At 45.8% G+C, this 144,179-nt stretch overlaps 1 protein-coding gene across 38 annotated transcripts; it reads left to right on the top strand.

Annotated features, from left to right (window-relative positions):
• The first annotated feature begins 30,950 nt into the window (after positions 1–30,950).
• LOC136612721 (uncharacterized) lies at positions 30,951–138,103 on the top strand. Of its 38 annotated transcripts, none has more exons than XM_066593287.1 (26): positions 30,951–31,191; positions 48,029–48,092; positions 48,967–49,033; positions 49,138–49,321; positions 49,406–49,487; positions 53,960–54,090; positions 59,192–59,287; positions 60,886–61,369; positions 65,596–65,725; positions 68,227–68,320; positions 71,125–71,209; positions 85,827–85,886; positions 97,825–97,881; positions 102,217–102,273; positions 106,336–106,392; positions 107,967–108,023; positions 110,348–110,404; positions 112,366–112,422; positions 113,268–113,332; positions 114,237–114,297; positions 114,373–114,439; positions 116,590–116,773; positions 116,858–116,939; positions 122,727–122,857; positions 134,903–134,998; positions 135,140–138,103. In XM_066593287.1, exons 2-26 carry the CDS (start codon positions 48,059–48,061, stop codon positions 135,422–135,424), a joined length of 2,760 nt encoding a protein of 919 aa, XP_066449384.1. In that variant the 5' UTR covers positions 30,951–31,191; positions 48,029–48,058; the 3' UTR covers positions 135,425–138,103. The 38 variants fall into 38 exon arrangements, with proteins under 38 accessions (XP_066449384.1, XP_066449383.1, XP_066449382.1 ...); XM_066593286.1 differs by having other exon boundaries at positions 112,357–112,422; positions 114,243–114,297; XM_066593285.1 differs by having other exon boundaries at positions 30,952–31,174; positions 48,032–48,092; positions 112,357–112,422.
• The last annotated feature ends 6,076 nt before the right edge of the window (positions 138,104–144,179 follow it).

The raw sequence follows: 144,179 nt of genomic DNA, 5'->3' as shown, positions 1-144,179 counted from the left end.
GGTGTCCTCAAAGGTAGGGTCAGCTATGATCATCATGTTCGTCAAGGTCTTTATCTTACGGCGGAGGGGGTTAATTATGGGCACGGGACTAAGTGAAGGCTTCCATTCGGCTGCATCTACCATACCCCTTATTTTAAACTTCCCTAAGGGATCTGTCCTCCCGTACCGGTATGTCCCCAGACTATAAGTCACTCCGTCCCCCGGGCTTGGATCTCCCATGGTTAATGTAAAAACCGCATTAAAACCAAGCAACATACTAAGTTCAGCCTTCCAATACCTGCTGTCCTTATTATTCTCAAGGAGGGTTATACATCTAATTAGGGATTTCCCGCTCTTATCTTTCTTATTTAAGGCACTTCGCGGTTTATAGGACTAGTCTGTTCCTGTGTTACATCCCACTAATCCCCAATAACGGCAGTCTTCTCCCCAGACGTTATCAGTGGCGCAAACATATTGTATTCCCCGGGTATATAAGTCATATAACCAGCTGGACTGAGCTAAATCTGGCCTGCGGTGGGATCTTGTGCCTAGACACGGGACCACAGTACAATAGTCGAAGGAATATGCGGCTACTTGAGCATTGGACGAGTTATACTAGAAGGTAACCATACCCTCATATTCTTCCGACTAAGGATTCCAGTTGCCACCCTCCTCTCTCACTAGCCCTAACCAGAGTAATGTCTTTGGCACAACTAAGACTGGTCTCCCAGATCTGAAGCTTTCTTACAGTATGAAGCATGGATCCATGTAAGTCTTTCGGCTAGTTTCACAGCTGTGGCAGTAGTCAGAAGCACCTGGTAGGGGCCATCAAATCAGGGTTCAAGAGGGTGCTTCCTGAGGAACTTCTTGACGCACACCCAATCCCCAGGCTGCAAGATATGTGTCCCAGTGTCTGCCTCTGAGTCTGGAAGAGAACACCTGTGCATAGGCTTTGGTTAGTTCTTTAACAACGGAAATCACATACTCAGTCAACACATCAGATTGTAATTGTAACCACTGAGGATAGTAACGACCTAGCCTTGGGGCTAGCCCAAACAATCTCATAGGGAGATAATGTATAATCCCCCCTGGGTTCATATCTAACACTGTATAAGGCTATTGGATGACAGCCTTTCCAAAGTGGCGTCATTTTTAAGTATCTTACTTTTTAGCGTGCCACTAAGTCTCTCCACCTTTCCATTACTCTAAAGATGGTAGAGTATGTAAAAGGCCTGGGATACACCCAGAGCAGACATGACATGTTACATTCACCTGCGAAGTTTATACCTCTGTCTGACTCTGAATCACTTCTGGTACCCCCATATTCACAGTTTACCTCGTTCATGAGCTTCTTTGCGGTTACCTACTTGTTTGCCTTGGTAACAGGGTCGGCCTCCAACCTGCAAAGACATCAACAACAACAAGCATGTATTCATACTTGCCAACAAGTGGGAGCTGAACGTAGTCAATTTGCAATCCCTGAAATGGGTAGAGTGGTCCCGGCAAGTGTGATGTGGCAAATTTACTTCTGCCCTGACTCACCCATGGCATAGATCATGCTAAACCGGACAAATGATGCAGCAGCTACAGAGAACCCAGAAGTCGCCCATCGTCTTTCAAGCGTCGTCGTTATTGCTGGTTTACTAGGTGGGTCTTTCCGTCCATCAGCTGGGCCATCATGGGATACAGGAACTGTGGTGGGCAAGTGCTGTTGACCGTTCACCACACGCTGTCCTGTTTCTGCTGCTCCCCTATTAGTCCATTTATTCTTTTCTTCCTTGCTGGCTTGTAACTGTAAAAGTCTTTAGCATATCAAAGTCCAAATTTTTGTCAATGTCCAAAGTTTTTTTCCACTGACTCATGCTGTCAGTGTCTTTCTTCTTTCTTCCACGGCTTGAGGGCCGCTGCCTTTGCTATGCTGTCAGCGAGGGTGTCGTCTCTCGCCTCTCCAGTGTAGGAATCGGTGCGAACTCTCAACTTTGTCAGGTAGAAGCAGGGCCTCCATGCGACTCTGTACCGCTGCACCATTCTCAATTGGTTGTCCTGCTAAGGTAAAAAAACTGTCTGGCCTTCCATATTGGGCCGTAATCATGAGCTATGCCAAATGCATACCAGGAGTCAGTGTAAAGGGTTGCCGTCTTACCTCTCGCCACTCTACACGCCTTAGTGATGGCCTTTAATTCCGCTTCTTGTACTGAGACATGCGGAGGCAGAACTTCTGCTTCTAGGACATCTTGTTGTGTGACCACTGCATATCCGATGTGGAGTCATCAATCCTCACCCTGGTACCATCTGCAAAAAGCTCAACATATGCATTATCAACAGGGGTTCTGGTAACTGTTTGCATACCTGCAGTTTCTTACTGAATTAGTACTAAATAATCGTGCTGATGTTCTATTTCACATGGCTCGGAATCTTGTTATCTTATTCCATTTATTTATTTTTTTTCAAACCCAATAGCTGATCTACAACACCTAGATCATCTATGGCCCAGATCACCTCTGCCTCCCCCCTTTTGAACCGGAATACTCAATGGAAAAAGAGTAATTGCGTTCAAATTAGTAAACCAAGAGGCACAAAAACAAGCACTTTGTAGGTCAAGGTGACATTGTATGCAGCGAAGTCTGAGCGAAAATATCCTTTAGATTTTTTTTTTTTTTAATTTTATTTTTTTCCAGGTTGCAGTTAGCATTTTTTAACACAAGGGGGCGCCACACAATTCAAATTTTACTTCACCCAGTGTAATAGTATTTCAGGGTATGGCCAGCGTTTAGCTTTTACTCTCCTGTCGGAATATAATTATAGCTTCAGTGTAGACTGACACTAGAATATACAAAAGACTTAAAGAAAAACTAAAGAATACGGATGAATTAACATCCTACTCTGGGCAATTCAGTCCCTCTTTCTTCACATAAAAAGTAAAATTACTTCACCAAATTGCATGAAAAAGTTTGCTGGGTGACTATAGGGAAATTATTCCATCTGTAGGAGCCTTCCATAACATCATCTGTCTGAGCATCCATTGGAGAAGCGGGCAGTGGAAAACAGAGCCCCTGGGAACATGAGAGAGCGTCCCCTGTCATGTATTCCTGGTCTCTGCCCCCCATGCATCAACTCCAATCTTCCATGCACTATAAACCAGCTTAGTCATCTACTATGTCCCAAGCTGCATCTTCACAAAGGTTTGTTTCCCTGAACTTATCACACATCCAAAGTGGCCACATCTTGGAGCGTAACAAAGTCTGGTCAAACAAAACCTTACTTCAGACAATCATGATGTTAGCACAGTGGCATTGGGGAATGTAGGCCTCCCAAATACAACAAAATGGCCGCCAGAGGCAGAAGGGGGCGGGGCTACAGATCTCCCAGGTGAGGCAAAATGTCCGCTGGAGGAATGGGCGGGCCCAGGAGTAGCAGCACTTCCAGGTGAGGCAAGATGGCCGCTGGAGGAGGAAGGGGCGGGGCCAGGAGTAGCAGCACTTCCAGGTGAGGCAAGATGGCCGCTGGAGGAGGAAGGGGCGGGGCCAGGTCCTGTCCTGGATGGGGAGGGACCGGAAGTAACATCACACACCCTGAAAGTGAGCACATGGGGGGAAGTAACTTCAGGGTGGGGGCAGGCCTCACTACATTTACTGCAGAGTCACACTATGTTGGATTGTAAACATTGCAAGCATGGCCGCCATTACAGGGAGGGGCTGTAGTCAACACAAAGGCATTACATTGTTCATAAGCAATACACATACCCCCCTACATGCTTTCTCCTCTTCAATCTCTTAACTACGTTATACCTCCTCCTAGCAATCTAAAAACACCTTTCTTTCTGCTGGGCTTCCTACTCATCTTCTGAAAACTTTCTACAGTCTATCTTACCATACTCATTTCTGCTTATCTGTCCATGACCTAACATTTCTTTCTGCAACTTTTCCTGATCCTTTCCCATTGTTCAGTAAACTCTGCTCCCTTCCCTTCAGCAACCAGATCACAAGCTCTATGACCTTTGCCCTTGCTCACTTTGCTCCCCATTCTCTAAACAACCTGCTTCTATGCCTAACCTTCTCAATCTGCTCAACTCTATGCTACCTGCTTATTCTAGCCTATTCAAAGTTTCTGCATGCAGTAGTGTTCCTCTTGTAAAATCTGCTTTCTTCAAATCCTTCCAATATAACCTCTCTTTCCCACTCAGATTACAATGCACATTAATTCTACAAGACACAAAACAACGGGAACGGAAGGGTTAATTGGCAAAAGCTTTCAGTTCACTCTTATCAGCAGCCCTCCCCCCAATAATAAACACTGCACATTCTTTCTATAATACCAGACAGACGGGATTACTGGAGAATACCCACAACGGCTCAAGGTATATATATATCTCATCCACCTTTATATCAACCCAAGGTCTACTAGCAATCCCGAAGAGCACTTCCTGTACATGTCCTAGACAGGACATTTTAGCTATACACAGAGACTGACGATTATTTTCAATGACCAAGAGTTTCTGGAGTCAGCCGTCACACCACGGCCATATTCCCGCGTATATACCTTTCCACATATGAGAACATAACACGCTCAATCATAAAAAGTAAATATACGCATCATAAATCTTCCTAACCTCACACTAGTTTTACCTAGGAGTAAGTGTCTCTCCGGCGTGCTCCCTCAGACTTAAACAGCCGAGTCCGCCCTTCCGACACATTAACCCTCACAGAATTTATCTCTTGGTCTTGTATACACAGTGTTTAACCGTCTCAGACACAACAGCATACAAAATACCCCTAGACAGGTAACATGGTGATTTTTCAAGTGGACAGACCTGTCTTTCAGTGAAGGTCCAGTCTGGATCAGATACAGGCAGATTTAGCAGTCAGAACCCAGATCACATCGGTAGATTTACATAAAGCAATCTTACCGTGTTCTGTAGATTTTCGGGCCCCTGAGTTCTGCGTGCCATCTGCCGATCTCTGTACGTTCCAGGCTGTGACCTCACAGATCCACTCGCCCACCCAGGGACGACACTGTTCTGGATTATGGTTTCTCCAGCAGGCTTCAGGGTATTTTGTCGCTTCCGAATTGTATCGTGTGCACACATCGTCGCGCAGAATCAGACACAAATGCTGGTCTAAAACTGGGAGAGTCTCTACAATGTATAGAGGCTCAAGCCTTTTATTATAACACATGACAACCGCCCTTCAATGGGCGTGCAACAGATTACATCAGTAACATATAAGATTCTCATTTGTCGGATCATATAGAATCTCCCACCTCTCTGCCCACCCTCCCTCACGTCCGCCATAGTATGGACTTTGTCTTCTTTAGCATGCAGACAACCTTAAGCAGTTTCTGTGTATGTGGCAACCCATTGTTTAACTAGCTTGTATGAGGAGTGGAAGGGGGCCTAGGTAAACACTCAGTATTAAACACAGGATATACACGTAACACTATGGCCCTTAACTCTTAGAGGCTTCTTGTGTAACTTCTATGTACTTAACTAACATTACATCAGACATCCTTCACCATCCCATTGTCTAGTAAATACTATGATTAGATTGTGTGTCGATCAAACTCCAGAGCTAAAAGTCATTACAACAGCATAACACATTTACGTTATACAAATCGATAGACATTTTATACCAAATAATCATCATGTCTATCACAACCAGACCCTGCAACAGGTGATTGCAGATGAATGGCAGGAGCCTGAGAAAAGAATAGCGGTATCAAGGGAAATCCGGAACCGGCTCGCGTTCGCCACTGAGGACATCCGCCTATACAGGGAGACCCCAAAGGTCGATATACAAATCGCAAAGGTAGCCAAGAAAACCCTCTTGCCCTTTGAAGATACCTCATAACCTTCTGATCCGATGGATAAAAAAATCGACGGATTAATGAGGAAGGCCTGGGAAGCAACATCCTTTACCATCGAGGCCAACATAGCCTCGACTTCTGTGGCCAGATCGATGGTCCTATGGCTAAACAGGCTGGAAGCCACCATCAAATACCGGGCCCCTATAGAAGAGTTAGCCAGTTGTCTTCCCCTCCTAAAAATGGCTACCGCTTTTCTGGCTGACGCATCAGCAGAGACAGTGAGATACGGTGCAAAAACCGGAGTCCTTAGCAATTCAGCAAGAAGGACATTATGGCTGAAGACATGGGCCACAGATGTGACATCAAAAAACAAACTCTGCGCCATCCCATTCTAAGGGGAATACATGTTTGGGCCCGTCCTGGACAAGATCCTGGAGAAAGTCGGCGACAAGAGCAAGAGCCTTCCCGACAGACAGCCTTACAGGAAACCATCCTTTCCGAGGAGGACACGCCAGCCACCTCCTGAAATTAAAGGGAAAGGGAAGACTGGAAGATGGTCATACACCAAGTGAGGTCGGGGTAAGGAATCTCAACCCTCTCCTGAACAAACAGGGGGTAGATTAGCACGCTATCTAAGTCAGTGGCAGGGGATAACATCTAACCCCTGGGTACTCCAAATAATTGAAGCAGGGTACCGAATTGAGTTTCATTCTCTACCCCCTAGGAGATTCCTCATAACCTCCCCTGGGTCGCTAAAAGAACAAGGGAACCTCATAAAAGGTGTACAGGAACTCAAGGACTTAGGGGTCATTGCACAAGTCCCTGATCATGAAAGGGGTGAGGGATTCTATTCCCCCCTATTTCTAATCAAAAAACCAAACGGTTCCATTAGGACTATCTTTAACCTTAGGGCCCTAAATAAATTTATTTCATATAAAGAATTTAAGATGGAAACAGTGAGGTCTATCGTCTCACTAATAGACCGGGATAGTGTAATGTGCACTATAGATCTCAAAGATGCATACTACCACGTCCCAATACCCGCAGTCCATCACAAGTACTTGAGATTTGCTCTGCGGGAGGCTGACAAGATCCAGCACTATCAGTTTACGGCCCTCCCATTCGGAATCTCCACCGCTCCTCGGGTTTTCACAAAGATAATAATAGAGATGGTAGCCTATTTCAGATGGAACCAAATCCGTATATTCCCATATCTGGATGATTTCTTGTTGGTGTTAAGAACAGAAAAGAACATACGCACGGACCTATCTATGGTCCTGTCTACCCTAAACAATTAAGGGTGGATAGTCAACGAACAGAAGTCTGACCTGAACCCAGGTACACAGAATGTATACCTGGGTGTATTATTAGACTCCCACATCCAGGAATCTCGGCTTCCATCATCTAGGAAGGAAGACCTCATCCAAAGAGTAACCTCCCTCTGTCAGGCTACGACGGTATCCATCAGAGAAACAATGAAGGTGCTCGGTATTCTAACAGCCTGCATACAGATAATACCATGGGCACAAGCCCATACTCGGCAACTACAAGGGTTCATTCTTGCCAGGTGGGACAAACGGCCAACCTCCCTGGATAAGAAGGTGAGCCTGTCCGTCCAAGTCAGAGTCCCTACGCTGGTGGACCTCCCAGAGGAACCTAAGCAAAGGTACCTCCTGGTCGCAAGAACCCACTGTACCCATCACAACAGATGCCAGCAAAACAGGATGGGGAGCGCAAGTAGCCGATCTAAATCTACAGGGAACCTGGGACTCCCAAGTAGCAAAACGCTCATCAAATTATAGAGAATTAAGAGCAATCTGGGAGGCCCTTCAGGCAGCAGAACCCCTTTTAAGAGGAAGGCATATTAAAATTTTGACTAATATGACAGCTCTGTCATTTGTTCGTCACCAGGGGGGAACGCGACACCCACACCTGCAACAACTGGCGACAAAGATACTCTGCTGGGCGGAATCCAACGTGCTGTCTCTCTCAGCGATCCATCTAAAAGGGTCCACAAACGTCGTTGCTGACTTCCTGAGCAGACAGAGCATCCTTCCAGGAGAATGGGGGCTGAACCAGCTAGTCTTCGACCAACTAAGCTGCCAGTGGGGAGAACCACAGATAGACCTGTTCGCCATGAGGAAAAATTTAAAGTGTCAGGACTTTTACTCGCTGAATCCAGGAGACAATCCGTGCGGGGTAGATGCCCTGTCCTAAAGCTGGGACATGGACCTAGCCTACGCCTTTCCCCCTTTCCCACTGATCCCCCCAACACCCTCAGAAAAATCCAGACCAGCCGGGTGTCAGTCATCCTAGTTGCCCCTATGTGGGACAAAAGGCCTTGATATTCCCTACTAAAAGCCTTGACTATTCGGGGTCCACTTCTACTACCAGCCGTGGAAGATCTCCTGCTCCAGGGCCCGCTAACATACCCGGGGGTCGAAAAATTGAATCTAGCAGCATGGATGCTGAAAGCATGATACTGCGAGGGAAGGGACTCTCCCATAAAGTAATTACCACCCTGACAAAGAGCCGTAAACCTATCACTACAGCTATCTATGATAGGATATGGAGGAAGTTCACAGACTTCTGCAAAATAGATCCAGGGAAAATCCCAGAGATTGACATACCCGCAATCCTGGAATTTTTGCAGGCAGGCCTAGAGAAAGGCCTTAGCCCAAGAACCCTTAAGGTTCAGACAGCAGCACTAGGGTCTTACCTAGACTTCCCTTTGGCAGAACACCACTGGGTGCGTAGATTCCTCAAAGGGGCAGAAAGACTTCGACCCTTTATTAGGGACACTTTCCCTACCTGGGACCTAAACCTAGTCCTAAATAGTTTTTGCCAACCCCCCTTTGAACCCCTCTCCCAACTCCCAATGAGATTACTCACGCTAAAAGTTACCCTTTTAGTCGCCATAACTTCGGCTCGGAGAATAGGGGAATTACAAGCCTTATACTGTATTGAGCCATACATGTTAATACAAGATGACAGAATTACTTTTAAACTGGACCCAGCCTTCCTACCAAAGGTAGTGTCAAAATTTCATAGGGAGCAGACAATCACTCTGCCCTCTTTCTGTCAAAATCCCCGCAATGAAAAAGAACGAGAATTTCATAGCCAAGATGTTAGGAGAGCCGTTCTAGCATATTTAGAGGCTACCCGCTCTTTCTGTAAAAATAATAACCTCTTTATCCAATTTCAGGGGCCGGCAAAAGGAAAGATGGCATCTAAGGGCACCATTGCGAGGTGGATCGAGACTGCCATCCAAGAGGCATATAAAGCCAGGGGCCTCGATCCCCTGGGAAAAATTAGAGCCCACTCCACACGCTCTCTCTCCTCCTCTTGGGCAGAAAAAGGCCAGGCGTCTGCCGAGCAAATTTGCAAAGCAGCCACCTGGTCTAGCATACACACGTTTATCAGACACTATAGGGTTAACGTCCAGTCGGACAAAGACCTGGGCTATGGACGAAAAGTCCTTCAGGCAGTAGTCCCGCCCTAAAGTCACGTATAATTTGGTATACTCCATATGTAAATGGGGCTGTCGGGATGACGCCCTGGAAAGATACAGTTTACTTACCGGTAGTCCCATTTCCAGGAGTCATCACGACGGCCCATAGTTCCCTCCTCTTTAGAATAATTTATGTTCTTTCAATGTAAATATGACCGAATAAAGGTAAATTTTGGTTTAGTAAACATTGTCCACCGTAATAATTTGTAAGTCACTAAAGCATGGGTGGAAAGGGAGGTGCTTTTGAACTCTTCCTGTCCCTACCTGGGTCAGAGGGCAACCTCCATATGTAAATGGGGCCGTCGTGATGACTCCTGGAAATGGGACTACCGGTAAGTAATCCGTATCTTTTTTTATGATTTTCATTTTTTAATAATAGATATGGCAAAAGGGGGGTGGTTTAACCCTTTGCAATCCAATTTTGGAATCAGCATTTCCTTGGAGGCGTTCTCTTTCTGCTATCATACAATGGCGCCACCTGCCGGCTAGAGCCAGTACTGCAGTATTGGACATGCTGGAGAGGCCCCCGACAACAGAGCGGCCAGTAACATACAGTAAGAATACCCTGCCGGATTTCCGACATCAGAATGTCTTCAGACGTCAGACAGTGGATTGGAAAGGTTTAAAGTTTTATAACTTTCTTTTTTTTTTTCAATTAAAAAAACTTTATTGATTTTTTTTTTTACTTTACTTTACTTTGAAGTCCCCCTGGGGGACTACTACCAGTGATGCTTTGATCGCTCCTGCAGTATGACGTAATGCTATAGCATTACGTCATACTGCCATTTAACAGGCAGTCTATCAAGCCATCCCATAGGGACGGCTTGATAGGCAGTCTGGTAAGGCAGCCCTGGGGCCTTTCAGAAGGCCCCCGGCAGCCATGACACCTGCACGGCTCCCCCGATCTCACCGCGGGGAGGCCGTACGGAACCCCTGAACATAATTCGGGGGATTTAAATGGTTAATAGCCGTGATCGGCCGAACGGCTGGTTGCGGCTATTGCCCACGGGTGTCAGCTGTGATAAACAGCTGACGCCCGCGCTGTATGAAGAGAGGTTGCCCTGCCAGCTCTCTTCATACATACCCTGATGCTCCATGACGTACCTATACGTCATGAAGCGGGAAGGGGTTAAGGCATGCATTTGGTACAGTGTTTCCATATTTTTGTCCATCCCCTGTATATGTCCCATGATGCTGTATGGAGGGTCCTCACACTGTATCCAAAAATAGCCAATATAATGTCAAATATAACACCAATAGGGGAATCCCTAATGTAAAGTCCAGCTTATCTCCATTTTCTATTATCAGCCTTTCTAGGATGGAGTGAAGTTGATTTTAGTGTCCTTTGAAGCCAAGAAACTCCCTACACCCTTGTTTATTACTTAGTCACACATATACCCCATCTTGCCAAACTCATACCATTTATATACATATATATGAGTGATATACACCTTTATGAGATGCCCACGCGAGGCTACATTTGGGTCTACAGCTTAAGGGTATAACCATGGCAACAGAGGTGGAATGTCGGCCATCTTTAAGCAGAGAGGCAGTTAGAAGACAGAGAGAGATAAGGAGCTGCTGGTCTGAGAAAGCTCAAGACTGGGGACAGGGTATAGTTATTTACTAATCTATATATTCACTAGTGATAAAGAGAAATGGAGAGGAATGATCATGTACAGCTAAGAAGTATTGTATACAAGTGAAGGAGAATTGTTAGGAGAGGTATTTCAACCCCTATTTCCTACATGTACATCATCGGTGGGGTTTTGTTGCTGGCCAACGCTGTCATACATGTACATCACTGATCGTGTGGGCATCAATGGGAGCATGGCTGGGATTGCCATACATATTAGATATCTCCACCCTCAGGGGGCGTGGCCTAAGCATGGAGGAGTAAGGGAGCACGGTCCAGAGCTCCTCCGCCGTTACCACACAGCAAACCGGGAAAACAGGCAAAAAACCCACTTACCGGCATGGGGAGAGGCAGCAGAAGAAGAGAAGAGCCGACGCCAGTGAACAGCACCCCGCTGAGCCGCTTCCTGACGAGCCAGAGCACCCCCGGCACTGCGCGCCGCCCGACCGGCATGGCGCCGGAACACCCGACAGAGCGGGCTCCCCTCCGTGCGGAGGAACAAGAGGTACCGCTCCAACACCAGGACGGGGGACCAGAAAAGGGGAAAGAGCCGAGACGAGCAGCGCGGGAGAGCGGGCACCCGAACGCCCCGGAGACAGTCGGCTCCCCGCGCTGCTCACACCACGTGGCGCCGGACACTCCGCGCCGCTCACACAGCAAGGGACCCGAAATCCAAAGAGCGCAGGTGCCGGATAGCAGCGGGGACTCAGGGACACAACTTCCCCATGGCAGAGACGAGCAAACACAGAAGGGAGAGCGGCAGCAGGACCTGGACCCCGAACGATCTCAGGTACAGGGGAACAAGGGGACGGCAGGCACACCACACTGCACCCCTAAAAAGGGGTCGAACCACAGTGGAGCCCAATCACCTCATGGAGGGAAAAACCCCACAACCACCATAAAGCCACAAAAAACGGGGTCCCCAGAGGGGTTAGAGGAAGCGCAGCAAAAAACAAGCCTGCTCCCCCCAACCCCAGCAGTGTCCCCGCAAGGAAAACATAGAACACTACCAGGCACCCACCACGGCTCTGAACCCTCCAGCACCAACAGCACTAGGGGCTACGAGGCAGCCCTACCCCCACCACAGAACGGAAGAGCAAACCTGGGGGGACAAGAAACGGGAGGCACCAAGGCGTCGGTCGAATATGCCCTGCCACCTGGGGCGAACCATTCTGACTCCAACCCGACAACTCCGGGCTCCACCAACCCAGCGCTACCCCACACGGGGGCAATCACAGATCTTACAGACCCACCGATGGACGCCTCCCAGACATTGCAGGCCCTCTGGGTCATGATGCGAGCCCTACCGACCAAACAAGACCTCGAGCAACAAATCAGACGTATTGAAGAAAAACAGACCACAGCAATCAATGCAGTTGCCCACACCGTGCAAGACTTGGCCGAGCGGGTAACCGTATTGGAGCAAGATACAGAGACGTCAATTACAGATTTTCAACAAATGGCGCGCACGATCGAAAAACAACAGAAGCAAATCAGAGACCTAACGTTCCACCTAGACGATGTCGAAAACAGAGGCCGCCGCAATAACCTCAAGCTGAGGGGACTCCCCGAAGACATACCGCCAGAAGACTTATATGACCACGTGACTACAATCTTCAACAGGTTACTACAGCGACCCGACAACAGAGCCATTGAACTGGACAGAGTGCACCGCCTACAAGGCGGAAGAGCCAGAAACCCGAACTTCCCGCGAGATGTAATTTGCCGAGTGCATTTTTACAGACAAAAAGAAGAGATTCAACAAGTGGCGTGGGAACAAGGCCCGATCAAATACAACGGCGCTGAAATCACAATATTGCCAGACGTGTCTAGATTGACCCTCAATAGCCGAAGAATGATCCGCCCCCTTCTGGACGCAGCTCGGAAAGCAGAGGCCACCTACAGATGGGGACACCCTTTTCACCTGATTCTTCGAAAGCACGGCCGCATATTCACGGTCCGATCACCGGCCGACCTGGAGGGGGCATTTGACTTTTTGGGAGTACCCCAGGTGCCAATCCCAGACTGGACTTTACCCCCAGATGAGGATCCGACTCAATAGAATCCAGATGTCCAAGACGCGGCCCAGCCTTCAAGGATAATGAAAACCCACAACGCGCTAAGACACTCCCTCGGCTTAACCAAGCCCATTCAATATATCACCTCCTCATTTTCTTTACCAGGTTAACCTGTTTTCCACAGAAACAGAAATACAAGCTACGGCGAGACGGACCGACGGAGTTCCACGGACCAGGCACCAGTACTTCAAGCCCAGAACCCCACAGCAGGAGGTCCGGACTGGTGGTTGGAATCTTTCGCAGCTGTGAGATCCCCTGCTCCACGGGCGGTGACTCTCCGTCTCTCTGTGTTTCCCACGTTTCCCCCAGTAGGGCATCAGGGACCCTGACTCTTCCCCCCTCAGAGTTTGGCAGGGGGGACAGGACCCCTGAATAAGATAGGAAATAGAAATACTACTAAGCCTGTCTATTGTTTTGTCTACCCCGTCCCGAACACAACCCCTTCGTTTCCAGTCTCAACTCCCTCCCCCCCCTATTCCCATCCTATACCCTCCCACCCCCACGGCCTGCAGACGCTGACTCAGGGACGACGAGACCAGGACACCAGTATTCAAAATGCCGTCTGCCTCATCTAATCTTGTTGTTGTCTCCCTTAACGCACAGGGTCTTAACGTCCCAGAGAAAAGGTCCTCCATTCTCCGTCTCCTCTGGAAGATATCTCCACCCTCATAATGACCCACACAATCAAGTTACACTGTCTATTAATTTGAGCAGAGGGGATAAGTGGCTGGTGGGTGTCCGACTACTGGGAACCCCACCAATCACAGAAACAGGTATCCCTTCGTTTGAATGCCGTGGCAGACGAGCATGTGCACTGCCGTCCATTCATCTCTATGGGTCTGGTGATTGCAACACTCAGTTATATCCAGCAGTCCCATAGAGATGAATGGAGCAGCAGTGCGTATGCTTGGACCCCCCCCCCCCCCCCCGCCCCACTGATCAGACCCTTTTTTTCCCTATCCTGTGCATAGGGGAATACGTTTAAAACTTGGTAAACCCCTTTAAAGAAGTTCTTCAAGACTAAAATTCAATGCGTGTCCTTAGGAGAGGCCATCAATATCAGATCGATGGGGGACTAATAGGGATGAGCGAGTATACTCGCTCATCCCTATTAGCGAGGGAGCTGCGGGGCGGGGAGCTGCGGGGGAGAGCAGGGAGGAACGGAGGGGAGATCTCTCTCTCCCTCTCTCCCGCCCGCTCTGCCCCGCTCCCCGCCGCAACTCACCTGTCAGCTGCGGCGGCCCCCGAATCTTTATGGACGAGCGGGGAGATACTCGGCTAAGGCACATTACTCGAGCGAGTAGTGCCTTAGCGAGTATACTCGTTCATCCCTAGGGACTAACCCTTGACACTCCTGCCAATCAGCTGCAAGCACTGCACCCCTTCATTGTTCTTCAGACACCGCTCCAGGCCATTAGTAGTGTCTGTGTCTACTAGTACAGATGAAGAAGGCTCAGGCCTATGTAAGGGATGTAAACCAGACCAGAATATCCTTGTACAGACAGCTGTTCAGGATTATTGCTACGTTTCTCTCCCTGACGGGAGAGGTCACTGGTCGCAGACTGCACTGCCGCTGCTGAACTATACCTGCAGACTGGGTGAGTGGAATGCCTGTAGGGATGCTGCCCATCCCAATGCCAATAGCAAGGTCACCATTACTAGTGGGAATACTATGATGGTCACTTATTACTATTGGGGGTCAATATAGAAGACACTATTACTACTGGTGCCACTATGGGGGGGAGGTTTCAATGTTACCATTGTGGATGCTGTGAAATTCATTATTACTACTGGAGCCACCCACATAAGATACCCTATTACTATTGGGGCCATTATGGGGGACAGTATTACAACTCCGGCCACTGTGGGGGTCATTATTAGTGCGGTCACTATTAGGGCTTGTCAACACATGCGTCGTACACATAAGCGCATTTTGGTTGCGCAAATATGCCGCATATTTGTGGGATTCAAAAATCACTTACGTCCATACGGGCCCATTAAATTGGTGCACAAATATGCAGTGAATGCACAAGTTTCCTGCATATTCACTGTGTATTTGCGTTGGCCCATTCATTGCAATGGCATACTGCGGTGTGTAATAAGCACCAAAATAGGTGATGTCGTGCATTTTTCACATGATCGTACATCACCTGAAAATATACGCTCATGTGAATGACACCATTGAAATCAATGGGTTTTATTCTATACATAATACACTGGGGAAATACGCTCAAGTGAAGAAGTTCTCACTTTGCAGTCTTACAATTACAATTGGTCTTTTGATTACAACTATAAGGGCTCATGCCCACAGCTGGGTCGGATTCAGCCTGCGAAATATCGAAGCGGAATCAGACCCAGTGCCCCCCAGAGACCCTATACTCATCTGTCCGTATCAGCCGCGAGTGTCATTATATAGTATAAAACTGCATACGGCAGTTTTCACGCTGTACAGCAATATGAGCATCCTATTAATGAGCAGAGTGCTGGAGAACAGGCGTCAGGCACTCTCCCCACAGCTGAGTCTCTCTATAGTGATCCTCTATCTATAGATATAGACTTCTGCTTGTCAGGAAGAAGAAGCCTCAGCAGTACAAGGAATATAGCTGAGAAGTCTTCTTCTGTAGGGGAATATATTGTCAGCTGCCAAAGGGGAAAGTACATTAATTCTGTTGTCCAGAGCCACATGAATTAGCAGCTGCACCAAAAAAGGACATAGAATAGCATAAAATGATTAAGGAGGAATTTTTTTGTAAAGAGAAATTCTTTATTTGTACATTTTTTGGGGTTGGGTACAGAAAAGGAAAAAAAGGGATGGGGGATAAAAGCAAAGGAAATATATAATAAAATAAGAATAAAGGGTATTTTTATGCTAGAAACATTACAAATATCTTTAAAACAGATATAAGTAGCCTTTAAGGACTTTTGGTATGAAATGGATTCATGGGATGACCCCATGTAATACCGGGGCTGTATATAAGCTGTGGAGTTGAAAGATCTAGATCCAGTAATGTAGACAAATCACCATGGCTGCCTGGCTACTGTATGGATGGCAATCATGTTCTCGAACTGTTGTATACCAGTTGCTCATGCCGTGTGGCTCTCCTGCTGTTATACTGCAACTCCCGGTATTCTCTGAGCCACAGGTTGTAGACTACTTTCTTGTCCAACACTTAAAGCGGTAGTTTTATCTTGGCCTTTCATAGCCGAAATAAGAAAACCTCTGCCATGACTGCCGTCCGGAGCCTTTGGGAAAAGCTGAGCAATTAGTGCAGCACTGTTTCCGTAACTCTCATTGAAGTGATTGGGAGTTACGCCATGCTACGCTGTTTCCATAGTTCTTATTCACTTCGATGATGGCTATGGAAAGACCACTGAGCTAAGGATGGAAAGACCACTGAGCTAAGGATGGAAAGACCACTGAGCTAAGGATGAAAAGACCACTGAGCTAAACTCTTTCAAACAGGTGGTTGGAACAAAGCTTCCAGGTTTTCCCATTTCGGCCATGAAAAGCCAATATGGGAATACGCCTCTAAAGAGGTTGCATGTGATTAGAGAACATGGCCGCCAAGACCTTTTGAGCCCTGTAGTTGCTCCAACTGCTATTGAGAATTTCCTTCTTGCCTACATTTCATTTCAGACCATCATTTGATAGAGAATGATCCAGCTCGAGCATTTGACTGCACAATACGCTTCTCTACAGATCTTAAAACCGTGGTGGGATATCATGCTTGATTACTTCAACCTTCTTATTTTTTTGGTGTCTGTGCTCTCCTCCACTTTGCAGGTGAGTTCATAGGTCAGACAGAAACAGCACACCATAGAGGCTGGAGAGGAAGCTTGGGGGACAGGACGGGCCTTAGGTGCTTTGTCTGTTGTTGGGGGTCAGTTTGCTACAGGAGAAACCTTCCCCCATTGTCGGTTGGAGATGTCATAGCAGTCAATCCTCAGGTGATGGTGGAGGAGATGATAAGAGCCCATAGATCATTGGACGGATTTCTGCAGGACTATTTTAGAAGTTTTCAGAAAGTCTTGTTATAATTATGTTATAAACTTTACAGGTCCTATCAACGCAGATCACAGCATTTTCTATATGTCAATGCTATATGCAGTGCCTAGGACCAAATCCACAATGACACATCTAGTGCCCATCAACTAAATTCTACTGAAATATTGAATATAAATATTCCTCAGTAAATGGCTTCCCCCTCGCTCTGACTTATCGCTGACAACTATTTATGCTGTAACTTTTGTCACAGGAAGCTTAACATATTCTTATTACTAGAATTCTTCCCTAGACCCCAATCCAGATACCCCGAATTACAAATATTAAAAAAGACCACGAGGTTACAACTAATGCTGTTTTCAGATAACAAAGTATACGGTGTAAGTAAAACGTCGAGTCATACGAGTTTGTTAATTTTTATTGAAAGTTTGAGTAAATTTCATAAGTTTTTTTTTTTTTTGTAATTACGGAGCTAAGACTTTTCAATCATCAAAAACATTGGGATGCTGCACACCGAGGTCAAATGGCAGGGACTGAGTCCAGAATGGGTTAACATGGAAATATGCCAACCTACCGCTACCTCCATTCTACTATACTCCGTTAACTCCAGTTATAGGAAATCCAGACTTTGTTCGGGACCTTTCACATGGGATGGAGTTAGCAGCGGAATCTGCCATTAAGCTACTAAAGGCCCATTTACACTGAAAGATAATCGCTAAAAAAAAAAAACGCTCAAATGACAGTTTGAGTGACAGTTTTGAGCGATTATCTTTGCATAACTTTAAGTAGCTAATTAGCTACTTAACAGTTAATCCAGGCGGAGTTGGACACCAGAACAATGCAGCTGTTTTGTATATGCAACAGCTGTATTGTTCTCTGAGCTTTCAGCTGGTGTCCAGCTGAGAACTGCCAGCGGGATACCAGGTGAAAGAATACTATCAGTGCCGCCTGCTAAGAAAATTAGCTTGCGGCACTGATAACAGTCATTGGTGATTACTAGCTCTCTAGAAATCATCGATGAACGAATAGTGCACAAAAAGTGCACGATGGCCGCGCGCTTAGATGCAACCGTTATCGCACAAAAGATGACTTTTGAGCAATAATCATTGTGTCTAAATGGGCCATACATGTGTAGCTCTGGACAACCTCATTTGAACACAATAGCTACTCTCAAATTGTCACTCATTCCCTTAATATTGTGGGGTTCGCACTTTTTAAAAAAATAGCTGCCCTATCAGTTCCAAAATTGTATGAGAGAAGCCCAAAGTGGACACGGACAATGGTAAATCCATGTTAGTAGCATAATGACCTTCCATTTACTTTCAAGTCAACCCTAATTCAACAAAGGACATCAAACAAGTAGGAGAACACAAGACGCCTTGATGCAGTGGCATGAATGATACAATGGTAATAAAATAAAACTTTAAGGCTGCCATAGACATTAGACCAAAGTCATCTGAACCTGCTGATTCTGGTTGGACCAGCCACCTGTCGGATGTGTATGAGGTTCTCATGACTTTCCTCTAATAGATGATGTCGAAGGAAAGAAGGATTGGGCTTGTTCAATTTTAACATCCAATCCTCTTGATCTTCCTGGTGATAAGTCGGTACCTGAGGGGTCTAACTGTGGCTTTCTCAGCTGTTCCCATGAAAAACATACGAAGGCTTGGCCGAATCGAGCGTTCATGTCTTTGGAAGAGTCGGGAGAAACAGCTGTTGTCCGAATGAACTTTCATCCAGCAGCTATTAAAGGTGTAAAGGCACTTCTTTAGCCCATTGCTGTTGGCACACTGTCACTGTTGGTACACAGATTGTCCAAAGTTTCTTCTTCTTCTGAAAGATATGAGGAATTACATTACTGTAAGATTTGTGAACATATCTTGTGAGATATTTAGAGATCTTGATCATCAAATACATTGCTGACTTAAGGCGTATAAGGACCACTGGGAAACAGTCACAGTTGAACCCCTTTCTACTTTACCCCGTTTTTGGCAAATAAAAACCATCACCATCTCCCAGGACTTCAGAAGTGTTTATTCCCTGGTTGCCCCTGGATACGTCCTGTAGACATTCCAGCGCTACAGGTCAGGCTTGCTCAGTAGGAACAATCAGGGATAGCATTTTTTCTCTTTAGCTTTTGAGACCGGATTGCTGACCAATATAAGGGCAGCGCTTAGTGACTACACAAAAGGGAAGGAAAAACAGATTGAGGAATTGCGCAAAATCTAATTACAAGATACAACCCTAATTCAAAAAATGTTGGGACTGTATAAAATATAAATAAAGAAAAAAAGAATGCAATGATTTGGAAATCTCATATAACCATAATGTATTCACAGTAGAACATAGAAGCTAAAAGGGAGAGATTTTTCGATTTCATTTTTAAAAAATTAACTCATTTAAAAATTGATGGCAGCAACACATCTCAAAAAATTGGCACAGAGTTAAGAAAAGGCTGGGAAAATAAGTGGTACTACTAAAAAAATAGCTGGAGGGTCATATTTCTAGTAAGTCATATGAATGCGTATAAAAAGAGAATGTTAGAAAGGTAAAGACTTTCAGGTTCACCAATCTGTGGAAATCAGTGTCTAGAAATTGTGGAACAATTTCAGAAAAATGTTCCTCAATGTAAAATTTTGATGATTTTGAAAATCCCACCATCTACAGAACATAATATGAAAAGATTCAGAGAATATGAAGAAATTCATGTGCATATTGGATACATGAGATCAATGTGCCCTCAGGCATCACTGACTTAAGACCCATTTACATGCAACAATTATTGCGTAAAATTCAGTCAAACGACCGCAAATGAGCGATCATCGTTGCGTGTAAATGCTGCCATTGTTCCCTTTTCGACTGAACGATGATTTTAGGGTGAGCTTAAAATCCATCTTTCAGCTGGAGAGAGATAACAGGGACCGCACACTGTGTTCTCCACAGTCGGAAATAACATTGTATTCTGTCGACAGCCCATGTGAGAACAATGGAGCTGTGTGCTCTCTGCAAACAGCTCGTTGGCCCTTTTACATGCAAATGAAGATGATAAAGTGTTAATGGACATTAGTGTCCATTAACACTTTATGCAAAATGATCACTAAAACTGTCAATCTTATTATCATTTGAAAGATTGCTTTGTGTGTAAATGGGCCTGTAAAAACTGGCATGGTTCTGTAATGCAAATCATTGCATGGGCTCAGGAATACTTCCAGAAGCCATTCTCTGTGAACACACTTCGCCATGCAATCCACAAATGCAAATAAAAGCTGCATCATCCAAAGAAGAAGCCATATATCAACACAATCCAGAAACGCTGGTGCCTTGTCAAGGTCAAAGCTTATTTGAAATGGACTGAGGCAAAATGGAAAACTGTTCTGTGGTCAGATGCATTTGAAATTATTTTTGAAAACCACGGACTCAAGAGGAGAGCGACAATCCAGGTTGTTAACAGCGCATGGTTCAAAAGCCTGCCTCTGTGATGGAAGGGGGCTGTATTAGTGCCTATGGCATGGGCAGCTTACACATCTTGAAAGGCTTAATGCAGAGCAGTATATAGAGGTTTTAGAAAAACATATGTTCCCATCCAGACAACGTTTATGGAAAGGTCTTGCATATTTCAGGAAGACAATGCTAAACTTACTGCATCCACTACCACAGTATGGCTTCCAAGAAGAAGAGTTCGGTTGCTGAACTGTCCGCCTGTAGTCCAAAACTTTCATCAATCCAGCAAGGAAGCCCCGGGTCTGTTGAGCAGCTAGAATCCCTCGTCAAAGAAGAATGAGGCAACATTCCTCTCCCAAAACTCCAGCAATAAATGTCTGCACTTCCAGTCGTTTACAGACATTTACACAATGGTAGACACGGCCCTGTACCAACGTTTGTGAGATGTGTTGCTGCCAACAATTTCTAAGTGAGTTAATTTTTTTTTAATATAATGGAAAATATCTCCCTTTCAACTTCTGATGTGTTCTATGTTCTAGTGTGAATAAAATATGGTGATGTGACATTTCACGCTCCGGATTTCGTAATGTACTACGCCCGTGTGCAGGAGGCCTTAAGGTTAGTTTAGGACCCGTACATAGCCTTTCCTAAACTAGGCTTCAGAACCCTCAGCAAATTGTGTTGTGTAAGTGCATTGCTTTTAAAATTTGCATGGGTGGTATCATATCAACCATATCTCTTCTTTGATGCCAGCTCTCTTATATGTTCTTTTTTTATATCTACAGGCCTCTAGTGACAAAATGCTTTGCATGCCTATACCCCCAAACCCACTAGTACAAACGGCCATTAATCTTACTTCGAGCCATGGAGTCACAAGTTACTTTTTCCCATCAGGATACGACAAAATTGGATTTACAATCCTATTTCATGATCAACCAGTGGTGCTATGAACATGTGGTCTCAGATTATTCAAGACGTTTTCCTTACTTTATGGTTGTTAACTCAGCATTTTTTTGGCTCTCTAGCAATTTTTGGTTTGCATTTCCAGGGACACGTTCAAAGATCGAAGAATTCATCACTGATCTTAGAATGTGTCTAGCTTCTCCTTGGACCATCGAAGCCCCTTCAAAGACAGTGCATGAGGAGACAAGAATTCCTATGAGACCATTAAAAACTGAGGCTGTAGAAACTATGGCCGAAGCCAAGCCATTAGAAATGAAGGCTGAAGCTCCAGCACCCATTATGACACCCGTCTCTCAGTTAGAAATGATAAAAGTGGAAGAAGTCAAGAGACCACATAAGCCACATAGGAGGCCTAAGAAGATTATTAAAGCAATAAGAGGCAGAGGAACCAGAGAGTCAATTCTTGACAATGAAGAAAAAGAGAAGGCAAAGGCTCTATTTGAAAGAGTTCAAAATTTCCGTCTTCACACAGAGAAGAAAAGTCTACTTTATTATACTTATAAGATGCAAGTAATTATCAGACTTCTGCTAGCAACAACTTTTGTCTCCTATTTTACTTATCAGACATCACACATGAGATATGAATTCCATTGTGTGGAGCCACAAAACTTTTCAGAGTACACAGAGTTCACGTGTGTTTATATGCTTTGGAGAATGTTTACCGTGTTCTCCGTTGCCTATCTCTTAGTACTTTCCATCTACATCTTTATATGCCTTTATATCATATATTGGACCTTCTCTCACAAGTTACAGGAATACACCTTCAGAATTATCCGGAAGGAGTCATGAATTGTTGACATCCCGGATGCGAAGAACGATTTTGCTTTTCTTCTGCATTTAGTGGATCAATACGATCAGCTTTACACTTGGGAGTTTGCAGTCTTCCTGTCAGATGAACCCGAATGAAACTTAGACAGCGCTTAACCGTCAACTCAGAAGGTAAGACCAAGCGTTGTTGCCAATACTTCCTGGCATCCCTGAACAGTTCTTTCATTTAGCAGAAGTTGAGGTTCTAAAACTGGAGAAGATAAAAAGTGCAACTTTAAGGCCTGTTTCACACGGGTGACAAAATCGAACGATTTTCTCACGATGCGACAGCGCTACAAATCGTATGTATGTGAAGCCATGTTTTCCTATGGGTTCCTTATCATTAGCAATGTTTTGTAGGCTGCTACATTGCGAGGAAAAAAAATGTGGTTTGGTAGGCCACATTTCCCTACGGAGCCTTCCTATGTGTTGCGATGCATGTTTTACAGTAGGTGAAGAACCAATCACAGCCAGTGCTTCCAGGAGGCGGGGTTTTTCAATCTCCTAACGAGGAAGTTGAGGGAAAACTACAAGCAAGTCTGCAGGGACCTGAGGAGACGTGCGGCGGAGATGGACAGCGCCTCTTAGGTGATGTATTCTTTTTATTTTTTATGCAGCTAGGACCTATTTTTCCCTGAAAATAACAGAAAAGAACACTACAGTGATGGGCGACTTTGTAGCGACACAAAATTGCGATATCGCAAAGAATACCGATGCGATATCGCTGTGAGAAACTCGCAGTCACCCGTGTGAAAGAGGTCTAATAGCTGATGCATCCAAGCTGATCGTGCTGAAAGAACTTTGATTTGGTGCAGGTTTTCATGCAAATCCACAGCCAACACTTCTTCATATGAAAACGTATATTTCCGCTTCAGAATTCCGCAGGCAGATTTTGCACATTAACAGGGCAAAATTCACTGCATATCCGCAAAATTCACGTGCATATCCGCATTTTGGCTCAGTTTTACAGCTTTTTTCTCCTACAGTGTTTGCCGTGCAGGAGAAAAAGTGTGTTCAATTTATTGTGTAGGTTGTATGGGTGTGACGATACCAAACATGTGGACTTTTTTTTTTTAAACAAATAGGGGAAAGAGACCGCAATTTTTTTTAAATTACCGTATATTCCGGCGTATAAGGCAACTGGCGACTGCACAGCAGATTTTTTGGGGTTAAAAGCTCGTCTTATATGCCGGAATATACGGTACTATTTTTTCTGTGTTTATTTTTACAACTTTTTTTTAACATTTTTTATGTCCCTGTGGACTTATGATCGCTATGATAATACATTGCAGTATGTCTGTACTGCAATGTAGAATCACTAATAATAGCAATCATTGGCCCTCCATGATTACAAAGCAAAAGGCCGATGATGTCACAGAAGGAGCGCCTTCCCTTTGCGAACCCTTTTACATGCCACGATCAGGATCAATTGCGGAATGTAAGGGGTATAAGAAGGGTGGATCGGTGTTCTCACCAATTTCAGCTGTTGCAGTGGGAGGCCAGTTGTGACTCCCACTGCGGATAGTGTGGGCTCAGCTTTTGAGCCCATTCCATCCATAGGACATAAACTTTTGTCCTGGTGTGTTAACTGCTTCCCAACCAGGACATAAGTTTACATCCTATAGTGTTAAGGTGTTTAAGTGGTTGTCTGGGTGCGGATGACGTTTTTCTCAATCTGTGCTTAGGAATGGCCACAGCCAATCAGAGGCCACAGTGCTCATGTACTGTTCGCATGACCTCATGGCTCCCAGCATTTGAGCTGTGATGCCAGGAGAATGATACATGACCGCCATGGCCTCCACTTGGTGGTAGCTGTTCCTAAACAAAGACTGGGAGGACTGTAGGAGCCGCAGCGCTGGATCCCCAAGGTAACAATTGGGTATGCTGTTTTAACATTTTAGCATCCATTTTTAAAGAATCGCCCACACCCGGACAAGCCCTTAAAGTTTTATCAAAGCAGCAAGTTTAAAAGAAATATATGTGGTTAAAAAAATGCATTCCCTAAAGCAATGTTCCCCAGGATACTGCAAAACTACAATTCTCAGCACGTCCTGGCAGCTGTTGTATGCTGGGAGTTGTAGTTTTGCAATGGAGGAAAAGGGTTGGGAAGGTTGGTTTAAATAAATAAAGATTGTTAATGTTGCAATTAAGCTCCTTGGACCATAACTGCTCTAAACCTTCCTCTCTCTTTCATAGACTTCACAATTGGACTCAACCAGTAAAGACTAAACCACTGCTGACTGAAGATGCCCCCAGATTCTAGTTCCTGCATTATTTAGAGGCAGTTCCACCTTCAAGGGGTTGAACAAGATATAAAAGCATGCCTGTTTTCTTCAGGAAATCACATCAAACCCGTTCACTGGTTGTGCGTGGCACTGTAGTTCAGCCCCATTCACTTCAGTGGAGCTTCGCTGCAATACCAGAGACCGCTCATTGCTAGTTGTGGTGCTGTAAAGCAGGATTCATTCAGACTTATGGATAAGACATTGGTGAATAAACAGTACCACCCCCCATCTGTAGACGTAAACACTGAGTTGTCTATTTAGAGGGGTGTCTCAAGCTTATAGGGCTTGTCCAGTTATAAATTATTGATGGCCTATCCTTAGGATGGTGGCCGATCCTTAAGACAGGCCATAAATAGTAGATCGGAAAGGGTCCACCACCTGGGACCTCTGCTGATCATCTGTAAGCTGGGCCTTTGTGCTCACGCACTGAACTGATTTCTATAAGAAGTAGAAAGCTCCATTCTCAATGTAGTGGCCAGGCTTGGTATCACAGGCATTGAAGTAAATGGGAACTTGACCCGCAATACCAAGCCTGCAGATATTAGCTCAGTGAGTGACATCAAAGGCCCACCTTACAGCTGATCTACTATTGATGGCCTAAGGATCAATAGTTTGCAACTGGACAACTCCTTTAATTACATTTATCTGTACTATATCATGCAAAACAGGACAGCAGGTGGCGCTATGAAGAGCATAATAATATCTAGACAAAGGATCAGCTGTTTAGATGATTGCAATTGAAATCTTGATATATTTTGTCTGATAGATAAATCTAGTATTTAATTAGACGATAACCCCTTTAATAAAGACCATTTTATAAAGAGTGAAAACATCTAGTCCTATACAATCCCAAAGAATCCCTTTAGTGTATATATATAACACACACACACACATATACACTGTGTATATATAGTAAACCAAAACATCTACACCCCATCCATGGTATTAATTAAATCCTGCTTTATTTCCCCGGATTCAACCTTAATATGCTGAGCTGAAAAAGAAGACCATTCCTAAGGTTTTGTATGACATCTAAAAATAATTAATAATACAACAACTTTTCAGGTAGTCCTGCTTAAACATCTCTAAGCCCGACTTCACACGGGTGTATATGTGCGTACACAATTTGCACGCGTAATACGCAGAGAATAAAACCCATTGACTTCCGTAGGTTTGTACCGGGCATTCTGTCACGCAAAAAAAAAAAAACTAAACAAGCTCTGTTTTTTCTGCACACCACAGATTCCCATAGAAGTGAATGGAGGAGGGCCCAAATGTGTGCGCAATACGCAAGACGATGTGTGAAACTCCGCTAAAAAAAAGAACACATCTGGACCTCATTAAGACTAATTAGCCTTTACAATTGATGCATCTTTGTTTGCTTCGTGTATATGAACATGCCTTGTGGACACAACAAGTACAGTAAAATACATTGATGCGTGTGCAAAAAAGCACTATTCATTCTGCACAAATGCAGCGCTCATGCGCGTGCCAATATCTATATGCCTGTGCGAAGCCGGCCTTACTGTTGTGTATACAGCTCCGATGGATACAGATTTGCCTCTATGGTTAAAATAATCCTGTGTGTTATCTGATCATGGAATTATGTTTAAATGGGCCGATCATCGTTCAGATCCTGCTGCATTGTGGGAATCTGAATGAACGCACGCAGTGATTGAATGACGAATGATAATTTATTTGGTTATCGTTCGCCGCTCAGTATATGCATGCATAAAAAGTGAACGGTGATCGGCCAACAGCCTGTTTACTGTGAATGGAGGCGGGGGGGGGGGGGGGGGGGGTGTTAAGCCAGAATGATCTCCGATCCGCTCCTCCCCATTCATTGAGCAATGATCGCTGCCATGTAAAAACACAGGAGCGATAAGCACTGGGTCGATTGTCAGAAGCATTTGAGCCCAACACTCATCCCATGTAAAAGGGCCCTTACTCCACTTCCTCTGCCCCCTTTTCCTGCTAATCTACAGAAAGTAGGAGAAGGAGCAGAGAGAGTGGAGTAAGTCAGTATCAGGCTGCTTCAACACGGGCGCAATGATATCGCCGCAAGACAATCACAGCGATATCACGTCTCTGTTCTGTGCCACATATCGCTGCATTTTCTGGCGACGATATCGCAATTTTGTGTTGTGCAACTTTGTAGCACCATGTGCGAGGATCTTCAGGGGCAGGGTAGGGCCTGAAATATAAGCCCAACCCCGAAAATCACCCCTACCTGCAGTAAAAAAGCAAAAAATAATAATACATCACCTAAGAAGTGCTGTCTCCTCTTCACCTCTGGCACTCATCTTCAGTCTTCTGAAGTCCCGCCTCCAGGAAGGGCTGACTCTGATCTGTGATTGATTCACGAGCGCCGCGGCTCAGCCAATCAGAGCCAGCGCTCGATGAACAAATCACAGCCATTCATTCAACTCGCGCGATATAATCGCCCTTGTGAAAGAGGCCACATAATACAAAGGGTTGTCTTTTGTAGTCTGCAACCATAGAGACACATAGAACTGCACAGGAGCTGTATACAAACAGTAAGAGATTGGTAAACGGGAATATTTGTAGAATTGCTTCATTCTGTATTTTAGATGCATTGGATTAAGGCCTCATGTCCACGGGGAAAATCAGATCCGCTGCAGATTTGTAACGCAGATTTGGGCTGCGGATGAACTGTAATTGTCTTTTATTTTTCATGCGGGAGATCAATTGAGCTATGTGCTCTATGAGCTCCCGCACGCGTGATCCGCACCTAAATGGAGCATGTCCATTTTTTTTCATGCTCCAGGATTTTTTTAATTCACTTTTATTGACCATCCGCGGGTATTTATCTACCCGCGGCTGGTCAATGCATTCCTATGGGGCGCGGATCCGCTTGCGGGAAAAACGCTCCAGATTTTAATTCTTAATTTGCCAGTGGACATGAGGCCTAATAAACTCTTCGGTTGTAGAAGTGTGTTCACCATTTAGTAAGTTATCCTTCATCTGCTCTGAAGAGTGGAGGCCCTTTCCCTGGTACTGGACCAGCCATACTTCATTATGACACCCTAATGAGTAAATGCAATGATAAGTCTTTCACACGTTTTATTCTATGTTCTTCATTAGTTATGTTTCCTTTTGTCAGAATATTACTAATACTATGGTTTGACTAAAATATGTGTAATTCTTCTTAAAATTTTAAATAAAATTTTAAAATGTCTTTTCACTTATTTCTCACGCCGCATCAACTCAGATGGTCTGCCTCTGTTGTGGACGTTTTTGGGACCAAATTAGCTGATAATTGCTATTAAATATAAGCAAATCTTTTAAAAATTTGCACTTTTGGCTTTTTTGCTTATGGGAGATTTTTTCTATTATGGAATTATATTTGGCACAATGGACAATAGAGGTAAAAATACAGACTCATACTCCAGTATTTCAGCATCAAATGACTTATACTAGCTTATATACCCATTGTCCCGGTGGTGGGACAGTAACTACATATTTGGTCCGTTTGTCCAATAGTAACATTCAGATGTTGACTATAGTCCTTGTGAGGATCATGTTGAAAACCTTGCAGCAACAAGTTGGAGTGCTCGGCCGCCCCAAATGTTCTCGCTCTGACTTTCTCATGCTGTTTCTGATGCTGTTTCAGGGTCTCTGCAGCCCTCGATGTCCTGGCTCTTTCCCACTTATTCTCAGACTGAGTTCACATGGGATGGAGATCTCGTGGAATGTCCGTACGGACATTCTATGAGATTTCCGCAGCGGAAAGGCTACTTCAAAGCCTATGCAATTTGGCACGGGTTTTGAAGCGGCTTTTCAGCTTGTTTTCCGCTGCGGTAATATCTCCCCAAAGAGAGTTGGCAGGGTAGGGGGGGATACAGTTGACACGTCGCGGATTTGAATAGTCAGTTTCCGCACGACTTGTGCGCAGCGGACTGTTGGCACCGTCTGAACAAGATTTTTGCAAATTTCGGCTACTTTGCTGCTGAGTCTCGGTTTTAAAAACACAGGCAGAATTTCCGTGTGGACCCTCGACGGCAATCCCGCCAAGTGGGAGCCCAGCCTTAAGTTGTTGCGCATGTTGTTCACTTGTTTCTCTCACTTGCAGTAATTTCACTTCCTTTGCTTTCTGCTGCTCTTGTCAGAATGGTTTCCGTTTTTCGGAGGCATTCCAGATCCAACACACTGAATCAAAAAGCATCTTATTTTACCAAAGATTATACGATATTGAAAATGTGTAAAAACAGGGACCCTCCAGGGTCGGAGAAACAAAGATGGCCGAACAGCTTCTCAGACTACCTGATGCACGCTGGGTATTAGTATGCATCGGTAGTCTAAGACACTGCATGCTGTTCTGATTGGCCAGTGCTGCTCATGTGGGCAGTACTGCCTTAGAATAATGATGTATACTAATACGCAGTGTGCATCAGGTAATCAGAGCAGAGATGCAGCCATCTTTAATTCTCCCGCCCAGGTGCGTTGCTTTGAGCTGCTCTAGTAAACTTAAAGCTGTGTTGTGATTGATTGCTAGAAGCAACAAACAGCTGAAGCTTCCCAGTAGTTTAAGGCCGCCTGCAGACGAGCGCGTCGGATCCGGCGGCGAGGATTCTCGCCGCGGGACACGACCCCAACGCCTGCAGGGACGAGCGCGTACTCACCCGCGCCCGGCGGCCCCGGCTCTTTCATGCGCAGACCGGAGCCGGCAAGCCCTGCACAGAAATAGGACATGCTGCGGTTTGTTTGCCGCGCGATATTTCGTGCGGCCAAACCGCGCCCGTCTGCATAGGATTGCGTTTGTTAACGCAATCCTATGCAGGCTTTGAGTGGCGGAAATCCCGCCGCGGGATTTCCGCCCGTGTGCAGGCGGCCTAAGTTGGATCTTGAAGCGTATGTCTACCAACTTTGGTTGAGATCCATCAGAGCATACAGGATCCTCGGATGCTGATGTGAACACGAGTGCAAGCGTATTTACCGGCCACACGTGCGTCACGTTTTTGCGCAATGAAGTTACATTTTTGCTCACGTCTCTGCGTTTTTTTAGGCCAGATTTACATGCGCATAATCGTGCACTGAAAACAGTTGGCGAATAGAACCCCCTGATTTTAGGATTTCACGTATTTTGCAGGCGCATTTTAGTCGTGAAAAAAAATACACAGCTTTCATTTGCGCAGGAAAATATCATATAGTGAAGTAACTTCATTAAAAATAATCAACTTAATTGCCCTTTTCATAGTATGAGAACATGGTCACGTGGTACAGAAAAAAAACGCAGATGCACGGAAAAACATCAATCGCTGAAAAACGCACCAAAAATGTTCCCGTAAATATGCCTGCGCCCGTGTGAACTCACAGCAATAGCGCATGTTTGCTAATGCGATGTCTGAGCGCCAGCGATGCGCTTTACTTGAACATAATCTCGCATCACTGCGCTCTGCGACTTTCTTGTGCGATAGACTACAACAGGAGTTGCTAATGTTAACGCATCACAAGTTCGTGCGTTGCGATAAAGCGGAGCTCTATAAGGAAACATGGGCAGGAAAAAAATTGCAAAACGTAGAAAGATAAGGCATCCAGCAAATTCCAAATCTCGCAATATCACGACATGATATGGGAATGAAGTCATTGAAAATCGTGGGTTTTCATAATTCTGCGTTTTATCGCATTGGTCAAAAATCGTGTGATTTTCTCGCCCCTGTGAATCTGGCCTGAAGGGTGAATTCACACGAACGTATATCGGCTCGGTTTTCACGCCGAGCCGATATACGTTGTCCTCGTGTGCAGGGGGGGGGGGGTAGGATGGAAGAGCCAGGAGCAGGAACTGAGCTCCCGCCCCCTCTGCACTATTTGCAATAGGAAGAGGCGGGACAGGGGCGGGGCTAAATTGCGCGGAATTAGCCCCGCCTCTCCCCATTGCAAATAGTGCAGAGGGGCGGAGAGGAGGCAGAGAGGGGGCGGGAGCTCAATTCCTGCTCCTGGCTCTTCCATCCCCCCCCTGCACACGAGGACAACGTATATCGGCTCGGCGTGAAAAGCGAGCCGATAAACGTTCGTGTGAATGCAGCCTAAGGGTATGCTCACAAGAAGCAGAAATGACATGGATTTTCCATAGTGGAAAAGTTGGCGGAAAACTCTGGAGTATGCCCACATCGGAAACGCTGTTAAAATATGCAAATTTGTAGATTTTCCGGCAGTCATGTGATGCGGAGGTGGCATAACACTGGCGGTGGTGCTCAGTAGTTGTTGGTGTGCACCGCTCTCTGGGTGCAGCAGTATTGGGAGTTGAGAGGAGCGCTGCGCAGACGGAAATCAGCTCATTCTAGTGTGAGATGGCCAGAACAGGGGCTGCAGAGGAGGAACGTCCTGCACCTCCCTCACCCCACTCCATTGTAGCCTGCTTAGTAGTGAACACACTAGACTAAGGACCACAGAGTGAGAACCTCTTTTCCCCGACTACACTCTAGCGCTGAGCTGCTGCTACTTCCTGTTATGAGCTACTTCCTGTCACCCCAGAGGCCCCGCCCATCACGTGATATCTTCATACCAGCAGCAACTTCATTCTAGACAGAGCCTGGCGGAAACCCCGTAGCTGTGGAGACGAGACTGTGGGGGTGAGAGCCGGGTGGGAGTTGTAGTCCTAGGAGGTCCTTCCTGAGTACAGTGGAACTACAAATCCCAGCTACTTCTGTAAGATCCTACAGCAGGCAAGTAGTCGGTAGGGCATGCTGTGTCTAGTAGTTCTACTACTAATGTAAAGGGGCGTGATGCAGTCTACTAACAGATAGTGCTGGTGGTGATGATGGCACTAAGGCCTCATGTCCACTAGAAAAATACAATCCGCGCAGATTTCTGCAAGATTCCGCATGGATTTGCTTTAAATGGTATTTGTTTTCATGCGGATATCTGCACCTATTGATACAATGTGGCCGATCTTCGCGGAATCCGCACTAAAATGGAGCATACCGCGTATTGTTTTTCCGCGTGCGAAAAATGCAAATCAATTAAAATGCCGTTTGCAGGTGGAAAATTCCATTTAATTGCCTGCAGATGGCCGATCTTCCTGCGGGCAAAGCTTCACCCGCGGGATCCGCATGCAGAATCCGCAATTCAATTTCACTAGCGGACATGAGGCCTAAGGCCCCCTTAATACGAGCGAGTGCGCGTTTGTTTGTGCATGAGCGTTGCATTTTTGCGACATGAGCAATGGTTTTTTTGCGCACATCGGTGTATTTTACCGGACTTTACACAGAAAATGAAAGCATTCTAGAATTTATTTTTTTTCATGACCGAATTCCGTGCACAAAATCCGTTAATGTGAATGAACCCGTGGAAATCAATGAGTTCTATTCTCTCCGTATCGGTCACACACATTTTTGCGCTTGTGGCGTTGGCCTTAGAGTTGTAGCGTGTTGTTTAACCCTTTCCAATCCATTTATTTTTCCTCATCCATTCTCCCCAGCTCCATATAAATTGGGGAGAATGGATGAGAAAAAATACATTATCCCTTCACCCTCCTGATCTGACAGAATTCAGGAGGGTGTAGGTGCTCACTGCACCGTGGGGGGGGAATGCAGACGTAATACTTCCGCATTCTCCCTTTAGCCTTCCGGCTTGGCGATCATGTGACAGCTGGGGGTCAGGTGACGCTGGCGGTCACATGATCGCTGTCCGGAATCTCCATGCATTACATAGCGCTAATTGAGCGCTATGTAATCTGTAAAGGAGAAGGCAGAAAGGGTTAAAAGGGTTTTTGTCTTCTCCTCGATGAGGACCAGTGCAGGAGTGCGTCTGCACCTGATGTTTCTGATGATCAGGTGCAGATACACTCCTGCACTGCAGTGTCGGGCCTGCCCCGACATCGGCGCTGTGGAGGGAAATGATGATGTCGGGGCAGGCCTGACATTGGATTAGAAAGGGTTAAATGATGCCATTTTGGGGTATATAATATGGTTTTACATTTTTGAGGGTTAAGAACAAACCAGTTTTGTGGGTTTTGCTTTTAACGATATTTGCCGTGTGGTATAAATGGCGGACTTTGTCCCGGTAGTTTGGCTGTATTTACACGGGTGATATGGACATATGCAATATGGATGGACGCGGCACAAGTCCTATTTATTTATACACCTGGCTGATTTCTCACTTGGATCGAGAGTCTGTGATACAAAAAGCGTAGCGTGTAATATATTATTCGAGTAACTGGCCTTACAGAGTGTGCCGCTAATCTCTAGTCATCAATATCGCATTGGTGGGGATCCACCACCCGACCCCCCCGCTGATCAGCTGAAGGAGCCCCAGCACTTAGCGCCACTGCTTCTTCCCAGGTGTGTGATGTAGCGTTCATCAGTCACACGGCCTGAGAGCGGCTCGCCTCAATTCAGGTACATGGGGTTCAGCTGCTATACCACGTACCACCACTATACCATGGATGGTGCTTAGTACGGTATAGACTGAAGCAGCTGCGACGCTCATCCAGGTGCCACTGGCATTGGTGGGGGTCTCGAATGGTGGACCTCCACTGGTTAGATATTGACGACCAATCCTAATATGTAAAGCCGCTCTCACGCAGGCCTTTTTTTTTACAGCGTTTGAAACGCAATCGTTTAGTCTCTGGATGAGCGAATTCGGGGACCGAGCGATTCTTGTTTGCACGAGCCAACGGCGATCTGCCTGTCTAAACGGGCCGCATGAATGCGAACAAGTTGGTGGTGACGTCACTCACTCGTTCTAGTAAGTCTGCACACGAAGAGGTTTATATAGCGGTGCGGACTGAAGACTTTTTCTGAATATTGATCAGTCCTACAATAACTTTGTGTCCCTCAGGCTTGCGTTAGATGTGTGGCACTGAAAGGAAGATATTCCATTATAGACCATTTATATATATATATATTGTTTGAATTTAAACTACGCAATAAAGAGTATCTAGGGGAAAGGTCATTCCAGGCGCCGTAGAAAATACTAGATCTAACTTCTGTATGTACTGAGGGACATATGTCAAGATAAGATAAGAGTATCAAGAAGGGCCCACATTTGGCTTAGAAGCTCTACCAAGAATATCAAGATATATAAGCAATAAGCAGTGTCGATAGTATACTGTAATAATGAAATGTAAAATAGTCATGGTGTGTAATATATATAATTAGTGGGAGAGTCAGCTCAGGTAGAGCGCGGAGTTGCAGTGTGAGCGGCAGTCAGAGACCACAGCAGCAGATAAAGTCCATACAGGCTTGGCCTGTGCTTATTAGAAAAACACAAAAATAAACAAAGCAGAACCTTAGCTTCAGGCACAAACAAAATCCTGCTTATCCAGAACTTAGGCTGCCTGCAGACGGCCGGGTTGGATCTGGCTGTGAGAATTCTCGCAGCGGGACCCGACCCGAGCTCCTGCAGAGAGCAGCGTGTACTCACCTGCTCCCGTGGCCCCGGCTGTTTGATGTTGCGGCTGCGTAGACCGGAGCCGGCGGCTGGGGAGTGAGATTTCTGTGTGGGGCTCGCGTTCCGCGATTTGTTTGCCGCGCGAGATTTTGCGCGACCAAATCACGGCCATCTGCCTAAGATTGCGTTTGCTAACGCAATCCTTTGGCAGCTTCCACGGGTGGAAATTTTGTGGGAAATCCCGCAGCGGAATTTCCGCCCGTCCGCAGGCGGCCTTACTATACAGAGTTCTTCCCTGTCTCAACGTGCAGCTTGCTGCAGCCGCAGAAAAAGCCACACTATATCACACAGTCCAGTTTCTTCCCTGGGTTAGGGATAGAGCGTCCCGTGAGACCAGCAGCGTCCAGCATGTAGCTGCATCAGGCCTCTCCTCTGTCTGCCTCTTTGCAGACTTTATGGGCTAGATAATTACCCAACCTCTACACCTGGGGAGTTTGCCTCTCCCCGTATTAAGACCTGGAGTGGAGGGAGTGGAATGGACAGCCCCACTACCAAGCCTGCCATCCACTCCAAAAAAGCAGGCTCAAACACATTTTTACAAAACATCTCCAGCAACTCACTTTACTAGAGATTACATTTCATTTCCTTGTATTTCCTTGTGTCTGGGCATAACATCTGACCCGAGGTGGAACCTAACGACCATCCATTACTGTCCCCACTATATACCACGTGACCCTGTTTTTAGTTATGTGCAGGGACACATATGTTAAGATAATATAAGAACTTTTAAAAGTTTTACTGCACAACTTGGAAATATGTCAAGAAAGTCAGAATGTATCCAATGAATGCAATATAATGTCTAAAGTAACCAATCAAATGTTGGATTGAGAAGCGTCCAATGATGTCGTGAGACCCCAATATATGGGGGCTATAAATAAAGGCTGCCTGACCATGGTCACGTAGGAATTCTTTGCTGAATCCATAAACTGTGTGGGCTCTGTCATTTAAATCTTCCATCATGTGATGTCATGGGTCATGTGACGTCATTCACAGGTACTCAGCCGTCCTTAAACGGCCATACATTTTTGCCATAACAGGCACGTTGCGCCATCTTATGTGAGAGTAACCTTGCATTAATTCCTCTCAGTTTTTTTTCACCAGTTTGTGACTCCAGGATTTTGTCGGTTACTTCCATCATCAGACTCATTCCGAAATGCGCTGTGATGTCATTTAAGTTGAGGTGTGATAGTTTTTGTTCAAGACAATTTTAGAAATCTGTCTTTGGTTGCCATAAGTAACACAGCTCGGCTTTCATTCCTCACAGCTCTGAGGTAACATGAAAGCTGCGTTGTGATTGGCTGCTATGGGTAGCAGTCATAGCTTGGCTTTCATTCCTTATAGTGCTGAGGTAACATGAAAGCTGTGCTGTGATTGGTTGCTATGGGTAACAGTCACAGCTCAGCTCTTATTCCTCATAGCTCTGCGGTAACATGAAAGCTGTGCTGTGATTGGCTGCTATGGGTAACAGTCACAGCTCGGCTGTCATTCCTCATAGCTCTGAGGTAACATGACAGCTGCGCTGTGATTGGTAACAGTCACGGCTTGGTTCTCATTCCTAATAGCTCTGAGGTAACATGAAAGTTCCTTCACCCGGGGTATTGAGCACAGTGCCGCTGGTCAGGTAATGTCATCTCTTAATCACTTGCGCAGCGGCGCTAAGTACGGACCGCCAGGTACCGGGTGAAGGAGTGCGCCAACAGCCTAAGGCTTTGGAGGTGACGGGAGCGCTATATCTTCTGAAATTAGCTGCGGGTACGCTATTTTGGTTACAGTACTGCCGCGGATATTCTGCCCGTGTAAACATACCCTAGAAATCCACATCTTTATTGGAAACCCGCCATCATACTTTCTGTCTAATGACGACACATCGCAACACTAGGATCGCTGCGGAGTATTCCCCGGGTATCGCTCAACCGCGGGGATAGACTTGTTGAGCATGGACGCATCTAGCGCAGTGTACATGCTGTAGGGGTGTATCTGTGGGTAATGCCCTCCACCCATATTCAGGGTAGTCAGTTGTCAAACGGTCAACTCTAGCTGTTCTGTCATCTCTTGTTTGTGGGCCCCATGTATGTCCAGCATCAATGAAAGATGCTTCATGTTAGTAATATCCAAGCAAACAACAAGATTACTTGGCCTGATGACTGCCACAATCTGTTTCGGCAAACCAGACCGCATATGAAAACATTGGGGACACATATTGCAAGTATTCACATCTGCGCCCAGGGTTCTGCTTTTCTCATCAGTTTGGGGAGCAGGAAAGGGGAATCCCCGTGGCCGAACGGTTTCTTCTCTGGGCGGAGCCAGACAACGCACCTGGACCCCATTGACTATAATCGGATCCGTCTACTTTCCAACCAACCAGCTGTCTGACTTGCAGCGCATTTTCTTCCGATACTTTGAGCCAGATCTGTGATGGAACCTCAGGCCGGAGGCTTCGACACAGATGTGAAAGCGCCCTTATAGAATGATGGCCCGGCCGGGCCTAGTTGTGGAACCATAGTAGGGGTAGAAAGGAAACGGGGAGGAAGGGCAGGGGAAAGGGGAGACCTTCTCTCGTGGGGACAGCGTCTGGAAGAAATAGAGGCTCTATCTGATGATGTTTTACAGAAATTGTTTTAAGGAGTCTGGAGGTCTACTTTTTTTCAAAGAAGGGAGGGTATGTTCTCTCCAAGGGGGCCAGACTCCGAAATCCATCCTGTCTATCTGTCATTACTGATAATAAATACCAGGTCATTCACATTTGATTTCCGCAAAATCTACGAACATCTTATGACATGAATAGATGATAGTTCAGTAGCTAAGAATAAAAAGGAGATTGATCTCTGAGAATCGGGGGTAATACTTGCGATACATTTATTGAATAAAGCTTCCCAAGGATCCTTTTGTATCTTACCAAGTAGATCAGGGAATACACTCTGATCCAAAGTCTTAAAACTCGGGGGCCGGACCAGCAGATGTGGAGCATGTTACCTGGGGATGAGTATGCTCGGAAGAAATTTGATGGGTAACCTGATATTTGGTTGGTGATTCTGGAAGGAACTAGATACCAGTGAAGTAAGATTTTAACCCCTTAAGGACCCATTTGGATTTTGTTTTTCAATTTTCGTTTTTTTTCTTCCCCCTTTTAAAAAAATCATGTATTTTATTCAACCATCGATTGTAGATATTTGGGGGCTTGTTTTTTGCGTAACGAGTAGAGATGAGCGAACGTACTCCGATAGGCACTACTCGTCCGAGTAATGTGCCTTATCCGAGTACCGCTGTACTCGTGCTCAAAGATTCGGGGCGCTCCGCTGCTGACAGGTGAGTCGCAGCGGGGAGCGGGGCAGAGCGGCCGGGAGAGAAGGAGAGAAAGATCTCCCCTCCGTTCCTCCCCGCTCTCCCCTGCAGCTCCCCGCTCCGCAGCGCGTCCCGAATCTTTGAGCACGAGCACAGCGGTACTCGGATAAGGCACATTACTCGGACGAGTAGTGCCTATCCGAGTACGTTCGCTCATCTCTAGTAACGAGTTGTATTTTTCAATGGTACTATTTAATGTACAAAAAAACTCTTAAATTCTAAGTGGAGTGAAATAGAAAAAAGAAACGAAATTCCACAATATTTGGGTGCGTCTTGTTTCTACGGTATCTGTCATTTTGGTTTTTGTATGTTTTTATTATGTTTTTAATCTATTTGTACCCAGGATTGTGACAGTAACCTCTAGAGGAAAGAAGGTTTATACAGCAATATAGAAGGGGGTTCTTTACTGTAAGAGCAGTGAGACAATTGAACTCTCTGCCTGAGGACATAGTGATGGGTTTTTTTGCGCCCTTGTGAGCACAAGATTACAAGAGTTTTGAGTGTCAGGCGGGGCTCACATGGGCTAGTTGGATTCCGCATAGAAAGACCTGCGATCATTCACAGAAAATAATTGCGAATGATCGTGGAAGATCGCAGATACAAACGGTTTTCCATGCAGATGCACACTATGCACGGAGTGTCGTCTGCGCGGAAGAAAGCTCTTTTCCGCGTGGACCATATGCTCCAGCCGGCATTTTGGCTTTTTTTTTTTATTATAGAAGTTACGAGTGTTTCCGCTGCTCATATGCAATGTTAATTGTGTATGGGTGACGGAACACTTGTATCCATTGCACTTTGATGGGGGTTGTCTGCCTGGAACACGCGAAAAAATGGAACACTCTGCAAAGCTGCGAAAGTTTGTCCCAATTGGTGCGTATTACCGTGTGTCGTCTGCGTGGGTGCCGATTGCGAACTCCACAATTTAAATCCGCCTGTGTGAGCCTAACAATATTACATGTTATAGTTACTGATTACTTCAGAAGGGTCTGTGATCGGGGATTACTCTGATGACCAGCTTCAGGAAGGAATTTTTCCTCCTAAACTGAGATAAATTTGCATCCACGTCATTGGGGTTTTTATCTGCCTTCCTCTGGATCAACATTAAGAGGCAATAGGCTAAACTGTATGGACATAACGTCTTTTTAAAAAAAAAACATTTAATGGATCTGTTATAAACTGAAAGCAAGCCCTAATATGAAAACAAAAGTCCCTACATCCCCTCCCCCCCCATGGGTCACCAGAGGTTGTATAGTGCGAGAGATAATAGTAACAGGCTGTGAGCTTTGCTCTCACTTGCAGCATCCTCCTCCCTTACACAGATGCAGAACCAGGAAGTTAAGCTTTTTCATGCTGCTCTCCAAATATTGCATCTAAAAGTACAATAAATATTGATTCTGGATGTTACTATGATGCCAGACTTAAGGGGGTTGTCCGATTTACCATTTAGCACCCACTGTACTGAAATAAAAAAAGGAAGTGTACTTGCCTGATCCCTTCTGCCATGATCCTGTACTGCAGCCCCGCTGTGGTCCTGGCGTTTGTGCGCTGATGCCAGTAGAACAGTCAGTGACATTACAGCCTCTCACCGCGACCATATTGCAAAACTAGGATGGACCATGGAAAAAGCTTGAAGATACCAAAAAGGATATCTACATGTGCTTCATCGACTACATCAAAGCCTTTGACTGCGTCGACCATGACAAGCTATGGCAGGCCCTACAAGAGCTGAGTGTATCGGCACATCTAGTCAAGCTGATAAAATCACTTTATATATATCAAGAAGTCACTGTGAGAACACAGTATGGGGACACAGATTGGTTTGTGATCGGCAAAGGCGTCAAACAGGGCTGCATCCTCTCATCCTTTTTGTTTAACCTATATGCGGTAGTGATCATGTGGAAAATGGTCCTAGACAAATTGGAAATCTGGGTGACAGTAGGTGGAAGAAACATCAACAATCTCCATTATAAAGATGACACAACTCTGCAGAAACAGAAGCCGGTCTGAAGCCGCTGATATGTAAGATTAAAACTGAAAGTGAAAAAATGCGCCTCTACCTGAATTTAAAGAAGACTAAAAACATAACTGCAAAAAATGGCCAAATTCAAATCAAAATTGACAACAAGGCCATAGAATATGTGCAAGACTTCATCTTCCTTGGTTCAAAAATTGATCAGGCTGGAGAATCTATGCCAGAGATAAAACATAGGATAGCATTGGGGCGAAGTGCGATGCTAAACATGGACAAAATCTGGAAAAATAGGGATATCGGCATAGCAACTAGATGCAGGATAACGCAAACCATCGTATTTCCAAATTGCCATGTATGAATGTGAAAGCTAGACTGTGAAAAAAGCTGATAGATGGAGGATTGATGCGTTTGAGCTGTGGTGCTGGCGAAAGCTGCTGCGTATGCTCTGGACGGCGAGAGTAACAAACAGAGAAGTCCGGAATCGTATAAGACCCAATCTATCACTGGAGGACAAGATGACCTGGCTTAGACTCACTGATCTTGGCCACGTAATGCAAGTAGAGTCGCTGGAAAAATCTATAATGCTTGGACAGATCCATGGCAAAACACGACCCCGCTGCCAAAGGACACGATGGCCGATACTGTCAGAGTGGATACTGGATATCCCACAACTAAAAGAAGCAGTGCAAAACCGGAAAACGTGGAGGGAGCTCACCTTTAGGGTCGCTGAAGGTTGTGAACGACTAAACTGCTAACAACAACAGCCTCTCATTGGTGACCTCATCTGGACCACAGCAGGTCTGCGGTAGGGAGCTGGTAAGTACATTGCCTTTTCTTATTTTCATACAGTGGGCGCTAAACAAGGTATGTTTTACTGTATCCAGACAACCCCTGTAATCTTTATCCCCTGTAAGTGTTTAATATACTGACATATTACATATATCCTTGGTAGTTAAACAGTTCAAAACTTCTTGCCAAGTCTTAGGTTTTAGGCAGAGAAATGCTGTATACTTGTAAGTGCTGGGAGTAATGCCGGGCCGTATATGAGCGGCTGCAGAATATTATTCTCCAACTATGTGCATCGAGGGTCCCGACTAAACCTCCGGCACCAGGCGCCCCACCGCGCCCATTTTTGGCAAGAATTCTGAACTGTAGAGATCGCGATGCCGCTGTGCGTCAGGCCAGATTGAAAGGCCCGCTTAAATATAATAACTCAACGATATCTATCTTCCCTGACTTTTCGGCGGACCTACAAAAACAGAGAGCTACTTTCATGGATTTTAAGAAGAAATTTAAAGATAGAGGCATTACATGGCATATCCGGCCCGCCTACGAATTACAGCAAACGACAAAGCGATCTTCCTGCACTCCCCTGCTGAAGCCATGGAGTGGCTTCGTATGCACCCTGTGTCACCTGATGACATATAGCACCAGGCAAAAAAAAGTTTAAGCAATGTAAATTTTACAATGTGCGTCTGGGGCAATAATCCAATGGTCTATAGTCGACACCTTGAGTAGCCAAGACGAGAGGATACGCCCTTCTCTCCTTTCGCCACTATGCTGCCTTAAATCGAGGACATACGTTTGGCATCCGCCGCAGCGGTAATAACCGGCAGATTAATCCCCGTAAATTAAGCTCCTATAGGCCAGTGGAATATCCCCCACTTGTAACAACCGCTACTCTCAAGGAGATTGTAGCTTACCTTGTTTTCAGACACCCGCAATATATTAACGTTAAGCGGAATGTCATTTGTTAGATGTTTAAGCTGTTCTAACATAGCTGCTGTTAAGTTACAAGCAAGTCTGTGCTGGTATAACTATTTCTCTCCTAAAATGGTCAGTGAAACCCTATACTCAAAACACCTGATTAAGCCACATATCACCACACCCCATAATGGCGCTGTCGTGTCTTAGCTGGAACGTACGAGGCCTGGGAACAGCTAACAAACGTACTGCAGTCTTCTCTTGTATTAAACAATTCAGCCCCCACATTGTGGGTTTGCAGGAGACTCACCTTACCGCGGACAAAGCTGACTCCCTCAAGAAACCGTGGGTGCAATGGATGTGCCACTCCTTTCACACTTCTTATCTAGAGGAGTTTCGCTCCTCATCCATAAATCAATAAGATGGAACCCCATAAATATCAAAAGAGACCCTGAAGGCAGATTCGTATTTGTACACGCGGAGGTTGATTCGAAACCTTACGTCATTCTATGCATATACAACCCACCCCACAATAACCTTCACCTTCTGCAAGCTGCCATTACATTCGCTCACCAATTCCCCTCAGCATATGTGATTTGTATGGGGGACTTCAATCGTGTAATGAACCCGGCTATGGACAGATTCCAATCGCCTCCCAGAGCTCATGTCACAGAAAGTTCTCCTATGCAACAACTCTTCGAAAGTGTAGGCTGGGTAGACCTCTGGCGCCTGAGACACCCCGACACACTTGAATTTTACTTGTCATTCCACAGGCCAGAACACACTCTCAAGAATAGATTATATCCTACCTACTAGCTTACCCGTCGCGCGTTGCTGCGAAGACAGACAGACAGACATACATTCGTTTTTATATATCTAGATAACAACCAATCACAGCGCAGCTTTTTTAGGTTACCTCAGTGGTATAATATATAACAACCAATCACAACGCAGCTTTCATGTTACCTCAGCTTTATAATATATAACACCCAATCACAGCGCAGCTTATATGTTACCTCAGCAGTATAAAATATAACAACCAATCACAGTGCAGCTTTCATGTTACGTCAGCAGTATAAAATATAACAACCAATCACAGTGCAGCTTTCATGTTACGTCAGCAGTAAGAGAAATAACAACCAATCACAGCGCAAGTTTTATTCTGCTTCAGCAATATAAAAAATAGCAACAAATCATAACGCAGCATTCATTTTACCTCAGCGGTGTAATATATAGCAACCAATCACAGCACAGCTTTTATTTTACCTCAGCATTCTCAATATCCAGGAATTGTCTTGTAATATGTTCGGCGGATGCATCATTTTGTAGTTGAACACGCATCCCGTTGCTCGTAATGCCTTTTGCTTTTGTGCTTGAGATGGAAATCAAACGATCTTTGTCTGGGGGGGCATAACTGTCGACGACGCTCGCACGCGCGCCACCTATCGTAGGATAGTTGTACTATGCCAGTAATCTTCCCAGGAGTGTACGCAACAACTTCCCATTAACTTTTCCTATTTATGACATAATCAATGCTCGTGCCAAATTTCAAGTTTCTATTACATCGGGAAGCGAGAAAATTCGATTCTGTACGTAAAATTTGGACGCCAATTGTTTTGCGCTTAAAATTGAATAATCAAGTTGGGACCCACTAACTTTTCCTATTTATGACATAATCAATGCTCGTGCCAAATTTCAAGTTTCTATGACATTGGGAAGCGAGAAAATTAGATTCCGTACGTAAAATTTGGACGCCAATTCTTTTGCGCCTAGAATTAAATAATCGAGTTGGGACCCATTAGCGTTTCCTATTTATGACATATTCAATGCTCGTGCCAAATTTCGAGTTTCTATGACATTGGGAAGCGAGAAAATTAGATTCCGTACGTAAAATTTGGACGCTAATTCTTTTGCGCTAGAATTGAATAATCGAGTTGGGACCCATTAGCGTTTTCTATTTGTGACATATTCAATGCCCGTGCCAAATTTCAAGTTTCTATGTGAGAAAATTAGATTCTGTACGTAAAATTTGGACGCTAATTCTTTTGCGCATAGAATTGAATAATCGAGTTGGGACCCATTAGCTTTTCCTATGTATGACATAATCAATGCTCGTGCCAAATTTCACGTTTCTATGACACCGGAAAGTGAGAAAATTACATTCCGTGCGTAAAATTTGGACGCTAATTCTTTTGCGCATAGAATTGAATAATGGAGTTGGTACCCATTAGCTTTTCCTATTTATGACATAATCAATGCTCACGCCAAATTTCGAGTTTTTATGACATTGGGAAGCGAGAAAATTAGATTCCGTACGTAAAATTTGGACGCCAATTCTTTTGCGCCTAGAATTAAATAATCGAGTTGGGACCCATTAGCGTTTCCTATTTATGACATATTCAATGCTCGTGCCAAATTTCGAGTTTCTATGACATTGGGAAGCGAGAAAATTAGATTCCGTACGTAAAATTTGGACGCTAATTCTTTTGCGCTAGAATTGAATAATCGAGTTGGGACCCATTAGCGTTTTCTATTTGTGACATATTCAATGCCCGTGCCAAATTTCAAGTTTCTATGTGAGAAAATTAGATTCTGTACGTAAAATTTGGACGCTAATTCTTTTGCGCATAGAATTGAATAATCGAGTTGGGACCCATTAGCTTTTCCTATGTATGACATAATCAATGCTCGTGCCAAATTTCACGTTTCTATGACACCGGAAAGTGAGAAAATTACATTCCGTGCGTAAAATTTGGACGCTAATTCTTTTGCGCATAGAATTGAATAATGGAGTTGGGACCCATTAGCTTTTCCTATTTATGACATAATCAATGCTCACGCCAAATTTCGAGTTTTTATGACATTGGGAAGCGAGAAAATTAGATTCCGTATGTAAAACTTGGACGCTAATTCTTTTGCGCATAGAATTGAATAATCGAGTTGGAACCCATTACCTTTTCCTATTTATGACATAGTCAATGCTCGTGCCAAATTTCATGTTTCTACGACATCGGGAAGTGAGAGAATTAGTGGCAATGATGGAAATCGAACGATCTACGTGGCTCTGTACGTGTCATAATAGAGCCTTAATGACATCACAATGCAGCTTTAACTGTCAGACATCCAGTGATGGAAATCAAACGATCTACGTGGGGGGGGGGGCGTAACTTTCGACGACGCGCGCGCCATTTATCGTAGGATAGTTGTACTATGCCTATAATCTTCCCAGGAGTGTACTTAACAACTTCCCAAAGTTTCATGGCGATCGGATGAATGGTGTAGTAGCGCATAAAGGACAGAGACAGACAGACACGCACGCATACAGACATACATTCAATTTTATATATATGGATGCTCCCCAGCATTGGCACTTTACACTTCTGACATAGCCCATTGCCCACGAGGTGTCTCGGACCACAGCCCGATACTAGTAACTCTAAAATTTCCCAACACTAGGGTCATCCCTGCTTGGAAAATACATCCATTCTGGCTCAAACTCCTAAAGGCAAATGATCAAACACCAATCCACATATCTATGTTCCTGGATGCCCATGATGGCAACACCCACTATGCCCTGAAATGGGATATCTTTAAGGCATACCTTGGATGATGTCTCAAATCCACCATATCCTATATTAAAAAATCAACCTCCCAAATCGATAAAGAACTCCAAACTCAAACATCAGAAGCCAAAAAAATATACATTTCTAACCCTACTGATTCTAATAAAACAAATTGGCTTGGCCTCACCCGTCTTCATAAGCAACAAATATACGTTAAAACTAAACGTAAACTATTCTTTACGAAACAGTACTATTTTGAATTGAGAAACCAGTCCAGCCATCTTTTGGCAAATCTTCTCAAAAGGGAAAACCAAGCCAACACGATCCTGAAAATCAAAAACCCACAGGGCATAGAACTCACCGATGCGCAATCAATAACAACCTGTTTCAAAGAGTATAACGCAAACCTTTACAGCCCCTCTACAAACAAAACTTCCACTAAAGTTCTCAACTATTTACAAGATTTGACATTTCCAACTCTCCGCGGAACAGGTGGAACTTTTAGATGCCCCAATTACTGTTGAAGAAATTCAACAAACCATTAAAGATATGGCGCTTAACAAATCCCCGGGTCCTGACGGCCTTCCAATAGAAATATACCGAAAATATGACGAACTAATAACCCCACTGCTACATGAAACCCTACACCATGCCTCGTTGGAGAAATCTCTCCCTCCCTCTCTATATGAAGCAACCATCATAGTCATTCTAAAACCCGACAAAGACCCAACAGACTGTAATTCTTATCGCCCCATTTCACTAGTAAATGTGGACTATAAAATCCTAACTAAAATTCTGGCCACCAGATTAAACCAAGTAATCCTATCAATAATACACCCTGATCAAACAGGCTTCATGCCGGGAAAATCCACTACAATCAATATTCGCAGGGTTCAGACAGCTATCCAACTAGGCAGACAACACAATATGCCCTGGGCCCTGGTATCGCTAGATATGAAAAAAGCCTTTGATTCCCTGGAGTGGAGCTTTCTGGAAGCCTGCTTAACCCGCTTTGGATTCGGCCCTAAATTCAAACAATGGATCAACACTATATACAAATCTCCGAAGGCCAACGTAGTGGTAAACGGTGTTCCCTCAGCTGAATTCCCGCGCTCAAAAGGTACCCGTCAGGGATGCCCCCTTATCTCCAGCCCTATTCGCTATAGCCATAGAAGCCTTAGCGATCCGTCTGAGATCCGCTACTAATGTCCTGGGCATTAAATGGGGAACACTCGAAAGTAAGGTGGGTCTCTACGCAGACGACACTATACTATTCCTGTCAGATCCAGATATCTCTTTCTCCAGGGCTATGACCCACATAGATAATTTTTCCCAATTTTCCGGACTTCACGTAAATTGGACTAAATTCACAATTCTATACACGGAACTTAACCCTAAAACGGACCCCTGGGTAGCTAAATACGATCTGGCTGTAGTCACTAAATTTAAATATCTGGGAATAATTATGTCTGGAGACCACCATGACGCCATAGATGACAACATCATACCCCTACAGGAAAACCTAAGACATAAATTCAAAAAATGGACCAAACTACTACTATCAGTGGCTGGCCGTATAAATCTGGTTAAAATGGCGATTCAGCCCAAATGCTTATATATATTACAACACATGCCGCTCCAGGTACCAAGACATTTCTTTCAATCCTTTAACTCCCTGATCACATCATTTATATGGAATTCTGCCCGCTCCAAATTAAGCCTTTCGTCATTGCAAAGACCCAAAACCAAGCAGGGATGGCCCTACCAGACCTCCGCCTATATTACCTGGCAGGACAATTACGGAATATTCAAACGTGGTTCCGAAATCAAGAGATGCCCATTGCAGACCAGTACTTAGCAATGCAAGTAACAGGTAACAACTTACTAAACTATTTGGAATTCCCAAATTACACAAATTCATCGGAAACCTTACCACTACACAGGTTGGCGCTTAGTGTTTGGAGGGAAGTTAAAATACTACAGGACTACCGGGGGGTGATATCAGACCTCACCCTTTGGGATAACCCCGGCCTAACAGCCCTGCACTCCGTTCCATATATTTTATACTGGACCAGGCTCGGAGTCGTCTCACTGGGAGATATATACATCGATGGAACGTTTCCCACGTACGCCCAGTTGTGTGAGAGGCTTCAGTCCCCACATTTGCAACTGTTTAGATTCTTCCAACTGAGACACGCTCTAAACACCCAGTTTCCCCAGACCTCGACCCAAATTTCTAAATATCCCACAATTGGGATTCTCAAGTCACAAGGCCCCAAAGGCTTAATTTCGACATTATACACACACCTACTCTCAGCAAAATTAAACCCCAACCCACTCCCAGTCTTCAACAAATGGAAACTCTGCATTCCGTCCCTGACACCCGAAGAATGGCAGGAAATGGAGGAATCCCACTTGGCAGTCTCCCCTGCTATAAATAATAAACTGATTCAACTATACATCATCCATCAATCATACCTTACCCCCAGCCGCCTATCTAAAATGGGAAATAATCACTCGGATTCCTGCCACAGATGTCGCCAGCCAAACGCGAACTTCTGGCATCTGATGTGGGATTGTTCACAAGTTACGACCTTTTGGACCAATGTAGTCTCCCTCATAAACCAACTTTTAACATCCCCCTACAACATAAATTTAGACCCCCCCCCCCCCCAAGGTGATCCTATTTGGCCTATTGGATGAAGAGACATGGCCCAAATACACTTGCATCTTCCTTAAAGAGGCACTATTCCTGGCCAGGAAAGTGGTGGCCATGCACTGGATGGCCGCAGAACCACCATCGATCACAAAATGGATCCAGCTAGTCAACGCTACAATCCCCTATGAGAAGATTATATATCCGAATAGAGGTTGCCCAGACAAACACCAGAAAATGTGGGGTCCCTGGTTAGACACACACATCGCGCTGCCCGCTGAACCAATATAACCTTAGCGAAATAACACGACCAGCACAGACTGCTTAAGTTTAATAAGTTTAAGTTTTTTTTTTTTTATTCATGATGAAAATGCACAATTACAACTGCTGATTACAACGCACGGAAAACTTGCAATTTCCTTTTCTTTTCTATCCTCACAGTAATCTAAATCCTATATAAATATTATTCATTGCAAATGTTAAAGTTCAATTGCTCAACTGAATACCCCGCTTTAAAACCGACGCAACACACCATACATAAATACAGCGAGTTTAACTCCTCCTAAACGAACATTACATCAAATCAGCAGTCAGAGAAATAAACGCTGTTGATATTTCTGTTTTTGTTTTTTGTCTTCAAAAAAGAAAAAAAAATTTCCCTTTCCTACTGTGATACCCATTAATGTACAGAATATAAATTATATATTGTATGCTATACGTTTGATAACCCTTTTTTGCATTCTGTACCGTACAATTTATGTGTGCAAATAAAGCAAAGTTAAAAAAAAAAACTATGTGCATCGAAGTACAAAGCTTTTCTATCTAGAACTATCAATCAGGTTAAATGTCACATTTTTTTTTTTCCCATTCAGCAGAAGCAGACCGAAACCCAGAACGGAGACATGAAGAAGCGCGAGGTTGCTGGGGATGCCGGAGGTAAGTACTTCTGTTTACTGCTGTAATGTAAGTTATGGCAATTATTTACAAAGTGGTTGTCCCACCATATCAACATATCGCCTGTCCACGGACTTGTAAGTATCTGATTGCTAGAAGCCCTAAGGCTTACAACGGTGGACCGGATTCCACATACAGGAGGCCCGCAGCGGATTTAGTCTATGAGCTCGGCCGGCAACCGTGTGTGCCTGAATTTACTGTAATGCGGAATCTGCGATTGGTGACCGCACGGAGGATCCGTTACAAACCGCGGTCATTGAAAACCATGTAAACTTGTTTCTTCGCTCACACTTGCAGATAAGGATTGCGTATCCCGCGAGCGGAGGAAAAATTGCAGGATGCTCTTTTTTTGCCACAAATTTTTTGCAGACGAACTTCATTGAAGTCAATGGAGGCTGTCCGACCCACAGCACATATGCAGTTAACATTTGGTATTGGCCACGAGCACCCGTGTCATCGCTAAGTGACGGTACGGGAAATGCAGACCTTCAAAAAAAAACTGTACTGCACATGACCGACGGAGAGCTTGGCACGGTGATCCGCATTACAGGTGAAGGTACGCAGTGTCACCGGCTGGGCTCACAGCCGGAATCTGCTGCAGGCCTCCCGTATGCGGAATCTGGTCTGCTTGAGTGAGCCCAACCTAACTCTGGAGTTAAGAGGTATTTGGCTATGTTTGGTAGTACCATAGAAATGATTGGGGTGGCTTGACTGCCGCTCAGTTTATACAGGAACTCTCAGAACTTTTGTTCTCGTGATTGGTGGCTATTGCAGAGTCGGGATCCACAGCGATCAAATATTTAGCACCTATCTGCACCTAATGAGTTCCTAACATGAAACTGGTGTCAATTCCTAGGTGCTGATTGGCCAACTCAACCACCCAAGAAGTTGAAGACCGAAGAGATGACCCTTCCTGCAGCACAGTAAGATGCATACATAGGGGCCATGTTTAGTTGCACACTGACTAAGAATCGCCTTCTCCCCAGGTATAACACTTCTGTTGCTGTGTTTTTTTTTTTGTAATCAGACCCGAAGATGTGAACAATTATGGATGGCGAGGTGATACCAGCAAGATGTTCTCATGTAGATTATGTCAATATCATACCCCCGACGAGGAACAGATCATGGAGCATTTCAACTCCTCTGAACACAAAGATATCCTTAAACATCTGGTTATCTTCTTTACCCAACACAGACTGGACTTCCTGCAAGTGAGAGAGAAGCCTATGAATATGTCCTGTGCAGCTTCCCAATCCTGGCAAGGAAGTGATTAACTGCAGTTTCTGTATTTCTAGGAATACTTTTTATATGTGAAGGAGGAAATGTCCATGCAACAGAAGAACAGCGACATGCCGCCCATAAGAGACAAATTTAAAGGTATGACCGCATACTCTTAGCTGACACCTTGACTGGGATGCTTTCCTTGATTTCCATTGACGCTCTGATACACAGTAGGGGGATCGCTACTCTTCAGTTTGGTTATTATGTCTCAGTAAGACACAGGCAGTTGGTGCAGTACACAGAGCCATGGACATAAGTGCCTATACGCAAGCTGTGGCAGCTGAATATCCCTCAGTGTCAGCTGCGCTATCTTTCCTCCTCACACCTAACCATCTCCACCGCACTGAGCTTTGATGTCTGGCTATCAGCTCAGCCTGCAAAAAACAGATCTGATTGGAGCACGGAACTCCTCTAACCCCCTTTACAAGTGCACAGCAACCTCTTATTTAGGACAGGCAGCCTGGCTGCTTTGAGCAGCTACTCAACTTTTTTTCTTGCTCACTAATATATATATATACATACACACACCTCCCCGTGCATTTTTATTATTCCACTTTTGTTAAAGTAACCCTCCAAGAAGATACTGAAAATGCAGATTTTCCCCTTTACTAAGACAGCACTTCTTCCTTAGAGACACCAGAGTTATGTCTTCAGAACCAAACTGGGCTGCTGCAACATTTACAACACTGTCTGCATCCAACACTGACAATATTGACAGCAGCATCAAGAGTTAGCAGTTCAATGCGGATCCCAAGCGGTGAACACCGCTGATCGTCTGTTGATGACCTAGCTTGAGAATAGGTAATCAATAGAAAAAATGCTCCGTCTCAGACAACCTCTTTAACTTCCTGAAGCACAATGTTTTGTGTATTTGTTTGTCATCCGTATCATTGGGGGACACAGCAAAGACTATGGGGTATGGCTGGTGCCACCAGGAGGCGGACACTAAGGAAAAACGTGTTTGTTCCTCCTAACAGCTATACGCCTCCTGCCAACACTAGGCTAACACAGTTTTAGCTTAGTGTCCATAGGAAGCAGACCTCCTGTTCTACAGGTCCTTTGCTGTTTGGACTGGGAATATAAGGGGATACAGTAGTTATAGTAGCCCACACCTTGCTCAGATTGTGTGCAGCTACCATGAACAACCCCAGAGGAGAGGCTCTAAAACTGCGTCTGGCCATTGCCCCCCATTTTGCTTACTCCTGCTGTAATACTAAATTTCCGTGTGGTCAGCCAGAGCCCTTCTTCACAAACTGCCTGTCACTGAGACCCGGCAGTGCCCAACACTTAAAAGGCTTCCACTGCTCGGGTACCGAACCGCATTGGCCGCAATCCCTGGCCGTGGCAGTGTCGGACCTCATGAAGGCTTCCAGGCCCATTGAGCAAATGTAAGGTAGGTTGGGCATTCAAGACCTACCTTACATGACTGAGGTTAAAGGGGTTGTCCCGCAGAAGCAAGTGCAGTTATGCACTTCTGTATGGCCATATTAATGCACTTTGTAATATACATCGTGCGTTAAATATTGGCCATACAGAAGTTATATACTTACCCCCTCCCGGTGCTGGCGTCCCCGTCTTCATGGCGACGACCAAACTTCTCCCCTGGTCGCCGCAACAGTCGCGCTTGCGCAGAGAGGAATCCTCTTCTGGATGGTCCGGGCTCACGAGCTGTGTCCTGGCTCCTCCCCCTTCTCAGCGGCATCGCGTAGCTCCGCCCCCATCACATGGTGCCGATCAGCCAATGAGGTGGCTGGAATCGGCAGTGGAGCGCAGACAGCAGAAGAACATCCACGGTTCACCGTGGGAGAAGACCAGCGGCAGCCATCTTGGAAAGAAGATTTTTTAAAGTTGCTGAACGGGGATTCAGGTAAGGGAATTTTTTTTTTTTTTTAATAATACCTGGCAGCAGTATTCCTTTACAGGTACTGGAGGACTGGGCAAAAAAAAATTTTCTCTTTAGGCGTGGGACAACCCCTTTAAGGATGCGGCCTTGGCAGAACAGGCAATGGTCAGTTTCCCCATGACTTAAGCTCCCTTGCATTCATTGAACTCTTCCGCTTCACTGACGCCCCTGGAGTTGCGTTCTGAGGACCCGTCTAAAGACCATTTCCGTTACGAAGGTGAAGTTTCTATTCGACGAGGAGCAATAGTCCATGTTCGACAGTCTTATCGCGGCTTTGAAGAAAATGCTTCCAATCAAAGATTCGGAGGCCTCTCTGTCTAGAGTTTTTTTTTTTTTTCTTTTCAAGTAGCCAAGGTATTCACACGCAGCTTTTCCCATAACATGTGGAATTTGCTGAAGTTCTCACCAAAGAGTGAAACATACATGACAAACGTTTTTCTAAGTCTAAACTCTTTGACGTCATGTTTTCTTTCCCAGAAGATTTGGTTAAGAAATTATCTGCCCCTTTGGTGGACCCACCAGTCTCTCGTCAGGTGAAATGTACCACACTGCCAGTGGCCATCGCTACTTCTTTCTAGGACCAGCACAATAGAAGGCTTGAATCCTTCATGAAATCCTTGTTTGAAGCTGCAGTGTCAGCCCTCGTACCGTTTTTGCTTTCTCCTGGGTTAGCAGAGCTTCGTCGCAAAAGGCATGATAACTACACTGCGGCATCCTTTTAAGGGCTCTTTCCAAAGACTTGGCAAAGATAGCTCAGCAACTTTCCCAAGTCGAGAAGTAAATCTGCAAAGCCTCTTCTGAAGCGTTCCTCCGTCCTCTCTATGGCCAACCTCTTTCAGTGATTTGCAATCCTTTTGGACCACTTCCAGCTTGTGGCCCTACTGTTTGGGATGCCACAGCTCCCTTGCTCTTTACAAAGGTCCTTGCCTCCTTGATAGCGCTCCTTCATTCCCAGGGAATAGTGAGCTTACCCCTATCTGGACGAGATCCTGATCAAATATTAGGGCCAACATCCAGAGTCCCTGCATTGTCTTAGACACCCTCGTTCGCTTTGGCTTGATTATTGTCGCCAGATCAGTGCATCCTTCTACTTCTGCTGGTGGCTAACTTCCCCCGACGTAATATAGCATCGGTCATTCCTCCCTTTCCAGTGGAAGCTGGTGACCATGGATACCAGTGTTCAGGGCTGGGGAGGCATCTTCGGCACCTTGATACCTCAGGATCGCTGGTTAGGCTTGATGTCCTCTCACCTGATCAACATTCTGGAACTCAAGGACAACCACTTTTCACTCAATTACATGACCCAGATCCTGGGTTCGCTTACATAAATAATCAAGGCGGCACCTGAAGCACCACAGCCATATTGGAGACTTCCAAGATCCTAGAGTGGATGAAATCGCATGTACCAACACTCTCTCAGCAGTCCACATCTCACGAGTGGATAATTGAATTGTAGACCTCCTCAGCAGGAAGTGGTTAGTGCTGGGGGAGTGGTCTCTACATCATGATGTGTTCAAGGACATCTGCACCTGGTAGGACACTCTGGACGTGGGCCTAATGGCATCCAGTTTCAACCACCAGTTTCCAGCATTCATATCTTAATCTTAAGATTCCCAAGTCTTGGGTGCGGATGTGCTGGAGATACTCTGGCACCATTTCTCGTTTCCTTACGTCTTCCTGCTGACTGCATTGGTTCCCTGGCTGCTCAAGTAGGTCACGTTGGAAGGCCTTCCATTAATCCTCTTCATGTCGGACTGGCTGCACCAATCATGGAACGTTGACCTTATCACCATCTTCGGCTCTGCAGCCCAGATGTGATCTTCTTTTACAGGGCCTAGTCTGCCACACGAATTTAGCCCCTCTGCATTTGGATTCATGGATTTTGAGACCACTGCCTTAGTGGCTCATGGGTTTGCAGACCTCCTCATTTGTACTATGATCAAGGCCAAAAACCCTCCTTGTCCAATAGTCCCATATCCATTACAGGGTTTTGGCTGGTGTGAGTGTGATCATCTGCAGGCTATGCATTTTTGCTTAGCCTACATCCTCTCCTTCCTTCAAGATAGTTTAGATTTGGGGCTAAGCCTCAGCTTAAAGTGTCAGGTTTCTGCTCTCTCAATCCTCTCTCAATATCCACTGGCATCAAGGGGTGTCTCACTCTGTTCCCCACTACCATCATTCGCTAACCCCATGGAACTTGAATTTAGTTCTAGATGCATTATAATCGGCGCCCTTTGAGCCGGTGGGTGACATCTCCTTGCACCTTCTATCCAGCCTTCTTGCTACTTTAGGCCCATATCTGAGCTGGCTGCTCTCTTGCAGCTTTCCTTTTCTGATGTTTCTCCCGGAGGAGGCAGTGCTTCTTCCAGTTCCTTCCTACTCATGGTGGTATCGTCTTTCCACCTCAATGAGCAAATTGTCCTGCCTTCTTTTTGTCCGACACAGGATGAACCGGATAGAGTTTATATCATGGCTATAGAGCTTCTCCTACTGCTTATGTACAAACTGTTTTAACTTGGTGGCTGTAGGAGGAGCCAACACTCTTTTGCCTTAGTGTCCTCCACCTAGTCGCAGCAGCTATACCCATGGTCTTTGCTGTGTTCGCTAATGAACAAAACGAGAAAAAGATTTTACGATGATTAACGAAATTGTTGTTCTTTTTCAGGAATAGGTCAGGAACATTACTTGCATCGTATCCAGGCTGCACATTGTCGGGCATGTAAGGTTCTCATCCCAGATGTCCCGGAACTTTTGACGGCGCATATAACATCACCCACCCATAAAGAGAATTGCAAGGTAAAGACCAGCTAGAATATAGAGGTATATTCACACGTGTTAGGGTTGTCACAGAAGTTTCTGCGGCTGAACATTGGTTCCGTGTGTCTGAATGGTCCTGTTTCTGTAACTTGTGCCCACAGTTCAGCAAGCTCAATTCAGATGAATAGTGCCGGTCTAGAAATTTCTGCAATAATTTTGCCTCGTGTGAAAAATTTGGCACCTCTTTGGCTGTCGTTAAAGTGGAAACTGAAATCTACACCTGCCACAAGTTAGCATAGATTTGTGCAGATTTCTGCCACAAATTCTAGTACGGCCAATTCCACACAAGCGTATTTATGGATCCTTGATACGGTTGAGTGTTCCAGTCTGACTGCAGGTTTATTTACCAGAACTTGGAGCATCATAGAGATCTAGGAGTCTCTGACTTTGGGTCTGTACACCCAGGGTCCGTGCAGAACTCTCATCATTATTACTGGTGCATAAATACACCCGTAATCTGTTCTTGTGAAACTGGCCTAAATCTGTTGAGCTGTGAGACCCCACCCCTTTTCCCAATAAGTGGCAAAAGACTTTCGCAAATCCCCCTCTTATATTTGTACCTAAAAAAAAAAGGCCTTATTTAATTGAAATAATATAAAGTAACCCCCCCCCCCCCATTGTTCGTCTCACCATAGCAACACGTTCTATAAATATGAATGCTAATTTAGCACAAAATTATTGAAGGGGTTTTCTGAGCTTTAAATTAAAAAAAAAAACCAAAGAAGGTAAAAAAAGGCTGTAAAATGGAGGGAAAAAAACATACTGACCTTTCCAATGGCCCCTGTAATCCAGTGCTGTTGATCCAGTCCCCACTAGTTTGATCTCCAACACTTCTATGCTGTTCATCACTCACATCTAGTCTCCGGTGTTAGTAGGCATCTATGCATGTGACTGCTTCAGGGTTAGTGATTAGGCAAGGGGTCCTGTGAGTGCTGAATAACACTGCTGCAGTCACTAGATTATTTGGACCGGTGACATTGAATCTGGGGGGACTGTTGGAAAGATAAATGACTCTTCTCTATTTTACATCTTTTATCTGCCCCTTGTAATTTATTTAAATCTCCATGAAAACCCCTTTTAAATGTAAAAAACAGTTGAGAAGGACAAAGCACCATGTGCAGAGGGTCTGGACTGTCTTTACACTCTTTCTGCTTTTTTCATTTTGCTATGTTTTGGCCTTGTGCAAATTTATAAAAAAAAAAAAACTACCCCCCCCCTCATTATTCTGCACTCAATACCTCATAATGCAAAGTGAAAACAGGATGTTTAGAAATCTATGAAATTGGAAAAAAATAAGAAAAATTTGCATTTTGTATTGACATAAGTATTCAGGCCTTTTTGGTATGCCACTTGAAATTTTTGATAGTTTTTCTTTAAATGTTTCTACACCTGGATTGGAGTCCACTTGTGAAGAAATTTAGTTTATTGGGCATAATTTCAAAACACACACATGATGTCTGTATAAGGTCTTACAGCCCACAATGCATATCAGAGCGAAAACAAGAGATGAGGAAGAAAGAAGGTCCTGCAGAGCTCAGAGACAGGATTATGGAGGCACAGATCTGAAGAAAGCTTCAAAATATTTCTGCTGCACTGAAAGTTCCCAGGAGCCCAGCGGCCTCTATCATTCTTACATGGAAGTAATTTGAAACAACCAGGACTGTTCCTAGAGCTGCTGACCCTCCAAACTAAGTAATCGAGGAAGAAGGGCCTTCGTAAGAGCGGTGACCAAGAACCCAATGGTCACTATGAGGTCCAAAGATCCTGTGTGAAGAAGGGAGAAACCACCATCACTGCAGCCTCCACTAATCTGGGCTTTTTGGCAGAGTGGTCATAAAGAAGCCTCTCCTCCGTAAGAGATGCATGAAAGCCACTTGACGTTTGCCAAAAAGAAAAAACACTTGAAGGACTCGCAGACTGTGAAAAACAAGCTTCTCTGGTCTGATGGCACCAAGATTGAACTTTTTGGCCTCAAGTCTAAGCGATACGTATGGAGCAAACCAGGTGCCATTCATCACCTGCCCAATACCATCCCAACAGTGAAGCCTGGTGGTGGCAGCATCATGCTATGGGGTGTTATTAGCGGCTGGGACAGGGAGATCGGTCAAGGTTCGTGGAAAGCTGAATAGAGCAAAGTACGGAAATGATCTTAATTAAAACCTGATAGATCGCACAAGGGACCTCAGACTGGCCAGAAGATACACCTTCCAACAAGGCAATAACCCTAAGCGCATAGCCAGGACAGCACAGTAGGGGATTAGGGACAACTCTTAGAATGCCCTTGAGTGGCGCAGCCAGAGCCCTGACTTGTACCCAATCAAACGTCTCTGCAGAGACCTGAAAATGTCTGTCCACAGACGGCCCCCGTCCAACCTGACAGAGCTTGAGAGGACTGCAGGAAATCCCCAAATCCTGGTGTGCAAACCTTGTGGCATCATATCTGACAGGCCGTACAGGAACTTTTTAAACAGTGATTCTTCTGGTATGGAGTTATAAAGAGCCATGGGAAAATAAGTTTATTACACAGATGTAGGTGATAATTCTTGGGCTGTGCTCGGTTTAGTGTGGTAAAAACAATGTGGACAGATTCTCTTTTAACTTTAACCCTTCTGTGACATCCAATACACGTGTATATTGGCTATTGGAGCCTCTTATGTAGTGCAGAGGCTCTAATAGCTCCCTATTAACTTTAACTCCTCTGTGACCTCCAATACACATGTTTATTGCAGAAGTGCTCATGATGTGAAGGTTGCGGGTTCAATCCCCACGTGGTTCAGATAGCTGGCTCAAGGTTGACTCTACCTTTCCCAGTTGGGTAATCATTTTACCAACCTCGGAAGGATGGAAAGCTTTGGCAAACCACCCCGCAAAAACAGTCTGCCAAGAAAACGTCACATTGTGATGTCACCCGAGGAGTCCGTCATGACTCTGTGCTTGCACCAGGGGACTTTTACATTTACTTATATTGGCTATATATGGAGTGGGCTTGGGAACTGAACCCATTTAAATGCTTCGCTCTTGGCATGGCATCTGCAGTGCGTGCCCCCTTCTTCCCCTTACCCAACAAGATAGCAGGTGCTGATGTGTTGCTATGACAGCCTGGGGCCAGACTCTTTGGCTGCCATAGTTTTCTTCCTATTAAGTCCTGCCTGTGGTCCTGCAATATGCTGAATCCAAAATTATCCAAATTAAAATTTCTGTTGCCGCACTATCGATGCTCTCTGTTGTAGTTGACGGTCTTCCTGGTCACTCTCTCCCCAGTCACTGCTCTGCAGGTTTGAACGTGTTAATTTATACAAATAAGGAAGATGGAACAATACCTCTGCACGCCACTTATTGGATGGCAGCATTCCTTCAAATCAATGTGTGACTCATTAACAAATCTGTAAAACAATGATTGGGAAAAGGAAACCAAGCCAGTAAACCATAAACAGACAGCTGTTCTGGGGTGATTGTCCCTAATCAGTGTGCAGTAGGCTTCTGGTTTGGCTGGTGAGAGGCCTGTGAACTTGGATCAAGAGGGGTGTCACCTCTCCTCAAGGACAGCACCCAGAAAGGGTGTGGAGACACCTAGGGGGTCGAATAGAGAAGTTTAAGGAATGTCATCCAAGGCGAAGGAGTTTGAACATTATCGGAAAAAGGATCAATTAAAGTGCTCATTCGACATCCTAACTGAAGAGCTGAAGCCTCAAGTTCCAACAAAATGCAGAGCACTGCTGCTTGAGAATGCACGTCCGTCCGTCTGTCCGCACACCGCTGCCCATACCGTTGATGCTCTCCAAAAACTTTGTATTGCGGTGTTAAAGCATTCCCCCTAGTCCTGATCTTGCCCCAGGAGACAGTTTGGTACCCTGAAAGAAGCCCTAAGAGGACAAAGTTTCAGGTCTGCAGAGGTGAAGACAGCGATGCATTCGTGGCTCTCAGCTCAGCCTGAAACATTTTTAATGAAGGAATACGAAAAATTGAGTAGATTATGTAGAAAAATAATGTATTTGTCTTTTCTGAAAGTTGATTAAAATAAACTTTACAGCCAGAGTGCCGAATAATTTTTAACTCTCCATCATATTAAAGCATATTGTATAAGCAATCAAACAGCCGCTAGTTCAAGTCCAATATGGAGACTAAAAAGTAAAATTCTAAACATTTTTTTTAATTATTAAAAATAAAATCGTAAAAGTAAAAAAAAATTTAAAAAAATCAAATTTTTTAAAGCGTTTAAAAGAAAGGATCCCCCTTAAAATACACATCTGTTATCACAGTGTCTTCAAAAGTCCAAACTCTTAAAATAATGCATTATTTATCTTGTCAACTTCGTAATGAAAAAAGTGTTGCAAAATCTTGGAATTTTCATTTTTTTTCCCAAAAAAAGAGATCAAAAAGTCATGTGAACCCCAAAATGGTACCAATAAAAACAGGCTCTCACAACTCTATTGACATAAAAAATGTTTCGGAATTTTCTTTAAGAAATGTTATTTTTTAAAAGTACGAAGTACAACTAAACTCTTATGAACTTGTTATCACGGTAAGGGCGGGCTCACATCTGTGCAGGAATTCCACTTTCCTGCTCTGTTCAGGAAGAGGAAGGGGAAATCCCCGCCGCCGAACGACTCAGTTTCTGGGGGGAACTGAACGTTGCTGAGCGGACCCCATTGACTATAATGGGGTCCGCCTGCTTTCTGCCCAGCTGGCCTTTTTTGGACAGAAGAAAAAGGTGTGTGTGTGTGTGTGTGTGTGTGTGTGTGTGTGTGTGTGTGTGTGTGTGTGTGTGTGTGTGTGTCTGTGTGTGTGTCTGTGTGTTCGTTCCAACCCAGATGTCAAACCAGCATAATTGTGCTGACCCAAAAAAGAGTTATATCATTTTTTTTAAAGTGGAGAGAAACAAACAAATTTAAAAAAAAACTAATTCCCCAACAGGTTCATTGAGCCTCTTGGGGTATTTTGTGTAGATGTTTGTTTTTCCTTTGTTACCTCCTAGGGGGTGATGTTGTGCCGGGGGTTTTACTTAGAGACAGGCATAGAATCCCGCTCCCAGCACTAACTGATTTTCCTAAATGTTGTGCCTTTTATGTATCTCCACCAGACTACATTCAGGACCATAAAGATCAACAGCTATGCAATAGCAAAAGAACTCTTCCTGGATGAAAAAATTTTGCAAATTTTGAAAAAATACCTCCAGGTGAGTGACGGACTTATCCAGCTGGAGTTGCTGCTGTATACAGTCCTGGAGTTCATGTCAGACTGGGGTGCATAGGGCCTACCAGTAGAATTGACAATGGGGTTCACACTACATCTACTGCTAATATTACTTGCTCATTTTTAGATCTTCAAGCCTTGAGTATATTTAATCACTTTTTTGCATTGATGTAGCCACCATTTTTTTGGGGGGAAAAAGGGATTGTTTTTTGAATTATTATTTTTTTTCAGTGCCAGATGTGGGCAGGAGGCAGGTTTTGCCGCCTCTCAGGGTTGGTTATGGGTACCATGGGCTCCGGACTGTTTGGAAAGTAAAGTCTCAGAATTTCACAGTCTTTCTCCACACAACTTAAATACATCGCTGTAGTGCATAGAGACATGAATAGAAATAATGCAATTTCATAAATACTGTACTAGGACCAAGCTTTGCACCGATATGATAACAGACCCAACACCAATAGTAATAGAACCATGGTCAATACTAAGATTCACTAACAGAACCAAGCTCAATGTTCCCCGAAGTGCTGAGTGGTTGTAAAAACGTTATAATTTTGAGTGTACTGTATTTAGTATTTTTTATTTGTGTGTTTTGAGATGTCCTGGAAGTCTCCGGGGTATTTTTTGCCCCCTCTATTGTGAATACCTTTCAGTTTTTGAACCATAAAGAGGAACAACTTTTAGCAGCATGGCAATGTTTTCCTCATTAGGTCATGCCCTTTTTACACCGTGTCCTTTGTGTCCTCTCACAATAATAGTGCCTGTTAGTAACCATCTTGCAGTAACCGTGCTTCTCACTGACCCAATTACAGTGATAGTATACCTCTAAATAATGGTAGATAGCAGTTCTACACACTGATAGTGATTACAGTGCAGTTACTGCCAGTGATCACTGGGGATGTTTCCTCTGATTGGTGATGTCCGTTTTTGTTTTTCTTCTCTCTAGTCCCAGACCACCATGAAGACTTCTTCCATCCACTAGTGATCTCTGCACACTCTCCCCATTCTGTCACTACACCTAATGCCTTTCTCGGTAACCACCCAGAAAGTAATGGTGACCTCTCCCCTTTATAATAGCCCCACCTCTTACTGCTTAGCCTGCACTTCCACCACCAGGCCTTGGCAACACTAATTCCTTCAATAAGCAGTAGAGCCATCATCATCACACTTACAGGGCTGCCTAATAGTGTTCTCCATACACATCATAGCTTGACTTTTTTCTCCAGATGCTACTTTCATTACTGTACATCTGGAGCCAGGGGAAGGAGTCGAGCTATGCCGCATGGGCACACAATCGGGCCGTCCTATGAGTATGAAAAGTGTTATGAAGATGAAAGGCGTTAGTGGAGTAGGGGCCTGGTGGTTGTCTTTACAGCCTGAAGTAAGTCAGGACATGCTGGAAGGTATAGTTCCACAAAATGGCGTACTACAGAGCACTCAGTGGGCTACCTGTAATCCATGATTTGCAGACCTGATAGGTCCTAATAAGTAAGAAAACTTCCCAGTAATACGAAGTAAGCTGCAGATTTCAATGAATAACCGGATCATAGCTGGAAACTTACAGGCCTTGTATTGTCTTTACAGAAACAGAAACCCATTAAGGAAATAGTAGCCTGTTTATCGCAGGTTAACAGCACAGATGTCCTAGTCGCTGAGGAAGATGATGATAGTAGTGATGAAGATGGCATTGCTGATCCAGTGGTTCCTTGTGACCGTAATGAAGACTCCATTGCTGAGGCCAAGGCTGATCCAGAGGTTCCTGGTAACCATAATGAAGGCTCCATTGCTGAGGCCAAGGCTCATCCAGAGGTTCCTGCTACCCATAATGAAGGCTCCATTACTGAGGCCAAGGCTGATCCAGAGGTTCCTGGTAACCATAATGAAGGCTCCATTGCTGAGGCCAAGGCTCATCCAGAGGTTCCTGCTACCCATAAAGAACACGCCGTTGCTGATGCCAAGGCTCATCCAGAGGTTCCTGGTAATCGTAATGAAGACGTCATTGGGGTTGAGAAGGTTGATGCAAAGGTTCCTGTTATCCATAAACAAGGTCCTGCTCACGAGAACAAAGGTAATAAGGTGCTTTTTGCCTGATGAACCAGAGATTTGCTCCAATAGACGAGGGCCAATTCATGAGATCGGCTCTTGTCTACCTAGCCTTGATACAGAATGATTCAGACTCTCTGTGGGATGAAGAGTTGTTAATGTGATCATTCGTCCCCCATAGAGAATCATTACTGTCAGCGGTACATTCTCCAGTCACACAGGAAGATTTGCAGCCGACAGCGATCATTAAAATTTTTTTTCAGCTGCACAAAAGATGCGGTCAGCCAACAAAGAAGAATTTGCTCATTGGTTGCCTGATCAAGCGCAGCTTAAAGGGGTTGTCCCGCGCCGAAACGGGTTTTTGTTTTTTTTTAACCCCCCCCCCCCGTTCGGCGCGAGACAACCCCGATGCAGGGGTTAAAAAAACAACCCGCACAGCGCTTACCTGAATCCCGGCGGTCCGGCGTCTTCATACTTACCTGCTGAAGATGGCCGCCGGGATCCTCTGTCTCCGTGGACCGCAGGGCTTCTGTGCGGTCCATTGCCGATTCCAGCCTCCTGATTGGCTGGAATCGGCACGTGACGGGGCGGAGCTACACGGAGCCCCATTGAGAAGATAAGAAGACCCGGACTGCGCAAGCGCGGCTAATTTGGCCATCGGAGGGCGAAAATTAGTCGGCTCCATGGGAACGAGGACGCCAGGAACGGAGCAGGTAAGTAAAAAACTTTTTATAACTTCTGTATGGCTCATAATTAATGCACAATGTACATTACAAAGTGCATTAATATGGCCATACAGAAGTGTATAGACCCACTTGCTGCCGCGGGACAACCCCTTTAACACACGCCAATAATAATGACAGAACCCCTTTAATTGGTTATCTGAAGACCAGTGATCACGTGGCCCTGGTGTTGGTGACGTCATTGCTGACTCCCTGCACTTGGAAGTGAAGACAAATGGAGACCAGGAGCTACAGGGAAGGAGCGTGTGACTTTTGGAAGGTTTGAACAGTATGGCTGCCTGCACACGGGCAGATTTGCATTGCGGAGTCGGCGGTGGGCATCCGCCTCCAGACTCCGCAGCAAATACTGCCCCATAGCATGCTTTGGAAATCCATTTGTGCCTACTGCGCAAGCGCGACGGAGTGCCGGCCGGCACACCCGTAGTGCAGAAAGAGGACGCTGGAGAAGTACACAGGGATCACCGGCCGGGACCGGGTTGAATTCCGTGGCAGGAATCCCGCATGCGGGGTCCGACTCGCCCATGTGCAGGCGGCCTATATTGAGCAGCTTTAAAAATAAATACATTGACCCTGCATAACTTTAAGGAAATCCCATTCAGCACTGGTATACTGGGACAGTTGAAGAGGAGGAGCAAAAGGCCATTTACACGTTACGATTGTCGCGCAAAATCCATTCAAATTAACGAAAATGCGTGATAATAGTTACGTCTAAATGCAAAGCCATCGTGCACTATTCATTTTTGTTGTACTTGTTCATTTTCAACCAGCATAAAAATCATCGCTTATTCGCACATTTCTTTTTGAGTTTCAAATTTCCCTGCTCAGGGTTTCGCGAACAATTGGCAGTGACATTTCCCCCTTTCGTGCGCTCATCTAGAAGACATTTGTCCCATGTAAACGTAGCGTTGGGGGCCGCTGAGGCCCTGTGATGTCCCTTATCTCTTAGGGTCCTATTACACGGGACGACTGTCATTGAACTACGGCGTAGCAGGCCAGAGATCGCTCTGTCCGCCTGTCCGCCTCTGATCACACTAAACAGACCTTTGTTCACACAAGCCGATCATCATTTGATTTTAATGCCTATAGAAACTGAACAATGAAGGAATTATTGTTCGCCGTCCAGTCACTGCTGGCATTTACACTGAACGATTATTGTTCAGGTTCCCGCGATCCAGTGAGATTCTGAAAAGGGCCGTTACTGTATACAACTTTCATCTGGAGCAAGGAATGCCCTTTACAGTTGGTTTGAGCCCAATTGCCCCCAGCAAGATGGCCGCCTTGTAAAAGTGTGCAAACATGCTTCATGCGCTAATGTTTCAGAGTCGTATAAATGGGTCATTTTAAATAGAAGCCGGGCCACTCATCATCTGATTGCTGCATTTGGCCATTTGTTTTCTCTGTAGTAGCTATTAGGGAAAGGTACCATTAAATGCCAGCTATACAAATGAGTGGCTAATCATGGGATGCATGGGCACGCCATGTCTGCCAGAACAGGAGCTGCTCTTACATACCAGCTCTCTGTAATGGCACATCAAGGGGAATCTGAGTGAGAACCTCCCTTTATGTGGTTTCCACATGCTATACAAAAGGGTTATTTTGAGAATGTAGTGCTCCAGAAATGATTAGTGGGAGAAGCCGACTTGATCACGAGTGAGGGGGGTGATGGTTATATGACATGACGCTATGTGTCAGAAAAGCCCAGGAAGTGGAAAGAAGCGGAGGTCTGTAGTGTCACGCCATGGCTTTTTGATGAATGATGGAGGATTTGATTAAATCTGTGAGGGACCTTGTGGGAGCAGAGAAGATGGCAGAAAGGTTACAGGCCTGGCGGGGTGAGATCCATGGCCGTTTTCTGGCCCCAAGACTAAGACTACTGGAGTGCCTCAGCCCCAGTCCTGTCAGGAGAGCTCGATGCCGTAGTGTCTTTGTATTACAGGCAGGATGACCAAGTGGAGCTGTGGCCAGGAAAGTTGGTGCCCAGGGTGCCAGGAAGGATACACAGCCGGAGAAACAGTAGGGGAGGCAATGGTTGGCATTTTGGCAGTTCCATGGTCATGATAGAAGAAGGCAAGATGGGAGTGGCAAAAGAACCAGAACCAGGATGATCCACTGTGATCATGAAGTCCGAAGGGTGTTACCAGTGGTTCCTAATGAGCCCTTGCAGAAGGGAAAGTGCCCCTAATTCGGTCTCTATTCACAGAACGACTATTGCTTGTGTGTGGAAGTACAGGAGTGATAGTCTGTGGGATGGTTGTCTGATACTTATGTGCCCGACAGTTGTCTCATGTAAAGTTACCTCTGGACGGTCTAAGATGGATCAAGAGAAAGGGAAGATGATGGAGTTTGGGGCTATAGACAGCAAAGAAATATGTCTGGTGTATGCAGCGGGGAGATATCAACACATACAGCCCAGTAATTATGGCAGGTCGTGGCTGGTGCATGTAGATGGATCACTGTTGATGAGATTCCAGTTGTTCTCGATAATGAGATGTAGCTGTGAAAATTGGGGATAAATGAGCTTGAATATGGCGCACATTCTTTTAGCGTAGGGACACCACTGAAACATCTCGGTTGCAGTTGAGAGGATAATTACCTCATATGATCTAGACTCTATGCTTCTCTTAATACATCCCAGAATTGTGTTTGCCTTGTTTGCTGCTGCATCACACTGTTGACTCATGTTCAGTCTGTGATCTATTAGTATACCCAAGTATTTTTCACATGTGCTGCTTAGCCAAATTCCTCCCATTCTATATGTGCTTTTTTACATTTTTTACATAGGACTTTGTATTTCTCCTTGTTAAATACCATTCTGTTAGTCAATGCCTTTGTATGGGAGCTGCCCAACTTTCCCCTAATAGATGATGTTGCATAAAGGAAGAACGGGACGTTGAATTGTAATGTCTGATCCTTTTGTTCTCTGGGAGATAAGTCAGCACCAGAGCTGTGTGGCTGCGGCTTGACTCCCTAAACACCGAAACTTCATGTGTATGGGGAAAACTGCTGTCATTCATCTGAGCACCTTAATACATGGATGTCCTGAGTCCACCATAGAGGAGGGTCTTGTCCGAATGCCCTAATAGGGTTTCAGCAATTAATCATACAGATGTATAGAAGCAAGTAAGGGTGCTTTTACATAGGAATGACCATTGCTAGTGAATGGAGGCAAAGCTGGTCGGGGATCATTGTGGCCTGCCAGCCTCTGTCTATGAACGACTGCCTGTTTACTGTGAATGAACGACCGCCTGTTTACATGGGCAGATCTGTCATTTAGTTTATATGCATGCTGAACAACAAACAAATTTATTGTTCCGTCAGGTGTGCGGTCAAAGTGGATGATAATCATTCAGATTCTCGCTGATAGCAGGAATTTGATTGATTTCTTGGTGTAAAAGGGCCCTAACAGTGTATGTATTTGTTTGCTATTTATTGCAATATCGTCTTTATCCTCTCTTTCTTATTTATCTCCTTTTCTTGTTGTTGTTTGTTTTTTTTTTTTTTTATATAGGTCATCCAGGTTCTAATGTTCCCTGTCCACCGATGAACATCCCTAAAAATATGCCAAGCAGCAGTATGGTGAACCCCCAACTGATTCCAAGATTTAAGATGACTGGTCCTTATTTTCCAACTTATAACAGGTAGCCTATTACAACTGAGCTTTCTTTTCAATCTATCCACTTTTCTAGAAGTGGTTTTCTCTATGGACTCCCAATCGTGTCTCCTCATCCAAGTCCATTAATAAAGTTTAAATTGTTTGTGATGTGGGAGCAAGTCTTAGGCACGGTATTCTTTATCCCCCCAAATTTGCCATCCCTTTGATCTCAGTACATATTTCCAACAGAAAAAATGCGCGAAGAACGCGAACATGTTCAAAAATGTACAAACTTTAGTATATTCTCACTAAAGTATAATTACAAAGAGAAAACGCAGAGTGACAATGACATCATTCCAGACTACATGTAGTACTGAAAATATCAGATCAAAAGAAGACCACAACTATTGTATGTACCGTCGGAGTCCCAAAAAAGTGCAGTTGTGTATTGAAGAGCATTAAACGGAAAAAGGAATGCTTATAGGGGTATTCCCAAGATAAAGAAGTCACCCCCGCTGATTGTGGAAATGGGGGTCCTGCAGCAAAGACAAGATGGAATAGCGCAGCTATCGTGCATGCCTGGTGATGCTCCATTCAGTTCCCGTGGGGCTGACGGAAATAGCCAAGCGCTTGTACTCGGCTCCTTACATCAGCTCCAGGGAAATGAAGCAGTTCCGCGCATGTGCGACTGCCCTTTTTTCAGTCTGACATCCCTGATAGTTGGTGCAGCAAGTCCGTAATGATAAGAAGAGGGTGACACAGAACCCCATTCTCAGGACTGGTGGGGGTCTCAGAGCTGAGCCCCCACTGATAGTTTTGATCACCTATCTTGAGAAGAACCCTTTTAACTCATGTGGATAGATGTCACAGATTGATGTCCTCCCAGATGCTTGTTTTGCCCCCAGTAGCCTTTGGGATTGCTGGCATATACTGTGAAGCCACTATTGAAATGCCACCTAGCCAGACTGCTACATCTCTCCACATGTATTAATAATCAAGTGATTGATTGTCACATGATGTAGAACCAAGAAGCACGATTTTGACACACACTCCGAACCCACACACTAATAATTCTGCACTCGGTAATCAATTTAACATACTGATATTTTCAGTAATGCATGTAGTGATTATACTACTTATGAGTTTGGAATGGTGTGATTGTCATTTGGTTTTCTGACCACGGACAGGATACGGATCCCCAACACACAACAGGACTATAAGATCCCAGGAATATTCACATGTTCCACGTCTGATGTTGTGTACCTGATCCTGTGCAGTAAATGTCGTGTTGGGGGCCTTTTATGCTGGAGAAACATGTAAGGAGAATTTGCATGTTTACTAAGGAGAAGACAATCAGATCTCATGTAGGAAGCATGGGCCCCTGGGAGAAATACAAATCACACCAGCCTCTTGTGGTATCAAATGATTTCTAATTTATTCAAAGGTGCATGTGGTTTATATACCATAAATGACATCACAGGAAAAGTATCTACCTCCAAGAATAATTAGAATACATGATGGGCTACAACTAAAATGTTTAACATAAGTTACACCTGGCTTACCTTTTAAGGTGTAACTATAATATACAGCGAAACCCTATGATTTCACTGGTAAGGAATGCAAGGGAGGGGTTCTGAGGGACCATCTTATCTTCTGTCTTACCTCCTACTACTCTCTGGTATATAGAAATGATTTCACTAAACCCCTTCACTACTTATACCAGCAGCATGCTGTATCTTCCTAGTCTACAATTTAATAGCAAAAACAATGAACTGATACATTGATCTACAATTTTCTTAAGAAAACAGGAAAAGAAACTTAAAGCAACGATGAAATCTCATCGCCACTCGATTAAGCAGAAAAAGAGAGAATTACCTGTGGCCGAGCATTTCTCTAGTCACGGACACAACATAGAAGATATGAAAGTTATCATACTGTAAGGCAATTTCAAGTCACAAAGCCATAGAAGAATTTGGGAATCTAACCCTCAATTAAAAGTAGTTATGAATTTAAACTCTTTACGAGGATTCATGCGTGAGTGGGAAGTAGGAAACCTCTAGAGCACAGCTAACACTGCTGGCCTGGTTACTCCCACCCCCACCCAACACCATATAACCTTTTTATTGCAAATGATTCACATCCATGTCTGTCCCTTGTCATAAGTATGTGTGTATAAATATGCATGTCTCTTCGGATCCATTCCATTAGGCTTTGCTGAAGGACTCTGAGGAAGTCCGAAAGTTCGCATAAAATAATGTATTTTTGTTAGCCATCAAAAGGTATCATATCTCCAAGATTACTTGGTTTCTCTTGCTGGGAACAATCACATTTTGTATAAGAAAGTTTTACATTTTTGAGTATGTTGGCATTCCTTGCATATGTTGTATGCATTGGTAATATGTAGCTTGGTCCTGTCCATACATTTAATGGACAGTAGACCCTCAATATCTGTAGCTTTGGTGCATGATGGGGGTCTTGTCTCGCTACAATTTTGAATATATCTGATCTCAGTAAATGTATAATGTGTCATCAGCTCTTTCTCTCCAGGTTTCGAGTCCAAAATGACTTTCAGTTTGCTGAGAATTTTGACTTGGATGAAGATGCCTTTTTGGTAGGATCGTATAGCCTGGACTTTACTAAGGTAACAGGGCTCATTCCTTTCTTGTCGTAGTTGCATTGTTAGACCTGTAAATGGCTTCCCTCGCTAACTTTTAAAATTTAAACACTTTGGCACTTACAGCATATAGTGCATGGGAACAGTTTCAAGCATGCATTGGGCCCCTGAAAGTCTCAAGTTACAGGCGGGAGTAACAGGCATGTTCAGAAAGCAGCATACTGCAGGTTGCCAGCCAACAGGGGGAAAGTTAAAAGGGTTTTTCGATGAGCAACGTTTGCCACCTATTCAGCTGGAACCTCCACTGATCACGTGAATGGGAGTTGTATGTCTCCCATATGAATGCAGCGGCAGTCGAGCGTGCATACTACCAACTCTATAGACCTAACGAAGATAGGGGAGTACAGCCATAGGGGCCTCTAGTGGCTCGAATCAATTACAATAGTAAGACTCTCACTTTGGATGGGTTTCCTCTGTGGCTGGGTTGGGTATATTTCTTATTTTTACTTCTTGGAAGATATCACAAACATTAAATATAAACTTACATCTCAGATCCCTGCCGATTTCGAGCCGATTCTAGTGAATGGCACTGTGTTGTAGTTTTTTGTGCAACAGGTGATTGGTAAGCAAACTGTGCAGGGAAAAACTTTTAAGGAGCTGCATTGCTAAACTATTCTGAGGGTTAATATTGGTCCTGGTAGTGGCTATTTGACAGTTTGCAGCATTTTACTGAAACGGTCTTGTAGAAATCCTGTAGAGAACGCTGGGTTAGCCCTTTTCTGATTTGTTCAATTTTTGGGTTATGGGTGGGCTCTACCGCAGACAAGGCAGAGTGGGGGGAAGCTCCTGTTGCAGCCAGACATTGGACAGTGAGCCAGGATGACATGACTAATCACCTAGTATAAATGAAGTGGTCTTTTTTATATTTCGTAATTTTAATTGAAATGTTAGACAAAATATTTGCAGCCGATAAGAAATTATACAAGATTATTATTAATTATCTTTATTTGTATAGCGCCAACTTATTCCGCAGCACTTTCAAGCACGTGAGAACACAGACAATACGACAATTACATGTGGAAATCAGTTATTAGGGACTAAACTGGGTGGGGCAGTAAGGAGGTGCAGGGCTAGAGGTTAAAGCGATAGGCAGGGTGGAAGGTGTGGGATGGGCAGAGGAACAAGGTCAGGAGACTTAGTATGACTCCCTGAAGAGGTGCGTTTTGAGGGCGTGTCTGAAACTTCATGCATTGGGGATTGTCCGAATACCTTGGGGTAGAGCATTCCAGAGGATCGTTGCTGCTCTGGGGAAGTCCTGTAGGCGAGCATGTGAGGTTCGTAGCCTGTTTCCCTGAAAATAAGACCTGGCCCAAGCAGGATTTTTGAGGATGCAGAATTCTTTTTCAGTTTTTTTTGAGGATGCTTGACCTATAAGCCCTATTCTAAAATTGAACCCTAGCCACAGTTAATAAAAAGACACTATAAATAGTCTCCAGGCAGCTATACATGAAAAAAGTAAAATCTATTGGAGTAAAAATTAATATAAGACACGGTCTTATTTTCGGGGGAACAGGGTCTTACAGGGGTGTTTTATTCTTAGTGTATTAGCGGATCGGAGTGAGCAGGCTTGGTGGTGTACGAACAGGAGGGAGGCGATGTACAGTGGTGCGGCACCACAGAGAGCTTTGTCAGAGAGGGGGAAGAGTTTAAAATTCATTCTGCAGTGGATGGGCAGCCAATGCAGTGACTGGCATAGTGCAGAGGTGTCTGAGTAACAGCTGGGTAGAAAAATGAGCCTAGCTGCCACATTTAGTATGATTTGAGAGGGAAGAGTCTGGTGTGGGGAAGGCCGATGAACAGCGAGTTGCAGTAGTCTACTCGGAAGTAGATGAGGGCGACCACGAGTATCTTTAGCATGTCCGTGGTTAGAAATATTGCTAAAATCCGTCTGTTTCTGAGGTGCATGTGGCATGTTTGGGCCAGAGATTGGATGTGGGGTGTAAAAGAGAGGGCAGAGTCCAGTCTGACCCCCCCCCCCCCAAGGCAGCGGGCGTGCTGTCTGAGGGTTATGGTGGTGCTAGATACTGATATAGAGATGTTGAGGGCAGGTCGGTTGGAAGGCGGAAAGACGAGAAGGTCAGTTTTAGAGAGGTTAAGTTTGAGAAAGAGGGAGGACATGGTGTTAGAGACAGCGGACAGACAGTCGGTGATATTTTGGAGGAAGAGTGCAGAGATGTCAAGGGAAGAGGTGTATAGTTGGGTGTCATCAGTATAAAGATGGTATTGGAGACTGAATTTGCGGATGGTTTGTCCAATTAGGGCTGTGTAGATAGAGAAGGGGACCAAGGACCGAGCCCTGGGGGACCCCAACAGTAAGAGGAAGTGGAGAGGAGATAGAGCCAGTGAAGGAGACGCTGAAGGAGCGGTCAGAGAGGAAGGAGGAGAACCAGGAGAGAGCAGTGTCTTTTAGGCAGATAGAGCGTAGCATAGTGAGGAGGAGGTTATGGTCGACTGTGTTAAATGCAGCAGAGAAGTCAGAGAGAGAGAGAATCAGGCTGAACTATAATTAGATGGACAATGTCTTCTTTCAGCCTAACATACTGTGTTATGTTCTAAAATGGGTTAATACACATCAGATCTCTCTTCTGTGTCATAGTAGTGAGGTTTTGTGACTGGAGCACCCACCTCTGACATCCATCTGCTATAATAGAGCCCATGAACAATGATTATCTTCAAAGACAACCCTTTTTATACATGAGGATGAAGCTTAAAGACGGTGTGACATGTCTGCTGACCATATATATTTGTATCATTTTCCTTTCATCCTTTAGAATAAAGGACCGACCTACATATATCACGCAAAGCAGAAAGGCATGCCTCCTTTACTACATCAGGGTGGTAAAAAGAAGAATAAAGGTACAATTGGGAGATATATAAAAAAAATTGCAAAGGAAAATTGGAGAGAATTGCTCATAGCATACTGAAGTATTGCAGTATATTGTGACCTGCAATCAGACAGTTGTTAAGCCAAGTTCCCAATGGAGATTAAAAAAAGAGAAATAAAAATAATGGGTTTTTTTTTGGTTATAAAAGCATAAAAATGTTTAAATGTTTAAAAAAACAAATTCTAGGGGGCTACGAAAATTATAGGAGAACGCATGCAATCAGTTTACGGTCATCTGTAAAAGTGTGCACCTGGTGAATGCAGAGTAACATGGAAGGAAAGCACTGTGCACTTGGTTACTGATCAGATCCACCAAGAGATGCCACTTTGGAAGCCACCAGACCACGTCTTGGTCCCTCAAGGATAATGAAAAGAGTCAGAATGCCTGAAAGAGGCCGTCTGAGAAAGGTAGATCTGTAAGGCACTTATTAGATCTGGTTTGTGGAGAGCGCATTCTCTGAGATGAGCTGCGGAGGGACAGAATGAAGGCAAGACAATGTCCTCATTGAGGTGAAATGCCAACACCACCTTAGGAAGGAGGGGACAGCACCACAGGGTCTAGTGTGTGGCTACTGAAGCCGCTGATGCATGAGCTAAGAGTCTGTCCGTTTCCAAGGAGGCTTTGCAGATAAACTGGGCTATCTAAAGCGCAATGTCTGCTTTTTTTCCAGAGCAGAGCTGGAAAGAATACCTCTGCATAGTTGTTTCGCCCATTCAGTAGAGGTCCTGCTGACCTAGGTGGAGGCGAAAACCAGCCTGAGTGCCGAACTCATTGCCTTAATGAAAGTTTTGGCTAGTGAGTCCTGTCACTGGGGTCTTGAAAAGAAGCAGTGTCTGCCATAGGGAGGGTGGTGTGTTTCACCAAACAGTACACTGGGATAGACCACTGGTAAAGACGACCAGTTTTTCACTAAGTTGTCCGGAAAACGATGCATGAAATCCAGACGCTTTGGATTGGTAAAGCGTTTGTCTGGAATATTCCATTTTCTAGTCAAGGTGTTATCAAACACTCTGGTCTGTGACCTGAAGAGTATTCCTCACTGTGAATATTAGGCTATGCACCACATTGGAGAGTTCAGGAACTTGTTCTACATCCACATCAGAATCAGACGGAGACTCGGACAGTTCACCTTCTCAGTGACTATTTTCTCTGGAGGGAGGTTCTGAGTGCATTTCAGGAAGGACTTGGTGAGATGATAATGCAGGGGATCTAGATGATTGCCTTGAAAGAGAAGGCCTAGTTCTCTTTCGTCAGAAATGTTTTGGAGCAGTTTACGGGTAGAACGGTCCAGCTTTTCTGGAGTTGCGGTAGACACCCTAGTAATGTCCCAGACTGCCTGTGGTAGGGTGTCCACATTCTGGTTCGGCAGTCTCTGGGGGCTGGATGGGAGTGTTGCCAGTAGTGTGTATTTATAGCTGCCTGCCGGCCACATGTAAGTTTATGTTGCAGCAAGAGCATGCATAGTATGTGACTCTAGTTGGACCCTGCCTGGAGTCCTCCACTCTGGAGTCAAATATGGCACTAAAAGCCGTGGGCAGTATTTAATAGAATAATACTGTATAGGTCTACTGCAAGTGGGTACTGCAGGAGTGGCAAATAGAGCAGGGGAACTAGCCACCAAGCAGAGCTTACCAAGTTCGGAGTAGATCTGAGAAGCAATTGACCCAAGAATCCTTGTTGGATGGTCTGAAGCCTTCTATGAGAAGAGAAGTCCTGGAATCTATAGACTTCTAGACTGGTAGAGTTGGAAGGGACCTCCAGGGTCACCGGGTCCAACCCTCTGCTCAGTCCAGGACTCACTAAATGGTCCCAGATATATGTCCAGCCTTTGTTTGAACACTTCCATTGAAGGACGACTCCCCACCTCCCGTGGTAACCTGTTCCACTCATTGATCACCCTCACTGTCAGAAAGTTTTTTTCTAATATCTAATTTGTGTTTCCTCCCTTTCAGTTTCACCCCATTGCTTCTAGTCTTTCCTTGTACAAATGAGAATAGGGCTGATCGCTCTGCACTGTGACAGCCCTTCAGATATTTGTAGACAGCTATTAAGTCTCCTCTCGGCCTTCTTTTTTGCAAGCTAAACATTCCCAGATCCTTTAACCGTTCTTCATAGCACATGATTTGCAGCCCACTCACCATCTTGGTAACTCTTCTCTGACCTTGTTCCAGTTTTGTCTTTTTTTTAACCCCTTAGTGACGAAGCCTGTTTGCGCCTTAGTGACGGAGCCAAATTTTGGAAATCTGACGTGTCACTTAACACATCATAACTCCGTAAAGGTTTTGCATATCCAAGTGATTCTGACATTGTTTTTTCACCACATATTGTACTTCATTTAGGTGGTAAAATAGACCCATAAAATTTGTGTATATTTATTAACCCCTTGAGTGGCAGGTTTCCTACCACCCTGTCGTGCCCACCAGGGCAGGTTTTTTAAAATGGTCTAATCATTGAATTTCAACTAGTTTTGCAGTTGCGTCTCAAGAGCCATAACTTTTTCATTTTTCCATTGACATGGCCATATGAGGGCTTGTTTTTTGCGGGACAAGTTGTGATTTTTTAAACAGGGAGGAGGAAAAAAAGAAATGGGGAAAAAAGAAAAAAGGGGCCATGTCATTAAGGGGTTAAATAATGTATTAACTTCCTTCTCTGGGTCATTACGACGCACATGGATACCACATGTGTGACTGTATTTTTGATTTTTTACAAAGTAAAGGGAGACAAGTGTTTTTTTAATTTTTTAAATAATTTTTTTACTTTTTTTTTTTTTTATTTTTTTAAAAATTTTTATTTTTTTTTGTCCCTTTAGGGGACTTCCACAGGGACCCATCAGGACCCCTGATCACATTCCAGGGGTCCGATGGTGACAGCCCTTTACATGCTGCAGTGACAGCCCTTTACATGCTGCAGTCACATAGACTGCAGCATGTAAAGGGTTAACACAGCAGAGATCTGAGGTTTTCTCTGATCTCTGCTGTAAGAGCTAGTACCTTGCTGTCCTCTGACAGCTAAGCACCAAGCTCTCCCTGCCACAGAGACCATCGGCTTGCTTCTGACAAGCCGATGGTCTCTATGGTAACCTGTAAACAAAGCAGGACATTGCCGACATGTCGGCAATATCTTCTGCTGGTTTTTCAAAGCCCTTGCTTTGTTCTCTGTGGGACTGTGCAGGCAGAGCACACTGTCACAGCTTGTGGCATTGTGCTCTGCAGCTCCCATAGTGATACATAGCCCGGAAATCTTCCGGGCTATGTCGCTATGAGCAGTGGAGCTCGTCACGGAACTTTTCCGGGCGTGCCACTCAAGGGGTTAAAAGTGGGAATATTGGGAAAATTTTGAAAGTCATTTTTTTCACATTTTCAACTGTAATATCTCAAATGTGCAAACATACTGTACAAATTTTTGCTAAGATATACATTTCCATCTGAATTGTTCATTATTCTGAATGCACGTTTGAAAAACTTTCGTTTTATTTTATTTTTTACGATTTAGGAGACGTACAAGTTTAACATTAATTATCAACATTTTGAGGAACACTTTATTTTCCGGCACCAAGCCAAGATTGCAAAGGCTCATAGGTGTCAGAATTATAGATAACCCCACAAATGACCCCATTTTAAAAACTACACCCCTTAGTGTATTCACTGAGGGGGGTCGTAAGCATTTTGACTCCACAGTTTCTTTTCAGGAATTAAATGTAATTTAGAGTAGAAAAAATAAAATTTCATATTTTTGCAAATATGTAATTTTAAACAGGATTTTTTTCTATAGTGCCCATAAAAATGAGGATTTACACCTCAAAATGGATACCCCCGTTTGTCCTGTGTTCAGAAACATACCCATTGTGGCCTTAATCTTCTGTCCGTATGTACAACAGGGCCAAAACCGAAAGGAGCAGCCGGTGGCTTTCAGATCAGACATTTTGCTTGAAGGCGTTTTAGGCCCCATTGCTCACTTGTAGACCCCCTGAGCAGCCAAAATGCGGAGGACCCCCACAAATTACCTTATTTTGGAAACTAGACCTCTTAGCGCAATAATCTAGGGGTGTACTGTGTATTTTGATCCAACAGTTTTTGAATGAAGCAAAGCAAAGCAGAAGTAAAAAAATGATGATTTTTTAAAAAATTTTTTTAATGAATTATGTGATTTTTAAAAACCGTTTTTTTTGGACAGCAGACTTATGAATGGAGGCTTTCACCCAAAAATGGATACCCCCGTTTGCCCCGTGTTCAGAAACATACCTATTGTGGCCCTAATCTTCTGTCCGTATGCACAATGGGGCCCTAACTGGAAGGAGCAGCGGGTGATTTTCAGAACAGACATTTTGGTTGAAGGCGTTTTAGGCCCCATTGCCCACTTGTAGACCCCTTGAGCGGCCAAAACGATAGAGAACCCCCACAAATGATCCCATAATAAAAACTAGAACCCTTAACACATTCATCTAGCGGTGTACTGCGTATTTTGACTCCACCGTTTTTAAATGATTCGAAGCAAAGCGGAACGAAAAAATTACGATTTTTTTTTTTTTTTTTTTTTGCCAATTATGTCATTTTAAAAATAGGGTTTTTTTTGTACAGCATACATAGGAATGAAGACGTTCACCCCAAAATGTGTACCCCCATTTGTCCCGTGTTCAGAAACATACCCATTGTGACCCTAATTTTCTGTCTGGATGCACAACGGGGCCCAAACTGAACGGAGCGTCAAACTTTAACTATCTTTTAACTTTTACGTGATCGCCATTATCCATTGGATAATGGCGACCACGTGACCGAAGACCGCTCACCACGCCCCCCCCTTCCCCCGTGACATCTCCAAGCTCTTGGCTACCTTTAGTAGCCAGGAGCAAGGAGATTTTAAATTTCCTCTTGCCCTCCCCAGGGGACCTCGCCGGTGGCCTTATTTAAGTAATTTCACCTCCCCTCACGGATCCAATCTGTCACGGGAGGTGAAAATTGAGCTTTTTTTTTTTTTTTTTTTTTACTTTTACGTGATCGCCATTATCCTTTAGATAACGCCGATCACGGGACAGGGAAATGCGTACCATGGCACCCCATGAAATCTCCAGGCTCTTGGCTACATTTAGTAGCCAGGTGCAGGGAGATTTTAAATCACCCCGCGAATCTGCGGCTTTTGCGCCTGCGTCCGCCATTTTGGCGACGGACGCGTGCGCAGAAGCCGGGCAAGGTCCGCGGATAAATCTGGTGGCTTTAGTATGATCCATGAGGGGAGATGAAAGAAACATTATTATTTTTTTTATTTTTATTTTTTTTTTTACACTTTTTTAAAACTTTTTTTTAACTTCCATTGGATAGCAGCGATCATGTGACCCGAAACCACATACAGCGGCTCCCGGTGACGGCTCCCTGCTCTCGGCTACTCATACGAGCCAGGAGCAGGGAGTTTTTAAATTTCCCGGGCCTCTCGACTCTGCGCATGCGCGTGATGTAATGCGTCTGGCGCGCATGCGCAGACGCCGGTGGCAGGGCCGAGGAGAAGATGGAAGACGCCGGAGGGTGCGGAGGACCGGGCTCGCGTACTCTCTGCTCCCCTCACGGATCCGATCGTTAGACTTTATCGTGTGACCAGAGGTGGGGTCCCGTTGCCCTGAATGACAGCTCTATGCTGTCGGCTACCTCCGGTAAACGGCAGCGTGGAGCTATCACGTCCTGAGCCTGCAGGGCTTTCATTCCTAGAGGATGCATGTTTTTACGTCCTCTAAGCATTAAGCCCAGCAGGCCAGGACGTAGAAAGGCAATGGGGCCATCACTAAGGGGTTAAAGTGGGGTGCCCAGAACTGGACACAGTATTCCAGATGAGGTCTGACTAAGGAAGAGTAGAGTGGGATAATTACTAGAGATGAGCGAGTGTACTTGGTAAGGACAGATACTTGAGCGAGTATTGTCCTTTTCGAATACCTGCCTGCTCTCCCGCAAAGATTTGGGTGCCATCGGGGGTGAACGCTGTGTTGCGGGAGTGAGCAGGAGGGAGCGGGGGGGGTGGGGAGGATTGGGAGAGAGTGATCTCCCCCGTCAGTACCTGAATCTTTGCGAGCAGGCAGGTACTCAAAAAGGACGATACTCGCTCGAGTATCTGTCCTTACCAAGTACGCTCGCTCATCTCTAATAATTACCTCTCGTGATCTAGACTCTATGCATCTCCTAACCCCTTGAGTGGCGGGTTTCCTACCCCTCTGTCGTGCCCACGAGGGCAGGTTTTTTAAATGGGCCAATCATTTAAAGGGGTGGTCTCGCGAAACCAAGTGGGGTTATACACTTCCGTATGGCCATATTAATGCACTTTGTAATGTACATTGTGCATTAAATATGAGCCATACAGAAGTTATTCCACTTACCTGCTCCGTTGCTAGCGTCCTCGTCTCCATGGTTCCGTCTAAATTCGCTGGCAGCTTGCTTTTTTAGACGCGCTTGCGCAGTCCGGTCTTCTCCATTCAGCACGAGCCGCTTCAGTGTGCTCCCCGCTACAGCTCTTCTGCGCATGCGCAGACGAGCTGTCACTGCTCGGGAGCGCGCTGGAGCGGCCATTCTGCACCATCCTCTGTTAGAGGAAGGTGCAGAAACTGGAGCTGCCCAGCGGAGAAGACCAGCCCAGCCCAGCAGCCCCGAGAAGCCTCCCAGGTAAGTGATGGGTCGGGGGGGGCTGCCGCTGCGCCGGGGGAGCTAGCGCTAGGCCGGGGGGGCTGTCGCTGCGATGGGGGGGGCTGTCGCTAGGCCGGGGGGGCTGTCGCTGCGATGGGGGGGGCTGTCGCTAGGCCGGGGGGGCTGTCGCTGCGCCGGGGGAGCTAGCGCTAGGCCGGGGGGGCTGTCGCTAGGCCGGGGGGGCTGTCGCTGCGATGGGGGGGGCTGTCGCTAGGCCGGGGGGGCTGTCGCTAGGCCGGGGGGGCTGTCGCTGCGCCGGGGGAGCTAGCGCTGGGGAGCCGGGGGCTAGCGCCGGTTACCTGCTGTCTGGTCGGCGGCTGCGGGGCGTCTGGTCGGCGGCTGCGATGCGTCCGGTTGCCATGGAGACACAGCTGGCGGCGTCTCGGGAGCGCGCACGTCGGGCTGCAGCGAGCGACTGGGAAAGAGCCGGCGGCCATCTTGAGGAAAGTTTTATAACTTGCTGAAACGCTGGAACGGTAAGTACGAACCAGCTAGAAATGTCATTTACAGGGGGGCTTAGTAATGTGTGTTTAATGGGGGGGACTGGGCAAAAAAAAAAATTAACTGCTTCCTCGAGACATCTCCTTTAATTTCAACTAATTTTGCAGTCGCGTTCCAAGAGCCATACGTTTTTCATATTTCCATTGACACGGCCATATAAGGGCTTGTTTTTTTGTGGGACAAGTTGTACTTTTTTATCGCATCACTTTTGGATATATATAATGTATTGCATAACTTTTGTAAAAAAATTTGCAGGAGATTGGGGGAAAAAAAAAATTTCTACCGTTTGTTTTTTGGATTTCATTTTTACGGCGTTCAGCGTGCAGAATAAATAGTGTGATAACATTATTCTCTGAGGCAGCACGATTCCGACGATACCGAGTTTATACAGTTTTTTTATGTTTTACTATTTTTGTATATTTAAAACATTTTTTTTTCTTTAAAGGTTTGCTTTTGTGTCGCCACATTTCAAGAGCCGTATTAATGTTATTTCCCATTACGAGAGCTCTAGAAGGCCTCGTTTTTTGCAGGATGAACTTTAGTCTTCATTTACCGTATATACCGGCGTATAAGACGACTTTTGAACCTCGAAAAATCTGCTCTGCAGTCGGGGGTCGTCTTATGTGCCGGTAATACAAAAAAAAAAAAAGTGTAAAAAAAAAAAATTTTATTACTCACCTCCCACGGCGTTCTGTCGCGCTCCGGCAGGCTGTCGCTCGCTCCTCGTCCCCGCCGCAGCATAGCTTTCTGAATGCGGGGCTTGAAATCCCCGCTTCCAGAAAGCTAATACACACGCCGGCAGCCATGACAGCATTGAATGGCTGTGATTGGCTAAAGCACACGTGGCTTCAGCCAATCACACTATTCAATGACATCATTGAATGGCTGTGATTGGCTGAAGGCGCACGTGTTAGCAATCACACCCATTCAATGATGTCATTGAATAGTGTGATTGGCTGAAGCCACGTGTGCTTTAGCCAATCACAGCCATTCAATGATGTCATGGCTGCCGGCGTGTGTATTAGCTTTCTGGAAGCGGGGATTTCAAGCCCCGCATTCAGAAAGCTATGCTGCGGCGGGGACGAGGAGCGAGCGACAGCCTGCCGGAGCGAGCGACATCCTGCCGGAGCGCGACAGAACGCCGTGGGAGGTGAGTAATAAAATTTTTTTTTTTTCTCCACTGAATACCGGCGTATAAGGTGACAGTTGGGGGGTCGTCTTATACGCCCCGTCGCCTTATACGCCGGTATATACGGTATCTAATTTTTTGGAACGTGTAAAATTTTGATTGCTTTTTATTCCATTTTTTTCTAGTGGCAAGATTAACAAACTCTGTAATTCGGGCGTGTTTTTTTTATTTTTCACTGCATTCTCTGAGCAGTATAAATAATATATTAAAGTCATTCTACAGGCCGGTACGATTATGTCAATACCAAATTGTAATAGTTTTTTTCTTTTTCACGACTTTTTCACACTTAAACGTTTATTACTTTTTTTTTTTTTTTTAAATCTCCCTCCTTTTGCCATATCTACCGTATATACCGGCGTATAAGACGACTTTTGAACCCCGAAAAATCTGCTCTGCAGTCGGGGGTCGTCTTATGCGCCGGTAATACAAAAAAAAAAAAGTGTAAAAAAAAAAAATTTTATTACTCACCTCCCACGGCGTCCTGTCGCGCTCCGGCAGGATGTCGCTCGCTCCGGCAGGCTGTCGCTCGCTCCTCGTCCCCGCCGCAGCATAGCTTTCTGAATGCGGGGCTTGAAATCCCCGCTTCCAGAAAGCTAATACACACGCCGGCAGCCATGACAGCATTGAATGGCTGTGATTGGCTAAAGCACACGTGGCTTCAGCCAATCACACTATTCAATGACATCATTGAATGGCTGTGATTGGCTGAAGGCGCACGTGTTAGCAATCACACCCATTCAATGATGTCATTGAATAGTGTGATTGGCTGAAGCCACGTGTGCTTTAGCCAATCACAGCCATTCAATGATGTCATGGCTGCCGGCGTGTGTATTAGCTTTCTGGAAGCGGGGATTTCAAGCCCCACATTCAGAAAGCTATGCTGCGGCGGGGACGAGGAGCGAGCGACAGCCTGCCGGAGCGAGCGACATCCTGCCGGAGCGCGACAGGACGCCGGGGGAGGTGAGTAATAAAATTTTTTTTTTTTCTCCACTGAATACCGGCGTATAAGGTGACAGTTAGGGGGTCGTCTTATACGCCCCGTCGCCTTATACGCCGGTATATACGGTATAATAAAAGAATCTAAATCATAAAAGAAAAATACATATTTGGTATCACCGCGTCCGTAAATGTCCGATCTATCAAAGTAGTGCATTATTTACCCCACGCGGTAAACGTAGTCCGAAAAAAAAAAAATTTCCACAAATGCACTTTTTCAGTCACCCTGTTTCCCAGAAAAAATGCAATAAAAAGCAATCATAAAGTCACATGTATTCAGGATTGGTACTAACGTAAACTACAGGACATCCCGCAAAAAATTAGCCCTTGCTCAAGTACGTCGACGGAAAAATAAAAAGATTATTGCGCGCAGAAGATGCAGCTGAAAATAATTTTTAAAAATTAGTTGTCTTTAAAAAAAAATACAAGTACTACAAAAAAAAAAAAAATACTCTACAGGTTAGGTATTGTAGTAATCATATTGACCCATAGAATAAAGATGGCGGAATGTCATTTTTTTTTCATGTTACTCCACTTAGAATTTTGTAAAAGGTTTTCAGTACATAATATGGTACTTTAAATAGCACCAGTGAAAAATACAACTCGTCCCACAAAAAACAAGCCCTCATACAGCTATGTCGATGGATAAATAAGAAATTATGTTGTTTTTTTTTAAACGGGGGGAGGAAAAAAAGAAATGGGGGGAAAAAAGAAAAAAAGGGGCCGTGTCATTAAGGGGTTAAATAATGTACTAACTTCCTTCTCTGGGTCATTACGACGCAGGGATACCACATGTGTAATTTTAGTTTTAATTTTTTACTAAGTAAAGGTAGACAAGTGTTTTTTTATTTTTTTTTTTTTTTTCACTTTTTTTTTTTGTCCCTTTTAGGGGACTTCCACAGAGACCCATCAGGACCCCCTGATCACATTCCGGGAGTACGATGGTGACAGCCCTTTACATGCTGCAGTCACATAGACTGCAGCATTTAAAGGGTTAACACAGCAGAGATCGGAGGTCCTCTGACAGCCAAGCACCAGCTCTCCCTGCCACACAGACCATTGGCTTGCTTCTGCCAGCTGATGGTCTCTATGGCAACCTGTAAACAAAGCAGGACTTTGAATTTAGAAGCGGGAGATTGCCGTCAGATCGGCAATATCTCCCAGCTTCGGTTTTTCAAAGTCCTGCATTGGTTCTCTGTGGAACTGTGCAGGCAGAGCACAATGCCACAGCTTGTGGCATTGTGCTCTGCAGCTCCAATAGTGATACTTCCGGGCTTTATCACTATCGGCAGTGGAGCTCATCCCGGAAAATTTCCCGGCATGGCACTCAAGGGATTAATACATACCAGAATTGTGTTTGTCTTTTTGGTTGCTGCATCACATTGCTGACTCATGTTCAGTCTATGATCTATTAATATACGCAAGTCTTTTTCACATGTGTGCTCCTTAGCCCAATTCCTCCCATTCTGTATGTGCTTTCTTCATTTTTCTTGCCCAGATGTAGGACTTTGCATTTCTCCTTGTTAAATACCATTCTGTTAGTCGCTGCCCACTGTTCAAGCTTTTTTAGATCTTTTTGAATGCTTTCTCTCTTCTCTAGTGTTAGCTATCCCTCCTAGCTTTGTGTCGTCTGCAAATTTGATCAGTTTCCCATCAATTCCCTCTTCCAGATCATTTATAAAAATGTTGAACAACACTGGGGCTAGGACAGAGCCTTGTGGTACCCCACTTGATACATTCTTCCAATAGGATGTGCAGCCATTTATGACCACCCTTTGAGTGCAATCACTGAGCCAGTTGTGAATCCACCTAACAGTTGCCTTGTCAATCCCATATTTGGTCATTTTTTTCAATAAGTAAAGTATGAGATACTTTTACTAAAGTCAAGATATACTATATCCACCGCATTTCCCTGATCAATCCAGTCTGTGTTTCTGTCATATAAGGAAATTAGATTAGTCTGGCATTACTTGTTTGTTACAAACCCATGCTGGCTCTAGTTAATTACTACATTTTTTATCCAAGTACTTGCATATATGCTGTTTAATAATTTGTTCAAAGATCTTTCCTGATATAGAAGTCAGGCTCATAGGCCTGTAGTTTCCTTGATTCACCTTCTTCCCTTTTTTGATGATGGGGACAACTTTTGCCCTTTTTCAATCTTATGGGACTTCTCCTGTTCTCCAGGAATTTTCAAAGATTATGGCGAGTGGTTCAGCAATTACCTCCGCTGCTTCCTTTTAGTAATTCATCTGAACCTTGAGACTTGAATTCATGTAAGTTAGCTAAGAATTCCCTTACCATCTCTCTGCTTATAGATAGGCTGCATTCTTTTATTCCCTCAATAGCACAGGGAAGATCAGTTGATGTTCCATCTACTTTCTGAGAGAAAACAGATACAAAATAGGAATTTAAAAGTTCGTCCTTCTCAACGTCATTCTTACCCAAGTCTCCCATTTTCATCTTGTAAGCATCCAATAGCATCTTTGACTTTTCTTTTGCTTTTGACATACCCCCAAAATCTGTTACAAAAGCTTAAAGAAATAATGAATTGAAGCTTGCGACACTTGCTTTACAGTTTCTGCGGACCGCATTGTATTCTTCTTTAGATATTCCCCCCTCTTTCCATTTGATAAACATATTTTTCTTCGTTTTTAACATTTGTGCAAGTTCTGTGTTCATCCATCCTGGTCTCTTTAAATGCTTTCTATTGTTCCCTCTTAGGGATTGTTAACGATTGTGCTTTGAGAATCTCATTTCGCAATACTTCCTAACCCTCTTGGACATTTCCGTCCTTAAGAACATCCAGCTGTTGGATTCTTCCTACACTCTTTCTGAGTTCATTGAAATCTGTCCTTCTGAAATCCAACCTTGAGGTCTGAGTTTTCTCAGTTCTTCCTCCCCTTTTTTATCCAAAATTCAATGACCGCATGATCACTGCCTCCTAAGGTCCCAGCCACCCTTACTTCTTCAACCATTGGTAAGAATTGGGTGTAAGATCACAGATCCCCTTGTTTTCTCTTGGACCTTTTGAAAGATAAAGTTGTCAGCAAGAGCGAATAAAAACTTGTTGGATCCATTCCTTTTACTGGATAGAGATTCCCACCAAATGTCTGGATAGTTAAAATCTCCCATGATCACTATGTCATGCTTTGTTGAGAGCTTGGCCTTCTGATGTAGAAAGAGTTCATCAATATTTTCTGCTTGTGCAGGTGGCCTATAGTAAATGCCCACAGTCCCATCAAGCCTGCATGAAGCCATGGGTCCCAACAAGCCTGCATGAAGAGGCTGAGGGACAGATAGAGAGGATGTGGGGGTGGACCTTGTTGAGCCTGAGAGGCAATAGTATCCTAGGAAGGAGGGCATGCTGTACATGGATTGGTGGTGAGCATAGGAAGCCCCCCTTTTTTATTTTCTGGTATACAATACTGGTACAACCGCGCCCTGACCAAGCCAGAAGCTTAGGGACGGATTCCGCAATGGGGGGGCTCCCGCAGCGGAATCTGGCCCTGACAGCAGCCGGCGTCCTCTTGGACTTATATTTCCTCTTCTTCTTTTTTTTCTGCAAATTTGTTTGTGTTCAGTCCGCCTTATACTGGCTGGTGGACGTCCAGCGCTGGGGAAGTAGAGGCCGGCATGGTATGTAATAATGGGCACCTGCGGCACAGGTCGCAGCTCTGGCACCAGAAGTACGATCCGGCCGTGTAAAAATGCATGCGGCACCCACTTACTGACAGTGAAATACTGGGTGTAAAGAAACTGTGGGCTGTATCATGCTCCCAATGCGAGGGGGAAGTTTTGTAGGCCAAGCAGTTCTGGCACGGGTCATCTGCTGTAGAAAGCTGGGACCACCAAGGAAAGAGCGTTCTGCTAGCTGTGGGGAGCTGGAGTAGAGCCTTCCCGCCTGCCGCCGACCTAATGATCCCTGCTGAACATGTGATTGTGTACCCGAGCTGGCAGAGAGTAAAAATGGGCAGGACTGTGGTGGAAAAACTGTAACCCTGAAGTGAGGGCCGTCTTTGTAGTTAGGTGACCCCACTCCCTGAGGCAGGTCAAGTTCTTCACCTGCCCATGAAAAGGCAACTATACCCCTAGTGAGAGGATGGGGGTTGTAATGGCCAAGAGGGATGATGGGGGAATATTCACCTGTTTGCAGAATGGGGTAGATACCCTTTCATCAAGAAAGAAGTGGGTTCCACAACTCCAGCAGTGTATATCCCCTGTACTTACCTGCCTTTAAGGAGGATTAGAGTGCTCTGGTGAAAGGGGAACACTGGCGCATGAATGTGCCTCCTGGTCCTCTGAGGTCAGGGCAGGCAGCATAATGGTTAATTCTGTTCTGTTCACCCTCCTTGTTAGGGGATCGGAGAGAGTTCTGGCTCTCTGTATTCCCTTAATCCAAGAGGTTCTTGAAGAACGTCGAGAAACAGGTTTGCCTCCTATGGACATTAAGCAAATACTGGTTGGCTTAGTACCTGCAGGCGGGGAATAGTTAGTAGGAGTGGCTAACACTTTTTCTGCCTCCTAGTGGCAGTAGCTATACCCACGCTCTTCAGCTGTGTCCCCCTATGATACAAATGAGAAAATACATTATCCCACACGGTAAACGCTGTTAGAAACAAAGACTACACAACGCCAAAATTACACTCTCTTGAGCACCTCTTTTGGATAAAGCTCTCAAAAAGTTGTACGTACCCCAAAATGGCACCAATAGAAACTCCAGGTTGTCCCGAGAACAAAATCAAGTCCTCTTACAGAATAATCGATGGAAAAATACAGTTATAGTAGATAGAAGATGGCAACAAAGTAATTTTCTTCCACAACAATAAAAATAAGAATCTGATGACCAACAGAATGAAGTTAGCATGTTATTTTTGCTGCACCAAGTACACCGTAAAAACAACACAAATGCATCTAACAATCCAAAGCAGCAGAAAACGACTAGGATGAAAAATGCCTGTAAAAAACAAAGAAAAGTAGAATGTGAGAACTGACAGCGTATTGACACATTATACTGCAGAACCAAAGCAATTGGTACTGAAATTCATCAAATGCAGATTAGAATTAGGAGTTGCTCACAGCAACCATTTGGATTACGGTTTTCAGTGCATTTTTCGACACAATATCTGGATTTTCCTTGGGTTGCTATGGGCAAACGCCTCCACTTTATTTCGGGGGGGGGGGGGGGGGGATTACAGTTTTCATTACTGAGGTATTTTCAGATTCTATTTTATCCCCGACAGCCAGGCATGCAAAGAAGCAACAGAAGCAACAAGTCATCAATCGGCCACAAAGTTCAGGAGGTAAGGATCTATATACTGTATTGGCAGGCATAATATGAGGCCTCTGAGAAGGATGTGACTTAAATCTTTCATTTCCACGCATATATTGGCTTGTATTGAAGGAGTGTAATACACGATCATGGTAAGTGCTCTAGAGCAGGAGTTGCTCTTTTGATATTGGAGCTAGTTCCAAATGGAGTAACCCATAGGGCATATGGATTGTTCTAGCAGCAACAACGCAGATGTGGGGATAATTAGTGTGTTTTCCTCTGCCCTTCTCCATTATGTAAGGTGTTATCTAGTAACTAATGATAAGTTATCCTCTGGATAGGTCTTCAATAAAATGTGAGAACTGACAGCATATTGACACGTTATACTGCAGAACCAAAGCAGTTGCCACTGAAAATCCTCAAATGGAGATAAGAATTAGGAGTTTGTCACATCAACCATTCAGATTACGGTTTTCAGTGCATTTTTCAACATATTGGGTTGCTATGGGCAAACCCCTCCATTTTATTGTGGAGGGGGGTTACCAGTTTTCATTACTGAAGTATTTTCAGGTTTCTATTTTATCCCCGACAACTGCAGCCAAGAATCAACAGAAGCAACAAGTCATCACCCGGGCCCTGGATCGCCTGGCTGACCAAGCTGCCACAATTCAGGATATCACTCAGGACAAAGGGGAGTCCGTGGAGAAGTTCCATCTCCGCCTTACCCAGACATTCCATAACCTCGGATTCTCTACTCGGATCAAGGCACATGCACAGATGTTATCGGCCTTTGTTATGGGACTTCGAGACCATTAAAAAGGTCTTAATCAAGGCGAGTCCAGAGTACGAGTCCCTCATCATGAAGACCTCTCTCCTAGTAGCAAAAGGCCTGGAATCCCAAGGGGGTCAGAAGCAGACTGCACCGCTTATGCTGACTGTGCCACCGCCTTATGGCCAGAACGTCCAAACTTGTTTCAAGTGTGGGCAACCCGGACACTTCAAAAAGGAGTGCAAGGACCCCAGAAGAGCCAGACCCATGGAGAGCCAACAATGGTCCCGGAATGGTCAACAGCAGCAACCCCAAGACCCTCACCACTGCCCCCCTGGCGAATCATACCCACCACCGCCTCCCCACTCCACCCAAGAACACCTGGACCTCCTGCACTAGGGTTTGGGCAAGCGTGTGTCATGTTCCCCAACTATGGCTGTGTCTTTGATGAAGCCGGATTATCCTCTTTCCAAAGTGACCCTGCCCATTGAGGGATACCCTACCACTTTCCTAATTGTCACTGGTGCAGTCAAAAGTGTGATCCTTACATCAGACCTGCCTGACCCCTCCTTCTTGCCTAACATAGACGTCTCCTGTGTGGGAGTTGATGGAACCCCCAGATTCAACCCACTCACACGCCCACTCCAAGTAGGGCTATTGCCAGATTTGTTGTCTCTCCTATCTGTCCTCTGAACCTTCTGGGAGCCGACGTCCTGTCCAGACTGCATGTAACTATCATCTTCACTGAAGATGGAGAAAATCAGTCTCCTCCCCACTGTCCTCTGAAACCCGCATGGTGCTGTGCTCCCTGCCTATCCTCATGACCGTACAGATGCCTTCCATGTCAAGTATCCCACCGGAAATCCTGAAAAGAATACCTGAACACTTGTGGTCAACCTGTCTGGAAGACATCAGCCACCTCAAGGTGCCACCTGTAATAGTTACTCTAAAACCAGCAGCACCACGTCCCTGAAAACTCCAGTATCCTCTCAAGATATCAGTGGCAGAAGCAATCTCGGGACAGGTCAAGGACCTACTCCAAAGTGGGGTTTTTGTCCCCTGCGAGTCGCCCTGCAATATACCCCTCTTCCCTGTAAAGAAGACTCAGAAAGGACAACCAGACAAGTATAGAATGTTCCAAGATCTCAGAACCGTCAATGAGGCCACAGTCTTGGACACGCCTATTGTGGCTAACCCTCACACCTTGCTGTTCGGGTTCCCACCCTCGGCTATGTACTTTACAGTGGTGGATCTTGCGAACGCGTTTTTCAGCTTCCCTCTGCACACGTCCTGCCGAGATCCCTTTGCCTTTACTCATGCCGGATGACCGTACACTTGGACAGTAATGCCACAGGGAGCAGAGAACTCTCTAAGTCAATTTGCCTCAAAACCCAAGCTTCCTTGGTGAGCAACCTCAGTTGTGTTCCTAGGACACTGCATCTCGAAGGGTACAAGACAACTTGCCCTAGACCGAGGTACTACAGTAGATCCCATTACCTCAAGAAGCAAAAGCACTTCACACATTCCTTGAACTCATCTCCTACTGCAGAGCATGGATCCCAGAAGCCTCTCTACTGATGCAACCTCTGTACGACGCTTTGTAGACGGATCCTTTCAGTCTCTCACCGGAAGCGCTATCAAGCAGGCCATTTCCTCTGCCCTGGCGCTGGGCTTACTGGAATACGACAAGACCTTCAAGCTCTTCGTGTCAGAAAGACTAGGACATGCCACTGGGGTCCTTACCCAGTCCCATGGCAACAGACTCAGGCCAATCAGATACTTTTCTCCTCGCCTGGACCCAGTTGCCAGGGGTGGTCCCTCCTGTTTACGGGCAGTCTTTGCAGCCCAAGCTCTCCTGGACAAAACCTCGGACTTGATCATCGGGCACTCACTGGTACTACTGGCCCATCATGACATTGCTACTATCCTGAACCGAACCAAACCCAACCCCAAGCATCTTCCAGCGGCAAGACAGCTCCGCTTTCCTAATTCTGGACAACGTCCCCCTTCAAAGGTGTACAGTCCTCAACCCTTCCTCCCTCCTCCCAATTCCCCGAGGCGGAAAAGAACCCAACAGGAGGAGAACTTATAGAAGCAGCCTTTTTTTTTTTTTAAACTTTGTTTTATTAGCATTTTACAAGACAAATCTTACATACATTTCTGTATGAGTACATCTCCTATGTTTGTTCTTTGTCTTTACATCAAAAAAACAAGAATTTCAACAGGTTATTTTTTAATATCCAATAAACAATTGATAATAGAAAAAAACCTTTTCACATGCTGTTTGTGTGCTCATTTTCTCATTTTTTTCTATTATCTCATATTTATTTAATTTATAAAGTGGAGTGCGAGTTCACCCATAATCCCCAGACTTTTTCAAACTTATCAGGACATCCTCTAAGCTCATAAATCAGCTTTTTGTATGGAATTATCATATCAATCAATTTCCTCCAGAATGAAATGGAAGGCAATCTCAACGCCATCCATCTCATTGCCACCACTTTCCTGGCCAAAAATAGTGTTTCCCTAATAAATATCTTATCATGATGAGTCCACGCCTCCTCATCTATCAATCCAAACAGTGCTACCCTTGGGTTTAGAGCCAGAGGAACCTAAAAACCTAGACAAAAAGGTAAAGACTTCTGCCCAAAAGTTCCAAACACTGGGACATTCCCACATCAGGTGCCAAAAGTCGGCATTTGGTCGATGACCTCTATGACAGGATGTTACATTACATCTACCCATCTTACACAGTCAAACTGGTGTAAGATATACCTGGTATATAATATATAGTTGTATAAGTTTATTATTAATCGCCGGTGACATTTGTAAATGTGATTTCATTACTTCTTGCCAATCCTCTGGTGTCAGTGTGGGAATATTCATTTTCCATTTACCTTAAATAGGCAGTGGCTCACATTCCATTCTGGCCGATAACAAATGTGTGTACAGTACTGATATTAATCCCTTAGGTCCCTGTGTTTTTTGAAGATGCGCACTATTGGATATTTAGAAATTTTGACAGAATTTGATGGAAATTGGGGGTTCAATGCGTGTCTTCACTGAAAATATCTAAAAAGCTGTAGTTCAGGCATTTGTAAACTCTCACGTAATTGCATATATGACATCACATTGTCCTCGTATATATCTCCTAATATATTTATCCCCAATTAGATCCAGTATCTTGTAGTAACTGCAGTGCGGGAAGGGTGGGATTTCCCCATAAGGGAGTATCTGTCATTACATCATTAAATTGCTGGATATTCCTGGCTGTGTGCCATACTGATAGGGCCAATTCATTTAGAGTTATGAGTCTAGATGATTGTGTATTTCGGATGTTCCAGGAAACCGATCAAATTTTGCCCTGCTACCTCCTTAACTAGATAGTAATTATTTGATGGCATCTCTTCCCAAGCAAACCAGAATCGGAGCTTACGCAATTGTCCTGTCAAATAGTACAGTTTGAAATCGGATAACGCCATTCAGGGCCGGGCTGTCAGATCTTTGTAAAGTAGTAAGTTTTAGCTTGTATCTTGATGGGCTCCAGACGAATCTAATAAGGGAATGAAGAGTTTGGAAGAATTTCTCTGAATCTTTAACTGACTTGTTGTAGGGAGTACAAACATTTCGGTGGAATTACCATCTTAATCAAATTTATACGGTCTGCCACAGACAAAGGTAGTCCTGACCAAATCTTTAATTTATCTCTTATGGAGTCATGCAACGGGTTTATGTTTTCAATTATTGTGTTTTCATGGTCTTGTACTATATTAACTACTAGATATTTAAATGTTGAAACCTCCAATAAGCGACTAGTAGATACACAAGGGAGCATAACTGGATTTTGGGCCGTATATATTATTGCTGAATCAGACCAATTTATATATAGTCTGGAATGTTGTGAAAAAAGATTTATCTCTATAGCTCTTTTGAGATGAGGACCATATCGTCCGCATACAATCCCGCTGTACTTTATCTGCCTATTGCACACCCGTTACTGTAGGGGTACTATGTAAAAGAATGGCCAGTGCCTCTATTGCCATTGCAAATAAAGCAGGGAATAGTGAACATCCCTGATGGGTGCCTCGTGACAGTGTAAATTTCACTGATGGTATACTGTTTACTATCACATTAGTTATAGGTGATTTGTATAATAGTCTGATCCATCCCAAAAATCGTGGTCCGAAACCAAAACAAATCAGGCAGGCCTCCAAAAAATTCCATTCCAAAGAGTCCAAAGCTTTTTTGGTATCTAATGACGCAATCGCCCAGGGCATATTTTGCAGTCTACCTAGCTGTACAATTGTTTGAGTTCTACATTTATTTATTGTAGTTAATTTACCAGGCCTAAAACCCGTTTGATATTCACAAATTATAGAAAGAATTCTTTTTATTGAGTCTAGTGGCTAATATATTTTAGTCAGTATTTTATGGTCTACAATAAGCAGTGATATTGTTCTATAGGAATCGCAATAAGTGGGTTCCTTACCATGTTTTAACAACACTATTATTGATGCTTCATAAAAAGAGGGTGGAACGGAGTTCTCTTGATATGTCTGTTGCAGAGTGTCATGTAGTACTGGGGATAGATAATCCATATATTTACAATATACTTCCAAAGGAAGACCATCTGGCCCAGGAGATTTGTTTAACGCCATTTCCTCTATTGCTTGTTGAATTTCTTCTAATTCAACTGGGGCCTCTAGTAGATCCATCTGCTCAGTTGAAAGTGATGGGTAGACAAGGTCTTCAAGATAACTTAAATTATCCATAATCGATTTATTGCCTGAGGAGGTATATAACTCCGTATAATAATCTTTAAATCTGACCACTATGGATTGAGCATCTGTAAGTATCTGCCCATCAACTCTTAATTTTAAGTACAGAGTTAGATTGTCCATTCTGTATGATGAGGTTGGCCAGGAGATGGCTGGACTGATTACCCATCTCAAAAAAATACTGTTTCGTGAAAGAGTTACCTTTTGGTTTTAACATGCAACTGATGTTTATAAAGACGAGTTAGTGCTAACCAATTTGTTTTGTTGGTATATGTGGGGTTTGTTGTATGCTGTGTTTCTGCATCAGCTACCTGTTCTATCAGGGCATCTGCCTGGGAGGTAGTTCTTTTTATTAGAAGATATAGTTGATCTAAAACCACCTCTAGGATATGCTTTTAAAGTATCCCATTTTAGTGCTTCCTGGGTTTCATCTTCATGTATTTGAAGAAACATAGATATCTGGTTTGGTATTGATCCTATCAATTTTAACCAAAAGGGGTTAAGCTTCCAAATGGGGGTGAAATATTACTTCGGGAGTTATAATTTGAGAAGGATCGGGCTATGGTCGGATATCCCTCTAGCACCATGAGTTACTGAAGTTAAATAGAGGTTAAGTTTTGGGGAGCTGAATATATAGTCTATAAAGATCCCCTACCAGGGGAATAACAGGTGTATTCACATGTATCTGGGTTCCTAAAGCACCATAAATCCACCCATCCCACTCTATCAAACATCTGCTTCATGGACAAGTCACGGGTAGCAGCAAGCATTTGTTGCAGATTAAATCTATCCTTAATAGGATCCATAATCTGGTTAAAATCCCCCATACATATAACCTCAGCCAATGGGTATTGATGTGTGAATATTACTGCTGCTTGTAGAATATAGGCGTTGTGTGGGGTGATAAATACATGAAAAACAACATTGTCTAGCATTAATTTCAGTGTGTACAAACACAAATCTACCTTCGGGATCTTTACGGGTACTTATCGGATTCCATCGTAAAGTACGATGAACTAGGAGAGAGACACCCTTAGAGCATAAGATATATAGGGAGTGGCAAGACCACTGAATCCATGGTTTCTTCAAACAGTCTATTCTATCTAAAGTCAGATGTGTCTCCTTTAAACCAATAATATGGGGATTAAATTGTCTAATGTAAGAGAATATTGCCGTTCTTCCAGACCGCGCACATTCCATGTCATACATTTTAGTGACATAAATATATATCCACTCCGGACCGGGATGTCACACGGGAGCCGCTCCTGTATTCCGCCGCTGCAGATGGTCACCAGAGCTCACAGATACCACTCAGGTAGCCTCTCGCCACCTCTTAGGTAGTCCTCTGTGCCTTCCTCCTCAGGATCTTGCAGTATTTGCTGGTGTCAGTTGGGAGCCTAGCTCGCATGCGTCCGTCCATCTTGCCTGCTAGCCACGCCCCTCCACAGAAGCAGACTTTGACTCTGCCACACCCAACGTTGAACATGACTGCTTTGAGCTGATGAAACAAGGAACTTCACATCTTCCCACTGTGTTTGAAACACCACTGGAAAACCCAGACCTCACAATTTTGGTTGATGGCTCCAGGTACGCTGACAACCAAGGCAAATACCACACAGGTTATGCAGTCACCACTGAAGACCCCATCCTCCAAGCTCAAGAGTTACCAGCGGCTAGGTCCTCCTAGGAGGCCGAACTCCAAGCACTGACCTTAGCCTGCAAGCTCTCCAAGGGAAAGAGGGCGAATGTCTATACCAAATCCAGATATGCATTTGGAGTGGCTCACTATTTTGGATTCATCTGGAAGACACGTGGGTTCCTGACTGCAGCCGGTACCCCTGTGAAACATCATGAGGCCATCAGGGATTTGATGGATGCACTTCTCCTGCCCACCCACCCAGTTGGCCATACTGAAAGTAAAATCCCATGGACTGCTCAACTCTGCAGAAGCATGAGGTAACTACTTGGCGGACATGGCAGCTTAGGAAGCAGCTGCAGTACCATGAAGAATTGGGAGTCAGGTGGAGGCAGAGCCAGTGATGATGGTGCAAGCCCACCCCATGGATAAAAGCTACCTACAAGAACTACATGAGAAATCCAGTCAAAAGGAGGACCTCTGGGTGAAGAAAGGAGCCACAACCAATAAACATGGTCTCTATGAAGTCAACAAGCAACCATGCCTACCTGGATGCTTATACCCAGCCGTAGTACAATGGGCACATGGCCCTGCACACCTGTCTAAGACACTGATGAATGGCCTTATCCTGAGGTACTACAAGGCCTCAGGCATCTCCTCCCTCACAAACAAATTTTGCCAATCATGTGCCATCTGCGCAGAGTGCAATCTTAGACGCACCAAGAAGGTCCCCCAGAAACACCTGGCCAAGCCCCTGTACCCCTTTCATAGGATTCAAATTGACCACATCCACATGCCAAAGAGGATGGCAGGTTCGAATATGCACTGGTAATAGTAGACATGATCTCGGGTTGGCCGGTAGGCCTACCCAGGGACTAATATGACGGCAAAGACCACAGCAAATAAATTACTCAGTGAGGTGGTGTGTAGATCTGGGGTCCCGGAAGTGATTGAGAGTGACCAGGGACCAGTCTTCACTGCAAACGTGACCAAAGAAGTTTGGGAAGCCCTGGGTGTAAACCTGGCATTTCACACCCCGTACCACCCCCAGAGCAGTGGGAAAGTCAAAAGACTGAATGGCGCCCTAAAGAACAGAATGCTGAAAATGTCCCAGGAGGCTGGCATGCCTTGGCCTGAGAGCCTACCCATTATCCTGTTTAACGTCCGGTACACCCCCTGAGGAGAGCATTCCTTGTCCCCTGATGAGATCCTGTTCAGGTCAGCCCCCAGACTAGGCTGCTACTTCCCCCAACAGCTCCAGCTCCAGTCTCATGTACTAACCAAGTAAGTGATGTTCCTAGCACAAGAACTAACCAAAGTACATGCCCAGGTGTTTTCTTTGATTCCAGAGCCAGAGGCCAACACGGGGACCTATGATTTACTCCCCGGGGACTGGGAGTAAAGAGATTTGTGAGAAAACACTCCCTTGAACCTAAATACGACGGTCCTTACCAGGTGTTGCTTACCACGGCCACGTCAGTGAAACTAGATGGATAAAGCTCTTGGATCCATGCCTCCCATTGCAAGAAGTCCCCCGAGGAGGCGACCTGCCAGATATAACCATGGTCGGAAGATCTGGCTTCAGCATGCCCCTCACCCCTAGGGAAATTTAAACTAGGGGACATGAAAGATGCACTAGAATGGAAACCGTCCCCTAGTCACTCACCAGTGATCACCCCCTCCTGGCCTTCAAGATAGTGACACCAAATAACATGGTAGCCATAACTGACCCCACATTTAAGGACACTATGGCTGTGGAGACTGGGTACGCTGACTAAAACCTTTGATTTGCTCTTTATCTATTTTTACTCTGAGCATCCATTCCAACCAAAGATGAATAAAATGGCCCCTAACCCTTTTATCTTTTATTTCTCTGAGCAGCTGTTAGGCAGGCAGGGGGATGTATTTATTGCAAGGATTCTATGGAGCACAAAGAGTCTTAGAGGCTGTACTGATGGGCGAGTAAATTATTTATTGCATATCCAATTGAGCATTATCAATTGCTCAGTGAGAGTCTCGTCTTTCATCCCCCAGTGCGTGTAATCAACACTGAGGGGTGTAAGCTGGCAAGTTCACCAGCCTCTTGTGTACTTGGCTTTATTATAAGTCTGACAGACAATTATTTCCAAGTTTTGCTCCACATTAAAGGGGTTGTCCCGTGCCGAAACGGTTTTTTTTTTATTTTTTTAACCCCCCCCCCCCCCCCCCCCCGTTCGGCGCGAGACAACCCCGATGCAGGGGTTAAAAAAACAACCCGCACAGCGCTTACCTGAATCCCGGCGGTCCGGCGTCTTCATACTTACCTGCTGAAGATGGCCGCCGGGATCCTCTGTCTCCGTGGACCGCAGGGCTTCTGTGCGGTCCATTGCCGATTCCAGCCTCCTGATTGGCTGGAATCGGCACGTGACGGGGCGGAGCTACACGGAGCCGGCATTCTACACGAGCGGCCCCATAGAAGACTGCAGAAGACCCGGACTCCATGGGAACGAGGACGCTAGCAACGGAGCAGGTAAGTAAAAAACTTTTTATAACTTCTGTATGGCTCATAATTAATGCACAATGTACATTACAAAGTGCATTATTATGGCCATACAGAAGTGTATAGACCCACTTGCTGCCGCGGGACAACCCCTTTAAGTGTAGAGGACATTAATACTAATTTTCCTCTATCCCAGCTGCCTGTATTTGGTATACGGGAAATATCCGTGATCTCAGGAAAATTGCGTAATCATCTTTTATAGCACTGGAAAAAAAAGACACTGTGATACTAGTGCAGAGGGATAGCGGTTCCTGAGGAACTACCGTATCGGTAGAGAAATGCGTCGAACCGAACCGACCCACTAGGAATAATCTCTTGGTTACAATTGACCTTCCATCTCATAATCAAACCCCTATAGAGATTTCTAACTTGCCTGCGACTCTTACATGAGAAGTCTTGATAGTAGTGCATTTACGCAAACCATCTGCACATCTATGACTTGTATATGAGAAGTCTAGATGGTCGCGGTTTATGCAAAACCATCTGAATTTCTCACAGATAAGTGAATTAGTGACAGTAGTGGATATTCAATCGGTCAGACTGCCATCTAATCACGTTAATTGTTCTGACCGCGGTTCTGGTTGTTGCAAGAACCTGCAGTCTGTGTTTGTAGCCCAATAAAAATTTTAATGTATACTAATAAAGGAAAAATGTTAGATATATGTCAATTCTGTGAAGGGCTTTTTTGTTTTGGTTACAATAGACTTTTTCTGCCCCTGTGAATTTATTTAGGCCAGGAGAAGGGATTACGATATACCCAGGGAACTACACATGTAATGCAGCTAGGCAATGATCAGGAAGGTTCTTAGGAAACCAGTGACTGGTATTACTTCTCATATAGCAGTAAGGGAGGGGAGCTGGTACAGAACCAAGTCCAATCATTGGGGGATATTTATCGGCTTTGTAGGGACATGAAATTGAGAACCAAATTGGAGGGGAGTTGGACAGAGGAGTGAGCCCTGCCTAAAATTCTTATGCCTTTGCATATCCTCACCAATGACCTCTTAGATTAGCCGGTAAGCAACTCTTGCAGAAGAAAACGTAGTGTGCCTATGGGAAGCTTTGACCCTCATGTCTACATAGATCCCATTGGTGTTCCAAGGGGGGTATCCAAATTAAAAGCCAGGGACCAAATAAAGGTGGGGTTTGAGTCCCTAAAACCCATTATCACTGTTAATAAAAACGTTGACTGGATAAACCAAATCTACTACAACCACCAGAGGTTCGTGAATTACAGGGCAAAAGGGTTCAAGGCACATGGAGACAGATGAGACAAGTACAAGGATAGGGACAGGGAAAGGTAAAATAGTCATTTTAAGGGGGGATTGTAATAGCCTATAATAAACTAAGTAAAATGCTTATTGCAATATGTGCTTTATCATGCTTGCTAAAATGGCCGCTATGCTGGAAATAGCAGCCAGCTCTCTCCCCCCACCCCCTCCCATCGTGCTTGAAACAATGTGCTCAAGATGGCACCTCCGTGCGGGACTACACCCAAGATGGCGACGTCAAGATCCTGGAGGAAGAAACCCAATCGGCGACGGACTCTTGCCTCATAACGTATGAGCTATACGACGGCTTTGCACACGTCACAGACATAGTCTATATAACCTGTTAGAATAAAGGAAGTGTCATTTAGCTGAACTACGTGTCAGTGTGATTCTTCTGTTGCATGTTCTGTTCTCCTGAGCTTCAAATAAGGAAGGGGGCAGATATTCATTGGGTACTTTCAGCACCGATCCATAACAGCATGAGGCCTCTGAGAAGGATGTGGCTCAAATCTTTCATTTCCACGCATATATTGGCTTGTATTGAAGGAGTGTAATACACGATCATGGTAAGTGCTCCAGAGCAGGAGTTGCTCTTTTGCTATTGGAGCTAGTTTCAAATGGAGTAACCCATAGGGCATATGGATTGTTCTAGCAGCAACAGAGCGGTTGGGGGGATTATTATTGATAAGTTATCCTCAGGATAGGTCCTCAATAAAATGTGAGAACTGACAGCGTATTGACACGTTATGATGCAGAACCAAAGCAGTTGACACTGAAAATCCTCAAATGCAGATAAGAATTAGGAGTTGCTCACATCAACCACTCAGATTACGGTTTTCAGTGCATTCTTCGATAGACTATCTGGATTTTCTTGGTTTCTATGGGCAAACGCCTCCACTCTATAGAGAGGGGAGGGGGGGGGGGCACCAGTTTTGATTACTGATATATTTCAGGTTTCTATTTTTTTTCCCGACAGCTGCAGCCAAGAATCAACAGAAGCAACAAGTCATCAATCGGCCACAAAGTTCAGGAGGTAAGGATGTATATACTGTATTGGCAGGCATAATATGAGGCCTCTGAGAAGGATGTGACTCAAATCTTTCAATTCCACGCATATATTTGCTTGTATTGAAGGAGTGTAATACATGATCATAGGAAGTGCTCCGGAGCAGGAGTTGCTCTTTTGCTATTAGAGCTAGTTCCAAATGGATTAACCCATAGGGCATATGGATTATTCTAACAACAACAAAGGTGTTGGAGGGGGATTATTAGGCTTAATTCACACGGGTGGATTTTTGCGCGAACCAAGAGCGGGCGTCTGCCTTCAGATTCCGCAGCAATAACCCTTTATAGCATGCAATCCAAAAAATATTTTTTCATGCATATGAACGGAAAATAATTGTGGTTTCCACTCGTGGATGAAAAATCGCAGCATGCTCCATTTTCCTGCGGTTCCCTCACGGAGAGCTTCCATTGAAGTTAATTGACGTTTGAGATTGGCCGCAGATTCCGTGAGAAAAGCAGATCCGCGCGGATGCTGCCTGCACACACAGGTATGCAGGGTCACCTGTCGCGATTACTACCAGATTCCACGCAGGATCACCCATGTGTAATCCATGCATGCAATGTGCATTTGGCCTTAGTGTGTATTTCTCTTTGCCCTTCTCCTCCATTGTAAATTTAAAGGGGTTTTCTAGTTTTTAACTGTTGATAAGTTATCCCCAGGATAGATCATCATTACGCAGTTGGAAATGGCAGTTCGACAGGGCAGGCGACAAGTAGGCCACAAACTCTGCCTAAATGCTTTGCACTTCAAAGCTATCACCAATGCTGTCGCCTCTGTCCCTCATCTTTGCTGTCTGTTTCAAAACCTCTTTCCAACGCCCACCTCTGGGGCATTCTATTCATCAGCCCCTCTTTCCTATCCTCACCTATGCACAGTTCACATCCACTCTTTACTTTCTTACTAAGCCTCAAACCCCCTAATGCCAGTGATAAACATTACCTGTCGCCCTCAAAAATGTCCTAACCATCTGCTCACCCTCGCTATCTTGCTGCTACTAGCAGCTGGGGATATCTCTCCCAATCCTGGCCCACCCTCCACTGCTCCATAATTCTCACCTGCTACCTGACTCACTTAGACACCCCTCAAGCCCTACTCTAAGCCCATGCATACCCTCCCCTGACTCCTTTAAATGTGCGCTCTGGAACTGAAAATCGGCATGTAATAAACTCCCCACCATCCATAACTTTTTTTACTGCTAAATCTGCAAGGTCTTGCAGAAACGTGGATACAGCAGTCTAACACTGCCTCCCCTGCTGCATTGCTTTTTAACTGCCTGCAGTTTTCCCATACACACGGACAGGAAGACAGGCGTGGTGGAGGAGTAGGTGCTCTTCTCTTCTCAAAATGTACCTACCAGGTCATCTCCTCCCTTTACCATCACTTACTTTTCCATCGTTTGAGTTAAATATGCTCCGCCTTTTCCATCCGCTGCCCATGCGAGTAGCCGTTATCTACCGCCCCCCAGGTGCTCGTTGCCTGTTTCTGGACCATCTTGCTGCCTGGCTCCCCCACTTCCTGTCCTGTTAAATTCCAACCCTCATCTTAAGTGATTTTATCATCCCCATAGATGTCCCCATTTGCCTCTCAGCTTTTATCGCTCACCTCCTCCCTTGGTCTTTCAAAACTCACAGCCTCTTGCACTCACAAGGATGGCAATACTCTGGATCTGCTCTTCCTCTTTCTCTGCTCTGCTTCCAACTTCACTAACTCCCCTCTCGGACCATAATTACCTCTCTTTCTCTGTGAAGCTTCCTAGTATCTCCCCAGACCCTCCTACATACAGGAACCTACAGGCCGTTCCCACCCAATACTTTGCTGAGTGCCTACAGTCCTCTCTGTCCCCTATCTCTCTTCTCCCCTGCCCCAACCTGTCTGCCGCACATTACAACACTGTTGTCAAGCATGCCCTGGATGAAGCTGCACCCCCTGTGACCCAAGGCTTCCGATGCAGACCTTGGCAACCCTGGCTCGCGCCTCAAATGCGCTTCATCCAGTGGTGCTCGACGTGCTGAACGGCTATGGAGGAAGTCGCAAACGTCCGCAGACTTGCTTCATTATAAATTTATGCTCAGAACCTATAACCTAGCCCACCACCATGCCAAACAAGTCTACTTCACATCTCTCGGCTCTTTCACGATCTCACAACCCTAAACAGCTCTTTGATACTTTTCACTACCTTCTCAGCCAACAACTGCAGCCCTAGTGACAGATCTCGGTGCTGAAGAGCTCGTTGCTTACTTCAAAAAAAAAAATCAATGACATATGGCAGGAAATAATATTCAATCTCCAGACTACCCTGACTCTAGTCTTGTCAGTACTGGCTCCTGCTTACTGTCTGTACTCAGACCAACGACAGAGGAAGAAGTCTCCAGATTGCATTTCTCTGCTTGCCCCATCACCTGCGCTAGTGACCCTCTTCCCTTACACCTCCTCTGGTCCCTCTTCCCGGTGGTCATCTCCCATCTCACCACTATATTCAACCTCTCTCTGACCTCTAGCATTTTTCCCTCCTCTTTCAAACATGCCAAATCGAGGGGAGATTTACTTTTTACTGATCTCTCTGCTGCATTTGACACTGTTAACCACAGACTCCTCAGTATGCTTCGCTCTATCGGTCTAAAGGGCACTGCTTTCTCCTGGTTCTCCTACCTATCCGACCACTTATTCAGTGTCTTCTTTGCAGACTCTACCTCCCCTCCTCTTTCCCTTGCTTTTGGCGTACCCCAGGGCTCAGTCCCCGGCCCCCTCCTTTTCTCAATCTACACATCCCCTATTGGGCAAGCCATTAGAAGATTTGGCCTCCAATACCACCTCTACGCTGCCGACAGCCAGTTACACACCTCTTCCCGTGACATCTCTGCACTTTTTCCAAAACATCACCAACTGTCTGTCCGCTGTGTCGAACACTGTGTCCTCTCTCTATCTAAAACTGAACCTCTCAAAAACTCACCTACTGGTGTTTCCACCCTCTACTAACCGACCTCATTCTGATATCTCCATCTCAGTGTGTGGCACCACCATTACTGCCAGACAACATGCCGCTGCCTTGGGGTCATATTCAACTCTGATCTCTCCTTTACCCGATACATTCAAAATCTGGCCCAGGCATGCCACCTGCACTTCAAGAACATCGCAAGAATCTGCTCCTTTCTCAATTTAGACGCGCCAAAAACTCTCACTGTTGCCCTTAGCCACTTTCGGCTCGAATATTGCAATTCGCTGCTGATCGGCCTCCCCTGCTCCAGACTCTCCCCTCTCCAATCCATCCTGAATGTGGCAACCAGGCTTATCTTCCTGTCTAGCCGCTACTCGGACGCCTCTGCCCTGTGCCGGTCACTGCACTGACTGCCCGTTTAATACAGAATTCAATTTAAACTCCCTATTTTCATCCATAAAGCCCTCCACAGCGCAGCGCCCCCCTATATTACCTCCCTCATCTCAATCCACCACCAGCCTGCACCCTTCGCTCGGCTAACTAAATCAGACTGAGTGCCCCTTTAATTCGAACCACTCATTACCACCTCCAAGAATTCTCCAGAGCAGCACGAGTCGTCTGGAACGCACTACCCCAAACTATCCGGGCAATCCAGGACTCGCAGAACTTCAAGCGGGCCCTAAAAACGCACCTCTTCAGGGACGCATACCACATCTCCTAAACCAAACCCCTCTGTACTCCGCCTGATAACATGCTCCCTGTCCTACTGACTGCAATCCCCCTGGTGGCCGCCATCAGCCGCCCCCTGCAGTCGCACCGATTCAACCACCACATGGCTTAAGTCTGACCATTGTCTATGTGTATAGCACCCCACACTCTCCACCTCGCAATACTGCGCACATCTCCAGCCACCTTTACCTTCTGTATTTTCCAATTATCTGTAGTATGTAAGCTCTTTGGAGCAGGACCCTCACCCCTAGAGTTTCCATCAACTGATTACTACATGTGCTTGGGGTTTTTGCATCTTTGTTTTTTGTATCTGTCCTCCCCTGTCTTGTAAGCGCTGCGAAATATGTTGGCGCTATATAAATTAATATTCTTATCAATAAAATGTGAGAGCTGACAGCGTATTGACACGTTATGATGCAGAACCAAAGCAGTTGACACTGAAAATCATGAAATGCAGATAAGAATTAGGAGTTGCTCACATCAACCATTCAGATTACGGTTTTCAGTGCATTTTTTGACACAATATCTGGATTTCCTTGGGTTGCTATGGGCAAACACCTTTACTTTATTGCGGGGGGGAGGGGGGTTACCAGTTTTGATTACTGAGATATTTCAGGTTTCTATTTTATCCCCGACAGCTGCAGCCAAGAATCAACAGAAGCAACAAGTCCTCAATCAGCCACAAAGTTCAGGAGGTAATGATCTATATACTGTATTGGCAGGTATAATATGAGGCCTCTGAGAAGGATGTGACTCAAATCTTTCATTTCCACGCATATATTGGCTTGTATTGAAGGAGTGTAATACACGATCATGGTAAGCGCTCCAGAGCAGGAGTTGCTCTTTTGCTATTAGAGCTAGTTCCAAATGGATTAACCCATAGGGCATATGGATTGTTCTAACAGCAACAAAGCTGTTGGGGGGATTATTAGGCTTAATTCACACGGGTGGATTCCGCAGCAATAACCCTTTGTAGCCTGCAATGCAAAAAAGATTTTTCATGCACACGAGCGGAAAGTAATTGCGGTTTCCGCTTGTGGATGAAAAAATACAGCATACTCCATTTTCCTACGGTTTCCTCACAGACGGCTTCCATTGAAGTCAAGGGAAGCCAATCCGACCCGCGGCCCATCCGTAATTGACATTTCGGACTGGCCACGGATTCCACGGGATAAACAGAAGTGAAAAAAAAATCTGTACTGCACATGTCCCACGGCGGGCTGCCCACGGTCCACCCAGGGTACAGAGAATCCAGAAGAAAAGAGGTCCATGGACGCCACCTGCACACACAGGTACGCAGGGTCACCCACCACGGTCACGGCCGAATTCCGCGTGGTATCACTCATGCGGATTCCATGCTTGCAATGTGCATTTGGCCTTAGTGTGTATTTCTCTTTGCCCTTCTCCTCCATTGTAAATTAAAGGGGTTATCTAGTTTTTAACTGTTGATAAGTTATCCCCAGGATAGGTCATCATTACGCAGTTAGAAATGGCAGTTCGACAGGGCAAGAGACAAGTAGGCCACAAACTCTGCCTAAATGCTTTGCACTTCAAAGCTATCGCCAATGCTGTCGCCTCTGTCCCTCATCTTTGCCGTCTGTTTCAAAACCTCTTTCCAACGCCCACCTCTGGGGCATTCTATTCATCAGCCCCTCTTTCCTATCCTCACCTATGCACAGTTCACATCCACTCTTTACTTTCTTACTAAGCCTCAAACCCCCTAATGCCAGTGATAAACATTACCTGTCGCCCTCAAAAATGTCCTAACCATCTGCTCACCCTCGCTATCATGCTGCTACTAGCAGCTGGGGATATCTCTCTCAATCCTGACCCACCCTCCACTGCCCCATAATTCTCACCCGCTACCTGACTCACTTAGACACCCCTCAAGCCCTACTATAAGCCCATGCATACCCTCCCCTGACTCCTTTTAAATGTGCGCTCTGGAACTGAAAATCGGCATGTAATAAACTCCCCACCATCCACAATTTTTTTTACTGCTAAATCTCTAAATCTGCTAGGTCTTGCAGAAACATGGATACAGCAGTCTGACACGGCCTCCCCTGCTGCATTGTTTTTTTAACTGCCTGCAGTTTTCCCATACACATGGACCGGAAGACAGGCGTGGTGGAGGAGTAGGTGCTCTTCTCTTCTCAAAATGTACCTACCAGGTCATCTCCTCCCCTTACCCTCACTTACTTTTCCATCGTTTGAGTTACATATGCTCCGCCTTTTCCATCCGCTGTCCATGCGAGTAGCCGTTATCTACTGCCCCCAAGGTGCTCTTTGCCTGTTTCTGGACCATCTTGCTGCCTGGCTCCGCCACTTCCTGTCCTGTTAAATTCCAACCCTCATCTTAAGTGATTTTATCATCCCCATAAATGTCCCCATTTGCCTCTCAGCTTTTATAACTCACCTCCTCCCTTGGTCTTTCAAAACTTACAGCCTCTTGCACTCACAAGGATGGCAATACTCTGGATCTGCTCTTCCTCTGTCTCTGCTCTGCTTCCTACTTCACTAACTCCCCTCTCGGACCATAAGTACCTCTCTTTCTGTGTGAAGCTTCCTAGTATCTCCCCAGACTCTCCTACATACAGGAACCTACAGGCCGTTCCCACCCAATACTTTGCTGAGTCCCTACAGTCCTCTCTGTCCCCTATCTCTCTTCTCCCCTGCCCCAACCTGTCTGCCGCACATTACAACACTGTTGTCAAGCATGCCCTGGATGAAGCTGCACCCACTGTGACCCAAGGCTTCCGATGCAGACCTTGGCAACCCTGGCTCGCGCCTCAAATGCACTTCATCCAGTGGTGCTCGACGTGCTGAACGGCTATGGCGGAAGTCGCAAACGTCCGCGGACTTGCTTCATTATAAATTTATGCTCAGAACCCATAACCTAGCCCACCACCATGCCAAACAAGTCTACTTCACATCTCTCGTCTTCTCACAACCCTAAACGGCTCTTTGATACTTTTCACTCCCTTCTCAGCCAAAAACTGCAGCGCCCAGTGACGGATCTGAGTGCTGAAGAGCTCGTTGCTTACTTCAAAAAAAAAAATCAATGACATATGGCAGGAAATAATATTCAATCTCCAGACTACCCTGACTCTAGTCTTGTCAGTACTGGCTCCTGCTCACTGTCTGTACTCAGACCAACGACAGAGGAAGAAGTCTCCAGATTGCATTTCTCTGCTTGCCCCATCACCTGCGCTAGTGACCCTCTTCCCTTACACCTCCTCTGGTCCCTCTTCCCGATGGTCATCTCCCATCTCACCACTATAGTCAACCTCTCTCTGACCTCTGGCATTATTCCCTCCTCTTTCAAACATGTCAAATCGAGGGGAGATTTACTTTTTACTGATCCTCTCTACTGATCTCTCTGCTGCATTTGACACTGTTAACCACAGACTCCTCAGTATGCTTCGCTCTATCGGCCTAAAGGGCACTGCTCTCTCCTGGTTCTCTTACCTATCCGACCACTTATTCAGTGTCTTCTTTGCAGACTCTACCTCCCCTCCTCTTTCCCTTGCTGTTGGCGTACCCCAGGGCTCAGTCCTTGGCCCCCTCCTTTTCTCAATCTACTTATCCCCTATTGGGCAAGCCATTAGGAGATTTGGCCTCCAATACCACCTCTACGCTGACGACACCCAGTTACACACCTCTTCCCGTGACATCTCTGCACTTTTTTTTTCCAAAACCTCACCGACTGTCTGTCTGCTGTGCCTAAAACTGAACCCCTCAAAAAATTACCTACTGGTGTTTCCACCCTCTACTAACCGACCTCATCCTGACATCTCCATCTCAGTGTGTGTGGCACCACCTTAACTCCCAGACAGCACATCTGCTGCCTTGGGGTTATATTGAACTCTGATCTCTCCTTTACCCCATACATTCAATCTCTGGCCCAGGCATGCCACCTGCACCTCAAGAACATCACAAAAATCTGCTCCTTTCTCAATGTAGACACGCTCTCATTTCCGCCTTCAAGAATTCTCCAGAGTAGCGCGAGTCGTCTGGAACGCACTACCCCAAACTATCTGGGCAATCCCTGACTCACAAAACCTTAGGCGTGTCCTAAAAACGCGCCTCTTCAGGACGCATACCATATCTCCTTAACCAAACCCCTCTGTACTCCGCCTGATAACATGCTCCCTGTCCTACTGACTGCAATCCCTGGTGGCCGCCATCAACCGCCCCCTGCAGTCGCACCAATTCAACCACCACATGGCTTAAGTCTGACCATTGTCTATGTGTATAGCACCCCACACTCTCCACCTCGCAATACTGCGCACATCTCCAGCCCCTTTACCTTCTGTATTTTCCAATTATCTGTAGTATGTAAGCTCTTTGAAGCAGGACCCTCGCCCCTACTGTCTCCATCAACTGATTAGTACATGTGACTGGGGTTTTTGCATCTTTAGTTTTTTGTATCTGTTCTCCCCTCTTTTGTTAGCGCTGCGGAATATTTTGGCGCTATATAAATTAATATTGTCAATAAAATGTGAGAACTGACAGTGCATTGACACGTTATGATGCAGAACCAAAGAAGTTGACACTGAAAATCATCAAATGCTGATTAAAATTAGGAGTTGCTCACAGGAACCATTCAGGTTACGGTTTTCAGTGCATTTTTTGACGCAATATCTGGATTTTCTTGGGTTGCTATGGGCAAACACCTTTACTTTATTGCGGGGGGGGGGGGGGATTACAGTTTTCATTACTGAGGTATTTTCATGTTTCTATTTTATCCCCGACAGCTGCAGCCAAGAATCAACAGAAGCAACAAGTCTTCAATCAGCCACAAAGTTCAGGAGGTAAGGATCTATATACTGTATTGGCAGGCATAATATAAGGGCAGGAGACAAGTAGGCCACAAACTCTGCCTAAATGCTTTGCACTTCAAAGCTATCACCAATGCTGTCGACTCTGTCCCTCATCTTTGCCGTCTGTTTCAAAACCTCTTTCCAACGCCCACCTCTGGGGCATTCTATCCATCAGCCCCTCTTTCCTATCCTCACCTATGCACAGTTCACATCCACTCTTTACTTTCTTACTAAGCCTCAAACCCCCTAATGCCACTGATAAACATTACCTGTCGCCCTCAAAAATGTCCTAACCATCTGCTCACCCTCGCTATCATGCTGCTACTAGCAGCTGGGGATATCTCTCCCAATCCTGGCCCACCCTCCACTGCTCCATAACTCTTACCCCCTACCTGACTCACTTAGACACTCCTCAAGCCCTGCTATTAGCCCATGCATACCCTTCCCTGACGCCTTTAAATGTGCGCTCTGGAACTGCAAATCAGCATGTAATAAACTCCCCACCATCCACACCCTTTTTACTGCTAAATCTCTAAATCCAATACCACATATACGCTGACGACACCCAGTTATACACTCCTTCCCTTAACATCACTGCACCTTTTTTTCCAAAACATCACCGAATGTCTGTCTGCTGTCTCTAACACTATGTCCTCTCTCTTCCGGAAACTGAACCTCTCAAAAACTGAACTACTGGTGTTTCCGCACTCTACTAACCGACCTCATCCTGACATCTCTATCTTAGTGGATCTAAATCAGACTAAGTGCCCCTTTAATTCGAACCTCTCATTCCCGCCTCCAGGACGGGAATCCAGAGCAGCATCGGTTCTCTGGAACGCGCTACCTCAAACTATCCGGGCAATCCTAAACTTCAGGCGTGCTCTTAAAACGCACCTCTTCAGGAAGGCATACCATATCCCCTAAACCAAACCCCTCTGTATCCCACCTGATAACATGCTCCCTGTCCTACTGACTGCAATCCCTGGTGGCCGCCATCAGCCGCCCCCTGCAGTCCCACCGATTCAACCACCACATGGCTTAAGTCTGACCATTGTCTATGTGTGTAGCATCCCTCACTCTCCACCTCGCCATACTGTGCACATCTCCAGCCCCTTTACCTCCTATATCCCCCCATTATCTGTAGTATGTAAGCTCTTTGGAGCAGGACCTTCACCCCTGCTGTCTCCGTCAACTGATTAGTACATGTGACTGGGGTTTTTGCATCTTTGTTTTTTATATCTGTTCTCCCCTATTTTGTAAGCGCTGCGGAATATGTTGGCGCTAAAAAAATTAATATCAATAAAATGTGAGAACTGACAGCATATTGACACGTTATGATGCAGAACCAAAGAATGTGACACTGAAAATCATCAAATGCAGATTAGTATTAGGAGTTGCTCACATCAACCATTCAGGTTATGGTTTTCAGTGCATTTTTTGACACAATATCTGGATTTCCTTGGGTTGCTATGGGCAAACACCTCCACTTTATTGCGGGGGGGGGGGGGGGGGGTTACCAGTTGTCATTACTGAGGTATTTTCAGATTCTATTTTATCCCCGACAGCTGCAGCCAAGAATCAGCAGAAACAACAAGTCATCAATCGGCCACAAAGTTCAGGAGGTAAGGATCTATATACTGTTTTGGCAGGCATAATATGAGGCCTCTGAGAAGGATGTGGCTCAAATCTTTCATTTCCATGCATATATTGGCTTGTATTGAAGGAGTGTAATACATGATCATGGTAAGCGCTCCAGAGCAGGAGTTGCTCTTTTGCTATTAGAGCTAGTTCCAAATGGATTAACCCATAGGGCATATGGATTGTTCTAACAGCAACAGAGCGGTTGGGGGGGATTATTAGGTTTAATTCACACTGGCGGATTCCGCAGCAATAACCCTTTATATCCTGCAATGTAAAAAAGATTTTTCATGCACACGAGCGGAAAGTAATTGAGGTTTCCGCTTGTGGATAAAAAATTGCAGCATGCTCCATTTTCCTAAAGTTCCCTTACAGACGGCTTCCATTGAAGTCAAGGGAAGCCAATCCGACCCGCGGCCCGTCCGTAATTGACATTTCGGACTGGCCATGGATTCCATGAGATAAACAGAAGTGAGAAAAAAAAAATCTGTAGGGCACATGTCCCACGGCGGGCTGCCCACGGTCCACCCAGGGTACAGAGAATCCGGAAAAAGAGAGGTCCATGGACGCCACCTGCACACACAGGTACGCAGGGTCACCCACTGCGGTCACGGCTCAATTCCATGTGGGATCACCCATGCATGCCATGTGCATTTGGCCTTTGTGGGTATTACCCTTTGCCCTTCTCCTCCATTGTAAATTAAAGGGGTTATCTAGTTTTTAACTCTTGATAATTTATCCCCAGGATAGGTCATCATTACGCAGTTAGAAATGGCAGGAGACAAGTAGGCCACAAACTCTGCCTAAATGCTTTGCACTTCAAAGCTATCACCAATGCTGTCGACTCTGTCCCTCATCTTTGCCGTCTGTTTCAAAACCTCTTTCCAACGCCCACCTCTGGGGCATTCTATTCATCAGCCCCTCTTTCCTATCCTCACCTATGCACAGTTCACATCCACTCTTTACTTTCTTACTAAGCCTCAAACCCCCTAATGCCAGTGATAAACATTACCTGTCGCCCTCAAAAATGTCCTAACCATCTGCTCACCCTCGCTATCTTGCTGCTACTAGCAGCTGGGGATATCTCTCCCAATCCTGGCCCACCCTCCACTGCTCCATAACTCTTACCCCCTACCTGACTCACTTAGACACCCCTCAAGCCCTGCTATTAGCCCATGCATACCCTTCCCTGACGCCTTTAAATGTGCGCTTTGGAACTGCAAATCGGCATGTAATAAACTCCCCACCATCCACACCCTTTTTACTGCTAAATCTCCAAATCCAATACCACATATACGCTGACGGCACCCAGTTATACACTCCTTCCCTTAACATCACTGCACCTTTTTTTCCAAAACGTCACCGAATGTCTGTCTGCTGTCTCTAACACTATGTCCTCTCTCTTCCGGAAACTGAACCTCTCAAAAACTGACCTACTGGTGTTTCCGCACTCTACTAACCGACCTCATCCTGATATCTCTATCTCAGTGGATCTAAATCTGACTGAGTGCCCTTTTAATTCGAACTTCTCATTCCCGCCTCCAGGACGGGTTATCCAGAGCAGCACCGGTCCTCTGGAACGCGCTACCTCAAACTATCCGGGCAATCCTAAACTTCAGGAGTGCTCTTAAAATGCACCTCTTCGGGAAGGCATACCATATCCCCTAAACCAAACCCCTCTGTATCCCACCTGATAACATGCTCCCTGTCCTACTGACTGCAATCCCTGGTGGCCGCCATCAACCGCCCTTGCAGTCATACAGATTCAGCCACTATACAGCTTAAGTCTGACCATTGTCTATGTGTATAGCATCCCTCACTCTCCATCTTCCCATACCGTGCACATCTCCAGCCCCTTTACCTTCTGTATCCCCCCATTATCTGTAGTATGTAAGCTCTTTTGAGCAGGACCCTCGCCCCTGCTGTCTCCATCAACTGATTAGTACATGTGACTGGGGTTTTTGCGTCTTTGTTTTTTGTATCTGTTCTCCCCTGTTTTGCAAGCGCTGCGGAATATGTTGGCGCTATATAAATTATTATCAATAGAATGTGAGAGCTGACAGCGTATTGACATGTTATGATGCAGAACCAAAGCAGTTGACACTGAAAATCATGAAATGCAGATTAGAATTATAAATTGCTCCCAGCAACCATTCAGATTACGGTTTTCAGTGCATTTTTCGACACAATATCTGGATTTTCTTGGTTTCTATGGGCAAACGCCTCCACTTTACTGTGGGGCGGGGGGATGGGGGAGACTAGTTTTCATTACTGAGGTATGTTCAGGTTTCTATTTTATTCCCGACAGCTGCAGCCAAGAATCAACAGAAGCAACAAGTCATGAATCGGCCACAAAGTTCAGGAGGTAAGGATCTATATACTGTATTGGCAGGCATAATATGAGGCCTCTGAGAAGGATGTGACTCAAATGTTTCATTTCCATGCATATATTGGCTTGTATTGAAGGAGTGTAATACACGATCATGGGAAGTGCTCCAGAGCAGGAGTTGCTCTTTTGCTATTAGAGCTAGTTCCAAATGGAGTAACCCATAGGGCATATGGATTGTTCTAGCAGCAATAGAGCGGTTGGGGGGATTATTAGGCCTAATTCACACGGGCGGACTCCGCAGCAATAACCCTTTATAGCCTGCAATGCAAAAAAGATTTTTCATGCACACGAGTGGAAAATAATTGTGATTCCGCTCGAGGGTGAAAAATTGCAGTATGCTCCATTTCCCTGTGGTTCCCTCACGGGCGGCTTCCATTGAAGTCATTGGAAGCTGTCCCACCCGCGGCCCATCTGCCTTTTTTTTTTTCCGGACTGGCAATGGATTTTGTGGGAAAAGCAGGTGTTTCAAACAAAAAAAAATCTGTATTGGGCATGTCTGACGGTGGGCTGTGTGGACCATCCACAGTACAGAGAATCCGGGAGAAGAGAGGTCTGCACAGACGCGCCTGCACACACAGGTACACAAGATCGCCTGCCGCAGTCATGGCAGGATTCCGTGTGGGATTTCCCATGTGGAATCTGTGCGTGCCATTTGCATTCGGCCTTAGTGTGTATTTCCCGTTGCCCTTCTCCTTCATTGTGTAACTCTTCACTGTTAGAACTTTAACTATTATTAAATATTCACAAGAGGTCCCTGAGGAGCTCAAGTTGAGCGAAACGCGTCAGGACCAAGGACCAGATATTGATTAAAGGGGTTGTCCCGCGCCGAAACGGGTTTTTTTTTTTTCAACCCCCCCCCCCCCGTTCGGCGCGAGACAACCCCGATGCAGGGACGTACAGAAAGCTCACCGGAGCGCTTACCTTAATCCCCGCGCTCCGGTGACTTCTATACTTACCTGTGAAGATGGCCGCCGGGATCCTCTGCCTCCGTGGACCGCAGCTCTTCTGTGCGGTCCACTGCCGATTCCAGCCTCCTGATTGGCTGGAATCGGCACGTGACGGGGCGGAGCTACACGGAGCTACACGGAGCCCCATAGAGAACAGGAGAAGACCTGGACTGCGCAAGCGCGGCTAATTTGGCCATCGGAGGGCGAAAATTAGTCGGCACCATGGAGACGAGGACGCTAGCAACGGAGCAGGTAAGTATAAAACTTTTTATAACTTTTGTATGGCTCATAATTAATGCACAATGTACATTACAAAGTGCATTATTATGGCCATACAGAAGTGTATAGACCCACTTGCTGCCGCGGGACAACCCCTTTAAGCCTTCTTGGTGCTAATACCAAGCACAAATAATCTCAGTCTTGGGCACCATCAGTTTCCCAAGACTGTAGATACTACCGTTGTGGGGGTGTATTATCACCCTAAAACGGTTATAGATACCAGTTAAGGCATCACACTATACCTAGAAAGCACGACATATGGCACCTACATTTTCAAGAATCCTCTGAGATACTTCCAGAGTTATTAATATTTTTCTTTATGTATTATGTGTGTCAGTCTTTGTGAGTACTATTTTAAATTTTAATTGCTTTATTAAAGGTTATGTTTTAAAGTCCTAACAGTGAAGAGTTGCACATAACATTTTGGACTTTACTTGCCCCCAGTGACAAATTCTCCTTCATTGTAGATTAAAGGGGTTATCAAGTTGTTTACTATTAACATGTTATACTCAGGATAGGTCGTCAATACAATGTGAGAGCTGACAGCGTATTAACGTATTATGCTGCAAAACCGAAGCAATTGATACTGAAAATTATCAAATGCAGATTGGAAGTGGGAGTTACTCATATCAGCCTTTCGGATCACAACACCTTCAGTTTTATTGGCGGTGTTAGTTTTCATTACTGAGGTATTTCTTTTAGCCCCGACAGCTGCAGCCAAGAATCCACAGAAGCAACAAGTCATCAATCAGCCACAAAGTTCAGGAGGTAAGGATCTATATACTGTATTTACTGCAACACTTTACTTAATCAATGTGAAATCGTGGCGGTGGGGCTGTGCCAAACTTTCTTAAGGGGTTGTACCAGAATTACAAGTTATCCCTTATCTGTAGCCTAGTGGATAACTTGCTGATCAGTAGGGATCTCACCTCTGAGACCCCCATTGATCCTAAGAACAGGGGTCCTGGGTCCCCCTCTTCTCCCCCCACCCACCCCTGCAGTGACATGACAGTGAATGGAGCACTGGCCAAGCATTCACAGTCAGCTGTCAATCCATTTAAGTGGGGCTGACGAGATGCATAGCAGAAGAAAACGTGGTACTGGGTTAGCCAGAAAAATCTCAGTAATGTCAAGGATTAGTGGTGGTCTCAGCGATAACCTCACCACGTTCAACAAGTTATCACCTATCTTTTGGATAGCAGATAACTTGTAATTCTGGTATAACCCCTTTAAGATGCTCATGCACTTCAGTAGTTGGCAGCTGAATGCTCATTTGGCGGACATCTGTTTTTCCAGAACCCCATTCACATGTACACCCAGCTCAATGTGTTCTGAGTTGATTCAGCGGAATAAGCTGTTGCCAAACACCTTTATTGGCAGCTTACCTTCCTTGAGAATAAAAGATTGGGCATGTTGGCATTTTACATGCCCGATCTTTTTTCCCCAACATCTTCCAAAAAAATCTTGATTGAAAGTCCGATGCACATTAAATGGTCAGCCATTCCTGCTAAAATCAGCAGGTTCGACAAACATTGCCTTACTGTGTATGGCATTCTTTATATTTTTTGCCAGTATTTTGTGCACTTTTCTTTTTTCCTCCCTATTTTCATTAGTCCGTGCAGGTCAGAATCCACAGCAACCGACTCCACCAGCTGTCTGCCACCCAGCAAGTTCAAAAGTGAGTATGGATGTTGTTTCTGCGGAGCGGCATTATAGATGGGAAATCAGACCCTTTCACATTGCCCAGTTATCCAGCATGAAGGTTCTTCTGAACATTTATTTGCCTGATACTCGGACCTAGTAAAAGTGCCAATAATCAGCTGCTGAATGAATGAGCGAATGCTCATTCGTCAGCTGATCATTGATATTCAGCAGGCATAAAAATGCTTGTTGATTGAAAAACTTCTTTGTGAGTATCAGTGAGGCCAGTTTCACACGGCCGAGAAAATTGTGCAAGATTTGTGCTTTTTTAGTCGCACAAATGTGAACCTCCATTTGTTTGAATAGGTTCAAACACATGAGTGATAGGTTTCCTGCATAGCATCGTATCGCGGTGCCATGCAAGAACACATCACAGTATGTCCTATCTAGCTGCGAGATCTGCCATTGTTTTCAGCAGTGTCGACCCTATTGAAAGCAATGGGAGAACTCTGCGATCCTGTGACGAACTCTGCGATCCTGTGACGGACTCTGCCAGTGGAATACCGCAGCGGAGTCCATCACAGCGCCCCACCCCCCCTTCAAAAGACCCCATACTCACCTCCGGATCTGCTGAGCGAGTCCCGCATAACGCGCCAGCGCGCATGAGCAGTACAGCGCATGACGCGCCGTCAGTGTCATGTGATGCGGCCGGAGGGGAAGTATAGCGTGACGGCCAGCTTCCATTGACTACAATGGAAGCCGGCCACGCGTATTCCCACAGCAAATAGAACATGCCGCAGGATATTTCACGCTGTGGAACTCCATGGTGGAATTCTGCAACGTGAACATCCAGCTATTAGGCTGAATAGAACCTAATGGCTGCAGCGTAACGTCCGTGGGCATTAGCCCTAAGGGTTAATATCTTGATTAATTTTATTCAGACGCAGACCAAGACCCAGATTGGAGACATGAAGAAGAGTGAGGCTGCTGGGAAGAACAGTGGTCAGTACTTCTATTACTGCTGTATTATAAGTCAATTTAATGAGTTACTGACATGAGACTGGTGTCCATTTCTAGGTGCTACTGGGTCAACTCCACCAAACCAGAAGCTGAACACAAGCAACCCGAGCCAGTTCAAAGAGACGTAAGAGCTACAGATAGCCGTAATATCTAATACACTCTCCCTAGTTATCAGATAGATGTCCGTCATGGCCATTAGCGTGACAGATGGGTCGTGATGTGCATTTTATAACCTCTTAGTAGAGTTTGGATATTTAGCCCTCCGCTTATCATATACAAACCATATTACCAGTATAAATGTTTGGCAGCGTTGTTAGTAATATACTTGCTAAAGGTACGTTGGACTGTTAATCGTAGTGTTATATGGCGCCCGTTTTAGTTTTAACCCCCATACATTAACATGGGGAAAGCCCTCCTGAAATCTTACTTTTTTATTGTAGGTTTTGAATTTATATCTCATGTCAATATATTTGGCGCAGTACTTGGTCGGTCTCTTTAAGTCCTTTTTTTTTTTTTTGTAAAACAATCTCTTTTTAATAATTTTTAGTAGAAAAAACATCATCCATACATCTAAATAAAATCTTTGAGTATATAAGTGAGTCACGCAGGACTCTAACACTTATATAGCATATAATGAAGAAACGAGGCCATGTATATCATTCCTATGACAAATATATTTACTCTCCTATTGCGGACCCAGAAGTTTGGACCTTAAACTTAAAGGGGTTGTCCCGCGGCAGCAAGTGGGGGTATACACTTCTGTATGGCCATATTAATGCACTTTGTAATATACATCGTGCATTAAATATGAGCCATACAGAAGTTATACACTTACCTGCTCCGGTGCGGGCGTCCTCCTCTCCATGGTGCCGTCTTACGCTGTCTTCTCCTTCCATTAGACGCGCTTGCGCTGTGCGGTCTTCTGCTTTTTTCAATGGAGCCTCTCCGGTGTGCTCGCGCCGGAGAGCTGGTCTGCGCATGCGTAGAAGACCTCGGCGGCGCAAGCACGCCGGAGCGGCTCCATTGAACAGAGCGAGTGCTTTGATTGGATGGAGCGCCGCTGGGGAAACACGGTAGTAGGTCTTTTTTTGGCATTCCATATGTCCAACCAGTTCAGACTATTAACCCCCAATGTTCATCCAGAGGAAGGCAAAAACCTCAATGAGGTAGAAACCAATATCTCCCTTTTAAGGGGGAAAAATCCTCCCTGACTCCAATCTGGCAATTAGAATAATCCCCGGATCACCACTCCTTCTGAAGTTATTAGTGATTAACATATAACAAATGGATCGCTTAAGAAAGGTGTCCAGGCTTCTTTTGTACTCGCTTATAAAATTTGCCATCACCACATCCTCAGAAAGAGCGTTCCTTAGTCTCAGTCAAGGACCCCCTTCTTTGTCGGTGTAGAAACCTTCGTTCCTCTAGATTAGTGTTTCCCAGCTCCAGTCCTCAGGGACCACCAACAGGTCATGTTTTTAGGATTTCCTCAGTGTTACACAGGTGATGGAATTATTGTCAGTGTCTCAGACATTGCCACAGGGGTTCTTACTATAGGATATCCTGAAAACATGACCTGTTGGGGACCCCTGTTCTAGACTATGTTACGGTCACAGTCCTGGGTATAAATAGATGATGGGAGAGATCTCTGTATTGTCCTCTGATATATATACACACACATAGTTATTAGGGCTCCCCTTAAGCGTCTTTTTTCTAAACAAAATAATCCCAATTTTGATACCCTCTCTGGGTATTGTAGGCCTCACATTCCTTTTATTACTTTAGTTGCCCGCCTTTGTACCCGCTCAAGCTCTGATATGTCCTCCTTGAGTACCGGTGCCCAAAACTGTCCACAATATTCCATGGGTGGTCTGACCAGTGATCTGTAAAGAGGAAGAACAACGTTCTCGTCATGTGCCCCTAGACCCATTTTGATGCACCGCATGATACAATTTGCCTTGGCAGCAGCTGCCTGATACTGGTTGCTTCAGTTTAGCTTACAGTCCATACCAGTGTTTCCCAGTGGCTTCCCATTCTGTGTGTAATGGTGACATGTTTCCTCTGCCCAGCTAGCTGTAGAACTAAGGAGTTAAAGTAAATTTGGAAAGATTTCCCTATCATTAATGTTCTAATGACAGATGCACTAGATCACAGATGGGACAATAAGACATTTTAGAGACCTCAATAGAAAGCGGTCCAGAAGGTAAGGCTCCAAATCTCCTGCCTGGTCATAACGCTTGTTTTCTATTTTTTTTTTTTTTTTCTGTCTTTTCTCAGGCCCAAAAATGTGAAAAATGATAGATGGCGAGTCGGTTTGAGCCATATGTACTCATGTGGTTTGTGCGAGTATCGCACCCCAGATGACAATCTCATCCAGACCCATGTAAATTGTTTTTTGCACAAACAAATCCGAAGCTATCTGGGCAACTACTTCACCAGGCGAAAAGTGGACTTCCTGAATGTGAGAGAGAAGCCGATGAAAATATCCTCTAACGCTTCTCTATTCTGGCAAGGAGGTGGTTAACTGTGGTTTCTGTATTTCTAGAAATACATTGTGTATAAGGGAAGAAAAACCGCCATGCAACGGAAGATGCTCAACATACAGTCCCTCGATGACAAATGTGCAGGTAAGACCGGATCCTCATAGCGGATGTTCACGCCACGGCTCTGCCTCCTCCTGCAGACCAACAGAGCAGTATTACCCTCCGATCTACCCCTACTCAGGATGGCGAACGCCAAAACATTGCTGCCCGATCAACCTCAGCGTGATTCTGGGCCTACTGAGACCTGTGGTACCTCCCATACTGGGAAGAGTACTTGCACAGGGATTATCTGCTACTATGTGCGGTACGAGATTTACACCCAGCTAGAAGTTATCTTGTCTTATGAACAACGGTTCTCGAACTAATTGCCAGCATAGCTCCAGCATTGCTGAGACCTGCGGTACCCTTCATTTGGAAGTACTCACACAGGAAGTCTCTGGACTCATCACTCCTCAATCTCCTTGCCTGTCTGTAGCTCCCCTGTTGCCCCTCCTGCAGTTCCCTGCTGGCAGCCTACTGCAGTGTCTGTGTCCAGGATGACACACGGATAGGGCCGGCCAGAGCCACATACTATGTGCGCTCTGTCTACAGTACGAGATTACATCCAGCCGGAGAATATCCCCTCTTATGAACGACAGTGTTTGAACTAATTGCCAGCATGGCTCTGACCCTTGCTGAGATCTGTGGTACCCTCCATGTAGAAGGGGTACTCGCACAGGAAGTCTCTGGACTCATCGCCCCTCAGGTCTGTTACAGACGGGGTTGAGCCTTGCCTAACGGCCAGCTCACTGAGGGGTGCCGCCTCCGGTTCTCTGCAGGCAGCCTTGGCACAGTGTCCGTGTCCAGGATGACAGGCGAGAGACACGTGCCATGTGCACTCTCTATGCTGTAACGAGATTGCATTCAGCCGTGTTCTAACTGTTGTCAGCAAGCCCGGAGTACTGCTGACATCTGTGGTATTTTCCAAATGGAAGGAGTACTGTGCACAAAAAGTCCACGGACACATTGCTCCTCTTCTCCGCTCCAGAACGGAGGAGCCTTTACTAATGGCTAGCTTCCCTATGGTGGCTTGTCTGCAGTGTCCTTGTGGGCAATTTTAGTGCTTTCCCCGCTTACAGGATGAGACGTCGACTGGGGCCGCCATGAGCCGCATACTATGTGCGCTCGCACCACTATACGGGATTGACATCCAGTCAGTCAAAGAATATCTCGTCTTGTTCTATTTAAGTATAGTGGTAGGCCGAGGGGTTAGCCCTCCGACAGGGTGATTGGAGGCAATTGATCCATCTACTAGCTCCCCTTCAATCAGCTCTGACATGCTGATCCACTATGGGTCCGGTCGTTCTCCTGGCGGCCTCAGAGTCAAACCAACATCCAGTGCTTTCTAGGAGGCCTGTGCTGCTATCTCAGTCAGTCTTGTCCATATGGACGTGGGTCACTCATGTCGTCGGTGATGCATGAGTGGTCCCGTTTAGGTGGAGTCCACCGCTGACGCTACATTTGGCAGCAGAATGGTCCTCGCATTTTCCCCTATTAGGGATGTTTGGACTGCTGCCGTTAGGAGTACTCTGTAGTCAGAGCGGTCTACGACTTCACTCTTACAGTGTTTCTTCACATGGCCTTCCTACGCAGGTAAGAGCTCCATCTGGAAGACAAAGCATTTAATCAGATGGAGTTAGTAGCACGCTTTAAAAGTCTAGCACCATTTCCTTCTGCAAGATTGTTTGCAGTAGACCGTGAAATGGTATACACTAATACTGATTTAAATTCTTAGCACTCGCCCTCCCGACTCCGGAGGCTTCCACAAAGGGACCAACGTGACACATGTCCGGGGGTAATTTGGCAGTTATGCCACGTTTTATGATGCCTGGTTGGAGTCATGCAGTGGCAGTGACATTTTGGTAGGAAGCCATCCTGGCTTGACAGACGCCTTTTTCCTAGACCTAGACTTCTTCAGGGTCCGAGGGCTTCATGCAGAAGGTGAAGGCTGTGGCCATTGTCATAGACTAAGAAGGCTGATACTAATGGTATTTTGCAGCCAGGTGTCTCCATCTCCCACTCCCTCTGGTAGCGGTAGCTCCCATGCATTCACTTGGGGTGCTTCCTACTAACCCTTCAACAGCAGTGCTGTCATTACGGCAACCTGCCTAGCTGGGTGTTTACAGTCTGGACTCCAGCGGACCCTGACATTCAACTAGATCGCTTGTTAGAGGGCCCCCAACTCTTTAAGTTTCATCCCCCTTTCTGATGGTGCTGATGTCACGTCCAGCTCGTCCAGTCGACTCGTCTCTCTTCTAAGTGGGAGGCGCTATCGGTCAAAAGTTTCTTTGTCATCAAGAGGGTTGTTATCACCCTGTTGCATGTTACCTCACTGCATGTGGTATCTTGGCCCGCAATCATAAAGACTAGTCCCATGGGACAAGCTGGTCACAAATGGGCTCAGTCGTAATTCGCAAATCACCCTGGCTCTCTGGTGGTGCTCCCGACAACACAAGTGGATCCTTGGGTTTCCGAGGTGGCTTCCTCGCACTGGCGCTACTTCGCGGCAGTGCAGGGTTACCATGCACAGACATTATATATTCAGGCTGTATTACGGTACATATTTCTCGGACAGCCGGTGCCTCGATGTGATCTTTTTTTCCGGTGGGGGGGATGGGACCGTTTCTCAAGCCCCTTTATGCTCCATCTCTAAGCATGCTGGATGCCTTGGCACCCAGTACCCCTTGGGTACTGCTATGGAATGTCCCAAGGTCAAAGCTGTGTCCCCCAAATGAAACAGACAAGAAAACTCAATTTTTGTAAGAACTTACCGTAAAATCTTTTCTCGTCATGTTTATTGGGGGACACAGCACCCACCCGATAAGGGTTCTTTTTTGGTCTTAATATCATTCTTTTGCCTTCTTCCCCTGGTCAGGGTGACACTTTTTTTTTGTTTGTTTATGGTCACACTAGTGCTAACTCAGGCGGGTCCTTCTTGAAGGGTCTTTCTTTCTGGATCCTACATGGTTCCATTTATTCTGCTGCACAGTTTCTATTGACTTTATTATGTTGGTTTCGCCTCCTGCTTTTATACAAACTGATTTAGCTCAGTGCCTGCAGAAGGGGTAGAGCTGGTAGGGAGGGATGAACTCTATCTTTGCTTAGTGTCCACCTCGTGGCAGCAGCTACAGTGGGGAAAAAAGTATTTAGTCAGATACCAATTGTACAAGTTTTCCCACTTTAAAAGATAAGAGAGACACGTAATTGACATCGTAGGTAGACCTCAACTATGAGAGACAACATGAGAAAACACATCCAGAAAATCAGATTGTCTGATTTTTAACGAATTTATTTGCAAATTATGGTGGAAAATAAGTATTTGGTCACTTACAAATGAGCAAGATTTCTGGGTCTCAAAGACCTGTAACTTCTTCTTTAAGAGGCTCCTCTGTCCTCCACTTATTACCTGTAGTAATGGCACCTGTTTGAACTTGTTATCAGTATAAAAGACACCTGTCCACAACCTCAAGCAGTCTCACTCCAAACTCCACTATGGTGAAGACCAAAGAGCTGTCGAAGGACACCAGAAACAAAAGTGTGGCTCTGCACCAGACTGGGAATACTGAATCTGCAATAAGCAAGCAGCTTGGTATGAAGAAATCAGCTGTGGGTGCAATAATTAGAAAATGGAAGAGATACAAGACCACTGATAATCTCCCTCAATCTGGGGCTCCACACAAGATCTCAAGATCACAAAATGATCACAAGAATGGTAAGCAAAGATCCCAGAACCACACGGGGGAACATAGTGAATTAACTGAAGAGAGCTGGGACCGACGTAACAAAGGCTACCATCAGTAACACACTATGCCGCCAGGGACTCAGATCCTGCAGTGCCAGACGTGTCCCCCTGCTTAAGCCAGTACATGTCCGGGGCCGACTGACGTTTGCTAGAGAGCATTTGGATGATCCAGAAGAGTATTGGGAGAATGTCATATGGTCAGATGAAACCAAAATAGAACTGTTTGGCAGAAACACAACTCTTCGTGTTTGGAGGAGAAAGAATGCTGAGTTGCATCCAAAGAACGCCATACCTACTGTAAAGCATGGGGGTGGCAACATCATGCTTTGGGGCTGTTTCTCTGCAAAGGGACCAGGACGACTGATCCGTATACATGAAAGAATGAATGGGGCCATGTATCGTGAGATTTTGAGTGCAAACCTCCTTCCATCAGCAAGGGCACTGAAGATGAAACATGGCTAGGTCTTTCAGCATGACAATGATCCCAAGCACACCGCCAGGGCAATGAAGGAGTTGATTCCTAAGAAGCATTTCAAGGTCCTGGAGTGTCCTAGCCAGTCTCCAGATCTCAAACCTATAGAAAACCTTTAGAGGGAGTTGAACGGCTGTGTTGCCCAGCGACAGCCCCAAAACATCACTGCTCTTGAGGAGATCTGCATGGAGGAATGGGCCAACATACCAGCAACAGTGTGTGCCAACCTTGTGAGGACTTACAGAAAACGTTTGACCTCTGTCATTGCCAATAAAGGATATATAACAAAGTATTGAGATGAACTTTTGTTATAGACCAAATACTTCTTTTCCACCATAATTTGCAAATAAATTCGTTAAAAATCAGACAATGATTTTCTGGATGAGTTTTCTCATGTTGTCTCTCATAGTTGAGGTCTACCTATGATGTCAATTACAGGCCTCTCTCATCTTTTTAAGTGGGAGAACTTGTACATTTTGGTATTTGACTAAATACTTTTTTTCCCCCACTGTATGTTGTGGGTTTTTTTTCTTTTCCTTTACACTAGTGTGCCCCCAGCCTTAGAGACATGCCTTCCATTTACACTTCTGGTTTCTCATTGCGATTGGAGTTGAAAGTGTAATAGAAGGCTTCGCTACCATTGATTTCAATTGGAGCAAAGCCCTCTATTTTATTTCCTGCTCTGACCCCGATGTGAAACTTTGGCTTAGCTGCACTGACAGCAGGCCAGAGCATAAGCTGATTGACGGGGAACCCAAGCAGCAGAAGCATACTGATCGACCATTGATAACCTATACTGATGCTAGGTCATCAATAGTAAATGCCCAGAAAACCCCTTTTAGCATAGGTAGTAGGTTTAGCTGCAAATCTGCACCAAAATTTGCTACATATTTAGCAATGCAGATTTTGGTCGAGATCCATTTAGTTTGGATTTTGACATTGTTTATGCCATCAATTGAAAAGGTGAAGTCTGCTGCTGATCCGTGACAAAATCTGCACCAATACTGTAGATTTTCCACCATAGAAGATCCGCACCAATTCCGCTACCAGTGAACTTGCCCATAAAGGGGTTATCCTGGACTTTTGGGATCCTTTTTCTATGGATGATCTATTCTGAGTATACGTCATCAATAGATGATCCCCACTAATGAGCTGATTCCTAGCACTGCTGTCAGTACGGACATCACAGGAAATTGATTGCATTGTTCGTATCGTAGTGGGCAAGTTAGGTAGTACCAACACAGGTCTCATTGAATTCATCTATTCACTCCATTATATCACTGTAAACCATATTTTTATAAAATGTTTGTGGTTTTACTGCCTTAACAGTAAGATTGTTCTTGTGACACATAGCAACCAATCAGAAAGCATACAAGAGAAATCAGAATGATTATGTTGTAACTGAAGAACCTTCAAACCTTGGGACAAAACCGCAAGGAGTGAATGAGATCATGTAGAAATCCAGTAGGGTTGGATTTCTGCCAACTTGTGGGTTACAACATGATCACATTGACTATAATGACATTGCGATCTGACATCTGTGAAGGCCTAGTCTTATGCCCTGCAGACCCTTCTTCTCTGTCTACAGTGTTATTTATTGTATTTCCATCCCTTTCAGGATTAGGGGATCAACATTTCTTACATCGTGTTCAAGTCGTACACTGCCAGGCATGTGATGTCCTCATCCCAGATGTCCGAGCTCATTACGCATCGCACATACAATTATATGACCATCGAATGAAGCGCAAGGTACAAACCAGCTAGATCCATAATGACCGTACCGTGAAGTGATCATTATAGTGCTTATCCTATATCAGTGATGGCGAACCTTTTAGAGAACCAGTGCCCAAACTGCAATCCAAAACCCACTTATTTACTGCAAAGTGCCAACACGTCAGGTGGCGGGGCTTATCACAACGTATGATTTTATCCCCATTGTTCTAAAAACGACCGGGCCGCTTCAAAATAGACAGTGTGCAGATTTTGACTGCTTTTTGGATGCGGAAATGCTGCAGAATGTCCCTAGCGGAAATTTCGGTGGAAAATTCTGCAGCACTTCCACATTTAAAAAGCAGTCAAAATCTGCAGCCCCCAACAGTAGTGACAGCGACGGCCCCCAGCAGTAGTAGTGACAGCAACAGCCCACAGTGGCCCCCAGCAGTAGTAGTGACAGCAACAGCCCACAGCGGCCCCCAGCAGCAGTAGTGACAGCGACAGCCCACAGCGGCCCCCAGCAGTAGTAGTGACGGCGACAGCCCACAGCGGCCCCCAGCAGCAGTAGTGACGGCGGCGGCCCCCAGCAGTAGTAGTGACAGCGACAGACCACGGCGGCCCCCAGCAGTAGTAGTGACAGCGACAGCCCACAGCGGCCCCCAGCAGTAGTAGTGACAGCGACAGCCCACAGCGGCCCCCAGCAGTAGTAGTGACAGCGACAGCCCACAGCGGCCCCCAGCAGTAGTAGTGACAGCAACAGCCCACGGCGGCCCCCAGCAGTAGTAGTGACAGCAACAGCCCACGGCGGCCCCCAGCAGTAGCGACGGAGACGGTCCACGGCGGCCCCCAGCAGTAGCGACGGAGACGGCCCACGGCGGCCCCCAGCAGTAGCGACGGAGACGGCCCACGGCGGCCCCCAGCAGTAGCGACGGAGACGGCCCACGGCGGCCCCCAGCAGTAGCGACGGAGACGGCCCACGGCGGCCCCCAGCAGTAGCGACGGAGACGGCCCACGGCGGCCCCCTGCAGTAGCGACGGAGACGGCCCACGGCGGCCCCCTGCAGTAGCGACGGAGACGGCCCACGGCGGCCCCCAGCAGTAGCGACGGCCCACGGCGGCCCCCGGCAGTAGCGACGGCGACGGCCCACGGCGGCCCCCGGCAGTAGCGGCGGCGACGGCCCGCGGCGGCCCCCGGTAGTAGCGACGGCCCGCGGCGGCAGCGACGGCCCACGGTGGCCCCCAGCAGTGGCGACGGCCCACAGCGGCCCCCAGCAGTGGCGGCGGCCCACAGCGGCCCCCAGCAGTGGCGACGGCCCACAGCGGCCCCCAGCAGTGGCGACGGCCCACAGCGGTAGCGACGGTCCACAGCGGTAGCGACGGTCCACAGCGGTAGCGACGGAGACGGCCCCCAGCAGCAGTGGAGATGGCCCACAGCGGCCCCCAGCGGTAGCGACGGCGGCCCCTAAGCGGTAGCGACGGCAACAGCCCACAGCGGGCCTCAGCAGTAGTAGTGACACCCCTGAGCGGCCCCCAGCAGTAGTGACAGTGACAGCGGCCCCCAGTAGTAGTGACACCCCTCAGCGGCCTCTTCTCCCCACTCACCGTTGTGGTGCAGCTCCCAGAGTCGGCGCTGTCCTGTATGCCGGGGCCGCTGGGCAGGCTCTGCGCTACCTGTGCCTCCGCTCTCAGCCTCCCTGGCCAGCACTCCCAGCCTCGGGCGATCTGCTCGCAGTCCTCCGCCCCCAGCCAATCAGAAGCTAGGGGCGTGAATCAGTCAGGTGACAGGTGTATTATGTCACTACCCCTTACTTCTGGTGGCAACCCAATACACCAGTGCCCTCCGAGGAGACGTTAGGGGGGAGGATCCCGGCTGCACAGTGATGTCACAGTGTGCGCCGGGATCGGAGCTCCTAGCAGCTGAGTGAATGCTGGCAGAGGAGCTGCGGCCCCTGTCGGCATTCACAAGCAGTGAGCAGTCGATGGCGGCGCGTGCCAGTTGGGAGGGCTCTGCGTGCCTCCTCTGGCACGCGTGCCATAGGTTCGCCACCACTGTCCTATATGGTGCACACCATTAAAGAAAAACTATGAGAGCAGCTGGTTTTGATCAACCTGCTTCCCAAAAACTGCTCCATTGATGGGAAAATAAAAATCTACAGGTCTCTGAATATAGCAATGAAAATTATTTTTCTTTTATGAAAATTGCTTTTTTTGTGTGTAAAAGTAATAAAAACAAACTATTAACTGGTAATTGCTGTAATTGTACTGTGCTGTCAGTTATACAGCATGGTGAATATCAAGCGTATAAAAAAAAAAAGGGAAGGTAAGTATTAGAGGTGTGGCTCCTTTTTGTTCACCTCCGCTGCCAGGACAGTTTTTTAATTAATTTTTTTGCTCAGATGACAGACGGGAACTGAAGAAACCTTTCATTGCCACTATTTATCCCTTTTACATACTATGGTCAGTGCAACTGTGGCATGTAAAAGGCTGAGAGAGGGAGGGCGCACTCTCTGTCAGCCATTAGATGTGATTGCGGGTTCCAAATGTGTTGCTATGGCACCCGGAGGCTTGGCTATATCCTCCGGATCTGCTAGCTGCGGTAATATTACTGAGGGGCTAATATTAATTTTATTACCTGGGCTACGGTGGGGTTAATAATACTGTGGTTACTGTGGGGTTAATATTATTGAGGGGGTTAATATTACTGTGGGGTTAATATAACTGAGGGAGTAATATTACTAGGGCTACTGAGGGGGTTAATACTGTGGTTACTGTAGCTACTGGGGGGTTAATATTACTGGGGCTGCTGTGGGATTAATATTAGAGATGAGCAAACACCAAAATGCTCGGGTGCTCGATATTCGGGAAGAAATTATCGCGATGCTCGAGGGTTCGTTTCGAGTAACGAACCCCATTGAAGTCAATGGGCGACCGGAGCATTTTTGTATATTGCCGATGCTCGCCAAGGTTTTCATGTGTGAAAATCTGGGCAATTCAAGAAAGTGATGGGAACGACACAGCAACGGATAGGGTAGGCGAGGGGCTACATGGTGGGCTGCATCTCAAGTTCACAGGTCCCACTATTAAGCCACAATAGCGGCAAGAGTGGCCCCCCCCCCCCTCCCAACAACTTTTACTTCTGAAAAGCCCTCATTAGCAATGCACACCTTAGCTAAGCACCACACTACCTCCAACAAAGCACAATAACTGCCTGCATGACACTCCGCTGCCACTTCTCCTGGGTTACATGCTGCCAATTTCCCCCCCCCCCCACACGACCCAGTGTCCACAGCGCACACCAAACTGTCCCTGCCCAGACTTCAGCTGCCCTCATGCCACGCCACCCTCATGTCTATGTATAAGTGCGTCTGCCACAGGAAAAGCAGGCACACACTGCAGAGGGTTGGCATGGCTAGGCAGCGACCCCCCCATAAAAGGGGCGGGCTGATAGTCCACAATGCTGTACAGAAGCAATGAGAAATCCAATCCTGTGCCACCTCCATCTGGAGTTGCACACGTGGGCATAGCAATGGGGAACCTATGTGCCACACACTATTCATTCTGTCAAGGTGTCTGCAGGCCCCAGTCAGACCGCGTTTTTTTATAAATAGTCACAGGCAGGTACAACTCCGCAATAGGAATTCCGTGTGCACCCACAGCATGGGTGGGTGCCAGGAAGCCACCGGCGGTACATAAATATATCCCATTGCATTGCCCAACACAGCTGAGGTAGTAATGTCGTGCTTAATGCAGGTGGGCTTCGGCCCACACTGCATGCCCCAGTCAGACTGGGGTTCTTTACAAGTGGACAGATGTAGTAAAAACTCCGTGTGCACCCACAGCATGGGTGGGTGCCAGGAAGCCACCGGCGGTACATAAATATATCCCATTGCATTGCCCAACACAGCTGAGGTAGTAATGTCGTGCTTAATGCAGGTGGGCTTCGGCCCACACTGCATCCCCCAGTCAGACTGGGGTTCTTTACAAGTGGACAGATGTAGTAACAACTCCGTGTGCACCCACAGCATGGGTGGCTCCCTGGAACCCACCGGTGGTACATAAATATATCCCATTGCAGTGCCCTACTCAGCAGAGCTAACGTCAGATACAATACAGGTGGGCTTCGGCCACACTGCATGCCCCAGTCAGACTGGTAATATGTACCTTAACAGTAACCTCGTTGGTGGTAATGTGGTGGTGACTGCGGACCTAGTAGCGCGGTTTTATGTAGTTGGTTTTCGGAATGTGGCCAGGATTAAGTGGGCCGTGGCGGGGGATGTTTTTGAGGCACTACGTGTCCTCTCCACGTGTCCGTGGTTATATGCACCTTAACAGTAACCGCGTTGGTGGTAATGTGGTGGTGACTGCGGACCTAGTAGTGCGGTTGTATTTTGTTGGTTTTCGGAATGTGGCCAGGATTAAGTGGGCCGTGGCGGGGGGATGGTGGGGGGGCTCTCTTGTTGTGTCGGTAAAGGTGAAATTCTTGGACTGCCACCAGACGAACCAATGCAAAGGCATTTGCCAAGAATGTTGTCATTGTTGGAGGAGGAGGGGGATGTTTTTGAGGCACTACGTGTCCTCTCCACGTGTCCGTGGTTATATGCACCTTAACAGTAACCGCGTTGGTGGGAAATGGCCTCGCCGCCATCATGTCTTTGGGAAGCCTCTGTTTCCACACCCCAGAGACATACCATTAGCAGCGGTATAGGCAGAGCCCATAATTCGTAACATTTCAGCCGTAGCATTAGGACAGGCCCCACTAACATATCACTAGCAGCATTATAGGGGGAGCACAGTATTAGTTCCATTTCAGTAATAGTAGCAGCCTACACAGGCCCCAGTAACAATTCCGAAGCAGCAGTATAGGAGGAGCATAGTCTAAGTTCCATTTAAGTAATAGTAGCAGCCTACACAGGCCCCAGGAACAATTCCGAAGCAGCAGTATAGTGGGAGTGCAGTCTTAGTTCCATTCCAGTAGCTGCAGTATAGCCAAGGCCCAAGTTACATTTATGTAGCTAAAGTGTAGGCCAACCCCACACACCTTTCTGTACCATGAGTGCAGGCGAAGAACATAGAAATTGCTATGATTACACTGTAGGTGAGGGCCCAAAAAAATTGGTGTACCAACAGTACTAATGTACCTCAGTAAAAATTGGCCATGCCCAACCAAGATGGCAGGTGAAACCCATTAATCGCTTTGGTTAATGTGGCTTAAGTGGTAACTAGGCCTGGAGGCAGCCCAGTTTAACGAAAAATTGTTTCTAGTTAAAGTTCCAACGCTTTTAAGAGCATTGAAACGTATAAAAATTTTGTAGAAAAATTATATGAGTGAGCCTTGTGGCCCTAAGAAAAATTGCCCGTTCAGCGTGATTACGTGAGGTTTCAGGAGGAGGAGGAGGAGGAGGAGGAGGAGGAGGAATATTATACACAGATTGATGAAGCAGAAATGTTCCCGTTTTGGATGGTGAGAGAGAACGATGCTTCCATCCGCGGGTGCAGCCTACGTATTGCTTAGGTATCGCTGCTGTCCGCTGGTGGAGAAGAGAAGTCTGGGGAAATCCAGGCTTTGTTCATCTTGATCAGTGTTAGCCTGTCGGCACTGTCGGTTGACAGGCGGGTACGCTTATCCGTGATGATTCCCCCAGCCGCACTAAACACCCCCTCCGACAAGACACTAGCCGCAGGACAAGCAAGCACCTCCAGGGCATACAGCGCTAGTTCAGGCCACGTGTCCAGCTTCGACACCCAGTAGTTGTAGGTGGCAGAGGCGTCACGGAGGACGGTCGTGCGATCGGCTACGTACTCCCTCACCATCCTTTTACAGTGCTCCCGCCGACTCAGCCTTGACTGGGGAGCGGTGACACAGTCTTGCTGGGGAGCCATAAAGCTGTCCAGGCCCTTAAAGACTGTTGCACTGCCTGGGCTGTACATGCTGCTCGATCTCCGCACCTCCCCTGCTACCTTGCCCTCGGAACTGCGCCTTCTGCCACTAGCGCTGTCGGATGGGAATTTTACCATCAGCTTGTCCGCCAGGGTCCTGTGGTATAGCAACACTATCGAACCCCTTTCCTCTTCGGGAATGAGAGTGGGAAGGTTCTCCTTATAGCGTGGGTCGAGCAGTGTGTACACCCAGTAATCCGTAGTGGCCAGAATGCGCGTAACGCGAGGGTCACGAGAAAGGCATCCTACATGAAGTCAGCCATGTGTGCCAGGGTACCTGTACGCAACACATGGCTGTCTTCACTAGGAAGATCACTTTCAGGATCCTCCTCCTCCTCCTCCTCCTCCTCCGCCTCCTCCTCCTCCTCAGGCCATACACGCTGAAAGGATGACAGGCAAGCAGCATGGGTACCGTCAGCAGTGGGCCAAGCTGTCTCTTCCCCCTCCTCCTCATCCTCCTCATGCTGCTCCTCCTCAACGCGCTGAGATATTGACAGGAGGGTGCTCTGACTATCCAGCGACATACTGTCTTCCCCCGCCTCTGTTTCCGAGCGCAAAGCATCTGCCTTTATGCTTTGCAGGGAACTTCTCAAGATGCAGAGTAGAGGAATGGTGACGCTAATGATTGCAGCATCGCCGCTCACCACGTGGGTCGACTGCTCAAAGTTTCCAAGGACCTTGCAGATGTCTGCCAACCAGGCCCACTCTTCTGAAAATAATTGAGGAGGCTGACTCCCACTGCGCCGCCCATGTTGGAGTTGGTATTCCACTATAGCTCTACGCTGCTCATAGAGCCTAGCCAACATGTGGAGCGTAGAGTTGCACCGTGTGGGCACGTCGCACAGCAGTCGGTGAACTGGCAGATTAAAGCGATGTTGCAGGGTGCGCAGGGTGGCAGCGTCCGTGTGGGACTTGCGGAAATGTGCGCAGAGCCGGTGCACCTTTACGAGCAGGTCTGACAAGCGTGGGTAGCTTTTCAGAAAGCGCTGAACCACCAAATTAAAGACGTGGGCCAAGCATGGCACGTGCGTGAGGCTGCCGAGCTGCAGAGCCGCCACCAGGTTACGGCCGTTGTCACACACGACCATGCCCGGTTGGAGGCTCAGCGGCGCAAGCCAACGGTCGGTCTGCTCTGTCAGACCCTGCAGCAGTTCATGGGCCGTGTGCCTCCTATCTCCTAAGCTGAGTAGTTTCAGCACGGCCTGCTGACGCTTGCCCACCGCTGTGCTGCCACGCCGCGCGACACCGACTGCTGGCGACGTCCTGCTGCTGCTGACACATCTAGATTGCGAGACAGAGGTTGAGGAGGAGGAGGAGGAGGGTGCTTTAGTGGAGGAAGCATACACCGCCGAACATACCACCACCGAGCTGGGGCCCGCAATTCTGGGGGTGGGTAGGACGTGAGCGGTCCCAGGCACTGACTCTGTCCCAGCCTCCACTAAATTCACCCAATGTGCCGTCAGGGAGATGTAGTGGCCCTGCCCGCCTGTGCTTGTCCACGTGTCCGTAGTTAAGTGGACCTTGCCACTAACCGCATTGGTGAGGGCGCGTACAATGTTGCGGGAGACGTGGTCGTGCAGGGCTGGGACGGCACATCGGGAAAAGTAGTGGCGACTGGGAACTGAGTAGCGCGGGGCCGCCGCCGCCATCATACTTTTGAAGGACTCCGTTTCCACAACCCTATACGGCATCATCTCAAGGCTGATAAATGTGGCTATGTGGACGGTTAACGCTTGAGCGTGCGGGTGTGTGGCGGCGTACTTGCGCTTGCGCTCCAACACTTGCGCTAGCGGCGGCTGGACTGTGCGGTGCGAGACATTGGTGGATGGGGCCGAGGACAGCGGAGGTGAGGGTGTGGGTGCTGGCCAGGAGACGGTAGTGCCTGTGTCCTGAGAGGGGGGTTGGATCTCAGTGGCAGGTTGAGGCACAGGGGGAGAGGCAGCGGTGCAAACCGGAGGCGGTGAACGGCCTTCGTCCCACCTTGTGGGGTGCTTGGCCATCATATGCCTGCGCATGCTGGTGGTGATGAGGCTGTTGGTGGTGGCTCCCCGGCTGATCTTGGCGCGACAAAGGTTGCACACCACTGTTCGTCGGTCCTCAGGCGTCTCTGTGAAAAACTGCCAGACCTTTGAGCACCTCGGCCTCTGCAGTGTGGCATGGCGCGAGGGGGCGCTTTGGGAAACAGTTGGTGGATTATTCGGTCTGGCCCTGCCTCCACCCCTGGCCACCGCACTGCCTCTTGCAACCTGCCCTGCTGCTGCCCTTGCCTCCCCCTCTGAAGACCTGTCCTGAGTAGGCGTTGCACACCAGGTGGGGTCAGTCACCTCATCGTCCAGCTGCTCTTCCTCCGAATCCTCTGTGCGCTCCTCCCTCGGACTTACTGCCCTTACTACTACCTCACTGCAAGACAACTGTGTCTCATTGTCATCGTCCTCCTCACCCACTGAAAGGTCTTGAGACAGTTGCCAGAAGTCCCCAGCCTCATCTCCCGGACCCCGGGAACTTTCCAATGGTTGGGCATCAGTGACGATAAACTCCTCTGGTGGGAGAGGAACCACTGCTGCCCAATCTGAGCAGGGGCCCGAGAACAGTTCCTGGGAGTCTTCCCGCTCCTGAGCATGTGTCATTGTAGTGGAGTGAGGAGGCTGGGAGGAAGGAGGAGCAGCAGACAGAGGATTCGGATTTGCAGCACTGGACGGCGCAGAACTGTGGGTGGATGATAGCTTGATCGAAGCACTTTCTGCCATCCACGACAGGACCTGCTCACACTGCTCATTTTCTAATAAAGGTCTCCCGCGTGGACCCATTAATTGTGCGATGAATGTGGGGACGCCAGAAACGTGCCTCTCTCCTAATCGCGCAGCAGTCGGCTGCGACACACCTGGATCAGGAGCTCGGCCTGTGCCCACACCCTCACTTGGGCCTACGCATCCTCGGCCGCGTCCACGTCCTCTAGACCTACCCCTACCCCTATCCCTCAGCATGCTGTATTACCAGTGATTTCCCAGCCAGGAAATAAATTGGCGCAAGCCTGCAGGCCAAATAGAATTTTTTCCCTTGTTTTTCCAAGGAACACCCACACTGCGTGTATTCAATGAATACTAAGTTTAATAACTGTGTTGTGGCCCTGCCAATTTGTCACAGAACTGCAGTGATGCAAAGTTATTCGCTACAGCAGATCAGGGATTTCCCATGCAGGAAAAAAATTGGCGCACGCCTGCAGTAAAACGTAGCTGACTGCGTCTGATTTTTTTGAACGTTCAGCGCGCAGCACACACGTACCCAGAGCCCTGAGGACTGTCAGAGGCAGGCCAAATAGAATTTTTTCCCTTGTTTTTCCAAGGAAAACCCACACTGCGTGTATTCAATGAATAATGTATATCTTCTGGCCCTGCCTACACAATTCTATCCCTGTAGTATTAATGCCGGGTGCAATGCTCTGCACAGCCGGTTTTGAGAAGAAAAAAAATATGCAACACTGCTAACAGCAGCCTGGACAGTACTGCACACGGATAGATGTGGCCCTAGAAAGGACCGTTGGGGTTCTTGAAGCCTACACTCACTGCTAACACTCTCCCTGCCTAACCCCCACTTCTGTCCCTATTTCAGGGCGCAATGCTCTGCAGATCCAATTTTGGAAAAAAAAAAAAAATACTGTGCTAACACAGTACTGCACACTATTAGATGTGGCCCTAAGAAGGACCGTTGGGGTTCTTGTCTTGAAGCCTACACTAACTCCTAACGCTCTCCCTACAGCAGCTCCGGCACGATAGTACTTTCCCTCAGCTAAGTCACAAGGCATCTGAGGCGAGCCGCGGGAGGGGCCGATTTTTATACTCGGGTGACATCTGATCGCCCCAGCCACTCACAGCAGGGGGGTGGTATAGGGCTTGAACGTCACAGGGGGAAGTTGTAATGCCTTCCCTGTCTTTCAATTGGCCAGAAAAGCGCGCTAACGTCTCAGAGAGGAAACTGAAAGTAACCAGAACATCGCGTGGTATTCGTTTCGAGTAACGAGCATCCCGAACACCCTAATATTCGCCCGAGTATGAAGCTCGGACGAGTATGTTCGCTCATCTCTAATTAATATTAATGAGGGTGTTAATATTACTGGGGCTAATGTGTGGTTAATATTACTGAGGCTATTGTGGGGTTAATAATACTGAGGCTACTGTGGGGTTAATAATACTGAGGCTACTGTGGGGGTTAATGTTACTGGGGCTACTGTGGGGGTTAATGTTACTGGGGCTACTGTGGGGGTTAATGTTACTGGGGCTACTGTGGAATAAATACGGAAGGGGTTAATATTACTGGGGCTTCTTTGGAGTCAATATTACTGATGGGGATAATATTATTACTGGGGATATTGTGGGTTCCATCTTACTGAGGGTGTTAGAATTAATTTCTTTATTAATACCAAAGATTAAAAAAGCAGGCCACCAATGATCCTCCCTAGGTGAAGGGGATAGGACCCAACACATTCACACACTTAGAACAAAAGCAAAAGAGAGCCTAGTACCACTTGGAGCAAGATGGCCGCTCAGGTGGGATGGCTAATACAGATATTTATGCGATTATCACAATGCAGTAGCAATCAAATCTGATAACTATGCATATCAGGACATATAGGTTAATAGGTTAAGAAAAAGAGATCCACTCTAGGCTAACTTTAATTTCTTTTGTATACTCGATATGTATACAATGTTATTAGGGTTTGGTTTGACGCGTTTCCCTACGATATCAAGTAGTTCATCAGGAATCACCCTATCCCTAAAGAAAGAAGAATACCAATAAACCCCTATTGTACTTCTATTGCCCTATGTAATAGGCATAACTAATCTTGGGTCTGATCAGTTCTTTAGGTAAAACAGCTGGAAGTCCTAGTAGAGCGTAAGAGAGGCGGGCTACAAATCACCACCAATCGTTAATGGTCCTGAATGATACAGGTATAGTTAGCCCAATCTGAAGTACAGTCAAATTGCGAACAGAGGAGAATACTATAGCATGATAATATAACAAAGCTTTCTCTCCTCCCCCCCTCCCTCCCATCTAAATAGGCTAGCTCTTAATTATATTGGTACGTCTCTCCAAGACCTGGTGCTACTAGGACCCGTCCCCCTTGGCTCGGTGATAATATAAATGATAAAGAAAATAAAGATAAAGAAAAATCAAATATAGCCTGCAGCCTACCATCCAGGCTACAGGCTATATTTGATTTTTCTTTTTAGGGGGTAATATTACTGGGGCTACTGTGGGGTTAATATTACTGGGGCTACTGTGTGGTTAATATTACTGAGGGGGTCAATATTACTGGTGCTACTGTGGGGTTATTACTGCAGCATTTCATTTTTTTTTTGTTTTTATTTTTATTATAACGACAGAGGTAAAAATCATATATTGATAAGCCACGCCCCTAAACCATCCCTTGACCACACCCTTTGTCCCACTTTGGGGCTCCATGAGAAAGTTTGGCTTCAAAAAGGGCTCCATGGCTAAAAAAAGCTTGGGAACGACTGCTCTTAAAAAATATGGAATAAAAAGCATTCAAAATGTTATATGTTCCGAAAAATAAGGTAAATCCAAAAAACAAACCCCATAGCGCTCCGTCGATATAAAAATGCTATGGCTCTGGGAATGCGGAGAAGTATTTTTTTGTGTACAAAAATAACAAAACCTAAAAAAATTTATAACATTGGTATCGCGGGAATCAAGCTGACCCAGAGAGTAGTGTAATCACATTATTTGTTTTGCACAGTAAAAGCCATAAAAATGAAATTCAAAGAACAAATGACGCCCCCCCCCCCAATAATTAATAAACGTTATACATTACATTATATGTACCCAAAAATGATGTCATTAGAAAATGCTTGTCCTGCAAAAAACAAGTGACAATGAAAAAAACTGAAAAATTAGTTGTTCACTGCAGTGCAAACAGACTCCGTCTAAAAGGGGTTAACCTCTTGGAGTGTTGTGTAGAGCTTTTGTGTTTCTCTTTGTTGCCCCTAGTTGGCGATATTGTTCGGGGAGTTTTGCTCAGGGAATGGCGTAGAATCCTGGTTCCAGCATCGGACTGTGAATGATCATTTCTGCAAGACTTTCTTACCTATTTCCTAAATGTTCTACCTTTTTAATGTATCTTTTCCAGGCAATGGCCAAGGACATAAGGCTCAACAGTCTTGCGGTAGCAAAACGACTTTTCCAAGATTTTGAAGTTTGTGGATTGCTAAAAGCATACGAACTGGTAAGTGACGGCCGAGTCCAGCTGTTGGATGTGGACGTGCGGAGTGGTTGTTGGAAAGATATAAGAATGTTACTAGCTGCAGGTTTCAAGGAGTACTAGGAACATAACTGGAAGCTTACTTCTCTTGTGTTGTCTTTCCAGGGAAAGGATCCCTTTCAGCACTTACCAGTCTGTGAATCACAGGTTAGCAGCACAGGTGAAGTCCAAGCTGCTGACGTTGATATAAATGATGAAGACAAAATTGCTGACAGTGATGATGATTCAGAGGTTCCTGCTCATGAGACTCAAGGCTCCCATAATAAGAAGTTTCCTCCTGTTGAACCAAAAATGATCGTACCCGCCACCTCATCGACGACTTTAAATATTGGTGGGGCAGTTCAAGAGGAGGAAGAGGAGGAGGAGGATATGGCCGCTGAAGCTCCATAATGACATTTGTCTCTTAGTGTACGGCCACATGGGGCTTGTATTCCGTACTGCAGTTTCTGTTATGAATTTTACTACAATTCTGCAGCAAAATGGACAGAGATTCCGAAATAAAGGATTTCACACTATACATTTGCAAAAGGTGAAATCCACTGTAAAAATCCGCAGCATATGCCATAAATGACTGATAGATGTGTTTCCCACCTCTGGGACCTGCACCTACTGTATTCGGTTAAGTCGCCTACCATTGACTCAGTCCCAGCTAATCTTCTCTTGCCTGTGGTGGCTGGGATTATTGAAACACCCGAACTTGGCTGTACAATGCTGTTTCCGTATCCCTGTAGTGGTTTAATAGCTGAGCTCACTGTGCTATTCTATTTCTCTAAGTCCTGTTTCTGTGAGTTGGGAGTTATGGAAACTGTGTAGCTTGCTGTGCTGCTTCCCCAATTTGCCTCTATGGCAGTTTCGAAAATACTGTAGAACAGTGAATTCGGCTGTTTTCGTAATCCCAACCACTGGTGGCCATGGCTTACAGGCAGGTATTCCCATTTCAGCGAAGATTGACTGAAATGAGAATTCCACGTGGATTCCTTACACAGTGTGTGAATGAGATTTTGTAAAATTTCATCCACTTTGCTGCAGATTTTCCACCCTCTATTCCACCTTGATCTGAAGCAAGGAATGTCCCTTATATAACTAATGTTTAGCTATGAACTCCTCAGTCATTGCTCCGACAAGTTAGCTGCCTACTACCAGAGAGTACAACCACTTCATACCCTTGGTACCAGGGTGACTTAAATAGGTTCCCTTTCTGAAGACCATCCCAAATAGAAGCTGGGCCGGTGTTCATGTGATGGCTATGTCTGGACTTACGATTCCTGTGCAGTGGCTACTAGGGAAATGTAGCATTACGTGCCAGCTAAACAGATCAATAGCCAAGCCTACAATGCATGAGCATGCCAGGTGGGCCAGAATTGGTGCTGGTCTTACATACCTTAGCAGTTGTCTAATGGTACATAGACGTGGGGACCTGAGCTTCAACCTCCCTCCATAGAAACGGTTTATTCTTGTGAAACAACCTCTTTAATGAGCTATCCTCATAGTCAATGATTATCAATTATGTTTATGGTCGGCCTTCTTTCTAGATCTTCCTCCTGTTGGTTCATACCGTCTATCTACCTTGTTGTCAAAATATAATGAAGCTGTAGAGTTTCTGTGGAGTATCATATAAGGAGCCGGTATCCAGATGAGACAATGCCTAGTGTTAAACATGGAGACATGTCATAAATTTTGTCAGTCACCCCTTAACCCCTTGAGTGGCACGCCCGGAAAATTTCCGGGGACGAGCTCCACTGCTCATAGAAGATTTCCGGGCTATGTATCACTATGGGAGCTGCAGAGCACAATGCCACAAGCTGTGACAGTGTGCTCTGCCTGCACAGACCCACACAGAGCAGTGCAAGGGCTTTGAAAAACCAGCAGAAGATATTGCCGACATGTCGGCAATCTCCTGCTTTGTTTACAGGTTGCCATAGAGACCATCGGCTTGTCAGAAGCAAGCCGATGGTCTCTGTGGCAGGGAGAGCTAGTTGTTAGCTGTCAGAGGACAGCTAGGTACTAGCTCTTACAGCAGAGATCAGAGAAAACCTCCGATCTCTGCTGTGTTAACCCTTTACATGCTGCAGTCTATGTGACTGCAGCATGTAAAGGGTTGTCACTGCAGCATGTAAAGGGCTGTCACCATCGGACCCCCGGAATGTGATCAGGGGTCCTGATGGGTCCCTGTGGAAGTCCCCTAAAGGGACAAAAAAAAAAAAATTAAAAAAGTAAAAAAATTATTAAAAAAATTAAAAAAACACTTGTCTCCCTTTACTTTGTAAAAAATCAAAAATACAATCACACATGTGGTATCCGTGTGCGTCGTAATGACCCAGAGAAGGAAGTTAATACATTATTTAACCCCTTAATGACATGGCCCCTTTTTTTCTTTTTTCCCCATTTCTTTTTTTCCTCCCCCCTGTTTAAAAAATCACAACTTGTCCCGCAAAAAACAAGCCCTCATATGGCCGTGTCAATGGAAAAATGAAAAAGTTATGGCTCTTGAGACGCAACTGCAAAATTAGTTGAAATTCAATGATTAGACCATTTTAAAAAACCTGCCCTGGTGGGCACGACAGGGTGGTAGGAAACCCGCCACTCAAGGGGTTAAAGGACCAAAATATATACATAAAGAAAATGACCCAAAGCCGTCGCCGTGTGCCCCCTGTAATCCAAAACTATGCCCCCTGTATATCAAAACTTCCAAAACAAAATAAGGAACCCATTCCCATACTTTATTTTAGCGCAAGTATGCTAATTTAAAAAAAAAAACTTTTTTCTTAGCTTTTTGCCCCAATAAAATTAAAGAACATGAAAAAAAGTGAGTGAAAGAAATATCCCTTTGTCACGGGGAAAAAACCGCAGCAAAAATAATTTTCGTAGCTGAAGGAAAAAAAATAGGGCAGTAAAACCACCACATGGGTAAAATCCCTAAGGCCTCATGTCCACTTGCAAATTCTAATTTAAAATCCGCAGCGTTTTTCCTGCACGCGGATCCGCGCCCCATAGAGATGCATTAGACACCCGCAGGTAGTTAAATACCTGCGGATGTCATTTTTCCCTGCAGACGCGGATCCGTGTGCAGGAAAAAATTCGGACCATGCTACATTTAGGTGCGGGTCTCCCGCAGGCTTCTATTGTAGCCTATAGAAGCCGTCCGGATCTGCGGGAGACCTAAAATTAGAATATACTCACCTGCTGCGGGCCGTGCGTGTCTTCCCTTCTTCCTGGCTGGTTCTTCTTTCTTCAGCCCGGCGGATGTGCTCGGCACGCCGGCTGCTAGCCGCGCGCATGCGCCGGGCACATCCGTCGGGCCGAAGCAAGAAGATCCAGCCGGGAAGAAGGGAAGACACGCACGGCCCGTAGCAGGTGAGTTTATTCTAATTTCAGCCCTCATGTCCACGGGGCAAGAGGGACCCGCTGCGGATTCTCCATGGAGAATCCGTGGCAGGCCTGATTTTCCCCGTGGACATGAGGGCTGAAAGTTGTCTGGTCCTTAAGGGGTTAAGGTTACGATCCCATTTAGGTCTATGCCACGGCTATCAAGATTAACTTGGAGATATCCGAGTGTAGAGGGCGTAAAACTGTCCTGGTAAATTACACATCAGCTAAAAAGGAATAAGAATGAAGACATCACTGTTGTTTGTATGAACGTAGTGTCATTTGCTTCATTTTGAATTATATTTCTTGTAAGTCTGAACTGTGAAGTAAAAATCTTAAGTTGTTTGGTGAAGTTTTTTGGTTTATTTTATACCCTGCAGTATTATAAGCCAGTTTTCAGTCTGAGGGGGTGAAGAAGCATGGCACAGAGATTCCCGGTGGTGCTTTTTGTACTCTCCTGTCATGCGCTGCCTCCTCATGTCCTCACCAGGAAGAACACCACGCACACAGGCCGCCACCAATTCCAAGGGGGTCCCGTGTCCCCCCCCCCCCCCCCCCTGTCCTTATCACATTGTGCTTACTGCACCCCATGGAGTGAGGAGAAAGAGACTGAATGGAGCGCAGGTCCTGCAAGTGTGTTGCCGCTCCACTCATTTTCAATGGAACTATGGAGTTGGTTAAGCAGCAAGCGCTCTGGTATTTTTCAGCCCCTTTAAAATGAACTCCATTCAATGTAAAGTTACTGCAGGGGAGAATCATCCCCATACTGATAGGTAGAGGGGGACATGGAACGCTCTTTTTCAGGATTGATTGGGGCCTCAGCAGCGAGACCTCCACTGATGAGCAAGCTTTCCCCTATCCTATGGGAATAACTTGTAATTCTGGTATAACCATTTAAAGTTTAAAGGGAGACTGACTTTTTCCCCACACTAAGGCCTCATGTCCACGGGGAAAATCAGGCCCGCTACGGATTCTCCATGGAGAATCTGCAGCGGGTCCCTCCTGCCCTGCGGACAGGAGGGCTGAAAATCAGAATAAACTCACCTGCTGCGGGCCGTGCGTGTCTTCCCTTCTTCGCGGCTGGATCCTCTTTCTTCGGCCGGGCAGATGTGCACGGCACACCGCCTGCGTGCCGTGCGCATGCGCCGGGCACATTCGCCGGGCCAAAGAAAGATCCTGCCGCGAAGGAAGGAAGATCTGCATCGCCCGGAGCAGGTGAGTTTAATTCAGGCGCGGGTCTCCGGATCCGGACGGCTTCCATAGGCTGCAATAGAATCCTGCAGGAGCCGTCCCCGCGGGAGATCCGGACCTAAATGGAGCATGTCCATTTTTTTTCATGCTCCAGAATTTTTTTAATTCACTTTTATTGACCATCCGCGGGTATTTATCTACCCGCGGGTGGTCAATGCATCCCTATGGGTTGCGGATCCGCGTGCGGGTGATCTGCTGCGGATTTTAATTGTTCTTTTGCCCGTGGACATGAGGCCTAAGGGCAGACGTGAAGAAATCTCTGTCTTGGATACACTTAACTTTGGAACTTTTGGGAAGAAATTGAGCATTACATGGATTTGAACTTTCTGAATACCTCAATGAATTTTTTTTATTTTAAACATCTTTTGGGTTTTCTTTTTTTTTTTTTATTATTCCTTTTTATGTATTTTGTATCTTTTTAAGGTCTCTGGCACACCAGTGCTTTTTAGAATTCGCTTTGTTTCAGCATTTTTTTGCAGATGTGAAAACATTTTTTGCAGATGTTGGCACACAGACCAAATGCCGACCAAATACGGAGCCGCATGGAGCTGCACGAGGATGAAAAAACATTAGTTTTTTGCAGACCTAACACGGATGTTTATTTTTTTAATCAATCTTCATTGAAAATTTTTCGAATATCAGTACAAATACAGGGTTACGAGACATTAAGGTAAAAATAAGTGCATAGTGCTAAAGTTGCCCCCTTGGGGTACTAAACCGATACAGATTAGACATCAGAAATCCGCTAATACTTCAGGATATGGTCTGAGAAGGCCAAACAATGCAGGTAATTCTGACTACTCAGATGTATACAAAATAATTACTCAACATAGAAGAAAAGTCAAGGACTAAAATGGAAAAAATAAAACTGTAGTAAAAAAAAGAGAATAAAAACTGAAGAAAATCAAAGAAAATAAGAAGGGGGAGACTTCCGGAAAGGGGAAAGAAGACAGAGAGGAGGGTGAGGGGAAGGAGGAATGGGGGGTACATGCTCTCAACCTGGTCTGGTGAAAAGGCAAACTCTGTGTTCCAAAAATAGGCTTAGTCTCACCCCATACAACGCACTTGCGTCAACCTTGCAGCTCAGAGATCTTTCCTCAGAGTCCACCATGGGTCCCAAAGTTGCAAAAAATTATTCTGCGTACCCCACCCAACTGGTGAGCTCTTCCAGGCTGTATACCTGATCCACCTTCTCAATCCATTGCTTCCGTATAGGGGGAGATTTCTGTAGCCACAAGCATGGGATCAGTGCCTTTGCTGCATCAATTAAGAATGCAACCAATTTATGTCTCAATGGGTGAAACAGAGTTGAAGGTTTCCAAAGAAACACTATTTCGGGAGTGATTTTCATGTCACCAGAAGAGAGTTTCCCCAGCACCGCCTCCACATCTCGCCAAAAGGGGACTATCGACGGACACTCCCACCATATATGAAGGAATGAGCCAACCTCTCTATCGCATCTCCAACATCTATTGTGTGGAGCAAGTTTTTATTCAAAAAGCCATTCAGGGGTCTTATACCACCTCACAAGAAGTTTATAGTGACTTTCCTGGGATAAGATACAGGGAGAGTGTCCGAATGCAGTCTTCAGGATTAGTTTGGTATCTTTTACCGAGAGTGAGGTATGTAGTTCCTTATCCCAGAAAGTGAGGAAGGCGGGTTTAGAATCAACTGGTGGGGTGACAAAGTTTTTCTGAAGAAATGCAATTTTCCTACAACTGGATTTCCTCTCTGCTATGATTTTCTCGAAAGTGGTGAGGGGGTCTGGTAGATTTGTGAAGTTTCAAAAACTCCCCAAACATCCTAGTTATATGTGCCTTCTGTATAAAGGAGAGGATTGGGTTGGGCAGAAAAGTTTGCAGTATTTTTTTTAGGATTCAAATGTGCTAAATTTTGTAGGTCTTTGATCAGGAATCCCTCAAATTTCCTCCACAGAGTAGCTGTACAAGGGACTTCTGCGTTTCCAAGGAGTCTGGTGATTACACCAAGGGGGGGAGGGGGTTACTGGGGAAGGCTCAAGGTCAAGGGAGAATCTTAATGTATCCCAGATCTCACAGGGACCTCGAAGCAGGGGATTAAAATCCTTTGATCTGTATTTAGATTTCGTAGGGAACCAAAGATCCCCTACCAGGGACACACCATGTGAACCACTCGCCAAAAAATGAAGAAGTTGGTCCCTCACCGGAGCAATCCACTCCAACCAGTAACTAAGTTGGGAGGCCATATAGAAGTCATGCACGCACGGCAGGTCAATCCCTCCCTCAGATCTCCTCCTCGTCATTAAACTGAAAGCTAATCTAAGTCTCTTTTGTCTCCAAACGTAACCAGTAAAAAGGTCATCTGGCTTTTTTGTTAGTTTGACCCCTAGGTAGTCAATTTCTGACCATGCAAAAGCAGAGTTAGCTTTTATTATCCTGCAACATTCTGCGGGTATAGAGACATTCAAAATAGTAGATTTTCCGAAATTTATTTTGAAGTTAGAGAACGAGCCAAAATCATCCAAAAGGGAGGTAAGCTTAGGAAGGCTTTTTTCAGGATCTGTGACTAAGAAGACTGTCATCCGCAAAAACAGCCGTAGAAAGTGATCTCTCTCCAAAGCTTAAGCTCGGAATATCCACATCTTGTCTGACCTTTTTGGAGTAGGGGCTCCAGGGCGAGAATAAACAGAGAAGGGGAATGAGGGCAACCCTGGCGAGTTCCGTTCCGTATGTCAAAAGGGGGAGACAGTATGTCATTAACCTTTAATCTGGTGTATGGATTAGAGTACAGAGAGAAAATTGCAGAGATAAATTCCCTGGGAATATTAAACTGCATGAGAACCTCTTTCAAGCACTGCCAGTCCACCCTATCGAAGGCTTTTTCTGCGTCTGTGCTTAAAGGGTCTAGGGAAATATTGTGTGTCTGTGCATAGCGTATGGCAGGAAGCAAACGCAGATTGTTGTGTCTCCCCTCTCTCCCTTTTACCAAACCACTTTGCTCACTATCAATTAGATTTGCGATGAAATCCTGCAGCCTTGCCGCCAGCAGTTTCGCCCACAGCTTTATGTGAAAATTAATAAGGGAGATAGGTCTATAGCTACTACAGCTTTCAGGATCCTTATTCTCTTTATGAATCAAAGTGATATGAGCCTTCTGGGATTGTTTTTAGAGAGTTTTACCCCGAAGAAGGGCATTGAAAAGTTCTGTAAGCCGGGGTACTAGGGAAGATTTAAAGGTTTTATAGTAGCTTAATGGAAGGCTGTCCGGACCCGGGGTGTTTCCTGGAGGACAGGAGTCCAGTATACTCTCCACCTCTGCAGCTGAGATAGGCATCAGAAGCGTATCAGCCACCTCCTTCCTAAGCCTTGGTAAAATCAAGGAACCAAAGAAGGAGTTGAGTCTATCTCCACTACCCCCCCCCCCTCCTTTTCCAGGGGTAAATAATCTTTAAGATTATACAATTGGGAGTAGAAATGCTGAATTCTTTAGTGATATGAGAGGTTAAGGTCGCCGTATTGCCTGAGTGAGATTTTATGGATTTAATAAAATTTCTAGCGCAAGCCTTTTTAATCATAGCGGACATTAACTTACTCCCCCGATTGCCCTGTGCGTTTACTACTTGCTTGAAGTAGAGGTGTTGCCTATTAAACCTAGAAGTCAAGCAGCGTTTCAAGTCTCTTGTTGAGGGTGCATTCCCACGAACATATATTGGCTCGGTTTTCATGCCGAGCCGATATACGTTGTCCTCGTGTGCAGTGGGGGGAGGATGGAAGAGCCAGGAGCAGGAACTGAGCTCCCGCCCACTCTCTGCCTCCTCTCCGCCCCTCTGCACTATTTGCAATGGGGAGGGGTGGGGGCGGGGCTAATCCTCGAAGCTTAACCCCGCCTCCTTTCATTGCAAATAGTGCAGAGGGGCAGAGAGGAGGCAGAGCGGGCGGGAGCTCAGTTCCTGCTCTCCTGGCTCTTCCATCCTCCCCCCCCCCCCCCCGCACACGAGGACAACGTATATCGGCTCGGCATGAAAACCGAGCCGATATACGTTTGTGGAAATGCACCCTAAGGCCGCCAATTTGTCTAGATTAGCTTTAGATTGGTAAATTTTTGCTACTTGTTCTAGCTTGGCTAATTGAGAAAGTTTATTGTCAATTTCTTTTTGTAATAGTTTCTTTTTCCTTGAACCCAAGGCTATCAGGTGCCTTCTTATAAAGGCTTTGTGGGCCTCCCACACAGTCAGTGTCTCTACGTCATCTGTGGCATTTAATTGAAAATATTTAACCAAGTATTTTTCAATATAGCATCTGTCATCTAGTAGAGAAGAATTTAATCGCCATCTCCACTCCCGAGGAGAAGACTGCATACCATGCTCGAAGCGCTCAGCTGTATACCAGCTGAGTGCTCCGTGAACAGCTGTGAAAAGAGAACACAGCACTGCAGCTGTGTTCTGCATACCCTCCTCGGAGTGCTCGGCTGTATACCAGTTGCGTGCTCCATGAACAGCTGGGGTATAGAAAACAGCGCTGCAGCTGCGTTCTGCTTACCCCCCTCGGAG

The sequence above is a fragment of the Eleutherodactylus coqui genome, chromosome 2, assembly GCF_035609145.1.
Source record: "Eleutherodactylus coqui strain aEleCoq1 chromosome 2, aEleCoq1.hap1, whole genome shotgun sequence".
NCBI lineage: Eukaryota > Metazoa > Chordata > Amphibia > Anura > Eleutherodactylidae > Eleutherodactylus > Eleutherodactylus coqui.
This window is presented reverse-complemented; position numbering and strand designations above follow the sequence as displayed.

Coding starts and splice junctions, on each gene's coding strand:
- LOC136612721 (XM_066593285.1), top strand. CDS start 48,059: ATGAAGAAGCGCGAGGTTGCTGGGGATGCCGGAG. Junction 108,024..110,347: donor TCGGCCACAAAGTTCAGGAG/GTAAGGATCTAT, acceptor TATTCCCGACAG/CTGCAGCCAAGAATCAACAG. Junction 116,774..116,857: donor GAAAAGTGGACTTCCTGAAT/GTGAGAGAGAAG, acceptor CTGTATTTCTAG/AAATACATTGTGTATAAGGG.